Here is a 144,179-nt window from a genome sequence, read left to right as displayed (position 1 = left end):
GGGAGTAAAGGAAAGAGACAGTGTCAGAGAGAGACATTGTCAGTGAGAGAGAGAGTGTCGGTGATAGGAGACAGTGGGGGTAATTCTGAGTTGATCGCAGCAGCAAATTTGTTAGCAGTTGGGCAAAACCATGTGCACTGCAGGGGGAGCAGATGTAACATGTGCAGAGAGAGTTACATTTGGGTGGGTGATTTTGTTTCTGTGCAGGGTAAATACTGGCTGCTTTACTTTTACACTGCAATTTGGATTTCAGTTTGAACACACCCCACCCAAATCTAACTCTCTCTGCACATGTTACATCTGCCTCCCCTGTAGTGCACATGGTTTTACCCAACTGCTTACAAAATTCTTGCTGCGATCAACTCAGAATTAGGCCCATTGTCAGGGAGAGAGAGACAGCGTAAGGGGAAGAGGGAAAGACAATGGGGGTCACTCCGAGTTGTTCGCTCGTTGACGGTTTTCGCAATGCAGCGATTAAGGCAAAAATGCACGCATTGCGCATGCGCTAAGTATTTTAGCACAAAACTTAGTAGATTTACTCACGTCCGAATGAAGAATTTTCATCGTTGAAGTGATCGGAGTGTGATTGACAGGAAGTGGGTGTTTCTGGGCGGAAACTGACCGTTTTCTGGGAGTGTGCGGAAAAACGCAGGCGTGCCAGGATAAAACGCGGGAGTGTCTGGAGAAACGGGGAAGTGGCTGGCCGAACGCAGGGCGTGTTTGTGACGTCAAACCAGGAGCGCTACGGGCTGAGCTGATCGCAGTGTAGGAGTAAGTCTCGAGCTACTCAGAAACTGCAAAGAAATTTCTATTCACAATTCTGCTAATCTTTCGTTTGCAATTCTCTATCTAAGAGGGCGGCGGCCTAGTGTGTGCAATGCTGCTAAAAATCTGCTAGCGAGCGAACAACTCGAATTGACCCCCCATGTCAGGTTGATTGAGAGGGAGAGACATTGTCAAGGAGAGAGGGCAAGAGAGACTGTGTCAGAGAGAGACAGTGTCAGAGAGAGAGAGAGAGAGAGAGAGAGGGAGGGAAAGAGACAGTGTCAGAGAGAAAAAGGGAGAGTGTCAAGGATAGGAGAGAGACAGTGTCAGGGAGAGTGAGGTATAAAGTGTCAAAGGGAGAGAGACAGTGTCAGTGAGACAGTGTCAAGGAGAGAGTTATAGAGAGAGAGACTGTCAGGAAGAGAGTGAGGGAGACATAGAGTGTCAGGGAGAGAGGGGAGCAAGAGAGAAGGTCAGGGGGTGAGAGTGAGGAAGGGAAGTGAGCAGGAGAGACACTACCTAGTACAGCAGTGCGCACAGCTCTCTGATGGGGGCTGGCACTTCACTGCATTAGGCTCCGCCCCCTAAATACCCACAACTTGCAGAACCACACTGCTCGGCTGCAGGGAGCTGGCCAGTCTGTACCAGAATGTGCTGCAGTGCGGGTCAGGGGGCCGCTACATCCTGTAGCTGCGAGGGATGGGGGCAAGCTATTGGCAGTATCCATTCTGTCCAGTGGCCGGGGGTGATGGGGTTACCGCGGGCCTTGGAGGCAGCAAGTGACTGGGTGCAGGGGAAACTGAGGGCCCTGGAAACCACCTGGGCCTTATAGCAGCTGCACCCACAGCAGTTATGCCACTGCGCTCTCTCATATATTTTATATCATAATGATAATGAAGAGGCGCTACCTACTTCCAAAGTATATTATTTAGCATAGGAAAACAGGTAGCATGTTGGTGCACAGGTCAACTCAAATATAGAGATATTAAAATATAACTTTCATTAAGCAATTTAATATAGTAATTATTCCCCAATAAAGATTAAAATGGAGAAGTATTAAATTAATAAAAGTAACAAAAAAACAAGAGTTGTATTAAGACTTACCCTTATTACCTCTTTCTTCAATGTCCATAGAACATGGGGTGGTTGGAGAGGACGGGGCACCAAATAGTTAAAGCTGTCAAGTCCCAGGATGCTTCGGTCCCTCCTCCCCTATACCCCGCCCCCCAGCCAAAGTCCAGACAGTTTATGTGAACAAGACAGGAGCAGGAGAGAGGAGAAGGAAGAGTGGTACACACAAGAAACGCTTTCATCATAGAAAAGGGAACCAGTGACCAAGAGGGAAAGAACCATTCCAGACAGGTGCGTCAGGGTGGTCGCCCTGTGGATTTTATCCACCTCGAAGAAAAAGAGGCAACAAGGGTAAGTCTTACCATAAATCTTATTTTCTTCTTCAGTGTCCATAAGAATCCACAGGGATTAACATGGGGATGTCCCTGTGCAGAAAGGAGAATCCGGTGCCCAAAAGAAGCATCCTGAGAGGCAAAGGTATCAAAGGTGTAGGACCGAAGGAAAGGGTGGACAGAAGACCATGTAGCCGCCCTGCACAATTGTTCGACAAAAGCACCATGTTGAACAAAGGTCCCACAGAACGAGTAAAATTGGCTGTAACCATAGTCGGAACAGGGAGGTCAGCCTGTGTGTAAGCGTGAGAATTAGTCCTACTGAGCCAGCGAGCCAAGGTTTATTAGCAGGCCAGCCCATTTTGTGGAAGCCATACAGCACAAAGAGAGCATCGGATTTTCTGAGGGAGCTGGTACGAGCCACATTAAATCTGAAGGACACGGGCAACATCTAAGGAAGCATCACCAGGAGAGAGGTCCGGTGATTGGAAAGCCGGGACCACAATTTCCTCATTAAGAGGGAACCTGGGAGCCACTTTAGGAAGGCTGCCAGCCCGAATCTGGAGGATGACTCTGTTCGGGTGAAAAATCAAATGGGAGTGACAGGAGAGCGCCCTCAAGTCAATTACTCTGCGGGCTGAAGCAATAGCAAGGAGATAAAGTGTCTTAGCCATCAGCTACTTCAGATCCACTGAGAAATTCCGCGCTCGAACCAGACTGACAGAGCAGAAACGTGAACTTTAAGGGATGCCAGGCAGAGTCCTAGGTCTAATCCAGCCTGGAGAAAAGGAAGGACTGGAGATAATTTGAAGACTGTAGGGTCATAGTCCTTAGAAGAGCACCACTGAAAGTAGGAGTGCCAAACACTGTAATAGATACGGGCTGAAGCAGGCTTATGAGCCCTGAGCATTGTCTGAACTCCAGAGCGCGAGAAACCCTTGGATCTTAAGAGGGATGTTTCAAGAGCCATGCCATCAAAGACAGTCAGGGGAGGTTCGGGTGCAGACAGGGACCCTAAGTTAGTAGATCTGGCCATAGAGGAATCGGAAAGGGAGTGTCTATGGAGATACTCTGTAGGTCAGCAAACCAGTAGCGCCAAACTAAAAGCACGGTGCCTCCTTCCTGCTTGAACTTGCAAAGAACCCGCGGAAGAAGGACACTGGAGGGAAGAGGTACACCAGATTGAAGGTCCATGCCACTGCCAGAGCATCCACGAAGGCAGCCGCAGGATCCCTGGCCCTATATACGGGTACCTTGTGGTTGTTGTCGTGAGGCCATGAGGTCCAGGTCCGGTAGGCCCCAATTTTCACCAGTCGTTGGAAGACTTCTGGTTGTAGAGCCATCTCTTGGTAAACTACTCAGCTCTTTTGGATTTCATTATCATCTGTACGCAGATGATACTCAAATCTACCTATCCTCCCCTGACTTGTCCCTATCTGTACTGGACCGTGTCACTGATGCCTTCTGTCAGGAACCACAGTTCACGCACTGCGCGCACACGCCACTTACCGGCACGCTGGTGTATTCTGTGCCGCAGATCAACCGCTGGTGCTTTCTGTGGTTACTAGAATGATTTCTACTGACTCTGGCAGAGTCACATGATCCAGGTATCCAGGTAATCACTTCCTGGTTCTGTGCATGCTGCTGCCGGCAGCAACCAATCAGCATCCTTCTGGGGGGATATAAGCAGGCTTCCCAGAGTCCTCATTGCCTTGAACACCTTGTCAGTTCTCCTGCAAGTTCTCCAGCGTTAGTTCCCAAGGCTCCAGGCTTGCTCCAGGGATCCGGTTACCTGTGTCCTGCGGTACCTGCCTTTCCACCGTTACTTACCTGCCGCCAGAGACTTCCGCTATCTCCATCTGAGTGTGTTACCAGTCTGCGGTGCTCAGCCCAGGATTACCCTCACAGGCTCCAGATATCCTCAGCTACCAAAGTACTCCAGAGTTCACCATCTCCGATATACTTACCTTTCACGTCACCATCAGGCTCACCATCGATGGCTAAGCACTTCAGTATTATCCGGTATTAAGCATCCCTGTATACCCGAGTGTCTCACAGCCTCCACAGAGGAACCTGATCAGAGGGCTGCGACCTGCTCGTCAGGCGCAGCGAAGACCATATCCCCTGGCGGGGGTCACTGGCGAAAACCCCTGGCGAGTTAGACTCCGCGCCTCTGCTTCAGGTCTGGACAATTCTCTGTGCTCCCTGTGTAATCTTCCAGAGTGCTCCAGTATATGACTTGTCCATATCTCAGCCACCTAACTTCTGCCTTCCTACGCCCTCTACTGGCTCACCCAGGTCATTACCGGGAACACAATCAGACCAGCCCCTGACACCTTTCTGCCATTTCATCCTGGATGACATCTCGCCACCTCAAACTTAATATTTCAAAGACAGAGTTAATTATATTTCCACCGGCCAATAGTAGGTACCAACCTGATTTCTCTTACGTCCTAGAGGATGCGGAGGTCCACATTAGTACCATGGGGTATAGACGGGTCCACTAAGAGCCATTGGCACTTTAAGAGTTTGAGAGTGTGGGCTGGCTCCTCCCTCTATGCCCCTCCCACCAGACTCAGTTTAGAAAATGTGCCCGGAGGAGCCGGTCACAGCTAGGGGAGCTCTACAGAGCTTTTCTAGTAAAAGTTATTTTAGAGTTTTTTATTTTACAGGAGGCTATTGGAAACAGCCTCCCTGCAGCAAGGGACTGAGGGGGGGAGCAGTGTCCGCCCTGCGGGGTAAGAGCCACTCTCTCCGCTGACTGGACACTGAGCTCCAGAGGGGTCTGATCGTTCTGCGCCACAGGGGACTGCTCACCCCAGCAGCATGCCGCCACCCCCTTACAGAGCTGAAGAAGTGGTGAGTGAGTCACCGACCCCCTAGCAAGCGTGGGGTCGGTGTGAAGATGGCGGCAACGGGGAGGGAGAGCAGTATTAACTGCGCTCCTGTGATGGTTCAGAGGCACATGGTGAGGCGCTGTGAGGGGCGCCCAGAGCCAGCGCTTACCCCCGCACTGGTCCACAAGTCTGTCGGGGTCCGCGGATCTCAGCCAACAAGTTTTACCTCAGGCCAGTATAATCTATGAAGAGCGGGAAGACAGCACCATTAAGGGGGCGGAGCTTCTCCTCAGAGCGGACCCAGCAGCGTTCCAGTGCCATTTTCCTGCCTGCACAGTGCTAGATGGAAGAACAGGTCCCTCCACAGCAGCTCTTGCCATTCTTGTGGAAGAAAGTCTGTCTGCCCCCCACGTGTGTGTGTGTGTGTGTGTGTGTGTGTGTGTGTGTGTGTGTGTGTGTGTGTGTGTGTGTGTGTGTGGAGTGTTTGATGGTCTCCTTTAGCTATATCCAGGGACACTGTGTCATATGCTGCAGAGGATGTATCCTCCCAGGATGATCCCATTCCATGTAATCAGGATAGCACTGGTTGAGCACAGATACCAGCAAGGGAACCAGAGTGGTTTTCCTCTATCAGATATTGGATTTCTCAGCTTTCTGACAGGGTTGCTAGTAATGAATCTGCAACCCAGGTATTACAGAGCTCTATGGCAGTATGGCCGGTTTCTGGTACCTCAGGACACTCCGCTATATACCCCCATAAACGTGCACTGGTGCAGGTCACACAAGACGACACGGATACCGATTCTGACACCACAGATGGTGATGGGGATGTGTTGTGGGGGTCTGCCTCTCTTGCAAAGGGGGTGCAATTGTTGATAGAGGCTATCAGGGATGAGTTGAATATTAATGATACCACACCTGAGCAGGTTGAGGCCTTTTTCACTGAAAATAAGAAAGCCTCGCTAACCTTCCCTGCGTCAAAGGAATTGAAGGCTATATTTGAGAAAGCATGGGAAAATCCTGAGAAAAAAATCCAGGTCCCTAAAAGGGTCCAGGTGGCGTTCCCTTTCCCTGAGGACGATAGGAAAAAATGGGAAAACCCGCCGATTGTTGACGCATCTGTGTCCAGACTCTCAAAAAAGGTGGTTTTACCTGTTCCAGGATCTACCGCCTTAAAGGAGCCGGCTGATAGGAAAATTGATAACACGCTTAAATCAATGTATACTGCTTCAGGGGCCATATTACGTCCCACTATTGCTACTGCATGGATTGCTAAGGCTATAGTAAAGTGGTCGGCTACCTTACTTGAGGATTTGGATACGATGGATAAGGGTGATGTTGCTTTATTTTTACGCAACATACACGATTCAGCAGGTTTTATGGTAGAATCCATGAAAGACCTGGGTTCCATGGCTGCGGGAATCTCTTCCATGTCTGTTTCAGCTCGTCGGGGGCTGTGGCTGCGCAAGTGGTCGGCCGACGCAGAATCCAGAAGAAGTGTGGAGTCCCTACCCTACACAGGTCAGGCTCTCTTTGGGGAAGCGTTAGATGAGTGGATCTCCACGGCTACAGCGGGTAAGTCTCCGTTTCTTCCCTCAGCTGCACCTGCTCCGAAGAAATCCTTCTCTTCATCTGCAATGCAGTCCTTTCGGCCTAACAAGCCTAGAAAGGCCAGACCGTCCAATACCTTCTTTAGGGGAGGTCGTGTTAAGTCCAAGAAACCTGCCGCTGCAGGTTCCCAGGAACAAAAGCCTGCTTCAGGTACGCCAAAGTCCTCCACATGATGGCGGACTACGCGGCCTGGAGGTGGGGCCAGTGGGAGCGAGACTCAGTTCAGTCATGTCTGGGTATCGTCCGGCCTGGATCCCTGGGTGGTAGATGTTGTGTCTCAGGGATACAGGCTGGAATTTCAAAGTCTCCCTCATCGCTTTTTCAAGTCAGGCTTACCAACTCTGTACTACAAGATGCTGTCCAAAAGCTGGTGGAGGCACAGTTCATTGTGCCAGTACCACCTCACATGCTGACCAATGGTTACTATTCAAACCTTTTCGTGGTACCGAAACCGGATGGTTCGGACAGGCCCATTCGGAACCTAAAATCATTGAACCCCTTTCTAAAGGAGTTCAAGTTCAAGATGGAGTTTCTTAGGGCGGTGATATCAGGTCTGGAAGAGGGGGAATTCCTGGTATCACTGGATATCAAGGATGCGTACCTCCACATTCCAATCTGGCTGCAGCATCAGGCTTATCTCCGCTTCGCATTACTGGACTGTCATTTCCAGGCGCTGCCATTCGGCCTCTCCACAGCACCGAGGGTGTTTACCAAGGTGATGGCGGAAATGGTGATTCTCCTCTGCAAACAGGGTGTGAACATCATTCCATATCTGGACGATCTGCTGATAAAGGCATCGTCCAAGGAGAGGCTGCAGCAGTCCATTGTCCTCAGAAACGCGACTGCTCCAGAGTCACGGGTGGATTCTGAACCTTCCAAAGTCACATTTGGAACCAACCCAGAGGTTGTCCATTCTTGGAATGATCCTGGATACGGAAGTGCAGAGGGTATTTCTTCCGCAGGAAAAGGCGTTGGTGATACAAGCCATGGTCCGGGATGTCCTGAAGCCACCTCGGGTGTCTGTTCATCAATGCATTCGCCTATTAGGAAAAAATGGTGGCCTCTTACGAGGCTCTCCGGTACGGGAGGTTCCACGCTCGGACCTTCCAACTGGATCTCCTGGACAAGTGGTCGGGATCTCACCTTCACATGCACCAGAGAATTCGTCTGTCGCCAAAGGCCAGGATTTCACTCTTCTGGTGGCTCCAATTGCCTAACCTTCTGGAGGAATGGAGGTTTGGGATTCAAGGCTGGGTCCTTCTAACAACGGATGCGAGCCTTCGCGGCTGCGGAGCAGTCACTCAAGGAGTAGCCTTCCAAGGACGGTGGTCAAGCCTGGAAGCCGGCCTGCCCATCAACATCCTGGAACTAAGAGCCATCTACAACAGTCTTCAGGTGGCCCCTCTTCTGAGAAATCGGGCCATTCAAGTGCAGACACGATCTCCATCTAGGAGAGTGGGGACTCCATCCGGAGGTGTTCAAGGAAATAACAGATCTTTGGGGTTTACCCCAAATAGACATAATGGCCTCTCATCTCAACAAGAAGCTTCAACGTTATTGTTCCTGGTCGAGGGGCCCATAGGCAGTGGACGCCCTAGTGTCTCCATGGGTGTTCCAGTCAGTGTACTTGTTTTCACCACTCCCACTCATCCCAAGAATCCTAAAGCTCATAAGGAGAACAAGGGTTCAAGCAATCCTCATTGCCCCAGACTGGCCAAGAAGGGCTTGGTACATGGACCTTCTGAATCTACTGCAAGAAGAGCCGAGGCCTCTTCCTCTTCGGGAGGACCTGCTGCAGCAAAGGCCGTTCGCCTATCAAGACTTACCGCAGCTACGTTTGACAGCATGGAAGTTGAGTGCCTGATTCTTGCTCGTAAGGGCATTCCGAAGAAGGTTATTCCTACCCTCATACAGGCTAGGAAAGGGGTAACGTCTAAACATTACCATCGTATTTGGAAGAAATATGTCTCTTGTTGTGAGTCCATGAAGTTTCCTACGGTGGAGTTTCAACTGGGACGTTTCCTCCTCTTCCTGCAAGCAGGAGTGGATATGGGCCTGAGTTTGCGTTCTGTGAAGGTCCAGATTTCAGCCCTATCCATTTTTTTCCCCAGAAACAATTGGCTGCCCTCCCTGAGGTTCAGACCTTTTTGAAGGAAGTTCTGCATATCCAACCTCCCTTTGTACCGCCTACGGCGCCTTGGGGCCATAACGTGGTGTTGCAGTTCCTCCAGTCGGATTAGTTTGAACCTCTACAGGAAGTAGAGGTCAAATTTCTTACATGGAAGGTGGTCATTTTGTTGGCCTTGGCTTCTGCTAGACGTGTGTCGGAGCTGGGGGCTTTATCCTGTAAAAGCCCTTACTTGATCTTCAATGAAGATAGGGCTGAGCTCCGGACTCGTCAGCAGTTTCTTCCGAAAGTTGTGTCGGCATTTCATATCAACCAAACTATTGTGGTGCCAGTGGCTACTGACTCCTCAATTACATCAAAGTCCTTGGATGTCGTAAGGGCTCTGAAGATATATGTGAAGAGAACTTCTCGTCACAGAAAGTCAGACTCTCTGTTTGTCCTGTATGATCCCAAGAAGATTGGGTGTCCTGCTTCTAAGCAGACTATTTCTCGCTGGATTAGGTTCACTATCCAGCACGCTTATTCTACGGCAGGATTGCCGTGTCCAAAATCTGTTAAGGCCCACTCTACTCGTAAGGTGGGGTCTTCCTGGGCAGCTGGCCGGGGTGTCTCGGCGTTACAACTTTGCCGAGCTGCTACTTGGTCTCGGTTGAACACGTTTGCAAAGTTTTACAAGTTCGATACTTTGGCCTCTGATGATCTGAAGTTCAGTCAATCAGTTCTGCAGGAGCCTCCGCGCTCTCCCTTCCGTTCTGGGAGCTTTTGTACATCCCCATTGTACTAATGTGGACCCCAGCATCCTCTAGGATGTAAGAGAAAATAGGATTTTGGTTACCTACTGGTAAATCTTTTTCTCGCTGCCTAGGTGTCATTCTTGACTCTGATCTGTCCTTTGTTCCCCACATTCAATCTGTCTCAAGATCATGTTACATGCATCTAATGGTAGCCATACATCAGACCAACTTCAGGCCAACTTTTCTCCAACTCTCCAAACCTCCAACCGTCCAACTTGTCTGTCCAACTAAAACAGTGTTCCACACATCTAACCAACTTTTCAACAGACCAGCAGACCAGCCAACTTCTCTCCAACTTGTGATGTCACAAAAGTAGGCGGACAGTGCCTGCCCACTTCTGCTTGTTTTGAATAGTATATTTAAAAATAGAAAATTGCAGGTCTATTTAGTTATTTCAATTTAAAAAATAAGAATTTACTTACCGATAATTCTATTTCTCGTAGTCCGTAGTGGATGCTGGGACTCCGTCAGGACCATGGGGAATAGCGGGCTCCGCAGGAGACAGGGCACATCTAAATAAAGCTTTTAGGGTCACATGGTGTGTACTGGCTCCTCCCCCTATGACCCTCCTCCAAGCCTCAGTTAGGTACTGTGCCCGGACGAGCGTACACAATAAGGAAGGATCTTGAATCCCGGGTAAGACTCATACCAGCCACACCAATCACACCGTACAACTTGTGATCTGAACCCAGTTAACAGTATGATAACAAAAAACGAAGTAGCCTCTGAAAAGATGGCTCACAACAATAGTAATAACCCGATCTTTGTAACAATAACTATGTACAAGTATTGCAGACAATCCGCACTTGGGATGGGCGCCCAGCATCCACTACGGACTACGAGAAATAGATTTATCGGTAAGTAAAATCTTATTTTCTCCGACGTCCTAGTGGATGCTGGGACTCCGTAAGGACCATGGGGATTATACCAAAGCTCCCAAACGGGCGGGAGAGTGCGGATGACTCTGCAGCACCGAATGAGAGAACTCCAGGTCCTCCTCAGCCAGGGTATCAAATTTGTAGAATTTAGCAAACGTGTTTGCCCCTGACCAAGTAGCTGCTCGGCAAAGTTGTAAAGCCGAGACCCCTCGGGCAGCCGCCCAAGATGAGCCCACTTTCCTTGTGGAATGGGCTTTTACAGATTTTGGCTGTGGCAGGCCTGCCACAGAATGTGCAAGCTGAATTGTACTACAAATCCAACGAGCAATCGTCTGCTTAGAAGCAGGAGCACCCAGCTTGTTGGGTGCATACAGGATAAACAGCGAGTCAGATTTTCTGACTCCAGCCGTCCTGGAAACGTATATTTTCAGGGCCCTGACTACGTCAAGCAACTTGGAGTCCTCCAAGTCCCTAGTAGCCGCAGGTACCACAATAGGTTGGTTCATGTGAAACGCAGAAACCACCTTAGGGAGAAATTGAGGACGAGTCCTCAATTCTGCCCTGTCAGAATGAAAAATTAAGTAAGGGCTTTTGTATGATAAAGCTGCCAACTCTGAAACTCTCCTGGCTGAAGCCAGGGCCAATAGCATGGTTACCTTCCATGTAAGGTATTTTAAATCTACCGATTTTAGAGGCTCAAACCAATGAGATTTGAGAAAATTCAAAACTACGTTCAAATCCCATGGTGCCACTGGAGGCACTATTGGGGGTTGTATATGCAGTACACCTTTGACAAAAGTTTGTACTTCAGGCACTGACGCCAATTCCTTCTGGAAGAAAATTGATAAGGCCGAAATTTGAACTTTAATGGACCCCAATTTTAGGCCCATAGACAATCCTGCTTGCAGGAAATGTAAGAATCGACCCAAATGAAATTCTTCCGTTGGAGCCTTCTTGGCCTCACACCACGCAACATATTTTCGCCAAATGCGGTGATAATGTTGTACAGTCACTTCCTTTCTAGCCTTAATCAAGGTAGGAATAACTTCCTCTGGAATGCCCTTTTCTTTTAGAATCCGGCGTTCAACCGCCATGCCGTCAAACGCAGACGCGGTAAGTCTTGGAACATACAAGGTCCCTGCTGAAGCAGATCCCTTCTTAGAGGTAGAGGCCACGGATCCTCCGTGAGCATCTCTTGAAGTTCCAGATACCAAGTTCTTCTTGGCCAGTCCGGCGCCACCAGTATTGTTCTTACTCCTCTTTTCCGTATAATTCTCAGTACCTTTGGTATGAGAGGCAGAGGAGGGAACACATACACTGACTGGTACACCCATGGTGTTACCAGAGCGTCCACAGCTATTGCCTGAGGGTCTCTTGACCTGGCGCAATATCTGTCCAATTTTTTGTTGAGGCGAGACGCCATCATGTCCACCTTTGGTTTTTCCCAACGGTTCACAATCATGTGGAAGACTTCTGGATGAAGTCCCCACTCTCCCGGGTGAAGGTCGTGTCTGCTGAGGAAGTCTGCTTCCCAGTTGTCCACTCCCGGAATGAACACTGCTGACAGTGCTATGACATGATTCTCCGCCCAGCACAGAATCCTTGCAGCTTCTGTCATTGCACTTCTGCTTCTCGTGCCGCCTTGTCGGTTTACGTGGGCGACTGCCGTGATGTTGTCCGACTGAATCAACACCGGTTGACCCTGAAGCAGCGGCTTTGCCTGGCTTAGAGCATTGTAGATCGCTCTTAGCTCCAGTATATTTATATGAAGGGACGTCTCCAGGTTTGACCACACGCCCTGGAAGTTTCTTCCCTGTGTGACTGCTCCCCAGCCTCGTAGGCTGGCATCCGTAGTCACCAGGACCCAGTCCTGTATGCCGAATCTGCGGCCCTCTAACAGATGGGCAGTCTGCAACCACCACAGGAGAGACAACCTTGTTCTTGGTGACAGTGTTATCCGCTGATGCATGTGCAGATGCGATCCGGACCATTTGTCCAGCAGATCCCACTGAAATGTTCGTGCATGAAATCTGCCGAATGGAATCGCTTCGTAAGAAGCCACCATCTTTCCCAGGACTCTTGTGCATTGATGTACTGACACAGTTCCTGGTTTTAGGAGGTTCCTGACAAGTTCGGATAACTCCCTTGCTTTCTCCTCCGGGAGAAACACCTTTTTCTGAACCGTGTCCAGAATCATGCCCAGGAACAGCAGATGTGTTGTCGGGGTCAATTGAGATTTTGGAAGATTCAGAATCCACCCGTGTTGCTGAAGCACTACTTGGGTTAGTGCTACACCGACTTCTAGCTGTTCTCTGGTATTTGCCCTTATCAGGAGATCGTCCAAGTAAGGGATAATTAATACGCCTTTTCTTCGTAGAAGAACCATCATTTCGGTCATTACCTTGGTAAAGACCCGAGGGGCCGTGGACAAACTAAACGGCAGCGTTTGAAACTGATAATGACAGTCTTGTATCACGAACCTGAGATACCCTTGGTGTGATGGGTAAATTGGGACATGTAGATAAGCATCTTTTATGTCCAAGGACACCATGAAGTCCCCTTCTTCCAGATTCGCTATCACTGCTCTGAGTGACTCCATCTTGAACTTGAATTTCTGTATGTACAGGTTCAAGGATTTCAGGTTTAGAATAGGCCTTACCGAACCGTCCGGTTTCGATACCACAAATAGTGTGGAATAATACCCCTTTCCCTGTTGTAGGAGGGGTACCTTGACTATCACCTGCTGAGAATACAGCTTGTGAATGGCTTCCAAAACCGACGTCCTTTCTGAGGGAGACGTTGGTAAAGCAGACTTTAGGAACCGGCGAGGGGGAGACCTTTCGAACTCCAACATGTAACCCTGCGATATTATCTGCAGGACCCACGGGTCCACCTGTGAGTGAGCCCACTGATTGCTGAAAATCTTGAGTCGACCCCCCACCGCTCCTGAGTCCGCTTGTAAAGCCCCAGCGTCATGCTGGTGGCTTTGTAGAGCCCGGGGCGGGCTTCTGGTCCTGGGCAGGGGCTGTTTGCTGCCCTCTCTTACCCTTTCCTCTGCCTCGCGGCAGATAAGATTGTCCTTTTGGTCGCTTTTTATAGGAGCGAAAGGACTGCGGCTGAAAAGACGGTGTCTTTTTCTGTTGGGAGGGGGTCTGAGGTAAAAAAGTGGATTTGCCGGCAGTTGCCGTGGCCACCAGGTCCGAAAGACCGACCCCAAACAATTCCTCTCCTTTATATGGCAATACTTCCATATGCCTTTTGGAATCCGCATCACCTGACCACTGTCGCGTCCATAAACTTCTTCTGGCAGATATGGACATCGCGCTTACTCTTGATGCTAGAGTACAAATATCCCTCTGAGCATCTCGCATATAAAGAAAAGCATCCTTTAATTGCTCTAGAGTCAATAAAATACTGTCCCTATCCAGGGTATCAATATTTTCAGTCAGAGAATCCAACCACACTACCCCAGCACTGCACATCCAGGCTGAGGCTATTGCCGGTCGCAGTATAACACTAGTATGTGTGTATATACTCTTCAGTGTAGTTTCCAGCCTTCTATCTGCTGGATCCTTGAGGGCGGCCGTATCAGGAGACGGCAACGCCACTTGCTTTGATAAACGTGTGAGCGCCTTATCCACCCTAGGGGGTGTTTCCCAGCGCGCCCTAACCTCTGGTGGGAAAGGGTATAATGCCAATAACTTCTTTGAAATTAGCAGTTTTCTGTCGGGGGTAACCCACGCTTCGTCACACACGTCATTCAACTCCTCTGATTCTGGAAAAGCTACAGGTAGTTTTTTCACCCCCCACATAATACCCCTTTTTGAGGTACCAGCAGTATCAGAGATCTGCAAAGCCTCCTTCATTGCCGTGATCATATAACGTGTGGCCCTATTGGAAAATACGTTTGTTTCTTCACCGTCGACACTAGATTCATCTGTGTCGGTACCCGTGTCGACTGACTGAGGTAAGGGACGTTTTACAGCCCCTGACGGTGTCTGAGACGCCTGAGCCGGTACTAACTGGTTTTCCGTCCGTCTCATTTCGTCAACTGACTTTTGTAATGTGTTGACATTATCACGTAATTCCATAACTAAAGCCATCCATTCCGGTGTCGACTCCCTAGGGGGTGACATCACCATTACCGGCAATTGCTCTGCCTCCACACCAACATCGTCCTCATACATGTCGACACACACGTACCGACACACAGCAGCCACACAGGGAATGCTCTAATCGAAGACAGGACCCTCTTAGCCCTTTGGGGAGACAGAGGGAGAGTTTGCCAGCACACACCAAAAGCGCTATAAATGTATATAAACAACCCTAGAAGGTGTTGTTTTTGATATAAGCGCTCTTAATATATAAATATCGCCAAATTATGCCCCCCTTCTCTTTGTTACCCTGTTTCTGTAGTGCAGTGCAGGGGAGAGTCCTGGGAGCCTTCCTCACCAGCGGAGCTGAGCAGGAAAATGGCGCTGAGTGCTGAGGAGAATAAGCTCTGCCCCTTTTCCGGCTGGCTTTTCTCCCGGTTTTTAAGACACTGGCCTGGGTTAAATACATACATATAGCCTTAATGGCTATATGTGATGTATTTATTTTGCCACTAAAGGTATTTTATATTGCTGCCCAGGGCGCCCCCAGCAGCGCCCTGCACCCTCCGTGATTGAATCAGTGAGCCGTGTAGCAACAATGGCGCACAGCTGCAGTGCTGTGCGCTACCTTCATGAAGACTGAGGAGTCTTCTGCCGCCTGCTTTCCGGACCTCCGTCTTCAGCGTCTGTAAGGGGGATCGGCGGCGCGGCTCCAGGACGAACCCCAGGATGACCTGTGTTCCGACTCCCTCTGGAGCTAAGTGTCCAGTAGCCTAAGACTCCAATCCATCCTGCACGCAGGTGAGTTGGAAATCTCTCCCCTAAGTCCCTCGATGCAGTGATCCTGTTGCCAGCAGGATTCACTGAGATTTAAACCTAAAAAACTTTTTCTAAGCAGCTCTTTAGGAGAGCCACCTAGATTGCACCCTTCTTGGACGGGCACAAAAACCTAACTGAGGCTTGGAGGAGGGTCATAGGGGGAGGAGCCAGTACACACCATGTGACCCTAAAAGCTTTATTTAGATGTGCCCTGTCTCCTGCGGAGCCCGCTATTCCCCATGGTCCTGACGGAGTCCCAGCATCCACTAGGACGTTAGAGAAATAAAAAGGTTTTTACTACTTTTGTACAGATACCTACATGGCCCAGTTTGGTCCAACTGCCAAGGCAAGCTAGTACAGAACCTCAAATGCAAGCTTGCTCTTGTACCTAAAGTTTAGTATCTTTTGCATTGATTTATTTAAATGTACCCTTTGGACTACTTCTGGATAGCTGGACCAGGTATGAAATAATTGAAAGAAAAAGTAATCATTTGGGAAGATGAGTTCCAATGCCATTGCCAGCATTAACATGCCGTTGCAATGGCAACTCGGCCCCTCATGTGCAGTGGTGAGTTAACTGGATTGAGCCCAGTGACCTATAATGACTGTAATAGCCAGAGGTTAAAGTGAGCCGGAACGAGACGGAACCATTTCCACCTCCTCCGGCTCACCTAACCCACGATGTCTGCTGGCGGCCCAGGGAGCTACTGGGCGTCCACTGAGATTTTATTACCAGCAGTCACCCAGCTCCCTCTTCACAGCAGCAGCTGGAGGCAGGAGGTCACTCCCAAGCTCTGGCTTCCGGCTTTTACAGTGTACGGCGTGCGCTATAGGAGAGACGTCATGACATCTCTCCCATAGTTTTGAGGAAAGGAAGGACGCCAGTGGTCGGACGCAGGAGCGGGGCTTCAGGTGAGTATATTGTTGTTTTTGTGTGTGTGTAAGCGGCAAAACTAAAGGGGGCAAATCTACAGGTACAAAACTAAAGGGGGTATAACTAAAGGCAGGGGCAAATGCATGAATTTTAGGGAGGGGATTCCAGATATGAGGATAGATAGATAGATAGATAGATAGATAGATAGATAGATGATACTGTATGCACGTATACGGAAACCATCAACTCACTGAGATCATCATCAGCAGAATAAAACTGGAAAGATGAGCTTGCATTCAGAGTCAGGTGCCTTATAGGCCCTACACACTGGCCGATTTTTTTAAAGATATGAACGATCTCGTTCATAAATGAACGAGAACTCGTTCATATCTTTCAGTGTGGAGACTCCAGCGATGAACGATGCGCGTCCCCGCACTCGTTCATCGCTGGTCTCCCGTCGGCTGTGCATGCAGGCCAATATGGACGATCTCGTCCATATTTTCCTGCACTTCAATGCAGCCGCGTGACGGGGGGAGTGAAGAAACTTCACTCCCCCCGTCACTGCCCCCCCCGCCGCCGGGTCGCTCGTCGGCCGTATCCGCCGTCGGGCAGCTCGGCGGCGGGTCGGCCAGTGAGTAGGGCCCTTTAGAGAGCAGTTAGCTGGAGGTCTTTGGGAAGAGGCCACATTATATCTCTGGCCAGATGCCCTGGGATGCGCAGCGGCTCTGGCGGGCTCCCCGCAGCTATGCGGGGGCAGTTGGGAAAAGGGGGGGGGGTAGTATAGGTAGAGACCAGACAGCCAATGCGGGACATGTGAGGCAGGGATGGAGCGCGCTTGCCTCATGGTACTTTTCTACACCTGGGTGCTATATATATATATATATATATATATATATATATATATATACACACACACACACACACACACACACACACACACACACACACACACACAGGTTGGGGGTGGGTGAGGGGGTACGGAGCCGGTCACTGCCCTGTATATTTACATATAGCTGCCCCTTGCGCCCTCACTCACCTCTGCCTCCTCAGGGACAGCCCACCACTCTCCATCCTCACATCACTGCCGGCTGACATGCACTGGCCGGTCTCTGGGCGTCCTGTGCGCTAGCTCCGTTACCTGTCGCTCCGGTTGGGGATGGGGATGGGGGGAAGATATAAGCAGCATTAGCCCCGGTCTGCATAAGCTGCCGCAAATTCATTGTGGACAGGGACAGCCTGGCGGTGATAAACTGGCGCACCACTGCTGGGGATACAGAGGCAGCCAAGCAGCAGTCATAGATTGCCGCAGCTGCCCCTGAACCTCCTCCCGGCTCCTGCACCAACGCTGTCGCCAGTACGGATCTTACGGTGACAGGGGCAGCAGGGATGGACTGCCGCCGCTGTCCCTGGTTCTCCTCCTGCCGCCGCCGCCGCCGCTGCTGGGATGACAGGGGCTGCCGGCAACAGTGATGGACTGCCGTGGCTGCCCCTGGACCTCATCCCGCTCCCACTCCACAGTACCCGCTGCTGCCGGGAATCCTGGGCTGACAGGGCAGCCCAGCTGGCAGTGATCGGGAAGAAGTAGGCGGACACTGCTGGTCAGTGTCCACCTACTTATCGTTCAGTTGGGGGGAGTTTCCCCTACACCTGAACGATTAGTTGGGAAAATCAAACAGGTTTGATTTTCCCAACTAGTTGGAACGACTGTTTCTGGCCGTTTTTCAGCGTGTGGGAGCAAACGGCTGATTATCGTTTGCTCCCACACACTGCCCAACTATCGTTCCAACCAGCCAACTAGTTGGCTGGTTGGAACGATATTGTTCTGATGTATGGCTAGCTAGAAACATATCCAAAATACGACCATACCTTACACAAGACACAGCTAACACTCTAATCCACGCTCTCATTATCTCCCGCATTGATTATTGTAATAGTCTCCTGACCGGTCTTCCCAAACATAGGCTCTCACCACTACAATCCATTCTGACTGCAGCTGCGAGGCTAATCTTCCTCGCCAGACGTTCATCATCTGCAGATCCGCTCTGTCAGTCCCTCCATTGGTTACCTGTATTCCACCATATTCAATATAAAATACTTTTACTGACACAGAAGGCCATTACCCAAACTACACCAACATACATCTCTTCACTCATCTTATAATATCTCCCTACCCGTCCCCTTCACTCTTCAGAAGACCTGCGTCTCTCATCCACACTCATTACTCGCTCCCACTCACAACTGCAGGACTTTCTTTGCTCTGCAGTCACTCTGTGGAATGCCCTACCATGCACAATAAGACTCTCCTCTAGTCTCCAAACCTTCAAGCGTTCCCTGAAAACTCACCTCTTCAGGCAAGCGCATCATATCCCAGAACTGCCTACATAACTTTCATAAACCTTCCTATCAAATTGCATCCACTCTGCACAGTCCACACATATCCTCACATGTCTTCTCATTCTTCACTTTCCCTTCCTCTCGAGCCCGGTTCATCATTGCTGTGATGTGATATCATACAGCCCACCAAGAACCTTTGCTATCTAGCGGACAACTATGCAATAGATAGCACCTATCCTTGTGTACATATGCCTATTTCCCTATAGATTGTAAGCTTGCGAGCAGGGCCTTCCTACCTCTATGACTGTTTGTTATCACCCAGTTTGTTATATCATTGTTATTTCCATTTGTAAAGTGCAACGAAATTTGCTGCGCTATATAAGAAACTGTTAATAAATAAAATAAGAAATGTCTAAAGTAGAAAGCATGGACCACAAGACCTGCATGGCTGAGCGTATGAACACTCTACGACTGTGAATTAGGTTGTGCACCCGCCCACGTATACAGGGAGACTGAACCCGGTGTTCCCGGAGACCGGCAGCTTCAGGACAGTGAAGGAAATGGCAGCCGAGCGTCTCACAGTGGAAGGAGGGTGAGCAGGAGAAGCTCAGAGGCGGGAAGCCACTGTGGAATCGCTCATGGGGGAGAGCCTACCTCCCCTTGCTGACGTTAATCAATGGGCCACTAGCCGATAACATGATCCCCGGTGCCAGTATAGAAATGCACTGGTGGGGTTGCGGAAGAACAGCACCTCCAGTCAGTCTCCACAACCGGAGGAAATGCTGCGTCTTACCTGTCTCCGGCTGCAGCCTGGGTCCCCAGGGAGCGGATAGTTGAGCTCCAGTGGTGCCCGCCATTATCACTGGACCACTCACCCGTGTTGCAGGACCGGCGGGAGGTGGTAGGAGCAGCAGCACTGGTGTCCTATAGGACTGCCTAGCGCAAATTGCTCTGAGGTAAAACCAAAACAAATCATAAAAGAAAAGCTGGGGGCCGCTTAGTTGTGTGTTTATTACAATAGGTGTACAAAACAAACGTGGTCTTATACAGTGGCGTAACCACGGTGGGTGCAGGTGAGGCCCGAACTATCCCTTCACCACTATCCCTTCACAAAGTCACACTGCCCTGCCTCTAGAGAAGGTGCCCCCTGCCACACATGGTCTACACACAATGGTCATCAGAGCTTTTATGGGGGTTTTAGCAATTTTATCCACTTTTTCATACTTTACCTTCCACGTGGACTGTGATTGGGAGTAGTAACCTGAAGCTTTGCCTGAAGCCGCGAGCCATGCGAGGGGACGCGGTACCATCCTCCCAGAGTACGCCTGTATACCTGCACCTGCTCTGCAGCCCAGCAACACAAGTCTGATGCACTGCAGGGACGAGCAGTCAGGGGAGGCAGTGCCTCACCTGTGATTAAGTATTAAAATAGGATTCTAATTACCTACCGGTAAATCTTTTTCTCGTAGTCCGTAGAGCAGGGAAGGGGGATCCTTTGGCCCTCCAGCTGTTGTTGAACTACACATCCCAGCATGCCCTGCTACAGTTTTGCTATTTGGCCATGCTAAAACTATTGCAAGGTATGCTGGGGTGTGTAGTTCAACAACAGCTGGAGGGCCAAAGGTTCCCCATCCCTGCCGTAGAGGATGATGGGGTCCACATTAGTACCATGGGGTATATACGGTTCCACTAGGAGCCACTGGCACTTTAAGAGTTTTAGAGTGCGGGCTGGCTCCTCCCTCTATGCCCCTCCTACCAGACTCAGGCTAGAAACTGTGCCCGAGGAGACGGACAACTTCGAGAGAAGGACTTTACACAGATAGTGGCGAGATTCACATCAGCTCACACATACAAGGCAAACCAAGCTAACCAGCTTGAAATAATAGCAATGGCTGAACAATATTACTTACCAAGTAACAATGCAGTACTGAACCAAGTAACTACTGCAGGATCACAAAGCGCTGGACAGGCCAGCATCCTCTACGGACTACGAGAAAAGGATTTACCGGTAAGTAATTAAAATCCTATTTTCTCTTACGTCCTAGAGGATGCTGCGGTCCACATTAGTACCATGGGGATGTACCAAAGCTCCCAGAACGGGAGGGAGAGCGCGGAGGCTCCTGCAGAACTGATTGACCAAACTTCAGGTCCTCAGCGGCCAAAGTATTGAACTTGTAGAATTTTGCAAACGTGTTTGGCCACAGACCAAGTAGCTGCTCCTGAAAGCTGTAAAGCCGAGACACCCAGGCAGCCGCCCAGGAAAAACCCACCTTACGAGTAGAGTGGGCCTTAACAGACGTAGGACAAGGCAATCCTGCTGTAGAATACGCATGCTGCATAGTGAACCTGATCCAGCGAGAGATCGTCTGCTTAGAAGCAGGACACCCAAGTTTCTCGGGATCGTACAGGACAAACAAAGAGTCCCATTTTCTGTGATGAGCAGTCCTCTTCACATAGATTTTCAGAGCCCTTACAACATCCAAGGACTTTGATGTAATTGAGGAGTCAGTAGCAACTGGCACCACAATAGGTTGATTGATATGAAAAGCCGACACAACCTTCGGAAGGAACTGCTGATGTGTCCGGAGCTCAGCCCTATCCTCATGGAAGATCAAGTAGGGGCTCTTACAAGACAAAGCCCCCAACTCTGACACGTCTAGCAGAAGCTAAGGCCAACAAAGTGTCCTCCTTCTACGTGAGAAATTTGACCTCAACCTCTGGTAGAGGTTCGAATCAATCCGATTGGAGGAACTGTAACACCATGTTAAGATCCAAGGGTGCCGTAGGCGGCACAAAGGGAGGCTGGATGTGCAGAACCCCTTTCAGATAAGTCTGAACCTCAGGGAGGGAAGCCAACTGTTTCTAGAAGAAACTGGATAGGGCCGAAATCTGGACCATTACGGATCCCAACCTCTGCCCATATCCACACCTGCTTGCAGGAAGAGGAGAAACCATCCCAATTAAAACTCCACCGTAGGAAACTTCTTGAACTCACACCAAGATACATATTTTTTTCCAAATACGATGGTAATGTTTAGACGTTACTCCTTTCCTAGCCTGTATCAGCCGCGGTGTCTTGATAAGCGAACGGCCCCTGCTGCAGCAGGTCCTCCCGAAGAGGAAGAGGCCTCAGCTCTTCTAGCAGTAGATCCAGAAGATCCGCGTACCAAGCCCTTCTTGGCCAGTCTGGAGCAATGAGGATTGACTGAACTCTAGTTCTCCTTATGAGTTTTAGAACTCTTGGAATGAGTGGAAGTGGAGGAAACACGTACACCGACTGGAACACCCACGGAGTCACTAGGGCGTCCACCGCCATGGCTTGTGGGCCCCTCGACCTGGAACAATACCGCCAAAGCTTCTTGTTGAGACGAGAAGCCATCATGTCTATTCGAGGTACACCGCAAACATCTGTTACCTCCGTGAACACTTCCGGATGGAGTCCCCACTCTCCTGGATGGAGATCGTGTCTGCTGAGGAAGTACGCCTCCCAGTTGTCTACTCCTGGAATGAAGATTGCTAACAGCGCCAACGCATGTTTTTCTGCCCAGGGGATGATCCTTGTTACCTCTGACACTGCAGCTCTGCTCTTCGTTCCGCCCTGTCGGTTTATGTAAGCCACCGTCTTTACATTGTCCGACTGCACTTGAATGGCTCGATCTCGCAGAAGATGGGCCGCTTGGAGAAGACCGTTATAGGCGGCTCTTAGTTCCAGAATGTATATTGGAAGGCTGGATTCCAGGCTTGACCACCTTCCTTGGAAGGTTTCCCCCTGAGTTGACTGTGCCCCAGCCTCAGAGACTTGCATCAGTTGTTAGAAGGATCCAGTCCTGAATCCTGAACCTGCGGCCCTCCAGAAGGTGAGTTAGTTGCAGCCACCAGAGGAGTGAAATCGTGACTTTCGGTGATGGACGTATTCTCTGGTGCATGTGTAGATGAGATCCCGACCACTTGTCCAGGAAATCCAGTTGGAAGGACCGAGCATGAAACCTTCTGTACTGTAGAGCCTCGTAAGAGGCCACCATCTTCCCCAGAAGGCGAATGCACTGATGAACCAATACCCGGGCTGGCTTTAGGATGTCCCGGACCATTGTTTGAATCACCAACGCTTTCTCCTCTGGCAGAAACACCCTCTGCACTTCCATGTCGAGGATCATTCCCAGAAAAGACAGCCTCCTCGTCGGCTCCAAATGTGACTTTGGAAGGTTCAGTATCCAACTGTGTTCCCTGAGCAGATGAGTCTTAAGAACAATGGACTACAACAACGTTTCCCTGGACGATGCCTTTATCAGCAGATCGTCCAGATATGGGATTATGTTCACCCCCTTTTTGCGTAGGAGAATCATCATCTCTGCCATCACCTTCGTGAACAACCTCGGTGCTGTGGAGAGGCCGAATGGCAGTGCCTGAAACTGATAGTGACTGTCCAACAGTGCAAATCTGAGATAAGCCTGGTGCGGCAGCCAAATCAGAATGTGGAGGTACACATCCTTGATATCTAGAGATACCAGAAACTCTCCCTCCTCCAGATCTGAAATCACTGCTCTGAGAGACTCCATTTTGAATTTGAACACCCTCAGCTAAGGATTCAACGATTTCAAGTTCAAAATTGGTCTGACTGAACCATCCAGTTTTGGTACCAAGAAAAGGTTTGAATAATAACCCCTGTTTTGCATATGAGGTGGAACTGGGACAATGACCTGTGACTTTTCCAATTTTAGGATGGATTCCTGTAGGATAGCCCTGTCTGTCAGCAAAGCTGGCAAGCCTGATTTGAAGAATCGGTGAGGCGGGAGTTCTTGAAACTCCAGTCTGTACCTCTGGAACACAATATCCTGTACCCTGGGATCCAGGCCGGACGACACCCAGACATGTCTGAAACGTCTGAGTCTCGCACCCACCAGCCCGTCCTCCAGGCTATGCGGTCCACCATCATGCTGAGGATTTTGAGGAACCAGAAGGTTTTTGGTCCTGGGAGCCTGCGGGTGCAGGCTTTTTGGATTTTGTACAACCACCACTAAAGAAAGTGGTAGGAGGCTTGGACTTTTTTACCTTAGAGGTCCGAAAGGACTGCGGCACAGCTGAAGAAAATGGTTTCTTCATAGAAGGTGTAGCAGAGGGAAGGAAAGGTGACTAACTCGCGGTTGCTGTGAAAATCCACGCATCCAACGCTTATCCAAATAGAGCCCAGCCTGTGTAGGGTAGGTTCTCCACACTTCTCCTGGATTCCGCGTCTGCAGACCATTGGCGGGCTGAGACCAACATGAAAGATATCTGTGCAGACAGCGTACCCAGGTCCTTCATGGATTCCACCATGAACCCCGCAGAATCCTGTATGTTACATAAAAACAATTCAATGTCACTTCTATCCATTGTATCCAATTCCTCTAATAATGTGCCTGACCACTTTACTATGGCTTTAGAAATCCATGCACAGGCAATAGTGGGCCTTAACGCCACTCCTGAAACAGTGTAAATGGATTTGAGCTTAGTGTCAATCTTACAATCAGCCGGTTCTTTTAACGCGGTAGATCTAGGGACAGGTAAAACCACCTTTTTAGACAGTCTTGAGACAGATGCGTCAACAATTGGTGGGTTTTCCCATTTTTTCCTATCCTCCTCAGGGAAGGGAAAAGTAACCAGAACTCTTTTTGGGATCTGGAATTTTTCTCCGGGTTTCCCAGGATTTTTCAAATATAGCGTTTAATTCTTAAGATGCAGGGAAGGTTAGCGAGGCTTTCTTATTGTCGGTGAAGTAAGCCTCCTCAACCTGCTCAGGTGTAGTGTCAGTAAAGTTTAACACATCTCTAATGGCCTCAGTCATGAGCTGCACCCCCTTAGCAAGGGATGCCGCCCCCCTCAGCACATCCCCATCACCGTCTGTAGTATCAGAGTCGGTATCCGTGTCATCTTGCATAATTTGGGCAAGTGCACGTTTCTGTGGGAACATACTAGAGGATTTTGCAGGAATAGGAACAGAGCCTGATCACTCTGCCATAGACTTCTTCAACACCTGAGTTTCAGTCTCAGTATTAGCTACCCTAGTAGACATCTGAGAGATCATTCCTTTAATAGAGGTCAACCACTCAGGCTCAACAATAGGGATCTGAGACAAAGCATTACAATCCTGTGTACATAGAATGGATCCCTCCTGAGAAGAAACATCGTCTGCAGCATATGACACAGAGGGGGTCATTCCGACCCGATTGCATGCTGCAGTTTATTGCAGCGCAACAATCGGGTCAGAACTGCGCATGACAGACGGCCGAAGGCAGAGGTGGTAGCTGGGCAGGACAGCGGTGTTTGGTCGCCGTTTTCCTGGGCCCAGTCCGGCCAACGCAGGTGTTGCCGGACCGTGTGGGGGGCTGACCGCAGCGGCTGCGTGACGTCACACGCAGCCGCTGCAGGCCGGGGAGCGCCGAGTAGCTCCCGGCCAGCACGCTAAAGCTGTGCTGGCCGGGAGCTACTCCTAAGGTGCAAAAGCATCGCCGCTGTGATGCTCTCCAACTCTTAAAGTGCCAATGGCTCCTGGTGGACCCATTTATACCCCATGGTACTAAGGTGGACCCCAGCATCCTCTACGACATAAGAAAAAATAACACAAAGAAGATACTTATGACACATATTGAACCTCATGTCATCTGTCTGTCGTCCCTTCTCACTAGATTGTTAGCTCTTCAGAGCAGGGCCCTCTTTCCTCTTGTTATCTAAGCCCTCTTCTCCTCACATGTCACTCGCAGCTCTCTCCTACTCAGCGACCATCTTTACCGCGTTCTCTCCTGCTGGTAAAGGCTCCTCTCTATCTATGGCCGCCAGCCCCAAGTAGTACAATGATCTCTCCCTCACTACTTACATCTTAGCTGTGTTATGTGTGAGAATTGTGGTGCTCTCTGTTACCTGTACTGTATCTTTGTTATTTATTTACTGTTATGCTAAGTTTTGTCTCCCTGTACTGTCCTTTGTACGGCGCTGCCAAACACTTGTGGCGCCCTATAAATAAAATGTAATAATAATAATATTGTGTGTAATAAGTATCTGCTTTATTTTATTCTAATAATTTTAACTCCTCAAATTAGTTTGAGAGGCTCCTGTAGACAATGGGAACGGGATATAGCAGGGGGCGGAGCCAAGCAAAAAGCTGTAAAAGCCCATTCAAAAGAATGCTGAAAGCGGCATTTAAACAAGTGCCTCGCTGACAGGGAGACCTTTACCTTTACACCCATGTCAGCGAGGCAGCTGTGATTGGACAGCGGATCTAGTGCTGGACGGGCGGAAGTGGCGGCGGGTCCCGGCGGTGACCTGCGTTGCACCTGTCCCGGGCTCCTGGCTACAGCAGCGATGGAGCGAGGAGCGGTGACCCTGAAGGCGGTAGCGGTGGGAAGCGGCGGAGGTCAGCGCTCCTCCCTCTCCTTCTTCAGCCATTCCAGCCAGCAGTCTTCCCTCTCCTACCTCCGCCCTCCCAGCCAACACTCTTCCCTCTCCTTCCTCAACTCTCCCAGCCAGTGGTCTTCCGTCTCCTTCCTCCCAGCCAGTGCTCTTCCCTCTCCTTCCTCTGCTCTCCCAGCCAGTGGTCTTCCGTCTCCTTCCTCCCAGCCAGTGCTCTTCCCTCTCCTTCCTCCACTCTCCCAGACAGCGCTGTTCCCTCTCCTTCCTCCACTCTCCCAGCCAGCGCTCTTCCCTCTCCTTCCTCCACTCTCCCAGCCAGTGGTCTTCCGTCTCCTTCCTCCCAGCCAGTGCTCTTCCCTCTCCTTCCTCCACTCTCCCAGCCAGTGGTCTTCCGTCTCCTTCCTCCCAGCCAGTGCTCTTCCCTCTCCTTCCTCCACTCTCCCAGCCAGTGGTCTTCCGTCTCCTTCCTCCCAGCCAGTGCTCTTCCCTCTCCTTCCTCCACTCTCCCAGCCAGTGGTCTTCCGTCTCCTTCCTCCCAGCCAGTGCTCTTCCCTCTCCTTCCTCCACTCTCCCAGACAGCGCTGTTCCCTCTCCTTCCTCCACTCTCCCAGCCAGCGCTCTTCCCTCTCATTCCTCCACCCACCCAGCCAATGCTCTTCCTTCTCCTTCCTCCCAGTCAGCGGTCTTCCCTCTACTTCCTCCACTCTCCCAGCCAGCGCTCTTCCCTCTCATTGCTCCCAGTCAGCGGTCTTCCCTCTACTTCCTCTGCCTTCCAAGCCAGTGCTCTTCCCTTTCCTTCCTCTGCCCTCCCAGCCAGCGGTGTAATAGCTGCTGTAGCTGCCCCTGTGTTACTGTGTGTGTAGTGATCAATGTGTAATAGCTGCTATATACCCGTGTTAGTGTGTGTGTGTGTGTGTGTGTGTAATAGCTGCTGTATACCCCTGTGTTACACATTCCTCTCTCCTTCCTCCGCCCTCCCAGCCAGCACTCTTCCCTTTCCTTCCTCCACTCTCCCAGCCTGTGGTCTTCCGTCTCCTTCCTCCCAGCCAGCGCTCTTCCCTCTCCTTCCTCTGCTCTCCCAGCCAGCGCTCTTACCTCTCCTTCCTCCGCCCTCCCAGCCAGTGCTCTACCCTCTCCTTCCTCCACTCTCCCAGACAGCGCTCTTCCCTCTCCTTCCTCCACTCTCCCAGCCAGCGCTCTTCCCTCTCCTTCCTCCGCCCTCCCAGCCAATGCTCTTCCTTCTCCTTCCTCCCAGTTAGCGCTCTTCCCTCTACTTCCTCCGCCCTCCCAGCCAGCGCTCTTCCCTCTCCTTCCTCTGCCCTCCCAGCCAATGGTCTTCCCTCTCCTTCCTCCGCTCTCCAAGCCAGTGCTCTTCCCTCTCCTTCCTCACAGCCAGTGCTCTTTTCTCTCATTCCTCCGCCCTCCCAGTCAGCGGTCTTCCCTCTCCTTCCTCCGCCCTCCCAGCCAGCGGTCTTCCCTCTCCTTCCTCCACTCTCCCAGCCTGCGCTCTTCCCTCTCTTTCCTCCGCCCTCCCAGCCAGCACTCTTCCCTCTCCTTCCTCCACTCTCCACCCTCCCAGCCAGCGCTCTTTCCTCTCCTTCCTCCCAGCCAGCGCTCTTCCCTCTCCTTCCTCCACCCTCCCAGCAATCTTCCCTCTCCTTCCTCCGCCCTCCCAGCCAGCGCTCTTCCCTCTCCTTCCTCGGCCCTCCCAGCCAGCGCTCTTCCCTCGCCTTTCTACACTCTCCCAGCCAGCGCTCTTTCCTCTCCTTCTTCCGCTCTCCCAGCCAGTGCTCTTCCCTCTCCTTCCTCCGCTCTCCCAGCCAGCGCTCTTCCCTCTCCTTCCTCCACTCTCCCAGCCAGCACTATTCCCTCTCCTTCCTCCACTCTCCCAGACAGCGCTCTTCCCTCTCCTTCCTCTGCTCTCCCAGCCAGCGCTCTTCCCTCTCCTTCCTCCACTCTCCCAGCCAGCGCTCTTCCTTCTCCTTCCTCCCAGTCAGCGCTCTTCCCTCTCCTTCCTCCACTCTCCCAGCCAGTGGTCTTCCGTCTCCTTCCTCCCAGCCAGTGCTCTTCCCTCTCCTTCCTCAACTCTCCCAGCCAGTGGTCTTCCGTCTCCTTCCTCCCAGCCAGTGCTCTTCCCTCTCCTTCCTCTGCTCTCCCAGCCAGTGGTCTTCCGTCTCCTTCCTCCCAGCCAGTGCTCTTCCCTCTCCTTCCTCCACTCTCCCAGACAGCGCTGTTCCCTCTCCTTCCTCCACTCTCCCAGCCAGCGCTCTTCCCTCTCCTTCCTCCACTCTCCCAGCCAGTGGTCTTCTGTCTCCTTCCTCCCAGCCAGTGCTCTTCCCTCTCCTTCCTCCACTCTCCCAGCCAGTGGTCTTCCGTCTCCTTCCTCCCAGCCAGTGCTCTTCCCTCTCCTTCCTCCACTCTCCCAGCCAGTGGTCTTCCATCTCCTTTCTCCCAGCCAGTGCTCTTCCCTCTCCTTCCTCCACTCTCCCAGCCAGTGGTCTTCCGTCTCCTTCCTCCCAGCCAGTGCTCTTCCCTCTCCTTCCTCCACTCTCCCAGACAGCGCTGTTCCCTCTCCTTCCTCCACTCTCCCAGCCAGCGCTCTTCCCTCTCATTCCTCCACCCACCCAGCCAATGCTCTTCCTTCTCCTTCCTCCCAGTCAGCGGTCTTCCCTCTACTTCCTCCACTCTCCCAGCCAGCGCTCTTCCCTCTCATTGCTCCCAGTCAGCGGTCTTCCCTCTACTTCCTCTGCCTTCCAAGCCAGTGCTCTTCCCTTTCCTTCCTCTGCCCTCCCAGCCAGCGGTGTAATAGCTGCTGTAGCTGCCCCTGTGTTACTGTGTGTGTAGTGATCAATGTGTAATAGCTGCTATATACCCGTGTTAGTGTGTGTGTGTGTGTAATAGCTGCTGTATACCCCTGTGTTACACATTTCTCTCTCCTTCCTCCGCCCTCCCAGCCAGCACTCTTCCCTTTCCTTCCTCCACTCTCCCAGCCAGTGGTCTTCCGTCTCCTTCCTCCCAGCCAGCGCTCTTCCCTCTCCTTCCTCTGCTCTCCCAGCCAGCGCTCTTCCCTCTCCTTCCTCCGCCCTCCCAGCCAGTGCTCTACCCTCTCCTTCCTCCACTCTCCCAGACAGCGCTCTTCCCTCTCCTTCCTCCACTCTCCCAGCCAGCGCTCTTCCCTCTCCTTCCTCCGCCCTCCCAGCCAATGCTCTTCCTTCTCCTTCCTCCCAGTTAGCGCTCTTCCCTCTACTTCCTCCGCCCTCCCAGCCAGCGCTCTTCCCTCTCCTTCCTCTGCCCTCCCAGCCAACGGTCTTCCCTCTCCTTCCTCCGCTCTCCAAGCCAGTGCTCTTCCCTCTCCTTCCTCACAGCCAGTGCTCTTTCCTCTCATTCCTCCGCCCTCCCAGTCAGCGGTCTTCCCTCTCCTTCCTCCGCCCTCCCAGCCAGCGGTCTTCCCTCTCCTTCCTCCACTCTCCCAGCCAGCGCTCTTCCCTCTCCTTCCTCCACCCTCCCATCAATCTTCCCTCTCCTTCCTCCGCCCTCCCAGCCAGCGCTCTTCCCTCTCCTTCCTCACAGCCAGTGCTCTTTCCTCTCATTCCTCCGCCCTCCCAGTCAGCGGTCTTCCCTCTCCTTCCTCCGCCCTCCCAGCCAGCGGTCTTCCCTCTCCTTCCTCCACTCTCCCAGCCTGCGCTCTTCCCTCTCTTTCCTCCGCCCTCCCAGCCAGCACTCTTCCCTCTCCTTCCTCCACTCTCCACCCTCCCAGCCAGCGCTCTTTCCTCTCCTTCCTCCCAGCCAGCGCTCTTCCCTCTCCTTCCTCCACCCTCCCAGCAATCTTCCCTCTCCTTCCTCCGCCCTCCCAGCCAGCGCTCTTCCCTCTCCTTCCTCGGCCCTCCCAGCCAGCGCTCTTCCCTCGCCTTTCTACACTCTCCCAGCCAGCGCTCTTTCCTCTCCTTCTTCCGCTCTCCCAGCCAGTGCTCTTCCCTCTCCTTCCTCCGCTCTCCCAGCCAGCGCTCTTCCCTCTCCTTCCTCCACTCTCCCAGCCAGCACTATTCCCTCTCCTTCCTCCACTCTCCCAGACAGCGCTGTTCCCTCTCCTTCCTCCACTCTCCCAGCCAGCGCTCTTCCCTCTCATTCCTCCACCCACCCAGCCAATGCTCTTCCTTCTCCTTCCTCCCAGTCAGCGCTCTTCCCTCTCCTTCCTCCACACTCCCAGCCAGCACTCTTCCCTCTCCTTCCTCCACTCTCCCAGCAAGCGCTCTTCCATCTCCTTCCTCCACTCTCCCAGCTAGGCGCTCTTCCCTCTCCTTCCTCCACTCTCCCAGCCAGTGCTCTTCCCTCTCCTTCCTCCGCCGTCCCAGCCAGCGCTCTTCCCTCTCCTTCCTCCACTCTCCCAGCCAGTGCTGTTCCCTCTCCTTCCTCCACTCTCCCAGCCAGCAGCAGTGCCTACACTGTCCGGACACACAGGTGAGAGGCAGGCCGCTGGGCTGGGTATTGCTTTGATTGATATATATATCTCCAATCAGTTCCTCCCCAGCCTCTGACCTCACCGCACGTCACCTGTCCCTGCTTCTAACATCAGCTCATGCTGGGACTATAGGAGGCGCCCATTGTATACTGTACTGTTTGTCCAATCAGCATGGGAGGGGGGGGGGAGGTGACAGGGGAAGGGGGGGGAGAATTACAGTGCAAGTGGCAGGGAGTGGATCACTGCACCATTATACAAACGTATACACACAGTAACACAGGGGTATACAGCAGCTATTACACACTGATCACCACACACACACAGTAACACAGGGGTATACAGCTGCTATTACACACTGATCACTATACACACACACACACAGCCAACGGTCTTCCCTCTCCTTCCTCCACTCTCCAAGCCAGTGCTCTTCCCTCTCCTTCCTCCCAACCAGTGCTCTTCCCTCTCATTCCTCCACTCTCCACCCTCCCAGTCAGCGCTCTTCCCTCTCCTTCCTCCACCCTCCCAGCCAGCAATCTTCCCTCTCCTACCTCCGCCCTCCCAGCCAACGCTCTTCCCTCTCCTTCCTCCACTCTCTCAGCCAGTGGTCTTCCGTCTCCTTCCTCCCAGCCAGCGCTCTTCCCTCTCCTTCCTCTGCTCTCCCAGCCAGCGCTCTTCCCTCTCCTTCCTCCGCCCTCCCAGCCAGTGCTCTACCCTCTCCTTCCTCCACTCTCCCAGACAGCGCTCTTTCCTCTCCTTCCTCCCAGCCAGCGCTCTTCCCTCTCCTTCCTCCACCCTCCCAGCCAGCAATCTTCCCTCTCCTTCCTCCGCCCTCCCAGCCAGCGCTCTTCCCTCTCCTTCCTCGGCCCTCCCAGCCAGCGCTCTTCCCTCTCCTTTCTCCACTCTCCCAGCCAGCGCTCTTTCCTCTCCTTCTTCCGCTCTCCCAGCCAGTGCTCTTCCCTCTCCTTCCTCCGCTCTCCCAGCCAGCGCTCTTCCCTCTCCTTCCTCCACTCTCCCAGCCAGCACTTTTCCCTCTCCTTCCTCCACTCTCCCAGCCAGCGCTCTTCCCTCTCCTTCCTCTGCTCTCCCAGCCAGCGCTCTTCCCTCTCCTTCCTCCATTCTCCCAGCCAGCGCTCTTCCTTCTCCTTCCTCCCAGTCAGCGCTCTTCCCTCTCCTTCCTCCACTCTCCCAGCCAGCACTCTTCCCTCTCCTTCCTCCACTCTCCCAGCCAGCGCTCTTCCCTCTCCTTCCTCTGCTCTCCCAGCCAGCGCTCTTCCCTCTCCTTCCTCCACTCTCCCAGCCAGCGCTCTTCCCTCTCCTTCCTCCACTCTCCCAGCCAGCGCTCTTCCCTCTCCTTCCTCCGCCGTCCCAGCCAGCGCTCTTCCCTCTCCTTCCTCCACTCTCCCAGCCAGCGCTCTTCCCTCTCCTTCCTCCGCTCTCCCAGCCAGCACTTTTCCATCTCCTTCCTCCACTCTCCCAGCCAGCAGCAGTGCCAACACTATCCGGACACACAGGTGAGAGGCGGGCCGCTGGGCTGGGTATTGCTTTGATTGATATATATATCTCCAATCAGTTCCTCCCCAGCCTCTGACCTCACCGCACGTCACCTGTCCCTGCTTCTAACATCAGCTCATGCTGGGACTATAGGAGGCGCCCATTGTATACTGTACTGTTTGTCCAATCTGCATGGGAGGGGGGGGGAGGTGACAGGGGAAGGGGGGGGAGAATTACAGTACAAGTGGCAGGGAGTGGATCACTGCACCATTATACACACGTATACACACAGTAACACAGGGGTATACAGCAGCTATTACACACTGATCACCACACACACACAGTAACACAGGGGTATACAGCTGCTATTACACACTGATCACTATACACACACACACAGCCAGCGCTCTTCCCTCTCCTTCCTCCGCCCTCCCAGCCAACGGTCTTCCCTCTCCTTCCTCCACTCTCCAAGCCAGTGCTCTTCCCTCTCCTTCCTCCCAGCCAGTGCTCTTCCCTCTCATTCCTCCACTCTCCACCCTCCCAGCCAGCGCTCTTCCCTCTCCTTCCTCCCAGCCAGCGCTCTTCCCTCTCCTTCCTCCACCCTCCCAGCCAGCAATCTTCCCTCTCCTACCTCCGCCCTCCCAGCCAACGCTCTTCCCTCTCCTTCCTCCACTCTCCCAGCCAGTGGTCTTCCGTCTCCTTCCTCCCAGCCAGCGCTCTTCCCTCTCCTTCCTCTGCTCTCCCAGCCAGCGCTCTTCCCTCTCCTTCCTCCGCCCTCCCAGCCAGTGCTCTACCCTCTCCTTCCTCCACTCTCCCAGACAGCGCTCTTCCCTCTCCTTCCTCCACTCTCCCAGCCAGCGCTCTTCCCTCTCCTTCCTCCGCCCTCCCAGCCAATGCTCTTCCTTCTCCTTCTTCCCAGTCAGCGCTCTTCCCTCTACTTCCTCCGCCCTCCCAGCCAGTGCTCTTCCCTCTCCTTCCTCCGCCCTCCCAGCCAACGGTCTTCCCTCTCCTTCCTACACTCTCCAAGCCAGTGCTCTTCCCTCTCCTTCCTCCCAGCCAGTGCTCTTGCCTCTCATTCCTCCGCCCTCCCAGTCAGCGCTCTTCCCTGTCCTTCCTCCGCCCTCCCAGCCAGCGGTCTTCCCTCTCCTTCCTCCACTCTCCCAGCCTGCGCTCTTCCCTCTCCTTCCTCCGCCCTCCCAGCCAGCACTCTTCCCTCTCCTTCCTCCACTCTTCCAGCCAGCGCTCTTTCCTCTCCTTCCTCCCAGCCAGCGCTCTTCCCTCTCCTTCCTCCGCTCTCCCAGCCAGCACTTTTCCATCTCCTTCCTCCACTCTCCCAGCCAGCAGCAGTGCCTACACTGTCCGGACACACAGGTGAGAGGCGGGCCGCTGGGCTGGGTATTGCTTTGATTGATATATATATCTCCAATCAGTTGCTCCCCAGCCTCTGACCTCACCGCACGTCACCTGTCCCTGCTTCTAACATCAGCTCATGCTGGGACTATAGGAGGCGCCCATTGTATACTGTACTGTTTGTCCAATCTGCATGGGAGGGGGGGGGGGTGACAGGGGAAGGGGGGGAGAATTACAGTACAAGTGGCAGGGAGTGGATCACTGCACCATTATACACACGTATACACACAGTAACACAGGGGTATACAGCAGCTATTACACACTGATCACCACACACACACACAGTAACACAGGGGTATACAGCTGCTATTACACACTGATCACTATACACAATCACTATACACACACACACACACACACAGCCAGCGCTCTTCCCTCTCCTTCCTCCACTCTCAAAGCCAGTGCTCTACCCTCTCCTTCCTCCGCCCTCCCAGCCAGCGCTCTTCCCTCTCCTTCCTCCGCCCTCCCAGCCAACGGTCTTTCCTCTCCTTCCTCTACTCTCAAAGCCAGTGCTCTACCCTCTCCTTCCTCTGCTCTCCCAGCCAGCGCTCTTCCCTCTCCTTCCTCCGCCCTCCCAGCCAGTGCTCTACCCTCTCCTTCCTCCACTCTCCCAGATAGCGCTCTTTCCTCTCCTTCCTCCCAGCCAGCGCTCTTCCCTCTCCTTCCTCCACCCTCCCAGCCAGCAATCTTCCCTCTCCTTCCTCCGCCCTCCCAGCCAGCACTCTTCCCTCTCCTTCCTCGGCCCTCCCAGCCAGCGCTCTTCCCTCTCCTTTCTCCACTCTCCCAGCCAGCGCTCTTTCCTCTCCTTCCTCCCAGCCAGCGCTCTTCCCTCTCCTTCCTCTGCTCTCCCAGCCAGCGCTCTTCCCTCTCCTTCCTCCGCCCTCCCAGCCAGTGCTCTACCCTCTCCTTCCTCCACTCTCCCAGATAGCGCTCTTTCCTCTCCTTCCTCCCAGCCAGCGCTCTTCCCTCTCCTTCCTCCACCCTCCCAGCCAGCAATCTTCCCTCTCCTTCCTCCGCCCTCCCAGCCAGCAATCTTCCCTCTCCTACCTCCGCCCTCCCAGCCAACGCTCTTCCCTCTCCTTCCTCCACTCTCCCAGCCAGTGGTCTTCCGTCTCCTTCCTCCCAGCCAGCGCTCTTCCCTCTCCTTCCTCTGCTCTCCCAGCCAGCGCTCTTCCCTCTCCTTCCTCCGCCCTCCCAGCCAGTGCTCTACCCTCTCCTTCCTCCACTCTCCCAGACAGCGCTCTTCCCTCTCCTTCCTCCACTCTCCCAGCCAGCGCTCTTCCCTCTCCTTCCTCCGCCCTCCCAGCCAATGCTCTTCCTTCTCCTTCTTCCCAGTCAGCGCTCTTCCCTCTACTTCCTCCGCCCTCCCAGCCAGTGCTCTTCCCTCTCCTTCCTCCGCCCTCCCAGCCAACGGTCTTCCCTCTCCTTCCTACACTCTCCAAGCCAGTGCTCTTCCCTCTCCTTCCTCCCAGCCAGTGCTCTTGCCTCTCATTCCTCCGCCCTCCCAGTCAGCGCTCTTCCCTGTCCTTCCTCCGCCCTCCCAGCCAGCGGTCTTCCCTCTCCTTCCTCCACTCTACCAGCCTGCGCTCTTCCCTCTCCTTCCTCCGCCCTCCCAGCCAGCACTCTTCCCTCTCCTTCCTCCACTCTTCCAGCCAGCGCTCTTTCCTCTCCTTCCTCCCAGCCAGCGCTCTTCCCTCTCCTTCCTCCGCTCTCCCAGCCAGCACTTTTCCATCTCCTTCCTCCACTCTCCCAGCCAGCAGCAGTGCCTACACTGTCCGGACACACAGGTGAGAGGCGGGCCGCTGGGCTGGGTATTGCTTTGATTGATATATATATCTCCAATCAGTTGCTCCCCAGCCTCTGACCTCACCGCACGTCACCTGTCCCTGCTTCTAACATCAGCTCATGCTGGGACTATAGGAGGCGCCCATTGTATACTGTACTGTTTGTCCAATCTGCATGGGAGGGGGGGGGGGGGTGACAGGGGAAGGGGGGGAGAATTACAGTACAAGTGGCAGGGAGTGGATCACTGCACCATTATACACACGTATACACACAGTAACACAGGGGTATACAGCAGCTATTACACACTGATCACCACACACACACACAGTAACACAGGGGTATACAGCTGCTATTACACACTGATCACTATACACACACACACACACACACAGCCAGCGCTCTTCCCTCTCCTTCCTCCACTCTCAAAGCCAGTGCTCTACCCTCTCCTTCCTCCGCCCTCCCAGCCAGCGCTCTTCCCTCTCCTTCCTCCGCCCTCCCAGCCAACGGTCTTTCCTCTCCTTCCTCTACTCTCAAAGCCAGTGCTCTACCCTCTCCTTCCTCTGCTCTCCCAGCCAGCGCTCTTCCCTCTCCTTCCTCCGCCCTCCCAGCCAGTGCTCTACCCTCTCCTTCCTCCACTCTCCCAGATAGCGCTCTTTCCTCTCCTTCCTCCCAGCCAGCGCTCTTCCCTCTCCTTCCTCCACCCTCCCAGCCAGCAATCTTCCCTCTCCTTCCTCCGCCCTCCCAGCCAGCACTCTTCCCTCTCCTTCCTCGGCCCTCCCAGCCAGCGCTCTTCCCTCTCCTTTCTCCACTCTCCCAGCCAGCGCTCTTTCCTCTCCTTCTTCCGCTCTCCCAGCCAGTGCTCTTCCCTCTCCTTCCTCCGCTCTCCCAGCCAGCGCTCTTCCCTCTCCTTCCTTCACTCTCCCAGCCAGCACTCTTACCTCTCCTTCCTCCACTCTCCCAGCCAGCGCTCTTCCCTCTCCTTCCTCTGCTCTCCCAGCCAGCGCTCTTCCCTCTCCTTCCTCCACTCTCCCAGCCAGCGCTCTTCCTTCTCCTTCCTCCCAGTCAGCGCTCTTCCCTCTCCTTCCTCCACTCTCCCAGCCTGCGCTCTTCCCTCTCCTTCCTCCGCCCTCCCAGCCAGCACTCTTCCCTCTCCTTCCTCCACTCTTCCAGCCAGCGCTCTTTCCTCTCCTTCCTCCCAGCCAGCTCTCTTCCATCTCCTTCCTCCACTCTCCCAGCCAGCAGCAGTGCCTACACTGTCCGGACACACAGGTGAGAGGCGGGCCGCTGGGCTGGGTATTGCTTTGATTGATATATATATCTCCAATCAGTTGCTCCCCAGCCTCTGACCTCACCGCACGTCACCTGTCCCTGCTTCTAACATCAGCTCATGCTGGGACTATAGGAGGCGCCCATTGTATACTGTACTGTTTGTCCAATCTGCATGGGAGGGGGGGGGGAGGTGACCGGGGAAGGGGGGGGGAGAATTACAGTACAAGTGGCAGGGAGTGGATCACTGCACCATTATACACACGTATACACACAGTAACACAGGGGTATACAGCAGCTATTACACACTGATCACCACACACACACACAGTAACACAGGGGTATACAGCTGCTATTACACACTGATCACTATACACAATCACTATACACACACACACACACACACACACACACAGCCAGCGCTCTTCCCTCTCCTTCCTCCACTCTCAAAGCCAGTGCTCTACCCTCTCCTTCCTCCGCCCTCCCAGCCAGCGCTCTTCCCTCTCCTTCCTCCGCCCTCCCAGCCAACGGTCTTTCCTCTCCTTCCTCTACTCTCAAAGCCAGTGCTCTACCCTCTCCTTCCTCTGCTCTCCCAGCCAGCGCTCTTCCCTCTCCTTCCTCCGCCCTCCCAGCCAGTGCTCTACCCTCTCCTTCCTCCACTCTCCCAGATAGCGCTCTTTCCTCTCCTTCCTCCCAGCCAGCGCTCTTCCCTCTCCTTCCTCCACCCTCCCAGCCAGCAATCTTCCCTCTCCTTCCTCCGCCCTCCCAGCCAGCACTCTTCCCTCTCCTTCCTCGGCCCTCCCAGCCAGCGCTCTTCCCTCTCCTTTCTCCACTCTCCCAGCCAGCGCTCTTTCCTCTCCTTCTTCCCCTCTCCCAGCCAGTGCTCTTCCCTCTCCTTCCTCCGCTCTCCCAGCCAGCGCTCTTCCCTCTCCTTCCTTCACTCTCCCAGCCAGCACTCTTACCTCTCCTTCCTCCACTCTCCCAGCCAGCGCTCTTCCCTCTCCTTCCTCTGCTCTCCCAGCCAGCGCTCTTCCCTCTCCTTCCTCCACTCTCCCAGCCAGCGCTCTTCCTTCTCCTTCCTCCCAGTCAGCGCTCTTCCCTCTCCTTCCTCCACTCTCCCAGCCTGCGCTCTTCCCTCTCCTTCCTCCGCCCTCCCAGCCAGCACTCTTCCCTCTCCTTCCTCCACTCTTCCAGCCAGCGCTCTTTCCTCTCCTTCCTCCCAGCCAGCGCTCTTCCCTCTCCTTCCTCCGCCCTCCCAGCCAGCACTTTTCCATCTCCTTCCTCCACTCTCCCAGCCAGCAGCAGTGCCTACACTGTCCGGACACACAGGTGAGAGGCGGGCCGCTGGGCTGGGTATTGCTTTGATTGATATATATATCTCCAATCAGTTGCTCCCCAGCCTCTGACCTCACCGCACGTCACCTGTCCCTGCTTCTAACATCAGCTCATGCTGGGACTATAGGAGGCGCCCATTGTATACTGTACTGTTTGTCCAATCTGCATGGGAGGGGGGGGGGAGGTGACCGGGGAAGGGGGGGGGGGGGAATTACAGTACAAGTGGCAGGGAGTGGATCACTGCACCATTATACACACGTATACACACAGTAACACAGGGGTATACAGCAGCTATTACACACTGATCACCACACACACACACAGTAACACAGGGGTATACAGCTGCTATTACACACTGATCACTATACACAATCACTATACACACACACACACAGCCAGCGCTCTTCCCTCTCCTTCCTCTGCCCTCCCAGCCAACGGTCTTCCCTCTCCTTCCTCCACTCTCAAAGCCAGTGCTCTACCCTCTCCTTCCTCCGCCCTCCCAGCCAGCGCTCTTCCCTCTCCTTCCTCCGCCCTCCCAGCCAACGGTCTTTCCTCTCCTTCCTCTACTCTCAAAGCCAGTGCTCTACCCTCTCCTTCCTCTGCTCTCCCAGCCAGCGCTCTTCCCTCTCCTTCCTCCGCCCTCCCAGCCAGTGCTCTACCCTCTCCTTCCTCCACTCTCCCAGACAGCGCTCTTTCCTCTCCTTCCTCCCAGCCAGCGCTCTTCCCTCTCCTTCCTCCACCCTCCCAGCCAGCAATCTTCCCTCTCCTTCCTCCGCCCTCCCAGCCAGCACTCTTCCCTCTCCTTCCTCGGCCCTCCCAGCCAGCGCTCTTCCCTCTCCTTTCTCCACTCTCCCAGCCAGCGCTCTTTCCTCTCCTTCTTCCGCTCTCCCAGCCAGTGCTCTTCCCTCTCCTTCCTCCGCTCTCCCAGCCAGCGCTCTTCCCTCTCCTTCCTCCACTCTCCCAGCCAGCACTCTTACCTCTCCTTCCTCCACTCTCCCAGCCAGCGCTCTTCCCTCTCCTTTCTCCGCTCTCCCAGCCAGCGCTCTTCCCTCTCCTTCCTCCACTCTCCCAGCCAGCGCTCTTCCTTCTCCTTCCTCCCAGTCAGCGCTCTTCCCTCTCCTTCCTCCACTCTCCCAGCCAGCACTCTTCCCTCTCCTTCCTCCACTCTCCCAGCCAGCGCTCTTCCCTCTCCTTCCTCTGCTCTCCCAGCCAGCGCTCTTCCCTCTCCTTCCTCCACTCTCCCAGCCAGCGCTCTTCCCTCTCCTTCCTCCACTCTCCCAGCCAGCGCTCTTCCCTCTCCTTCCGCCGTCCCAGCCAGCGCTCTTCCCTCTCCTTCCTCCACTCTCCCAGCCAGCGCTCTTCCCTCTCCTTCCTCCGCTCTCCCAGCCAGAACTTTTCCATCTCCTTCCTCCACTCTCCCAGCCAGCAGCAGTGCCTACACTATCCGGACACACAGGTGAGAGGCGGGCCGCTGGGCTGGGTATTGCTTTGATTGATATATATATCTCCAATCAGTTCCTCCCCAGCCTCTGACCTCACCGCACGTCACCTGTCCCTGCTTCTAACATCAGCTCATGCTGGGACTATAGGAGGCGCCCATTGTATACTGTACTGTTTGTCCAATCTGCATGGGAGGGGGGGGGGTGACAGGGGAAGGGGGGGAGAATTACAGTACAAGTGGCAGGGAGTGGATCACTGCACCATTATACACACGTATACACACAGTAACACAGGGGTATACAGCAGCTATTACACACTGATCACCACACACACAGTAACACACACACACACAGCCAGCGCTCTTCCCTCTCCTTCCTCCGCCCTCCCAGCCAACGCTCTTCCCTCTCCTTCCTCCACTCTCCCAGCCAGTGGTCTTCCGTCTCCTTCCTCCCAGCCAGCGCTCTTCCCTCTCCTTCCTCTGCTCTCCCAGCCAGCGCTCTTCCCTCTCCTTCCTCGGCCCTCCCAGCCAGTGCTCTACCCTCTCCTTCCTCCACTCTCCCAGACAGCGCTCTTCCCTCTCCTTCCTCTGCTCTCCCAGCCAGCGCTCTTCCCTCTCCTTCCTCCACTCTCCCAGCCAGCGCTCTTCCCTCTCCTTCCTCCACTCTCCCAGCCAGCGCTCTTCCCTCTCCTTCCTCCGCCGTCCCAGCCAGCGCTCTTCCCTCTCCTTCCTCCACTCTCCCAGCCAGCGCTCTTCCCTCTCCTTCCTCCGCTCTCCCAGCCAGCACTTTTCCATCTCCTTCCTCCACTCTCCCAGCCAGCAGCAGTGCCTACACTATCCGGACACACAGGTGAGAGGCGGGCCGCTGGGCTGGGTATTGCTTTGATTGATATATATATCTCCAATCAGTTCCTCCCCAGCCTCTGACCTCACCGCACGTCACCTGTCCCTGCTTCTAACATCAGCTCATGCTGGGACTATAGGAGGCGCCCATTGTATACTGTACTGTTTGTCCAATCTGCATGGGAGGGGGGTGTGACAGGGGAAGGGGGGGAGAATTACAGTACAAGTGGCAGGGAGTGGATCACTGCACCATTATACACACGTATACACACAGTAACACAGGGGTATACAGCAGCTATTACACACTGATCACCACACACACAGTAACACGGGTATACAGCTGCTATTACACACTGATCACTATACACACACACACACACACACACAGCCAGCGCTCTTCCCTCTCCTTCCTCCGCCCTCCCAGCCAACGGTCTTCCCTCTCCTTCCTCCACTCTCCAAGCCAGTGCTCTTCCCTCTCCTTCCTCCCAGCCAGTGCTCTTCCCTCTCATTCCTCCACTCTCCACCCTCCCAGCCAGCGCTCTTTACTCTCCTTCCTCCCAGCCAGCGCTCTTCCCTCTCCTTCCTCCACCCTCCCAGCCAGCAATCTTCCCTCTCCTACCTCCGCCCTCCCAGCCAACGCTCTTCCCTCTCCTTCCTCCACTCTCCCAGCCAGTGGTCTTCCGTCTCCTTCCTCCCAGCCAGCGCTCTTCCCTCTCCTTCCTCTGCTCTCCCAGCCAGCGCTCTTCCCTCTCCTTCCTCCGCCCTCCCAGCCAGTGCTCTACCCTCTCCTTCCTCCACTCACCCAGACAGCGCTCTTCCCTCTCCTTCCTCCACTCTCCCAGCCAGCGCTCTTCCCTCTCCTTCCTCCGCCCTCCCAGCCAATGCTCTTCCTTCTCCTTCCTCCCAGTCAGCGCTCTTCCCTCTACTTCCTCCGCCCTCCCAGCCAGCGCTCTTCCCTCTCCTTCCTCCACTCTCCAAGCCAGTGCTCTTCCCTCTCCTTCCTCCCAGCCAGTGCTCTTGCCTCTCATTCCTCCGCCCTCCCAGTCAATGCTCTTCCTTCTCCTTCCTCCCAGTCAGCGCTCTTCCCTCTACTTCCTCCGCCTTCCCAGCCAGCGCTCTTCCCTCTCCTTCCTCCGCCCTCCCAGCCAACGGTCTTCCCTCTCCTTCCTCCACTCTCCAAGCCAGTGCTCTTCCCTCTCCTTCCTCCCAGCCAGTGCTCTTCCCTCTCATTCTTCCGCCCTCCCAGTCAGCGGTCTTCCCTCTCCTTCCTCCGCCCTCCCAGCCAGCGGTCTTCCCTCTCCTTCCTCCACTCTCCCAGCCTGCGCTCTTCCCTCTCCTTCCTCCGCCCTCCGAGCCAGCACTCTTCCCTCTCCTTCCTCCACTCTCCACCCTCCCAGCCAGCGCTCTTTCCTCTCCTTCCTCCCAGCCAGCGCTCTTCCCTCTCCTTCCTCCACCCTCCCAGCCAGCAATCTTCCCTCTCCTTCCTCCGCCCTCCCAGCCAGCGCTCTTCGCTCTCCTTCCTCAGCCCTCCCAGCCAGCGCTCTTCCCTCTCCTTCCTCCACTCTCCCAGCCAGCGCTCTTCCCTCTCCTTCCTCCACTCTCCCAGCTAGCGCTCTTCCCACTCCTTCCTCCACTCTCCCAGCTAGCGCTCTTCTTTCTCCTTCCTCTGCTCTCCCAGCCAGCGCTCTTCCCTCTCCTTCCTCCACTCTCCCAGCCAGTGCTCTTCCTTCTCCTTCCTCCCAGTCAGCGCTCTTCCCTCTCCTTCCTCCACTCTCCCAGCCAGCACTCTTCCATCTCCTTCCTCCACTCTCCCAGCCAGCGCTCTTCCCTCTCCTTCCTCTGCTCTCCCAGCCAGCGCTCTTCCCTCTTCTTCCTCCACTCTCCCAGCCAGCGCTCTTCCCTCCCCTTCCTCCGCTCTACCAGCCAGCACTTTTCCATCTCCTTCCTCCACTCTCCCAGCCAGCGCTCTTCCCTCTCCTTCCTCCACTCTCCCAGCCAGCGCTCTTCCCTCTCCTTCCTCCGCCCTCCCAGCCAGCGCTCTTCCCTCTCCTTCCTCCACTCTCCCAGCCAGCGCTCTTCCCTCTGCTTCCTCCACTCTCCCAGCCAGCACTCTTCCCTCTCCTTCCTCCACTCTTCCAGCCAGCGCTCTTTCCTCTCCTTCCTCCCAGCCAGCGCTCTTCCCTCTCCTTCCTCCGCCCTCCCAGCCAGCACTTTTCCATCTCCTTCCTCCACTCTCCCAGCCAGCAGCAGTGCCTACACTGTCCGGACACACAGGTGAGAGGCAGGCCGCTGGGCTGGGTATTGCTTTGATTGATATATATATATCTCCAATCAGTTCCTCCCCTGCCTCTGACCTCACCGCACGTCACCTGTCCCTGCTTCTAACATCAGCTCATGCTGGGACTATAGGAGGCGCCCATTGTATACTGTACTGTTTGTCCAATCAGCATGGGAGGGGGGGAGGTGACAGGGGAAGGGGGGGAGAATTACAGTACAAGTGGCAGGGAGTGGATCACTGCACCATTATACACACGTATACACACAGTAACACAGGGGTATACAGCAGCTATTACACACTGATCACCACACACACACAGTAACACAGGGGTATACAGCTGTTATTACACACTGATCACTATACACACACACACACATACACACACACACACACACACACACACACACACAGTAACACAGGGGTATACAGCTGTTATTACACACTGATCACTATACACACACACACACAGCCAGCGCTCTTCCCTCTCCTTCCTCCGCCCTCCCAGCCAACGGTCTTCCCTCTCCTTCATCCACTCTCCAAGCCAGTGCTCTTCCCTCTCCACCCTCCCAGCCAGCGCTCTTTCCTCTCCTTCCTCCCAGCCAGCGCTCTTCCCTCTCCTTCCTCCGCCCTCCCAGCCAGCAATCTTCCCTCTCCTTCCTCCGCCCTCCCAGCCAGCGCTCTTCCCTCTCCTTCTTCTGCTCTCCCAGCCAGCACTCTTCCCTCTCCTTTCTCCACTCTCCCAGCCAGCGCTCTTCCCTCTCCTTCCTCTGCTCTCCCAGCCAGCGCTCTTCCCTCTCCTTCCTCCGCTCTCCCAGCCAACGCTCTTCCCTCTCCTTCCTCCACTCTCCCAGCCAGCACTCTTCCCTCTCCTTCTTCCACTCTCCCTGCCAGCGCTCTTCCCTCTCCTTCCTCTGCTCTCCCTGCCAGCGCTCTTCCCTCTCCTTCCTCTGCTCTCCCAGCCAGCGCTCTTCCCTCTCCTTCCTCCGCTCTCCCAGCCAGCGCTCTTCCCTCTCCTTCCTCCGCTCTCCCAGCCAGCACTTTTCCATCTCCTTCCTCCACTCTCCCAGCCAGCACTCTTCCCTCTCCTTCATCCACTCTCCCAGCCAGCGCTCTTCCCTCTCCTTCCTCTGCTCTCCCAGCCAGCGCTCTTCCCTCTCCTTCCTCCACTCTCACAGCCAGCGCTCTTCCCTCTCCTTCCTCTGCTCTCCCTGCCAGCGCTCTTCCCTCTCCTTCCTCTGCTCTCCCAGCCAGCGCTCTTCCCTCTCCTTCCTCTGCTCTCCCAGCCAGCGCTCTTCCCTCTCCTTCATCCACTCTCCCATCCAGCGCTCTTCCCTCTCCTTCCTCCACTCTCCCAGCCAGCACTCTTCCCTCTCCTTCATCCACTCTCCCAGCCAGCGCTCTTCCCTCTCCTTCCTCTGCTCTCCCCAGCCATCGCTCTTCCCTCTCCTTCCTCCACTCTCCCAGCCAGCCCTCTTCTCTCTCCTTCCTCCACTCTCCCAGCCAGCGCTCTTCCCTCTCCTTCCTCCGCCGTCCCAGCCAGCGCTCTTCCCTCTCCTTCCTCCACTCTCCCAGCCAGCGCTCTTCCCTCTCCTTCCTCCGCTCTCCCAGCCAGCACTTTTCCATCTCCTTCCTCCACTCTCCCAGCCAGCAGCAGTGCCAACACTATCCGGACACACAGGTGAGAGGCGGGCCGCTGGGCTGGGTATTGCTTTGATTGATATATATATCTCCAATCAGTTCCTCCCCAGCCTCTGACCTCACCGCACGTCACCTGTCCCTGCTTCTAACATCAGCTCATGCTGGGACTATAGGAGGCGCCCATTGTATACTGTACTGTTTGTCCAATCAGCATGGGAGGGGGGGAGGTGACAGGGGAAGGGGGGGAGAATTACAGTACAAGTCGCAGGGAGTGGATCACTGCACCATTATACACACGTATACACACAGTAACACAGGGGTATACAGCAGCTATTACACACTGATCACCACACACACACAGTAACACAGGGGTATACAGCTGCTATTACACACTTATCACTATACACACACACACATACATACACACACACACACACACACACAGTAACACAGGGGTATACAACAGCTATTACACACTGATCACTATACACACACACACACACACACACAGTAACACAGGGGTATACAGCAGCTATTACACACTGATCACTATACACACACACACACACACACACACACACACACAGTAACACAGGGGTATACAGCAGCTATTACACACTGATCACCACACACACACACAGTAACACAGGGGTATACAGCAGCTATTACACACTGATCACTACACACACACACACACACACACACACTAACACAGGTGTATACAGCAGCTATTACACACTGATCACTATACACACACACACACACACACACACACACAGTAACACAGGGGTATACAGCTGCTATTACACACTGATCACTATACACACACACACACACACACACTAACACAGGAGTATACAGTAGCTATTACACACTGATCACTATACACACACACACACACACACACACACACACACACACACACACACACAGTAAAACAGTGGTATACAGCAGCTATTACACACTGATCACTATACACACACACACACACACACACACACACACACACACACAGTAACACAGGGGTATACAGCAGCTATTACACACTAATCACTATACACACACACACACTGTAACACAGGGGTATACAGCAGCTATTACACACTGATCACTATACACACACACACACTCACACACAGTAACATACAGCAGCTATTACACACTGATCACTACACACACACACACACACACACACACACACACAGGGGTATACAGCTGCTATTACACACTGATCACTATACACACACACACACACACACACACACACACACACAGTAACACTGGGGTATACAGCAGCTATTACACGCTGATCACTATACACACACACACACACACACACACTAACACAGGGGTATACAGCAGCTATTACACACTGATCACTACACACACACACAGTAACAAAGGGGTATACAGCAGCTATTACACACTGACCACTACACACACACACACACACTCGCACACACACACGGGTATACAGATGCTATTACACACTGATCACTATACACACACACACACACACAGACACACAGTAACACAGGGGTATACAGCAGCTATTACACACCGATCACTACACACACACACACACACACACACACACACAGTAACATACAGCAGCTATTACACACTGATCACCACACACACACACACACACACACAGTAACACAGGGGTATACAGCAGCTATTACACGCTGATCACTATATACACACACACACACACACACACACACAGTAACACAGGGGTATACAGCAGCTATTACACACCGATCACTACACACACACACACACACACACACACACACACACAGTAACATACAGCAGCTATTACACACTTATCACTACACACACACACACACACACACACACACACACACACACAGGTATACAGCTGCTATTACACACTGATCACTATACACACACACACAGTAACACAGGGGTATACAGCAGCTATTACACACTGATCACCACACACACACACACACACACACACACACACACACACACACACAGTAACACAGGGGAAACAGCTGCTATTACACACTGATCACTACACACACACACACACACACACACACACACAGGTATACAGAGCTATTACACACTGATCACTATACACACACACACACACACACACACACACACACACACACACACAGAGTAACACAGGGGTATACAGCAGCTATTACACACTGATCATTACACACACACACACACACACACACACACAGTAACACAGGGGTATACAGCAGCTATTACACACTGATCACTACACACACACACACACACACACACACACACACACACACACACACAGTAACACAGGGGTATACAGCAGCTATTACACACTGATCACTATACACACACACACAGTAAAAATAAGATTTTACTTACCGGTAAATCTATTTCTCGTAGTCCGTAGTGGATGCTGGGGACTCCGTAAGGACTATGGGGAATAGCAGGCTCCGCAGGAGACTGGGCACTCTAAAGAAAGATTTAGTACTATCTGGTGTGCACTGGCTCCTCCCTCTATGCCCATCCTCCAGACCTCAGTTAGGGAAACTGTGCCCGGAAGAGCTGACATTATAAGGAAAGGATTTTGGAATCCAGGGTAAGACTCCTACCAGCCACACCAATCACACCGTACAACTCGTGATAACCATACCCAGTTAACAGTATGAACAAACAATATAGCATCAACCAAAGGATACCAATATAACATAACCCATTATTAAGCAATAACTATGTACACGTATTGCAGACAATCCGCACTTGGGATGGGCGCCCAGCATCCACTACGGACTACGAGAAATAGATTTACCGGTGAGTAAAATCTTATATTCTCTGACATCCTAGTGGATGCTGGGGACTCCGTAAGGACCATGGGGATTATACCAAAGCTCCCAAACGGGCGGGAGAGTGCGGATGACTCTGCAGCACCGAATGAGTAAACACAAGGTCCTCCTCAGCCAGGGTATTAAACTTGTAGAATTTTGCAAATGTGTTTGAACCCGACCAAGTAGCAGCTCTGCAAAGCTGTAATGCCGAGACCCCTCGGGCAGCCGCCCAAGAAGAGCCCACCTTCCTAGTGGAATTGGCTTTCACTGATTTTGGATGCGGCAATCCTACCGCAGAATGCGCCTGCTGAATCGTGTTACAGATCCAGCGAGCAATAGTTTGTTTGAAGCAGGAGCACCCAACTTGTTGGGGGCATATAGGATAAACAGCGAGTCCGTCTTCCTGACTCCAGCCGTTCTGGTTACATAAATCTTCAAAGCCCGGACTATGTCAAGCAACTTGGAATCCTCCAAGTCACAAGTAGCCGCAGGCACCACAATAGGTTGGTTCAAGTGAAAAGATGACACCACCTTTGGCAGAAATTGGGGACGAGTCCGCAATTCTGCCCTGTCCATATGAAAAACCAGATAGGGGCTTTTACATGACAAAGCCGCCAATTCTGACACACGCCTAGCCGAAGCTAATGCCAATAGCATGACCACCTTCCACGTGAGATACTTTAGCTCCACGGTCTTAAGTGGTTCAAACCAGTGGGATTTTAGGAAGCCCAACACCACGTTGAGATCCCAAGGTGCCACTGGTGGCACAAAAGGGGGCTGAATATGCAGCACTCCCTTAACAAACGTCTGAACTTCAGGAAGAGACACCAGTTCCTTTTGAAAGAAAATGCATAGGGCCGAAATCTGGACCTTTATGGATCCAAATTCAAGCCCATAGTCACTCCAGACTGTAGAAAGTGCAGAAATCTGCCCAGTTGGAATTCCTCTGTAGGGGTCTTCCTGGCCTCACACCAAGCAACATATTTTCGCCATATACGGTGATAATGTTTTGCTGTCACGTCCTTCCTAGCCTTTATCAGCGTAGGAATAACTTCCTCCGGAATGCCTTTTTCCGCTAGGATCCAGCGTTCAACCGCCATGCCGTCAAACGCAGCCGCGGTAAGTCTTGGAACAGGCAGGGCCCCTGTTGCAACAGGTCCTGTCTGAGAGCCAGAGGCCATGGGTCCTCTGTGAGCATTTCTTGCAATTCCGGGTATCAAGGCCTTCTTGGCCAATCCAGGACAATGGGGTATATTTACTAAGCTCCCGATTTTGACCGAGATGCCGTTTTTTCATCAAAGTGTCATCTCGGTCAATCTCGGTCATTTACTAAACACTAATCACGGCAGTGATGAGGGCATTCGTAATTTTTTGCTAGTTCAGGTAAAAAATTACGAATGAATACACCATCGGTCAAATTACGCCTGTTTAGATACGAATCTCGGTCATTTACTAAGCAAAAAAACACAAAACACTGCCGTGAAAAATTACAATTCGCAAAAAAGTCCTAAAAAAAAACAGACCTGCTTTTTTTATCCGTGTTTTGAGATGCATGCAGGGATCCATGAGATCCGTGCATGTATATCAATGGGAAGGGGTGGGAAAGTGGTTTTTGTTGTTAAAAAAAATTGCGTGGGGTCCCCCCTCCTAAGCATAACCAGCCTCGGGCTCTTTGAGCCGATCCTGGTTGCAGAAATATGGGGAAAAAAATGACAGGGGTTCCCCCATATTTAAGCAACCAGCATCGGGCTCTGCGCCTGGTCCTGGTCCCAAAAATACGGGGGACAAAAAGAGTAGGGGTCCCCCGTATTTTTAAAACCAGCACCGGGCTCCACTAGCTGGACAGATAATGCCACAGCCGGGGGTCACTTTTATACTGCGCCCTGCGGCCGTGGCATCAAAAATCCAACTAGTCACCCCTGGCCGGGGTACCCTGGGGGAGTGAGGACCCCCTCAATCAAGGGGTCCCCCCCCCCCCAGCCACCCAAGGGCCAGGGGTGAAGCCCGAGGCTGTCCCCCCCCCATCCAATGGGCTGCGGATGGGAGGGCTGATAGCCTTTGTTGTAAAATAAAAGATATTGGCCCTCATTCCGAGTTGATCGGTCGCAAGGCGAATTTAGCAGAGTTACACACGCTAAGCCGCCGCCTACTGGGAGTGAATCTTAGCTTCTTAAAATTGCGACCGATGTATGCGCAATATTGCGATTACTAACTACTTAGCAGTTTCAGAGTAGCTTCAGACTTACTCTGCCTGTGCGATCAGTTCAGTGCTTGTCGTTCCTGGTTGACGTCACAAACACACCCAGCGTTCGCCCAGGCACTCCCACCGTTTCTCCGGCCACTCCTGCGTTTTTTCCGGAAACGGTAGCGTTTTCAGCCACACGCCCCTGAAACGCCGTGTTTCCGCCCAGTAACACCCATTTCCTGTCAATCACATTACGATCGCCGGAGCGAAGAAAAAGCCGTGAGTAAAAATACTTTCTTCATAGTAAAGTTACTTGGCGCAGTCGCAGTGCGAACTTTGCGCATGCGTACTAAGCGGATTTTCACTGCGATGCGATGAAAAATACCGAGCGAACAACTCGGAATGAGGGCCATTGTTTTTAGTAGCAGTACTACAAGTCCCAGCAAGCCTCCCCCGCATGCTGGTACTTGGAGAACCACAAGTACCAGCATGCGGCGGAAAAACTGGCCCGCTGGTACCTGTAGTACTATTACTAAAAAAATACCCAAAAAAACACAAGACACACACACCGTGAAAGTATAATTTTATTACATACACACATACATACATACTTACCTTAACTTCCCACGCAGGTCGGTCCTCTTGTCCAGTAGAATCCAAGGGGTACCTGTTGAAAAAATTATACTCACGAGATCCAGTGGTCCAGGCTCCTCGGCAAATCCAGGGTTAATCCACGTACTTGAATAAAATAAAAAAACGCTGTCACGACCACGAACTGAAAGGTGACCCATGTTTGCACATGGGTCACCTTTCCCCGAATGCCAGAAACCCACTTTGCCTTCTGGCTAAGTGGGTTTCTTCAGCCAATCAGGGAGTGCCACGTTGTAGCACTCTCCTGATCAGCTGTGTGCTCCTGTCTTCACTGACAGGCAGCACACGGCAGTGTTACAATGTAGCGCCTATGCGCTACATTGTAACCAATGATGGGAACTTTCTGCCCTGCGGTTGACCTAAAGTGATGTCACCGCTGAGCAGAAAGTTCCCAGCATTGGTTACAATGTAGCGCATAGGCGCTACATTGTAACACTGCCGTGTGCTGCCTGTCAGTGAAGACAGGAGCACACAGCTGATCAGGAGAGTGCTACAACGTGGCACTCCCTGATTGGCTGAAGAAACCCACTTAGCCAGAAGGCAAAGTGGGTTTCTGGCATTCGGGGAAAGGTGACCCATGTGCAAACATGGGTCACCTTTCAGTTCGTGGTCGTGACAGCGTTTTTTTATTTTATTCAAGTACGTGGATTAACCCTGGATTTGCCGAGGAGCCTGGACCACTGGATCTCGTGAGTATAATTTTTTCAACAGGTACCCCTTGGATTCTACTGGACAAGAGGACCGACCTGCGTGGGAAGTTAAGGTAAGTATGTATGTATGTGTGTATGTATTTAATAAAATTATACTTTCACGGTGTGTGTGTCTTGTGTTTTTTTGGGTATTTTTTTAGTAATAGTACTACAGGTACCAGCGGGCCAGTTTTTCCGCCGCATGCTGGTACTTGTGGTTCTCCAAGTACCAGCATGCGGGGGAGGCTTGCTGGGACTTGTAGTACTGCTACTAAAAACAATATCTTTTATTTTACAACAAAGGCTATCAGCCCTCCCATCCGCAGCCCATTGGATGGGGGGGGGACAGCCTCGGGCTTCACCCCTGGCCCTTGGGTGGCTGGGGGGGGGGGGACCCCTTGATTGAGGGGGTCCTCACTCCCCCAGGGTACCCCGGCCAGGGGTGACTAGTTGGATTTTTGATGCCACGGCCGCAGGGCGCAGTATAAAAGTGACCCCCGGCTGTGGCATTATCTGTCCAGCTAGTGGAGCCCGGTGCTGGTTTTAAAAATACGGGGGACCCCTACTCTTTTTGTCCCCCGTATTTTTGGGACCAGGACCAGGCGCAGAGCCCGATGCTGGTTGCTTAAATATGGGGGAACCCCTGTCATTTTTTTCCCCATATTTCTGCAACCAGGATCGGCTCAAAGAGCCCGAGGCTGGTTATGCTTAGGAGGGGGGACCCCACGCATTTTTTTTTTTTAAAATTACATTGTTTACTTTAAAAAAAAAAAAAAAAACCAGCACGGATCACACAAATCCGGCCGAGATTGATTGTAAAAAAAAAAACGGCAGTGTTTTGCTAATCACTGCCGTTAAATTAGGTAAAAAAACACGAATGACATCGACATCGGAAGCAAAGAAAAACACGAATACGACAGCTTAGTAAATTAGTCGTAATCCATTCAAAAAGTTGCAGTTTTACACTGTCGATGTCATTCGTGATTGAACTTTGACCTTTTTTCGGAAATTACGAATCTTAGTAAATAAACCCCAATGAGTATTGTTCTCACACCTTTTCTTCTTACGATTCTCAGTACCTTGGGTATGAGAGGAAGAGGAGGGAACACATAGACCGACTGGAACACCCACGGTGTTACCAGGGCGTCCACAGTTATCGCCTGAGGGTCTCTTGACCTGGCGCAATACCGTTGCAGCTTTTTGTTGAGACGGGACGCCATCATGTCCACCTGTGGCAGTTCCTATCGATTTGTAATCTGAATGAAGACTTCTTGATGAAGTCCCCACTCTCCCGGGTGGAGGTCGTGTCTGCTGAGGAAGTCTGCTTCCCAGTTGTCCACTCCCGGTATGAACACTGCTGACAGTGCTTGTACGTGATTCTCTGCCCACCGAAGAATCCTGGTGGCTTCCGCCATCGCGACTCTGCTTCTTGTGCCGCCCTGGCGGTTTACATGAGCCACCGCGGTGATGTTGTCTGACTGAATCAGCACCGGTTGGTTGCGAAGCAGGGGCTCCGCTTGACTCAGGGCGTTGAATATGGCCCTTAGTTCCAGGATATTTATGTGCAGACAAGTTTCCTGACTTGACCACAACCCTTGGAAGTTTCTTCCCTGAGTGACTGCCCCCCATCCTCGGAGGCTCGCATCCGTGGTCACCAGGACCCAGTCCTGTATGCCGAAATCTGCGGCCCTCGAGAAGGTGAGCACTCTGTAGCCACCACAGAAGAGACACCCTGGCCCTGGGGGACAGGGTGATCAGCCGATGCAACTGAAGATGCGATCCGGACCATTTGTCCAACAGATCCCATTGAAAGATCCTCGCATGGAACCTGCCGAAGGGAATGGCTTCGTACGATGCCACCATCTTTCCCAGGACTCGTGTGCAGTGATGCACCGACACCTGTTTCGGTTTTAAGAGGTCTTTGACTAGAGTCACAAGCTCTTGAGCCTTCTCCGTCGGGAGAAAGACCTTCTTCTGGTCTGTGTCCAGAATCATGCCCAGGAAGGGCAGACGCGTCGTAGGAATCAGCTGCGACTTTGGGATATTCAGAATCCAGCCATGCTGTTGCAACACTTCCTGAGAGTGTGCTACGCTGATCTGCAACTGCTCTCTGGATCTCGCCTTTATGAGGAGATCGTCCAAGTATGGGATAATTGTGACTCCTTGCTTTCTCAGGATCACCATCATTTCTGCCATTACCTTGGTAAATATTCTCTGTGCCGTGGACAGCCCAAACGGCAACGTCTGGAATTGGTAATGACAGTCCTGTACCACAAATCTGAGGTACTCCTGATGAGGCGGATAAATGGAGACATGCAAGTACGCATCCTTGATGTCCAGAGACAACATAAAATCCCCCTCTTCCAGGCTTGCAATGACCGCTCTGAGCGATTTCATTTTGAACTTGAATCTTTTCAGATAAATGTTCAGGGACTTTAAATTTAATATAGGTCGGACCAAACCATCCGGTTTCGGTACCACAAACATTGTGGAATAGTATCCCTTCCCCTGTTGAGGAAGGGGAACCTTTACCACCACCTGCTGGAGAAATAGCTTGTGAAATGCCGCTACCACTACTTCCCGTTCCATGGGGGAAGCTATCAGGGCCAATTTTAAGTAACATTGAGGGGGCATCACCTCGAATTCCAGCTTGTATCCCTGAGACACAGGGGTATATGCAATTGCGGTCGAATTCCCGAAATTGTCGATTTCGGGTCATTTTCGCCCCCCCCAAAAAAATTTGTCAATGCAATTCAGTACTTTCCGACAAAAAAACTGACTTTCAAAATTCGACTTTTTGCACATTCGACTTTTCTGCAATGATACAAGTGCTGCAATTCGACAAAAGCATATTCAATTCAAGTTTGAAAATTCGACAGCAGTGCTTTTAGACAGTAAATTCGTCATTTTCAATCCGCCACACTTTGGAGGGTGAAAACAATAAAAAAAAAATTAAACATGTTTTTTTTTGTGTTTTTTTGGGGGGGGGGGGGGGGAATAGCATATCTGTTTATATTAAAAGGGATTAGGTACTTTTTTTTTTTTTTTTTTTTTTGGAGGCACAAGTATTATTTATATATTTTTAAAAATATTATTTTTTTAATTTATTTTTTTATTGCTGGAACGGTAAAATAAAAATACAAAAATGGCGTGGGGTCCCCCCTCCAAAGCATAACCAGCCTCGGGCTCTTCGAGCTGGTCCTGGTTCTAAAAATGCGGGGGAAAATTGGGCAGGGATCCCCCATATTTTTAAAACCAGCACCGGGCTCTGCGCCTGGTGCTGGTGAAAAAAATACGGGGGACAAAAAGAGTAGGGGTCCCCCGTATTTTTCACACCAGCATCGGGCTCCACTAGCTGGACAGATAATGCCACAGCCGGGGGTCACTTTTATACAGTGCCCTGCGGCCGTGGCATTAAATATCCAACTAGTCACCCCTGGCCGGGGTACCCTGGGGGAGTGGGGACCCCTTCAATCAAGGGGTCCCCCCCCCAGCCACCCAAGGGCCAGGGGTGAAGCCCGAGGCTGTCCCCCCCATCCATTGGCTGCGGATGGGAGGCTGATAGCCTTGAGTAAAATGACAGAATATTGTTTTTTTTGCAGAAGAACTACAAGTCCCAGCAAGCCTCCCCCGCACGCTGGTACTTGGAGAACCACAAGTACCAGCATGCGGGAGAAAAACGGGCCCGCTGGTACCTGTAGTTCTACTGGAAAAAAAATACCCAAATAAAAACAGTACACAGACACCGTGACAGTAAAACTTTATTACACACTGCCGACACACACATACTTACCTATGTTCACACGCCGACATCGGTCCTCTTCTCCATGTAGAATCCATGGATACCTGAAAAGAAAAGATCAATATACTCGCCTCATCCAGGGTCCAGAGCTTAATCCACGGACTTGGCAAAAAAAGAAAACGGACACACGGACCACCGGACTGAAAGGGGTCCCATGCTGAGACCCCTTTCCCCGAATGCCGGGACATCACGTGACTCCTGTCACTGAAGTCCCTTCAGCCAATCAGGAAGCGCTACTTCCGTGGCGCTCACCTGATTGGCTGTGCGCTGTCTGTGCTGTGACAGCGCATCGCAAAGCCGCTCCATTAGTTTCAATGGTGGGAACTTTGCCGTCAGCGGTGGGGTTACCCGCGGTCAGCCGCTGACTGGCGGGTGACCTCACCGCTAGCCGCTAAGTTCCCACCATTGAATATAATTGAGCGGCTTTGCGATTCATGCGCCTAAATTTATGTCTCCCCCCCTCTTTTTTTACCCTTCTACCGTGAGTCTGCAGGGGAGAGCCTGGGGAGCTTCCTCTCAGTGGAGCTGTGGAAGGAAAATGGCGGTGGTGAGTGCTGAGGAAGAAGGCCCCGCCCCCTCAGCGGCGGGCTTCTGTCCCGCGATTTCTTGTAAAATAAATGGCGGGGGCTCATACATATAACAGTGTGCCACTGTTTATATGCAGCATTCGCCAGGAGGTCTCTAATTGCTGCCCCCCCCCCCCCCCCTGCGCCCTGCACCCTACAGTGACCGGAGTGTGTGGGTTAGTGTGGGCGCAATGGTGCACAGCTGCAGTGCTGTGCGCTACCTCATGTGAAGACAGGAGTCTTCTGCCACCGATTTGGATGTCTTCTCCGCTTCTGCCTGCTTCTGGCTCTGCGAGGGGGACGGCGGCGCGGCTCCGAGAACGGACGACAAGGTCAGGTCCTGTGTTCGATCCCTCTGGAGCTAATGGTGTCCAGTAGCCTAAGAAGCGCAACCTAGCCCACATAACTTTCATAAACCTTCCTATCAAATGACATCCACTCTGTACAGTCCACACACATCCTCACGTCTTCTCATTCTATGCAATAGATAGCACCTTTCCTTGTGTACATATGCCTATTTCCCTATAGATTGTAAGCTTGCGAGCAGGGCCTTCCTACCTCTATGACTGTTATCACCCAGTTTGTTATTGTTATTTCAAATTGTAAAGCGCAACGGAATTTGCTGCGCTATATAAGAAACTGTTAATAAATAAATAATAGCCGCAGTTAGTAGGTTTGCTTCTCTCCTCTCAGTCCCACTTTCTTATTAGCAAGCTCAGGAGAGCTCACTAAAAGCAACCAGCTCTGGCCGGGCACAGATTCTAACTGAAATCTGGAGGAGGGGCATAGAGGGAGGAGCCAGTGCACACCAGATAGTATTAAATCTTTCTTTAGAGTGCCCAGTCTCCTGCTGAGCCAGTCTATTCCTTACAGAGTCCCCAGCATCCACTAGGACGTCAGAGAAACAGGGGTATACAGCAGCTGTTACACACTGATCAATACACACACACACAAACACACACGGGTATACAGCAGCTATTACACACTGATCAATACACACACACAGTAACACAGGGGTATACAGCAGCTATTACACACTGATCAATACACACACACACACACACACAGGTATACAGCAGCTATTACACACTGATCAATACACACACACAGTAACACAGGGGTATACAGCAGCTATTACACACTGATCACTACACACACACACAGTAACACAGGGGTATACAGCAGCTATTACATTACACACTGATCACTACACACACACACAAGCACAGGGGAATACAGCAGCTATTACACACTGATCACCACACACACACACACACACACACACACACAGTAACACAGGGGTATACAGCAGCTATTACACACTGATCACTACACACACACACACAGTAACACAGGGGAAACAGCAGCTATTACACACTGATCACTACACACACACACACACGGGTATACAGCAGCTATTACACACACACACACACACACACACACACACACACACACACACACACACAGTAACACAGGGGTATACAGCTGCTAACACACACACACACACACACACACAGTAACACAGGGGTATACTGCAGCTATTACACACTGATCACTACACACACACACACACAAAGAGTAACACAGGGGTATGCAGCAGCTATTACACACTGATCACTACACACACACACACACACACACACAGTAACACAGGGGTATACAGCAGCTATTACAAACTGATCACTATACACACACACACACACACACACACACAGTAACACAGGGGTATACAGCTGCTATTACACACTGATCACTATACACACACACACACAGTAACACAGGGGTATACAGCTGCTATTACACACTGATCACTATACACACACACACAGTAACACAGGGGTATACAGCTGCTAACACACACACACACACACAGTAACACAGGGGTATACTGCAGCTATTACACACTGATCACTACACACACACACACACACACACAGTAACACAGGGGTATGCAGCAGCTATTACACACTGATCACTATACACACACACACACACACACACACACACACTCACACAGGGGTATGCAGCAGCTATTACACACTGATCACTACACACACACACACACACACACACACACACACACACACACAGAGTAACACTGGGGTATGCAGCAGCTATTACACACTGATCACTATACACACAGACACACACACACACACACACACACACAGAGTAACACAGGGGTATGCAGCAGCTATTACACACTGATCACTACACACACACACACACACACACACACACACACACACAGTAACACAGGGGTATGCAGCAGCTATTACACACTGATCACTACACACACACACAGTAACACAGGGGTATACAGCTGCTATTACACACTGATCACTATACACACACACACACACACACACACAGAGTAACACAGGGGTATGCAGCAGCTATTACACACTGATCACTACACACACACACACACACACACACACACACACACTAACACAGGGGTATACAGCAGCAATTACACACTGATCACTATACACACACACACACACAGTAACACAGGGGTATACAGCTGCTATTACACACTGATCACTATACACACACACACACACACACAGAGTAACACAGGGGTATGCAGCAGCTATTACACACTGATCACTACACACACACACACACACACACACACACACTAACACAGGGGTATACAGCAGCAATTACACACTGATCACTATACACACACACACACACACACACACACACACACACACACACACAGTAACACGGGTATACAGCAGCTATTACACACTGATCACTACACACACACACACACACACACACACAGTAACACAGGAGTATACAGCAGCTATTACACACTGATCACTACACACACACACACACACACACACACACACACACACACAGAGTAACACAGGGGTATGCAGCAGCTATTACACACTGATCACTACACACACACACACACACACACACAGGGGTATACAGCAGCTATTACACACTGATCACTATACACACACACACACACACACACACACAGTAACACAGGGGTATACAGCTGCTATTACACACTGATCACTATACACACACACACACACACACACACACACACACACACACACAGTAACACAGGGGTATGCAGCAGCTATTACACACTGATCACTACACACACACACACACACACAGTAACACAGGGGTATACAGCAGCTATTACACACTGATCACTACACACACACACAGTAACACAGGGGTATACAGCAGCTATTACACACTGATCACCACACACACAGACACACACACACACACACACAGTAACACAGGGGTATACAGCTGCTAACACACACACACACACACACACACACACACACACACACACACACACAGTAACACAGGGGTATACTGCAGCTATTACACACTGATCACTACACACACACACACACACACACACACACACACACAGAGTAACGCAGGGGTATGCAGCAGCTATTACACACTGATCACTACACACACACACACACACACACACACAGAGTAACACAGGGGTATGCAGCAGCTATTACACACTGATCACTACACACACACACACACACACACACACACACAGTAACACAGGGGTATACAGCAGCTATTACACACTGATCACTACACACACACACACACACACACACACACACACACACAGTAACACGGGTATACAGCAGCTATTACACACTGATCACTACACACACACACACACACACACACACACACACACACACAGTAACACAGGGGTATACAGCAGCTATTACACACTGATCACTAAACACACACACACACACACACACACACACACAGTAACACAGGGGTATACAGCAGCTATTACACACTGATCACTACACACACACACACACACACACACACACACACAGTAACACAGGGGTATACAGCAGCTATTACACACTGATCACTACACACACACACACACACACACACACACACACACACAGTAACAGGGGTATACAGCAGCTATTACACACTGATCACTACACACACACACACACACACACACACACACACACAGTAACACAGGGGTATACAGCAGCTATTACACACTGATCACTAAACACACACACACACACACACACACACACACAGTAACACAGGGGTATACAGCAGCTATTACACACTGATCACTACACACACACACACACACACACACACACACACACACACACACACACACACACACAGTAACACAGGGGTATACAGCAGCTATTACACACTGATCACTAAACACACACACACACACACACACACACACACACACAGTAACACAGGGGTATACAGCAGCTATTACACACTGATCACTACACACACACACACACACACACAGTAACACAGGGGTATACAGCAGCTATTACACACTGATCACTACACACACACACACACACACACACACACACACAGTAACAGGGGTATACAGCAGCTATTACACACTGATCACTAAACACACACACACACACAGTAACACAGGGGTATACAGCAGCTATTACACACTGATCACTACACACACACACATACACAGTAACACAGGGGAATACAGCAGCTATTACACACTGATCACTACACACACACACACACACACACACACACACACACACACACACAGTAACACAGGGGTATACAGCAGCTATTACACACTGATCACTACACACACACACACACACACACACACACAGTAACACAGGGGAATACAGCAGCTATTACACACTGATCACTACACACACACACACACACACACACACACACACACACAGTAACACAGGGGTATACAGCAGCTATTACACACTGATCACTAAACACACACACACTGTAACACAGGGGTATACAGCAGCTATTACACACTGATCACTACACACACACACAGTAACACAGGGGTATACAGCAGCTATTACACACTGATCACTAAACACACACACAGTAACACAGGGGTATACAGCAGCTATTACACACTGATCACTACACACACACACAGTAACACAGGGGTATACAGCAGCTATTACACACTGATCACTAAACACACACACACTGTAACACAGGGGTATACAGCAGCTATTACACACTGATCACTAAACACACACACACTGTAACACAGGGGTATACAGCAGCTATTACACACTGATCACTAAACACACACACACTGTAACACAGGGGTATACAGCAGCTATTACACACTGATCACTAAACACACACACAGTAACACAGGGGTATACAGCAGCTATTACACACTGATCACTACACACACACAGTAACACAGGGGTATACAGCAGCTATTACACACTGATCACTAAACACACACACAGTAACACAGGGGTATACAGCAGCTATTACACACTGATCACTACACACACACACAGTAACACAGGGGTATACAGCAGCTATTACACACTGATCACTAAACACACACACACTGTAACACAGGGGTATACAGCAGCTATTACACACTGATCACTAAACACACACACAGTAACACAGGGGTATACAGCAGCTATTACACACTGATCACTAAACACACACACAGTAACACAGGGGTATACAGCAGCTATTACACACTGATCACTACACACACACACAGTAACACAGGGGTATACAGCAGCTATTACACACTGATCACTAAACACACACACAGTAACACAGGGGTATACAGCAGCTATTACACACTGATCACCGCACACACAGTAACACAGGGGTATACAGCAGCTATTACACACTGATCACTAAACACACACACACAGTAACACAGGGGTATACAGCAGCTATTACACACTGATCACTAAACACACACACAGTAACACAGGGGTATACAGCAGCTATTACACACTGATCACTAAACACACACACAGTAACACAGGGGTATACAGCAGCTATTACACACTGATCACTAAACACACACACAGTAACACAGGGGTATACAGCAGCTATTACACACTGATCACTAAACACACACACAGTAACACAGGGGTATACAGCAGCTATTACACACTGATCACTAAACACACACACAGTAACACAGGGGTATACAGCAGCTATTACACACTGATCACTAAACACACACACAGTAACACAGGGGTATACAGCAGCTATTACACACTGATCACTAAACACACACACAGTAACACAGGGGTATACAGCAGCTATTACACACTGATCACCGCACACACAGTAACACAGGGGTATACAGCAGCTATTACACACTGATCACTAAACACACACACACAGTAACACAGGGGTATACAGCAGCTATTACACACTGATCACTAAACACACACACAGTAACACAGGGGTATACAGCAGCTATTACACACTGATCACTAAACACACACACAGTAACACAGGGGTATACAGCAGCTATTACACACTGATCACTAAACACACACACACTGTAACACAGGGGTATACAGCAGCTATTACACACTGATCACCACACACACACAGTAACACAGGGGTATACAGCAGCTATTACACACTGATCACCACACACACACACAGTAACACAGGGGTATACAGCAGCTATTACACACTGATCACCACACACACAGTAACACAGGGGTATACAGCTGTTATTACACACTGATAAAAACTGGTTGCTATGGGTAACATCCCATCTTACTCAGATCTCCTATGTTAGTAAATTTATCCCACTGTGTGCAACCTGCAGCAGGGAACAGAGGAGACATGGGAGGGCGGGGTCAGAGCAGGGGGCGGGGCTACACGGCAGTGTACAGGAAGCAGCGGTGCAGCATGGGAGAGGGAAGGGGAGGAGCATCTACAGGAAGTGCCCACACTGCCCACACAGGAGTGAGGAGGACAGGCTGCACTGTATGTAAGGTAACAAGAGGGAGACGCTGTGTGTGTATGTGTGTGTATATATATATATGTGTGTGTGTGTATATCTGTGTGTGTGTGTATATCTGTGTGTGTATGTATATCTGTGTGTGTGTGTGTATATCTGTGTGTGACAGTGTGTGTATATATCAGGGAGCTCAGTGCCGTGGCTGAGGAGGCACTGACTAGTACCAGACCCTCTCACTGTATACTGTATGAGCCCAAGGATGCATGTGGGCATTATACACAGGAGCTGCAGTATATACATGTGGGCATTATACATAGGTGCAGCGGTATATACATGTGGGCATTATACATAGGTGCAGCGGTATATACATGTGGGCATTATATACAGGTGCAGCGGTATATACATGTGGGCATTATACACAAGTGCAGCAGTATATACATGTGGACATTATACACAGGTGCAGCAGTATATACATGTGGACATTATACACAGGAGCTGCAGTATATACATGTGGATATTATACACAGGAGCTGCAGTATATACATGTGGATATTATACACAGGAGCTGCAGTATATACATGTGGATATTATACACAGGAGCTGCAGTATATACATGTGGGCATTATACACAAGTGCAGCAGTATATACATGTGGACATTATACACAGGTGCAGCAGTATATACATGTGGACATTATACACAGGTGCAGCAGTATATACATGTGGGCATTATACACAGGGGCAGCGGTATATATACATGTGGGCATTATACACAGGGGCAGCGGTATATATACATGTGGGCATTATACACAGGTGCAGCGGTATATGCATGTGGGCATTATACACAGGAGCTGCAGTATATACATGTGGATATTATACACAGGAGCAGCAGTATATACATGTGGGCATTATACACAAGTGCAGCAGTATATACATGTGGACATTATACACAGGTGCAGCAGTATATACATGTGGGCATTATATACAGGTGCAGCGGTATATACATGTGGGCATTATACACAAGTGCAGCGGTATATACATGTGGACATTATACACAGGTGCAGCAGTATATACATGTGGACATTATACACAGGAGCTGCAGTATATACATGTGGATATTATACACAGGAGCTGCAGTATATACATGTGGATATTATACACAGGAGCTGCAGTATATACATGTGGATATTATACACAGGAGCTGCAGTATATACATGTGGGCATTATACACAAGTGCAGCAGTATATACATGTGGACATTATACACAGGTGCAGCAGTATATACATGTGGACATTATACACAGGTGCAGCAGTATATACATGTGGGCATTATACACAGGGGCAGCGGTATATATACATGTGGGCATTATACACAGGGGCAGCGGTATATGCATGTGGGCATTATACACAGGAGCTGCAGTATATACATGTGGATATTATACACAGGAGCAGCAGTATATACATGTGGGCATTATACACAAGTGCAGCAGTATATACATGTGGACATTATACACAGGTGCAGCAGTATATACATGTGGACATTATACACAGGAGCTGCAGTATATACATGTGGATATTATACACAGGAGCTGCAGTATATACATGTGGGCATTATACACAGGTGCAGCAGTATATACATGTGGATATTATACACAGGTGCAGCAGTACATACATGTGGGCATTATACACAGGTGCAGCAGTATATACATGTGGGCATTATCAGTAGCGGATCTTGCCACGGGCAAGCAGTACTTTTGCCCGGGGCGCCGCCTTCCGGAGGGCGCTGGCGCCATCCGGAGGGCGCCGCACCATGGCAAGATCCGCCTCTGCTGTGCCCTCCGCTGCCCGCTGTCCCCCCCCGGCTCCTGCGGCTCTGGTGACTCTGGTCCCGTGAAGGGAACTAGACGCGTAGCGTCTAGTTTCCCTTCGCATAGAGGACCATTACTGAGCGGTGCGCGATGACGTCATCACGCACCGCACAGCAAAGGTCCTCTCCGCGAAAGGAACTAGACACTACGCGTCTAGTTTCCCTTCGCGGAGAGGACCTTTTGCTGTGCGGTGCGCGATGACGTCATCGCGCACCGCTCAGCATTTAAGCGGCGCTTCTGCTATACAGGGGGCGTGACTGACCACGCCCCCTGTAGTAAGCCACGCCCCCTCCCCTGCCCGGGGCGCCGAGGGCATTCGAACCGGCCCTGGGCATTATACACAGGTGCAGCAGTATATACATGTGGGCATTATACACAGGTGCAGCAGTATATACATGTGGGCATTATACACAGGTGCAGCAGTATATACATGTGGACATTATACACAGGAGCTGCAGTATATACATGTGGATATTATACACAGGAGCTGCAGTATATACATGTGGGCATTATACACAGGTGCAGCAGTATATACATGTGGGCATTATACACAGGAGCTGCAGTATATACATGTGGGCATTATACACAGGTGCAGCAGTATATACATGTGGGCATTATACACAGGTGCAGCAGTATATACATTTGGGCATTATACACAGGTGCAGCGGTATATACATGTGGGCATTACACACAGGAGCAGCAGTATATACATGTGGGCATTACACACAGGTGCAGCGGTATATACATGTTGGGCATTATACACAGGTGCAGTGGTATATACATGTTGGGCATTATACACAGGTGCAGCGGTATATACATGTGGGCATTATACACAGGTGCAGCGGTATATACATGTGGGCATTATACACAGGTGCAGCGGTATATACATGTGGGCATTATACACAGGTGCAGCGGTATATACACGTGGGCATTATACACAGGTGCAGCGGTATATACACGTGGGCATTATACACTGGTGCAGCGGTATATACACGTGGGCATTACACACAGGTGCAGCGGTATATACACGTGGGCATTACACACAGGTGCAGCTGGTTATACTGCTTGGAATGTGATGAGTTGTGATCTGAGATGTGCGGACAAGAGGGGAAGGCACTTTTTCGCCTGGCGTACTCCAGGTTTCTGTAGCAGGGTACATTGTGTTCCACAGGAAAACATCAGGGTGTAGAGTGGATCTTGATCCTGACACCAACAGGCTAAACCTTTAGGCTTTCCCAGGATGCATTGGGGCCTCCTCTGTATAACCCCGCCTCCAGGCACTGTGAGCTCAGTTTTCGAGTTGGTGCCTGCAGAGCAGGTAACAGGAGGGCTGCGCTGGGCAGCCCTGAAAAGCTTTCTAAGAAGACTTCAAGGGCCGCAGCGCTGATTTGTCAGTGTGACATTCTGTGCTGCTGCTCCGTCACCTCCCAAGAGGCGTCGCATACTCCCGCGGCCTGTTCCCGGGTACTTGCGACGTAGACTCTCCGGCTTTAGGCACACGGTCGCAGACGCTCTCCTGGTTCGCGTGGCTGCTACGAAGGGAGGAGGTAAGAGGGTACACCAGGCGGCACCCGCTATTACATCGTGGTCTAGGGAGACGGACTGCAAGGCTGGCGTGGACACTGTCACCGAGCAGGGACTCCACTAGACCACCGGGGTATTGAGTACTGGTCTGGTGTACTAACACCCCATCCGAACCCTAAGGGACTAGGGGGGTAATTCCGAGTTGTTCGCTAGCTGCATTCGTTCGTTGTGCAGTGATCAGGCCAAAAAAGCCAGTTCTGCGTATGCGGCGCAATGCGCACGTGTGATGTACTTTTACAACGGCCGATGTAGTTTCACACAGGGTCTAGCGATGCTTTTCAGTCGCACTGCTGACCGCAGAGTGATTGACAGGAAGAGGGTGTTTCTGGGTGTCAACTGACCGTTTTCAGAGCGTGTTTGGAAAAACGCAGGCTTGTCAGGAAAAACGCAGGCGTGGCTGGGCGAACGCAAGGCGTGTTCGTGACGTCAAATCCGGAACTGAACAGTCTGAAGTGATCGCAAGCGCTGAGTAGGTTTTGAGCTACTCTGAAACTGCACAAAAAAACTTTGTAGCTGCTCTGCGATCCTTTCGTTCGCACTTCTGCTAAGCTAAAATACACTCCCAGTTGGAGGCGGCATAGCGTTTGCACGGCTGCTAAAAACTGCTAGTGAGTGAACAACTCTTAATGACCCCCTAGGTGCGTCTGGGTTAATATATAGTGCGTCACAGTATTTACCTATTATGTACCTACTGTATACTCAGTCACATAATACTGGATTTATTCACAGGTGTTGTGTACTGTGTACTCAGTCACGTACTGAAGAATTTATTTGCAGGTGTTGTACTTTGGCTTTATCGTACTAAACCGCTCTGTTGTTGCATTTGTGTACAAGGGCACTCATTACAATCTGATTGCAAGCAGGTGATTTTTGCACTGCTACGATCAGGTAGTTGCCGCCTACGGGGGGAGGGGGTAGTTGCTGTGCAGGGGTGCGAATGCCTGTGCAGAGAGCTGCACAGCTCAGGACTTACCCGCTGCGATGATCCGGTCTGTGGACGCTCCTGCATCATGCTCTGGGAGCGTCCACAGACCGGATCATCACCAAAGATTTACCAGAGTCCCCCCTGTGTATGATGGTCTGTGTACTATGTATCATACATTTACCAGTGAGTCCGCAGCTCCTGTAACCAATCAGGAGCCACCCTAGGCTGCGTTCACAAACCTACTGGGTACTATGGTGTAACGCCTTACGGGACCACCTGTGCCACTACAGCCACAAATTTTCCTATGGTTAATCCGTCTTGGGCGGAAAATGTGTCTAACCAGTTGCAGCAATTAAGTCATTCCTTGGTCAGACAAAAATCTACTCCAGGTCTCTCTAGTGTCTCTGGGTCATCTAAGCGGCTGCTTCCTCCTCACAATCCACTAATCTCTCGGATGTTTCATCGGAAGAGGAGGGGGAGCGTACTGTCCTGTCAGACACTGAATCAGGTGTTTCTGATGAGAATTCTCCATTGCAGATTGTTGTCCCTGCTCTTGTGGTTGCTATTAAGTAGATCCTACAAATCACTGATGATGAGGATTCCACTACTGTGGCTATGAAAACTGATATGTATAAACGTCAGAAGGTGGATAAAAATCTGTTACCCCATTCTGACCATTTGGTGGACATCAGGCAGGAGCCCTGGTCTACTCCAGGGAAGAAATTCCCTCTCTAGACGGGCCTTAGCTCGCTATCCTCTCCCTGCAGAGTTATGTAACAAGTGGGAAAATTCACCACCGGTGGATTCTCATGTCACCCGCCTAGTGGTGTCGTCCACTCTGCCTGTCACCACTGTCACCTCACTGAAAGAAGCGACAGATGAGCGTGTGGAGGGATGCCTGATGTCTATTTACTACCTTCCAGGTGCTGTACATAGACCCACTACTGCTGCCTCCTGGGCTGCTAAAGGTATTGAGGCGTGGTTTCAGGCGTTAGAGCAGCCTTTTTTAACAGGTGTGCCGTCTCCCGCCACACAGTCCTGCTGCCGCCCGCACACAGACCCAGCGCCGCCACCACACCTAATCGCCAGCGCTGCTCTTCCGCGTCAGCCAGCCCGTGACTTATGGTGACACTCGGGTCACACACATCGCATTCCCCCAGCCTGCAGTGCATACTCACTCGCTGCTGCTCCTCCAAGCTGCCTTCTCCCAGTGCTCCCCACTTCTCCCAGTGCTCCCCACTTCTCCCAGTGCTCCCCACTTCTCCCCTCTGAGAGGGGAAGATTTAAGGTTATGTATATATATATCTATCATTAATGTGCAAGGAATTACTATGGTAGGGGGCAGGTGTGTGGCATTACTATGGGGGGGGCAGGTGTGTGGCATTACTATGGGGGGGGCAGGTGTGTGGCATTACTATGGGGGGGGGGGCATGTGCGTGATATTACTATGGGAGGGCATATGTGTGGCATTACTATGGGGGGGCATGTGTGTGGCATTACTATGGGGGGGCATGTGTGTGGCATTACTATGGGGGGGGCATGTGTGTGGCATTACTATGGGGGGGCATGTGTGTGGCATTACTATGGTGGGGGCATGTGTGTGGCATTACTATGGTGGGGGCATGTGTGTGGCATTACTATGGTGGGGGCATGTGTGTGGCATTACTATGGTGGGGGCATGTGTGTGGCATTACTATGGGGGGGGGCATGTGTGTGGCATTACTATGGGGGGGGCATGTGTGTGGCATTACTATGGGGGGGGCATGTGTGTGGCATTACTATGGGGGGGGGGGGGGGGGGGCATGTGCGTGGCATTAATATAAATCTATTACAGTGGGAGCCAATGTGTTTTATTACTGTGGGGCCAAAACACTGATGGTGTGCCTTGGCAATTTAAAAATGTAGTTTAGTGTGCCACGAATTTAGAAAAGGTTGCAAATCACTGCATTAGAGGAAGATCTGCCCGAGGATATATCTGCCAGACAATAACTGTCTCACATCACCACTGCCGCCTATTATATCCAGGAGGCGTCCTCTGAGGCAGGTGTGTTGGCGGTCAAGTCATCGACTACGTCCATCCTCGCTCACCGTATTCTGTGGTTGAGGTCATGGAAGGTGCACCTAGACTCCAGAAAAGACCTTGGAGGTACTCGCTTTAAGGGGGACGTTTTGTTTGGGGAAGACCTAAATAAAATTGTATCTGAATTGGCGGCTGCTAAGACTGCCTTCCTCCCAAATACTAATCCTTCGGCACAGAAGGCAAAAGGTCAGGCATACCTGAGACAATCTCGTGCTCCCAAAACCACAATGTCCAAGACAAAGCAGTCCTGGGCGGCCCGTCAGCCTGCTTCTAAAAAAGACCAGCATGACGGGGCGGGCCTCCCCTTGGGGAACCCCAGCGTGGGAGGCTGACTTCTGCAGTTCATCCAGGTCTGATTTTAAGGACCACTTCAGATGCATGGGTGCGGGAAGTTGTCTCTCACGGGTACTCAGTCTCTTTTAAACCCCCTCGCCAGTTTTTCTCCACAGTTATACCCTCGGATCCGTTAAAGGCGCAAGCTTTGCAAAAGGTTGTGAGTTCCCTCCTGGATACAGGAGTGGTGGTGCCAGTACCTCTGTCCCAGAGCAGCAGAGGTTACTACTTGACCCTGTTTCTAGTTCCGAAACCCAGTGGGTCTTTCCGGCCAATACTCAGCCTCAATTCAATGAACAAGTTTGTGAGAGTGTCCAGGTTTCGTATGGAAACGCTGCACTTAATTGTACTGGCGATGGAACCCGGAGACTATATGGTATCCCTGGTTATACACGATGCGTACCTGTGTATGCCTATTGCCAAATCACATCAGCAGTATCTGCGGTTTGCTATTGGCAACCTCCACTATCAGTTCCAGGCTCTGCCATTTGGACTGGCTACGGCCCCTCGGATCTTCACCAAAGTCATGGCCGTATGGCGGCCCACCTCCGTCGCCAGGGAGTCAGAAACCTGCCGTATCTGGACAACTTGCTGATTCTGGCAAACTCCCACGATTTCCTTTTCAGTCATCTGCAACTGATGGTAAGCTTCCTCTGAGCCCACGGGTGGCTCACCAGTTGGAAGAAGTCCTCGCTGGTCCCAGCTCAGAGCATGGGGGCACTTCTGGACACACACAGTCAACTGCTGTTTCTGTCTCCAGAAAAGGTCCTGAAGCTTCAGGACAGGATAAGATGCTTCCTTTGTCGCCCCAGAGTGTTGATACACTAGTTGATGCAAGTACTTGGCCTGATGGTGTCTGCTTTCGACATGGTAGAGTACGCTCAATTTAATTCTCATCCTCTGCAGAGGTTAATCTTTTCCGAGTTGGACGGCCTACCTCATCGGATCAGATCTCACATGATCACTTTAACTCCGAAGGTTCGTCTGTCACTAACCTGGTGACTACAGGACCAGCAATTAAGCAGGGGCTGTCCCTTCTGGATCCCTGACTGGTTCCTGCGGACTACGGGCGCCAGTCTGAGGGGATGGGGTGCGGTGTTGGAGCAACACTCTTTTCAGGGTCGCTGGACTAAGCATGAGTCACTCCTCCCAATAAACATTCTGGAGTTGCGGGCGGTGTTCAATGCGTTAACTCTTGCCCTGCCTCTAGTACAGCACAGGCCGATTCAAGAACGGTTATACAATGCCACCACGCTGGCTTACATAAACCATCAAGGTGGCACTCGAAGCCGAATGGCAATGATGGAAGTGTCCAAAATCCTTCATTGGGTGGAACACCATCTGCCAGCAATATCGGCAGTGTTCATTCCGGTCGTTCTAAACTGGGAAGCCGACTTCCTCAGTCACCAAGACGTGCATGCTGGAGAGTGGAGTCTTCATCTGGAAGTCTTTCAACTCCTAGTAGACAAGTGGGGCCTACCGGATGTAGACCTGATGGTGTATCGACACAATCGCAAGGTTCAGGTCTTCGGATCAAGGACCAGGGATCCTCAAGCAGTGTTCGTGGACGCACTAGCCATTCACTGTAACTTTCGGCTGTCCTACGTGTTCTTTCAGTGTCACTCCTGCCCAGGGGTCCAGCGAAAGTTCAAGCAAGAAGGAGGAATACTACTTCTAGTCGCTCCAGTGTGGCCCAGACGACATTGGTTCTCAGACCTGCAGGGTTTATCGACGGCATCCTCTTCTACTTTCTCAGCGCCCAGACCTGCTCGTACGGGCCCTTGTGTCTATCCGGACCTGGCCAGACTGGCTTTGACGGCGTGACTCTTGAAGCATCATTCTTGAGGGCCAAAGGATTCTCAGAGAGGCTTATGCAAACTATGTTGAAAGCCTGCAAACCGGCATCTGCCCCTGGATTTACTACAGGGTCTGGAATTCTTACTTCACCTGGTGTGCTGATAAGAAATTATACATACAGATTCAGAACTTCCAGGATTCTGGCTTTCCTGCAATAAGGCCTGGACTTAGGCCTTCATCTGGCCTCCGTTAAGGTTCACATATCTACCTTGTCGGTGTGGTTTCAGAGTAAAATTGCATCTATACCGATGTTCATACATTCAGCCTCCGTTTATCCCTCGTGGCTCCATGGGATCTGTCTGTTGTCCTGAATGCACAGCATTCCTCTTGAGTCAGCGGACCTAAAATGGCTCATGGCCAAGGTCCTGTTCTTGCTGGCTATTACCTCTGCTAGGAGAGTGTCGGACTTTGGTGCATTGTCCTGTCGTCCACCATTTCTGATATTTCATCGTGACCGGTCAGTTTTATACCTAAGGTGGTGTCATCTTTTCACCTTAACCAAGAGATTGTGGTTCCGGCCTTCATCGTCATCTCTTTCGATTTGTCCTCCAAAGAGCGATCTTTGGATGTGGTAAGGGCTCTCTGGATATATGCGGTGAGGACTGCCTCTATCCGGAGGTCAGATACACTTTTTTGTCTTGTTTGGTTTCTACAAACGTGGCTGGCCTGCGAAATAAGCAGACCTTGGCCAGATGGATAAGAATGGTGATTGCACAAGCTTATGCGCAGGCTGGACTTCTAGTTCCTGCTGCTATTAAAGTCCATTCTTCTCGGTCTGTTGGACCTTCCTGGGCGGCCCGCCATGGCGCGTCCGCAGAACAATTGTGCAAGGTGGCTTTGTGGTCCTCGGTGAACATGTTCATCAGGTTCTATGCCTTTGATACTTCGCCTCCCAGGATGCTTCCTTTGGACACCGGTTCTCTAAGGCGCGTCCCCTCCCATGAGGAACTGTTTTCGGAACACAATGTACCCCTGCTGCAGAATATGAGTTATGGTAGACTTACCGTGGTTAATTCTCTTTCTGCGAAGTGCATTGGCTCCGCAGGGCGCCCACCCTGACGCACCTAGCTTTTATGGGTTTGTATGGCATTAGCCGCTGGTCCGTTCTCCTGTTGCGAGAATGTTGTTCTTTGTGACTAACATCTGCCGTCTCTTTTACCTGCTAACTCTCCGTGTCTGTGTGTGTGTGTGTGGGACCAGGGGTTCAGTATGATATGCCGGCAATCTGAACAGTGGGAGGTAAGAGTGTCCTCTCTGTCCCCTACCCTCTAACCCTCTCTAACCCCAGCCTGACCCTAACATCCCCTTCTAGTGCCTGACCCTAACATCCCCTTCTAGTGCCTGACCCTAACATCCCCTTGGTGGTGCCTAAACACCCCCCCCCCCCCCCATGTTATGCAGCCTAACTCTAACCATTCCCCCCCCCCCCCCCCCCCCTTCCCCCCCTTAGTGCCAAAGCCTAACCCAACCCCCTACTTCCAGGCAGCACCTAATCTCCCACCTGCCTCTAAGCCGTCTGCAATAATTGCGTTTGGAATTCCGACGTTTGTCTCCCGATTCTCTAGGTGTCTGCATTTTGACGGCACCTTGACTTTATCCTACCACCTCTACCTGGCATTAGCCCTGCTCGTGCTAGTGTACCCGGACATTGGCTGTGCAACTAGTGGTGGGCTCTGGAGAGCACCTACAGAGTCTTGTGCACCCAAGCTTAGTGTCTCCTGTTGTGCAGCTCTCCCAGGTCCAGCTCGGAAGAATTTTCTGCCCGGACATGTGACTTCTCTCATGCGAGACATGCATGATATGTACTACAGTGGTGCATAGTACCCCTGTTCTCTACCCTTACCCCTCCCTGCCCTCAGCACTGCCTGTCCCTAACTTCTCCTTGCCCCTCAGCACTGTCCCAACTGTTGTCTGCACTTACCCCTCCTTACCCCTCCTTACCCCTTCATTGCTTGCCCTTAGCCCACTTCTGCTTGCCCTTAGCCCACTTCTGCTTGCCCTTAGCCCACTTTTGCTTGCCTTTACCCCTTCATTGCCTGCCCTTAGCCCACTACTGCTTGCCCTTAGCCCACTACTGCTTGCCATTAACCCATCTACCCCCAACTGCTACCTATCCCCAGCACTGTCAGTGATCGCGCTGAGCCCAAAAAAAAGTGGGTCCCAGGGACCCCACACTTTTGAAAATTGGGGTCCTACCGGTCTTTTTCTGGGTCCCATCGGAATGAAGGTTCTTTTAAACTTAATCTTGTTTGGACACTACAAAAGTGTTGCAAGCTGGGGTGATGGGGGTGACAATGCTGCTGGGCTGTGTAGCATTAGGCAGGAAGTGAATTGGTGTCCCACTTCCCAGACCGCAAAGCAGAGGGAATGCGCGCCACAACATTTTAGGGGCGTGGCTTCGTGGGGAAGGGGCGTGACCACATAATAGTGCCAATTCACATTACACCACACAGTAGTGCCGTTTATACACATTGCACCAGGTAGAACCTCCTATGCACACTGCGCCAGGTAGAGCACTTTATACATATTGCGCCAGGTACAGCACGTTATACACAATGCACCAGGTACAGCACGTTATACACAATGCACCAGGTACAGCACGTTATACACAATGCACCAGGTACAGCACGTTATACACAATGCACCAGGTACAGCACGTTATACACAATGCACCAGGTACAGCACGTTATACACAATGCACCAGGTACAGCACGTTATACTCTTTGCACCAGGTACAGCACGTTATACACTTTGCACCAGGTACAGCACGTTATACACATTTCTCCAGTTATTGCACGTTATACACATTGCGCCAGTTAGAGGGCGTTATACACATTGTGCCAGGCAGAGCGCGTTATACACACTGCGCCAGGCAGAGCGCGTTATACACACTGCGCCCGGTAGAGCGCGTTATACACAATGCGCCCGGTAGAGCGCGTTATACACAATGCGCCCAGTAAAGCACGTTATACACAATGCGCCCAGTAAAGCACGTTATACACAATGCGCCCAGTAAAGCACGTTATACACAATGCGCCCAGTAAAGCACGTTATACACAATGCGCCCGGTAGAGCATGTTATACACACTGCACCAGGTAAGAGCACTGAGGCACACTGCACCAGGTAAGAGCACTGAGGCACACTGACCGGGTAAAAGCACTGAGGCACACTGCACCAGGTAAAAGCACTGAGGCACACTGCACCAGATAAGAGCACTGAGGCACCCTGCACCAGGTAAGAGCACTGAGGCACACTGCACCAGGTAAGAGCACTGAGGCACACTGCACCAGGTAAGAGCACTGAGGCACACTGCACCAGGTAAGAGCACTGAGACACACTGCACCAGGTAAGAGCACTGAGACACACTGCACCAGGTAAGAGCACTGAGGCACACTGCACCAGGTAAGAGCACTGAGGCACACTGCACCAGGTAAGAGCACTGAGGCACACTGCACCAGGTAAGAGCACTGAGGCACACTGCAGTAATCACCGATGTCGTCCTCCTCTCCCCCCCCCCCCCCCGAGCCGTAGCAGACACAGGGACACAGACAGGGAACGCACCACACGTGCAGGGATCGGCGTCCTCCGTGATCTAGTGGGTAAAGCTGGGCAAAGTGCCTGGGGCTTCCCGCGGTGCCGTCTGAGGCAGTGGCCGCGCTACCGCTCTTGCCTTTGATGTGTTCTCTCAAAGCAAGAGCGGTAGCGCGGCCACTGCCTCAGACGGCACCGCGGGAAGCCCCAGGCACTTTGCCCAGCTTTACCCACTAGATCACGGACTCCGATCCCTACACATAATTGCCAGCACCTCTCAGAGTCCCTGTGGCAACCCCCGTCCCCCATCCGCACTATAAACTTACGGACACCGAGTCACCCTTCCTCTGCAAGCAGCCTGGCGCCAAAGAGGAGGGGAAACTGGATCCACCTCCTCTTTATATCATCCAGCACGGGGCCTGCATGTCAGTTAAACAAATTCCCCTTACAGATTGGCGGAATGAGGAGCGCGTCCCCGGGGACCCGCCCACTTTGTAAACTTGAGTCCCATGTCTTTAAAAACGGGTAAAAAACGCGCTATAGCGCGTTTTTGCGATCACTGAAGTCTGTTGAAACTGCCCTCTGACCCTAGCAGTGTCCTCACCCCCCATAAACTGTGATGGGACCATGGAGTAAAATACTAATATAATAAAGTAAGGGGTCCCTGGGACCCACAATCGCTGTGTGATGGTATGTGTGTGTGTGTGTCTGTATTTGTGAATGTGCATATATGACTGTTGTGACTAAATGTGTATATATGTGTGCTACTGTATATTATTGTTCCGACGCTCATTAGATCTGCCTACTGCACACACGTATTTTTAACACACAAGCATGGCATGAAACTACACACACGTTCGCTCCGCGGCGTCACTGCATCTACACACAGCCCTTCATTCCGTGTACTGCGCAGTAATGGTAGCACTGTACCACAGGGCACAGCTGTACAAGGCAGGGAGTATGAAACCATACTCTAAGAAAGAACTGCTCATCCTGGTCAAGTACAGGGACATGCCACTGGGCAACAACAAGGAGAAGAAGAGGGCGTATGCCTGCGCCAGGAGAGAGATCCTCTCGCAGGTGGGCCAGGACAGAACCATCCGGTCCCTGCAGCGGAGGTGGAGTGACCTGATGAGGCGTGGACAGCAGAGGCTGCAGAAGCTCCAGTCCAAGCTACGCGAGGGTACAGTACACTACTTATCTGTCTATTTATTACATTAATGCTTTGTATCTGACAGATGTATAATATTTATTCTAGCACCCTGCACCTTTTCAAAATCCGTGCAGTTCCTCTGTCCTGCCTGGGGTGTCGCTCTCTCCTGTGGTGCTTCTCAGCACTCTCTGATCTGTTACTCAGTGCTGTGATACAGATCTGTGTGTGCTGAGAAGCACCAGAGCAGAGAGCAGCACCCCAGGCTGGAAAGAGGAACTGCACAGGATTTGAAAAGGTGCAGGGTGCTAGAATGAACACTACACACAGATTTTACTAAAGCTAATTCAATGGAATAGACCATTTCAGAGCTTCTTGCTAAACGTTAGCCCATTGCTGTAAATGGTTAAAGGGAGGCTTTTTGTAATAATATTTTAGTGTGTGGGGCTAGTGTGGTAAATGGTGCGTTTGGGATTTCTTTTGTTTTTGTTCTGTGGAACAATTAGTTCACTTAAAACCTAAGCAAAGACAGTGTGTGACTGCTGTACAGTACGCTTATTACAAGTACGAGTTATGGGTATACTGTAATACAGAACGTCGCCAGCGTCACCATATGCTGCTGCAACAGAGCTGGGAGCAGTATCAGTGGGGGCAAGAGGAGGAAGAGGAGTCGGCGGAAGGCCCCAGCGGCAGCATTCCTCCATCCGCCAGTAAGTGCTGTGCATCGTATCTTACTACTGTACTGTACCTCCCTTCCTTTCTGTTCTCTTTATAGTATTAAGGGTACAGAGTTGTATAGTAGGTTTTTATCTGTTTCCGATAAGTTTGGAGGAAAACTTTTTATGTTGCAGTGTTTTTTTTTCCTACAGTATGTGGCCAATCTTCTAACCCTGTGGAGGAGGCAGAGGAGCCGGCAGACGGCCCCAGTGGTAGCAGCCCTCCCCCAGCCAGTAAGTGGTTTTTTGTCTTTACCCTGTTGGTGTCAATCTGTGGGGGTGGGGTTTCATGGAGGGTATTTTATAATTCTCATACGTCCTAAAGGATGCTGGGGACTCCAAAAGGACCATGGGGTATAGACTGGATCCGCAGAAGACATGGGCACTTTAAGACTTTAAATGGGCGTGAAGTGGCTCCTCCCTCTGCCCCTCCTCCAGACTCCAGTTAGATTCTGTGCCCAGAGAGACTAGACACACACAGGGGAGCTCTACTGAGTTTCTCTGAAAGGACTTTTGTTAGATTTATTATTTTCAGGGAGACCTGGCTACAGGCTCCCTGCATTGTGGGACTGAGGGGAGAGAAGTCAGACCTACTTCTTCTGAGTTCAAGGGCTCTGTTTCTTAGGCTACTGGACACCATTAGCTGCAGAGGGTTCGATCACTTGGTGCGCCTAGATGCTCGTTCCCGGAGCCGCGCCGTCACCCCCCTCACAGACGCCAGAAGAAAGAAGCCGGGTGAGTAAAGAAGCAAAGAAGACTTCAAAGGCGGCAGAAGACTTCAGATCTTCCGGAGGTACAGCGCAGCGTGCCATTGCTCCCTTACACAAGCGGCACTACATGGGTGCAGGGGGTGGGGGGGGTGCCCTGGGCAGCAATAAAACCTCATATTTAACCTGGCTACATGTATATACATTGCCTAGGCAATGTATAGGGACCCCGGCCAGTATAAAAAAAACGCGGGACCGAAGCGCGCCATATAGGGGGCGGGGCTTCCTCCTCAGCTCAAACCAGCGCCATTTTCTCCACAGCACACCTGCAGAGACGCTGCTCCTGGCCCTTCACTGCTACCACAAGTAACGGGGTGCACAAAACGAGGGGGGGGGGGGGGGCACGGCAATTTGGTATTGATTACTATTATATAAAAAGCGCCTAAGGGTCTGGGGCATTGGTTAGTTCCTTCAGACCAGTGGGGCGCCGGGTGTGAGCTGGAAAACTCCCTTTCTGTCTCTCTGAAGAACCTTACTGTGGGGCTGTCCCCTATGACCCAGTGTGCTTGGGGGTGTCAGTACGTGTGTGTCGACATGTCTGAAATTGAATGCTTTTCCCAGGAGGAGGCTGGTGAGGGAGCTGAACAGAATGTGGGAGTGACTCCGTCAGCACCGCCGACTGCTGATTGGGTGATTGGGTAGATGTGTGGAAAGTTTTAAATACAAGTGTGGCTTTATTGCATAAGAGGTTAGACAATTCTGAGTCTCAGAACCAAACATGGAGACAATCCATGGGAGATGTTTTATCACAGTCTCAGGCCCCCTCAGGGTCTCAAACGTCCATTTACCCAGGTAGCAGACACAGATACCGACACGGATTCAGACTCGTGTTGACTATAATGATGCCAAGTTACATCCTATGGCGTATCCATTCCCCTCGCCGGATAGGTTACGGTGGGAATCATCACCCCCAGTGGACAAAGCCCTGGCGTGTTTGTCCAAGAAGGTGGCGCTTCCGTCCCCTGACACGGCAGCCCTTAAGGATCCTGCGGATCGTAAACAGGAATCTACCTTCAAATCTATTTCTGTTCCTACCGGTACGCTACTCAGGCCGGCCGTGGCATCGGCATGGGTGAGCAGCGCTATTGAGAAGTGGGCAGATAACTTGTTATCTTACATAGACACCCTGGATAGGGACAGCGTAGTTTTGACCCTGGGTCACATTAGGAACGCAGCTGTTTAGCTAAGGGAGGCTGCGAGGGATATTGGCCTCTTGCGATCAAGGGCCAATGCCATGGCAATCTCTGCTAGGAGGGCGTTGTGGACTCATCAATGGAATGGTGATGCTGACTCTAAGATGGCCATGGAGGCTCTGCCCTACAAAGGTGAAGTTTTGTTTGGTGAGGGTCTCGCGGACCTGGTTTCCACATCTACCGCGGGTAAGTCTTCCTATTTGCCTTTTGTCCCTCCACAGCAAAAGAAATGCCTCAATACCAGATGCAGTCCTTTCGGTCGCATAAGTTCAGGAAAGGACGTGGTTCTTCCTTCCTCGCGGCCAGAGGTAAGGGAACAGGTAAAAGATCCCCGGCTGGAGCAAGCTCCCAGGAACAGAAGTCCTCCCCGGCTTCAACCAAGTCCACCGCATGACGCTGGGGCTCCGCTGCAGGAGTCCGCACCGGTGGGGGCACATCTTCAACTCTTCAGTCAGGTCTGGGTTCGCTCGGACCTAGATCCTTGGGTGCTGGATATTGTGACCCAAGGATACAAGCTGGAATTCCAAGACGTGCCTCCGCACCGATTTTTCAAATCGGCCTTACCAGTTTCTCTTCCAGAGAGAGAGGTAGTATGTGCTGCAATACAAAAGCTGTGTCAACAGCAAGTCATTGTCACAGTATCCCCGTCACAATGGGGAGACGGTTTTTATTCAACCCTGTTTGTGGTCCCGAAGCCGGATGGCTCGGTCAGGCCGATTCTGAACTTAAAATCCCTCAACCTTTATTTCTCTGACGTCCTAGTGGATGCTGGGACTCCGTAAGGACCATGGGGATATAGCGGCTCCGCAGGAGACAGGGCACAATAATAAAAGCTTTAGGATCAGGTGGTGTGCACTGGCTCCTCCCCCTATGACCCTCCTCCAAGCCTCAGTTAGATTTTTGTGCCCGGCCGAGAAGGGTGCAATCTAGGTGGCTCTCCTGAGCTGCTTAGAATAAAAGTTTAAGTTAGGTTTTTTATTTTCAGTGAGTCCTGCTGGCAACAGGCTCACTGCTACGAGGGACTTAGGGGAGAGAAGTAAACTCACCTGCGTGCAGGATGGATTTGCTTCTTAGGCTACTGGACACCATTAGCTCCAGAGGGATCGAACACAGGCCCAGCCATGGAGTCCGGTCCCGGAGCCGCGCCGCCGACCCCCCTTGCAGATGCCGAAGTTGAAGAGGTCCAGAGGTCCAGAAACAGGCGGCAGAAGACTTTCAGTCTTCATAAGGTAGCGCACAGCACTGCAGCTGTGCGCCATTGTTGTCAGCACACTTCATACCAGCGGTCACTGAGGGTGCAGGGCGCTGGGGGGGGCGCCCTGGGCAGCAATGTATTATACCTTTTTTATGGCTAAAATACATCACATATAGCCCTTGAGGCTATATGGATGTATTTAACCCCTGCCAGATCTCACAAACTCCGGGAGAAGAGCCCGCCGTTGTAGGGGGCGGGGCCTATTCTCCTCAGCACACGGCGCCATTTTCCTGCTCAGCTCTGCTGTGAGGAAGGCTCCCAGGCTCTCCCCTGCACTGCACTACAGAAACAGGGTTAAAACAGAGAGGGGGGGGCACTTATTTGGCGATATGATTACATATGTGAAAATGCTATAAGGGAAAACACTTGTATAAGGGGTTGTCCCTGTATAATTATAGCGTTTTTGGTGTGTGCTGGCAAGCTCTCCCTCTGTCTCCTCAAAGGGCTAGTGGGGTCCTGTCCTCTATCAGAGCATTCCCTGTGTGTGTGCTGTGTGTCTGTACGTGTCTGTCGACATGTAGGAGGACGATGTTGGTGAGGAGGCGGAGCAAATTGCTGGTATTGGTGATGTCACTCTCTAGGGAGTCGACACCGAAATGGATGGCTTATTTAGGAATTACGTGATAATGTCAACACGATGCAAGGTCGGTTGACGACATGAGGCGGCCGGCAAACAAATTAGTACCTGTCCAGGCGTCTCAGACACCGTCAGGGCTTGTAAAAACGCCCATTTACCTCAGTTGGTCGACACAGACACGGACACTGACTTCAGTGTCGACGGTGAAGAAACAAACGTATTTTCCTTTAGGGCCACACGTTACATGTTAAGGGCAATGAAGGAGGTGTTACATATTTCTGATACTACAAGTACCACAAATAAGGGTATTATGTAGGGTGGGAATAATGTACTTGTAGTTTTCCTGAATCAGATAAATTAAAGTGTGTGATGATACGTGGGTTTCCTCCGATAGAAAATTATTGGCGGTATACCCTTTCCCGCCAGAAGTGAGGGCGAGTTGGGAAACACACCTTAGGGTGGATAAGGCGCTCACACGCTTATAAAAACAAGTGGCGTTACCGTCTCCAGATACGGCCGCCCTCAAGGAGCCAGCTGATAGGAAGCTGAAAAATATCCTAAAAACTATATACACACATACTGGTGTTATACTACGACCAGCAATCGCCTCAGCCTGGATGTGCAGCGCTGGGGGGGCTTGGTCGGATTTCCTGACTGAAAATATTGATACCCTTGACAGGGACAAGATTTTATTGACTATAGAGCATTTTAAGGATGCATTTCTATATATGCGAGATACTCAGAGGGATATTTGCATTCTGGCATCAAGAGTAAGTGTGATGTCCATATCTGCCAGACGAAGACACGACAGTGGTCAGGTGAGGCAGATTCCAGACGGCACATGGAAGTATTGCCGTATAAAGGGGCGGTCCATCGGACCTGGTGGCCATGGCAACAGCTGGAAAATCCACTTTTGTTACCCCAAGTCACATCTCAGCAGAAAAGGACACAGTCTTTTCAGTCTCAGTCCTTTCGTCCCCATAAGGGCAAGCGGGCAAAAGGCCAGTCATATCGGCCCAGGGATAGAGGAAGGGGGAAAAGACTGCAGCAGGCAGCCCATTCCCAGGAACAGAAGCCCTCCACAGCTTCTGCCAAGTCCGCAGCATGACGCTGGGGCCGTATAAGCGGACTCGGGTGCGGTGGGGGGTCATCTCAAGAGTTTCAGCGCGCAGTGGGCTCACTCGCAAGTGGACTCCTGGATCCTACACGTAGTATCCCAGGTGTACATTGGAAATTCGAGACGTCTCCCCCTCACAAGTTCCTGAAGTCTGATTTACCAACGTCTCCCTCCGACAGGGAGGCAGTATTGGAAAATATTCACAGGCTGTATTCCCAGCAGGTGATAATCAAAGTACTCCTCCTACAACAAGGGAAGGGGTATTATTCCACACTATATTGTGGTACTGAAGCCAGACGGCTCGGTGAGATCTGAAAGATTTGAACAATTACATACAAGGGTTCAAATCAAGATGGAGTCACTCAGAGCAGTGATAGCGAACCAGGACGATATGGTGTCACTGAATATCAGGGACGCTTACCTACATGTCCAAATTTTGCCCTTCTCACCAAGGGTATCTCAGGTTCGTGGTACAGAACTGTCACTATCAGTTTCAGACGCTGCCGTTTGGATTGTCCACGGCACCCCGGGTCTTTACCAAGGTAATGGCCGAAATGATGATTCTTCTTTAAAAGAAATATGGACGCTTTCCTGATAAAGGCAAGGTCCAGAGAACAGTTGGCGGTCGGAGTAGTACTATCTCAAGTAGTTCTACGACAGCACGAGTGGATTCTAAATATTCCAAAATCGCAGCTTTTTCCGACGACACGTCTAATGTTCCTAGGGATGATTCTGGACACAGTCCAGAAAAGGATGTTTTCTCCCGGAGAAGAAAGCCAGGGAGTTATCCGAGCTAGTCAGGAACCTCCTAAAACCAGGAAAAGTATCAGTGCATCATTGCACAAGGGTCCTGTGAAAAATGGTGGTTTCTTACAAAGCGATCCCATTCGGTAGATTTCACGCAAGAACCTTTCAGTGGGATCTGCTGGGAAAATGGTCCGGATCGCATCTTCAGATGCATCAGCGGATAACCCTGTCTCCAAGGACAAGGGTGTTTCTTCTGCGGTGGCTGCAGAGTGCTCATCTATGAAAGGGCCGCAGATTCGGCATTCAGGACTGGGTCCTGGTGACCACGGATGCCAGCCTGAGTGGCTGGGGAGCAGTCACACAGGGAAAAAATTTCCAGGGAGTGTGATCAAGTCTGGAGACTTCTCTCCACATAAATATACTGGAGCTAAGGGCAATTTACAAGGCTCTAAGCTTAGCAAGACCTCTGCTTCAAGGTCAGCCGGTATTGATCCAGTGGGACAACATCACGGCAGTCGCCCACGTAAACAGACAGGGCGGCACAAGAAGCAGGAGGGAAATGGCAAAAACTGCAAGGATTCTTCGCTGGGTGAAAAATCATGTGATAACACTCTCTCAGCAGTGTTAATTCCGGGAGTGGAAAACTGGGAAGCAGACTTCCTCAGCAGGCATGACCTCCACCTGGGAGAGTGGGGACTTCAGCGGGAAGTCTTCCACATGATTGTAAACCGATGGGAAAAAACCAAAGGTGGACATGATGGCGTCCCGCCTGAACAAAAAACTAGACCGATATTGCGCCAGGTCAAGGGACCCTCAGGCAATAGCGGTGGACGCTCTGGTAACACTGTGGGTGTACCAGTCAGGGTATGTGTTCCCTCCTATGCATCTCATACCAAAAGTACTGAGAATCATAAGAAGGAGATGAGTAAGAACGATACTCGTGGTTCCGGATGGGTCAAGAAGGACTTGGTACCCGGAACTTCAAGAGATGCTCACGGAAGAACCGTGGCCTCTACCTTTAAGAAACGACCTGCTCCAGCAGGGGCCGTGTCTGTTCCAAGACTTACCGCGGCTGCGTTTGACGGCATGGCAGTTGAACGCCGGATCCTGAAAGGGCATTCCAGATGAAGTCATACCTACCCTGGTCGAAGCCAGGAAGGATGTAACCGCAAAACATTTTCACCGCATTTGGCGAAAATATGTTGCGTGGTGTGAGGCCAAGAAGGTCCCTACAGAGGAATTCCAACTGGGTCGTTTCCTACATTTCCTGAAAACAGGACTGTCTATGGGCCTAAAATTAGGGTCCATTAAGGTTCAAATTTCGACCCTGTCGAATTTCTTCCAGAAAGAACTGGCTTCAGTGCCTGAAGTTCAGACGTTTGTAAAAGGGGTACTGCATATACAGCCTCCTTTTGTGCCCCCAGTGGCACCTTGGGATCTCAGTGTTGTTTTGAGTTTCCTAAAGTCACATTGGTTTGATCCACTCACCACTGTGGACTTAAAATATTTCACATGGAAGGTGAAGATGCTATTAGCCCTGGCTTCAGCCAGGCGTGTGTCAGAATGGGCGGCTTTATCATATAAAAGCCCTTACTTAATTTTTCATTCTGACAGGGCAGAATTGAGGACTCGTCCTCAATTTCTCCTTAAGGTGTTTTCTGTTTTTCACATGAACCAACCTATTGTGGTACCTACGGCTACTAGGGACTTGGAGGACTCCAAGTTACTTGACGTTGTCAGGGCCCTGAAAATATGTTTCCAGGACGACTGGAGTCAGAAAATCTGACTCGCTGTTTAGCCTGTATGCACCCAACAAGATGGGTGCTCCTGCTTCTAAGCAGACGATTGCTCGCTGGATTTGTAGTACAATTCAGCTTGCACATTCTGTGGCAGGCTTGCCACAGCCAAAATCAGTAAAAGCCCATTCCACAAGGAATCTCATCTTGGGCGACTGCCTGAGGGGTCTCGGCTTTACAACTTTGCTGAGCAGTTACTTGGTCAGGGGCAAACACGTTTGCTAAATTCTACAAATTTGATACCCTGGCTGAGGAGGACATGGAGTCTCTCATTTGGTGCTGCAGGGTCATCCGCACTCTCCCGCCCGTTTGGGAGCTTCGGTATAATCCCCATGGTCCTTACGGAGTCCCAGCATCCACTAGGACGTCAGAGAAAATAAGATTTTACTTACCGATAAATCTATTTCTCGTAGTCCGTAGTGGATGCTGGGCGCCCATCCCAAGTGCGGATTGTCTGCAATACTTGTACATAGTTATTGTTACAAAAATCGGGTTATTCTTGTTGTGAGCCATCTTTTCAGAGGCTCCTTCGTTGTTATCATACTGTTAACTGGGTTCAGATCACAGGTTGTACGGTGTGATTGGTGTGGCTGGTATGAGTCTTACCCGGGATTCAATATCCTTCCTTATTATGCACGCTCGTCCGGGCACAGTATCCTAACTGAGGATTGGAGGAGGGTCATAGGGGGAGGAGCCAGTGCACACCACCTGATCCTAAAGCTTTTATTATTGTGCCCTGTCTCCTGCGGAGCCGCTATATCCCCATGGTCCTTACGGAGTCCCAGCATCCACTACGGACTACGAGAAATAGATTTATCGGTAAGTAAAATCTTATTTTTAAAAAATTCAAATTCAAGATGGAATCTCTCCGAGCAGTGATCTCCAGTCTGGAAGGGGGGGATTTTATGGTGTCGGTCGACATAAAGGATGCGTACCTACATGTCCCCATATATCCTCCTTATCCGGCGTACCTGAGATTCGCTGTTCAGGATTGTCACTACCAATTTCAGACGTTGCCTTTTTGGTCTTTTTCACGGCCCCGACGATTTTCTCCAAGGTAATGGTGGAAATGATGGTGCTCCTGCGCAAGAAAGGGTCACAATTATCCCGTACTTGGACGATCTCCTGATAAAGGCGAGATCACAGGAGCAGTTACTGAAAAGCGTTGTGCTCTCCCTACAGGTGCTGCAACAGCATGGCTGGCTCCTAAATTTACCAAAGTGCAGTTGATTATGACAACTCGACTATCGTTTTTGGGCATGATTCTGGACACCAACCTGCAGAGGATCTTTCTCCCATTGGAAAAAGCTCAGGAAATCCAGAACATGGTCAAGGAACTTCTGAAACCGCCAAGAGTGTCGATTCATCACTGCACTCGAGTGCTGGGAAAAATGGTGGCGGCCTACGAGGCCATTCCATTTGGCAGGTTCCATGCAAGAACGTTTCAGTGGGACCTGCTGGACAAGTGGTCCGGGTCCCATCTGCATATGAACCGGAAGATAAGCCTGTCCCCTAGGGCCAGGGTTTCTCTTCTGTGGTGGCTCCAAAGTTCTCACCTTCTAGAGCAGGCATTCCCAACCACGGTCCTCAAGGCACACCAACAGTGCAGGTTTTAGTGATATCCAGGCTGCAGCACAGATGGTTAAATCATAATAACTGAGCTACTAATTAAGTCACCTGTGCTGAAGCCTGGATATCACTAAAACCTGCACTGTTAGTGTGCCTTGAGGACCGTGGTTGGGAATGCCTGTTCTAGAGGGTCGCAGGTTTGGAATCCAAGATTGGATTCTGGTGACCACGGACGCGAGTCTCCGAGGTTGGGGAGCAGTCACACAGGGACAAAATTTCAAGGGAAAATGGTCAAGCCAGGAAGCTTGTCTGCACATAAACGTGCTAGAGTTAAGGGCCATCTACAACGGCCTGCGACAGGCGGAACATCTTCGCGACCTGCCCATCCTGATTTAGTCGGACAACATCACAGCCGTGGCGCACGTAAACTGCCAGGGTGGAACGAAGAGCAGAGCGCCGATGGCGGAGGCCACCAAGATTCTTCGCTGGGCGGAAAAACATGCAAGCGCTCTGTCAGCGGCCTTCATTCCAGGAGTGGACAACTGGGAAGCAGACTTCCTCAGCAGACACGATCTCCATCCAGGAGAGTGGGGTCTTCATCAAGAGGCCTTTATAGAAGTGACAAGTCGTTGGGACTTCCTCAAATAGACATGATGGTGTCTCGCCTCAACAAGAAGCTTCGGATATATTGTTCCAGATCGAGGGACCCTCAAGCAATAGCAGTGGACGCACTAGTGACACCGTGGGTGTTTAAGTCGGTCTATGTGTTACCTCCGCTTCCACTCATCCCAAAGGTATTAAGGATCATAAGAAGAACAAGGGTTCCGACGATACTCGTTGTTCCAGATTGGCCACGGAGGGCCTGGTATCCGGATTTTCAGGAATTACTCACAGGAGAACCCTGGCCTCTTCCTCTCAGAGAGGATCTGTTACAGCAAGGGCTGTGTGTGTTCCAGGACTTACCGCAGTTGCGTTTGACGGCATGGCGGTTGAACGCCAAATTCTAGCTAGGAAGGGTATTCCCGGGGAAGTCATCCCCACTCTACTCAAAGCTAGAAAGGAGGTAACGGCAAAGCATTATCACTGTATTTGGAGAAAATGTGTCTTGGTGTGAATCCAAGAAGGCTCCTACAGAAGAATTTCAGCAGGTGTGGATGCGGGCTTGAAGTTAGGCTCCATTAAATTGCAGGTGTCGGCCTTATCAATTTTCTTTCAAAGGGAATTAGCCTCACTTCCAGAAGTACAGACTTTTGTGAAGGGCGTGCTACACATCCAACCTCCGTTTGTGCCCCTGTGGCACAGTGGGACCTTAATGTGGTATTACAGTTCCTTACGTCACATTGGTTTGCACCTTTACAAAAGGTAGAGTTGAAATTTCTCACTTGGAAGGTGGTCATGCTATTGGCCTTGATGTCCGCAAGGCGGGTGTCCGAATTGGCGGCTTTGTCTCACAAAAGCCCCTATCTGATTTTCCATGAGAATAGAGCAGAGTTGAGAACTCGTCAACACTTTCTACCAAAGGTGGTTTCTTCGTTTCACATGAACCAACCTATTGTGGTGCCTGTGGCTACTGAAGCCTTGGCTGATTCCAAGTCTCTTGATGTGGTCAGAGCTTTGAAAATGTATGTAGCCAGAACGGCTCGGGTTAGGAAGACGGAGGCACTGTTTGTCCTGTATGCGGCCAACAAGGTTGGCGCTCCTGCTTCTAAGCAGACTATTGCACGCTGGATCTGTAATACGATTCAGCAGGCTCATTCTACGGCTGGTTTGCAGTTACCGAAATCGGTGAAAGCCCATTCCACTAGGAAGGTGGGCTCTTCTTGGGCGGCTGCCCGAGGTGTCTCGGCTTTACAGCTTTGCCGAGCAGCTACTTGGTAAGGGTCAAACACTTTTGCAAAGTTCTACAAGTTTGACACCCTGGCTGATGAGGACCTCCTGTTTGCTCAATCGGTGCTGCAGAGTCATCCGCACTCTCCCGCCCGCTTTGGCGCTTTGGTATAAACCCCATGGTCCTTTTGGAGTCCCCAGCATCCTCTAGGACATGAGAAAATATGATTTTAATACCTACCAGTAAATCCTTTTCTGTTAGTCCGTAGAGGATGCTGGGCGCCCGTCCCAGTGCGGACACTATCTGCAGTAATTGTATATAGTTATTGCTTATGTTACACAAAGGTTGTGTTTTGGTAAGGGTCAGCCTTTTGCTGATCTCGTTGGTTCATGCCGTTAACTGGTTTTAGTGAAATGCCATGTTGTACGGTGTGTTGCGGTGTGAGCTGGTATGTATCTCACCCTTAGTTTAACAAAATCCTTTTCCTCTAAATGTCCGTCTCCTCTGGGCACAGTTCCTATAACTGAGGTCTGGAGGAGGGGCATAGAGGGAGGAGTCAGTTCACACCCATTTAAAGTCTTAAAGTGCCCATGTCTCCTGCGGATCCCGTCTATACCCCATGGTCCTTTTGGAGTCCCCAGCATCCTCTACGGACTAAGAGAAAAGGATTTAACGGTAGGTATTAAAATCCTATTTTTTTTTTTTATCCTGTCGACGTAAATGTGTGGGGGCCAGTAGCGAATTTATCACTATTCAACCAAAGCGGTCGCTTAGGGCCTGGGGGGTCCCACCGATAGGGGGAGAGGCTCTAGACTGCGCACCCTAGCCGCTGCCTTGCTGAGACTTAGAACGCTGCACCTAGAGAGAGAAGATGCAGGTGCACTGCGCAGCCATTACTATTCACAATGTAAATACTTATTACCATGAATGAACAAATAAGAGGCAGTTAGCATAAATTTGGCCAAAGTTATGGGCTGACCCACCCACGCCCAGGTCACCTCATCGGGCCAGCCTCTAACATTCCAAGGGCTATGCTAACCTCTTATTTGATATTTAATTGTAATATTTATTTCCGTTTTGAATAGCAATGTGAGTATAGTGCACCTGCATCTTTTTGTCTATGTGTAGTACTCTTTATTTTCCTCCTGACACTGGCAGACACTGCCAGGCAGGAATGGGGGCCCCTACTGATAAGTCCCAGTGCTGCTAGGCAGGAATGGGGGCTCCTACTGATAAGTCCCAGTGCTGCCAGGCAGGAATGGGGGCCCCTACTGATAAGTCCCAGTGCTGCTAGTCAGGGAGGAGGTGGACAAGCATGTGATAAACTCCCTTTTCTTTCTAGCGCCTGCAAGTGCCCTCAGTGTTGTTTTACTTTTAATCCAGTAATATCTGCCAGCGACAATCGGGTAAGGGGGGGGGGGGGCACTGTCTGGGGGCTGGCTGCTACTGTATATATCAGTCTCTCACTGATTGTAGCAGGTCCCCCATCCCTTATAACACAGTGCTATGGATTGTTTGAGGAAGAGGGGCCCCCAAATCAGTGTTTTACTTAGGGCCCCATGTGGTCTAAAGGCACCTCTGGGTGGGCGCCTATTGTGTGTTTTGTTTATATCAGTGACCATGAATGTGGAGGGTTTTTTTCGTGGTGACTTTTGTGTATTTTTTACCCTGTTGGTGTAAATGTGTGGGGCTATTGTGTGGGTTTTTTTTTTTTTTTACTCGTTATGGTAAAAGCATTTGGGATTTCTTTTTTATCTGTTCTGTGGAATAATTAGTTTACTTAAAATCAGAACGTCGCCAGCGTCCCCGCACGCTGCTGCAACAGAGCTGGGAGCAATATCAGTGGGGGCAAGAGGAGGAGGAAGAGGAGTCGGCGGAAGGCCCCAGCGGCAGCATTCCTTCATCCGCCAGTGAGTACTGTGCATCGTATCTTACTGCTGTACTGTACCTCTCTTTCTTTCTGTGCTCTTTACCATATTCCAGTGTACAGTGTTGATGGTGTTATTAAGGGTACAGCGTTGTATAGTAGGTTTTTATTTGTTTCAGATAAGTTTGGAGGCAAACTTTTTATGTTGCAGTGTTTTTCCCCACAGTGTTTGGCCAATCTCAGAGCCCCGAGGAGGAGGCAGAGGAGCCGGCAGGCGGCCCCAGTGGTCGTAGCCCTCCCCCAGCCAGTAAGTACTGTGCATCGTGTATTACTACTGTACTTCTATTCCTTTTGTGTTTTTTTTTTTTTTTCTATGGGGGATGGGAGGTGCTATTGTGTGTTTTTCTTTACCCAGTCGGTGGCAATGTGTGGGGGGTTTTTCATGGGGATTATTGTGAGGGCTTTTTTTTTTTTTTTTTATTTTCTTATGACTTTAGGATTTCTTTTGTTTCTGTTCTGTGGAATTATTTGTTTACTTAAAAACTAGCAAAAACAGTATCACGCTCTGGAACATTGTTTGTGTTACTTACCTCTGCCACCCGTCTTCCTGCTTTCCCAGTGTTCGAATCTCATGCACTGATGTCACCATCTTGGGGGTTGTTGTCAGCTGACTGCATTACTCCTCTTGGAGTGCTTCTGCCTCAGCTGATACTAGCAGCCAATCAGGGACTTGCAGCTCTTGTGTATTCCCTGTGAGGACTCCCACTGATTGCCAGAGCAAGGAGTAGCATTGCCTTGTGTATTCCCTGTGCGACAATCGGCTACCCCAGATCTTGTTGCAGAAAGCTAATCTTCTGTCCTGGCCCTGTATTTAGAAGACTTCAGTGGCCTGCTTACTTCTGTCCCTGCATTGTGGGTTTCCCTGCCCAAGAAGCACTCCTACCACAGACTTTAGTATTCTGCTCAGCTGAGCTCCTCTGTTAGACACACATACCTGTTTCCTGTCTCATAGTCCTGCAGAATAATCTGTTGTGCTGCAGAAAGATCCTGAGTCTGGACTGCAATTAACCCCTGTATTCCCAGCACTGCTGACTCTAACTTCCAGCGTCCCAAGATGACAGTGTTTCTAACTGGCTCGGCTACTTCCAGACTGGGTTCAAGCATCTGTAACTCAGACTCTGAGTCAGATATTCAGAGGTTACTATACTTCCAAGTCCCAGTTCTGCTGTATCTGCTCCAGACTCCTGCACTTACTGGTGTTCATATTCCCTGTGCTAATGTTACAAACCAGTCTGCACGCTGAGTACATTGCTAGTACCACCTGCCGGTTCTAATCCGGTCCAGTTGTACAGGCAGCTCCAGCCTGACTCTAGTTCCAGTTCAGTACGTTCCAGTCCGGTCTCCAGGGTATGCCAGCTCCTGAACTAGGAGGCGGATTAAGACCTCATGGGGTTCTAAGCAAGGCACTGGTTAGCGACCCCCGTTCCACAAACAATCCCCCCATTCAGTCAGTGTATGCCAAATCCCCCCCCCCCCTCCCCCTCCCGTGACAGCTTACACTGACACGTCCACCACAGACCAAGTGACAAATTGAACCGACAATAACCCCCCTTGCTAATAGCTTGGACAGACCCCCCTTTCACCCCTGGACCCAGTGAAAGCCCCCCCCCCCCCCGCCCCAGCGCTTAGCTGCTCAGCTGCAGATTCCAGAACGGTTTTTACCTGATCCTGGTCAGCACATTACACCACATGTAGTGCCCCTGATTCATACTACACGGCATACAGTAGTAGTTTCCCTTACACACACAATGCTCACGGTAATAATGCCCACAGTGGTAGTGCCCCTTGCGTGCGTAATGCCCACAGTGGTAGTGCCCCTTGTGTGTGTAATGCCCACAGTGGTAGTGCCCCTTGCGCACGCGCAATGCCCACAGTGGTAGTGCCCCTTGCGCACGCAATGCCCACAGTGGTAGTGCCCCTTGCGCGCGCAATGCCCACAGTGGTAGTGCAGCCATCCGCCAGAGAAACAGGAGGTGCCGGGATCAGGAATCAGGACAGTGATGCCGGGAACGGACAGGAGGCTGATGGGGAAGCAGACATTGCTGGACAGTCCGGCACCGCTCCGCATTAGTGTTTAAATTTAAAATAAACAGCTCCCGACGGTCCTTGCCCTATTGATATACTGTACAGTACTGTGCAGTAATTGTTGTTTTTTCTCACAGAACGTCAGCGCCACCATGATCAAAGACTGCGCCCTCAAAGGCTGCTGCCCAGTGAAGTGAAGGAGGAGGTGGCAGAGGAGGAGCCACATCCAGACCTGAGCAGCCCTCCCCCAACCAGTAAGTACTGTGCATCCTATGTTGCTACTGTACTTCTCTTCCTTTTTGTTTTTTCATGGGGGAGGGGTGTATTGTGTGTTTGTTTCTTTTTGTTTCTTACCATGTTGGTGGAAATGTTTGGGTTTATTAATGGCTAGGGGGGCTATTGTGTGTGTGTGTGTGTGTGTGTGTGTGTGTGTGTGTGGAGGTGTTTACCCCTTCGGTGGAAATGTGTGGGGTTATTCATTAGGGTTGCTATTGTGTTGTTTGTTTTTTTGTTGGGGGGGGGGGGGGTTCCCGGTTTTGAGTCATGGGGGTGGGAGGTGATTGTGTGTGTGTGTGTGTGTGTTTTTTTTTTCTTAACCTATCCTGTTGGTGGCAATTTGTGGGTTTATTCAGGTGGGGTGGCTATTGTCAGTGGAAATGTGTGAGGCTTATTCATGGGGGGGGAGGGGGGGGGGGGGTGTATTGTGGTGGGTTCCCCCCCCTCATCCTGGCGGTGAATATGTGTGGGGTTTATTCATGGGAGGGGCCCGTGTGTGTGTGTTTGCGTGTGTGGGGTTTATTTTTTTTACACATTGTGCCACACAGTAGTGACCCTTACACACACAATGCCCACAGTAGTAGTGTCCCTTACACACACACACACACAATGCCCACAGTAATAGTGCCCCTTACACACACACACACACAATGCCCACAGTAGTTGTGCCCCTTACACACACACACAATGCCCACAGTGGTAGTGCCCCTTACACACACAATGCCCACAGTGGTAGTGCCCCTTACACACACACAATGCCCAGAGTGGTAGTGCCCCTTACACACACACAATGCCCACAGTAGTAGTGCCCCTTATACACACAATGCCCACAGTAGTAGTGCCCCTTACGCGTGCAATGCCCACAGTAGTAGTGCCCCTTACACACACACACAATGCCCACAGTAATAGTGCCCCTTGCACACACAATGCGCACAGTGGTAGTGCCCCTTGCACACACAATGCCCACAGTGGTAGTGCCCCTTGCACACACAATGCCCACAGTGGTAGTGCCCCTTGCGCGCGCACACACACACACACACACACACTGCCCACAGTGGTAGTGCCTCTTACACACACAATGCCCACAGTAGTAGTGCCCCTTATGCGCGTAATGCCCACAGTAGTAGTGCCCCTTACACACACACAATGCCCACAGTAGTAGTGCCCCTTACACACACACATAATGCCCACAGTGGTAGTGCCCCTTACACACACAATGCCCACAGTAGTAGTGCCCCTTATGCGCGTAATGCCCACAGTAGTAGTGCCCCTTACACACACACAATGCCCACAGTAGTAGTGCCCCTTACACACACACACACACACACACACACAATGCCCAAAGTAGTAGTGCCCCTTACGCACACACACTGCCCACAGTAGTAGTGCCCCTTATACACACAATGCCCACAGTAGTAGTGCCCCTTACACACACACACACACTGCCCACAGTAGTAGTGCCCCTTACACTCACACACACACACACACACATACAATGCCCACAGTAGTAGTGCCCCTTACACACACCCAATGCCCACAGTAGTAGTGCCTCTTATACACACACTGCCCACAGTAGTAGTGCCCCTTACACACACACACTGCCCACAGTAGTAGTGCCCCTTACACACACACACACACACACACACACACACACACACACACACGCACAATGCCCACAGTAGTAGTGCCCCTTATACACACACTGCCCACAGTAGTAGTGCCCCTTACACACACAAAATGCCCACAGTAGTAGTGCCCCTTACACACACCCAATGCCCACAGTAGTAGTGCCCCTTATACACACAATGCACACAGTAGTAGTGCCCCTTACACACACACACACACACACACACACACACACACTGCCCACAGTAGTAGTGCCCCTTACACACACACACACAGTAGTAGTGCCCCTTACACACACACACAGTAGTAGTGCCCCTTACACACACACACACACACACACACACACACACACACACAGTAGTAGTGCCCCTTACACACACTAGTAGTGCCCCTTACACACACACACAATGCCCACAGTAGTAGTGCCCCTTACACACACACAATGCCCACAGTGGTAGGGCCCCTTACACACACACACAATGCCCACAGTGGTAGGGCCCCTTACACACACACACACACACAATGCCCACAGTGGTAGGGCCCCTTACACACACACACACAATGCCCACAGTGGTAGGGCTCCTTACACACACACTGCCCACAGTGGTAGGGCCCCTTACACACACACAATGCCCACAGTGGTAGGGCCCCTTACACACACACAATGCCCACAGTGGTAGGGCCCCTTACACACACACAATGCCCACAGTGGTAGGGCCCCTTACACACACACACACACACACAATGCCCACAGTGGTAGTGCCCCTTACACACACACAATGCCCACAGTGGTAGTGCCCCTTAGACACACACAATGCCCACAGTGGTAGTGCCCCTTAGACACACACAATGCCCACAGTGGTAGTGCCCCTTAGACACACACAATGCCCACAGTGGTAGTGCCCCTTGCGCGCGCGCACACACACACACACACACACACACAATGCCCACAGTGGTAGTGCCTCTTACACACACAATGCCCACAGTAGTAGTGCCCCTTATGCGCGTAATGCCCACAGTAGTAGTGCCCCTTACACACACACAATGCCCACAGTAGTAGTGCCCCTTACACACACACACACACACACACACACACAATGCCCACAGTGGTAGTGCCCCTTACACACACAATGCCCACAGTAGTAGTGCCCCTTATGCGCGTAATGCCCACAGTAGTAGTGCCCCTTACACACACACACAATGCCCACAGTAGTAGTGCCCCTTACACACACACACACACACACACACACACTGCCCACAGTAGTAGTGCCCCTTACGCACACACACTGCCCACAGTAGTAGTGCCCCTTACGCACACACACTGCCCACAGTAGTAGTGCCCCTTACGCACACACACTGCCCACAGTAGTAGTGCCCCTTACACTCACACACACACACACATACAATGCCCACAGTAGTAGTGCCCCTTACACACACACACTGCCCACAGTAGTAGTGCCCCTTATACACACACTGCCCACAGTAGTAGTGCCCCTTACACACACACACTGCCCACAGTAGTAGTGCCCCTTACACACACACACACACACACACACGCACAATGCCCACAGTAGTAGTGCCCCTTATACACACACTGCCCACAGTAGTAGTGCCCCTTACACACACAAAATGCCCACAGTAGTAGTGCCCCTTACACACACCCAATGCCCACAGTAGTAGTGCCCCTTATACACACAATGCACACAGTAGTTGTGCCCCTTACACACACACACACACACACACACACACACTGCCCACAGTAGTAGTGCCCCTTACACACACACACACAGTAGTAGTGCCCCTTACACACACACACAGTAGTAGTGCCCCTTACACACACACACACAGTAGTAGTGCCCCTTACACACACACACACACACACACACACACACACACACTAGTAGTGCCCCTTACACACACACAATGCCCACAGTGGTAGTGCCCCTTACACACACACAATGCCCACAGTGGTAGTGCCCCTTACACACACACACAATGCCCACAGTGGTAGTGCCCCTTACATACACACAATGCCCACAGTGGTAGTGCCCCTTACACACACACAATGCCCACAGTGGTAGTGCCCCTTACACACACACACACACAATGCCCACAGTGGTAGTGCCCCTTACACACACACAATGCCCACAGTGGTAGTGCCCCTTACACACACACACAATGCCCACAGTGGTAGTGCCCCTTACACACACACAATGCCCACAGTAGTAGTGCCCCTTACACACACACACACAGTAGTAGTGCCCCTTACACATACACACACAATGCCCACAGTAATGGTGCCCCTTACACACACACCCAATGCCCACAGTAGTAGTGCCCCTTATACACCCAATGCCCACAGTAGTAGTGCCCCTTACACACGCACAATGCCCACAGTAATAGTGCTCCTTACACACACAATGCCCACAGTAATAGTGCCCCTTACACACACACACAATGCCCACAGTAATAGTGCCCCTTACACACACACAATGCCCACAGTAATAGTGCCCATTACACACACCCAATGCCCACAGTAGTCGTGCCCATTGCGCGCACACACATTGCCCACAGTTATAGTGCCCATTACACACACACAATGCCCACAGTAGTCGTGCCCCTTGCGCGCACACACACTGCCCACAGTAGTAGTGCCCCTTACACACACACACACACACACACACACACACACACTGCCCACAGTAGTAGTGCCCCTTACACACACACACACACACACACACACACACACACACACACACACAATGCCCACAGTAGTAGTGCCCCTTACACACAATGCCCACAGTAGTAGTGCCCCTTACACACACAATGCCCACAGTAGTAGTGCCCCTTACACACACACACACAATGCCCACAGTAGTGCCCCTTACACACACAATGCCCACAGTAGTAGTGCCCCTTACACACACAATGCCCACAGTAGTAGTGCCCCTTACACATACACACATGCCCACAGTAGTAGTGCCCCTTACACACACAATTCCCACAGTAGTAGTGCCCCTTACACACACACACACACACACACACAATGCCCACAGTAGTAGTGCCCCTTACACACACACACAATGCCCACAGTGGTAGTGCCCCTTACACACACACACAATGCCCACAGTGGTAGGGCCCCTTATACACACAATGCCCACAGTAATAGTGCCCCTTACACACACACAATGCCCACAGTGGTAGTGCCCCTTACACACACACACAATGCCCACAGTGGTAGGGCCCCTTACACACACACACAATGCCCACAGTGGTAGGGCCCCTTACACACACACACACACACACACACACACAATGCCCACAGTGGTAGGGCCCCTTACACACACACACAATGCCCACAGTGGTAGGGCTCCTTACACACACACACTGCCCACAGTGGTAGGGCCCCTTACACACACACAATGCCCACAGTGGTAGGGCCCCTTACACACACACACACTGCCCACAGTGGTAGGGCCCCTTACACACACACACTGCCCACAGTGGTAGGGCCCCTTACACACACACACAATGCCCACAGTGGTAGGGCCCCTTACACACACACACACACACACACACACACACACACACAATGCCCACAGTGGTAGGGCCCCTTACACACACACAATGCCCACAGTGGTAGGGCCCCTTAGACACACACACAATGCCCACAGTGGTAGGGCCCCTTAGACACACACACAATGCCCACAGTGGTAGGGCCCCTTAGACACACACACAATGCCCACAGTGGTAGGGCCCCTTAGACACACACAATGCCCACAGTGGTAGTGCCCCTTAGACACACACAATGCCCACAGTGGTAGTGCCCCTTAGACACACACAATGCCCACAGTGGTAGTGCCCCTTAGACACACACAATGCCCACAGTGGTAGTGCCCCTTAGACACACACAATGCCCACAGTGGTAGTGCCCCTTAGACACACACAATGCCCACAGTGGTAGTGCCCCTTAGACACACACAATGCCCACAGTGGTAGTGCCCCTTACACACACACACAATGCCCACAGTGGTAGTGCCCCTTAGACACACACAATGCCCACAGTGGTAGTGCCCCTTAGACACACACAATGCCCACAGTGGTAGTGCCCCTTAGACACACACAATGCCCACAGTGGTAGTGCCCCTTAGACACACACAATGCCCACAGTGGTAGTGCCCCTTAGACACACACAATGCCCACAGTGGTAGTGCCCCTTACACACACACACAATGCCCACAGTGGTAGTGCCCCTTACACACACACACACACACACACACACACACACACACAATGCCCACAGTAGTAGTGCCCCTTACACACACACACACACAATGCCCACAGTAGTAGTGCCCCTTACACACACTGCCCACAGTAGTAGTGCCCCTTACACACACACACACACACACACACACACAATGCCCACAGTGGTAGTGCCCCTTGCGCCCGCAATGCCCACAGTGGTAGTGCCCCTTGCGCACGCAATGCCCACAGTGGTAGTGCCCATTGCGCGCGCGTAATGCCCACAGTGGTAGTGCAGCCATCCGCCAGAGAAACAGAGGTGCCGGGATCAGGAATTAGGACAGTGATGCCGGGAACGGACAGGAGGCTGATGGGGAAGCAGACATTGCTGGACAGTCCGGCACCGTTCCGCATTACAGAGTGTTTAAATTGAAAATAAAAAACAGCTCCCGACGGCCCTTGCCCTATTGATATACTGTACAGTACTGTGCAGTAATTGTTGTTTTTTCTCACAGAACGTCAGCGCCACCATGATCAAAGACTGCGCCCTCAAAGGCTGCTGTCCAGTGAAGTGAAGGAGGAGGTGGCAGAGGAGGAGCCACATCCAGGCCTGAGCAGCCCTCCCCCAACCAGTAAGTACTGTGCATCCTATGTTGCTACTGTACTTCTCTTCCTTTTTGTTTTTTCATGGGGGAGGAGTGTATTGTGTGTTTCTCTAACGTCCTAGTGGATGCTGGGAACTCCGAAAGGACCATGGGGAATAGCGGCTCCGCAGGAGACTGGGCACAACTAAAGAAAGCTTTAGGTCACCTGGTGTGCACTGGCTCCTCCCACTATGACCCTCCTCCAAGCCTCAGTTAGATTTTTGTGCCCGGCCGAGCTAGATGCACACTAGGGGCTCTCCTGAGCTTCTAGAAAGAAAGTATATGTTAGGTTTTTTATTTTACAGTGAGACCTGCTGGCAACAGGCTCACTGCACCGAGGGACTAAGGGGAGAAGAAGCGAACCTACCTGCTTGCAGCTAGCTTGGGCTTCTTAGGCTACTGGACACCATTAGCTCCAGAGGGATCGACCGCATGGAACTGGCCTTGTTGTTCGTTCCTGGAGCCGCGCCGCCGTCCCCCTTACAGAGCCAGAAGCAAGAATAGGTCCGGAAAATCGGCGGCAGAAGACTTTAGTCATCACCAAGGTAGCGCACAGCACTGCAGCTGTGCGCCATTGCTCCTCATACACACTTCACACTCCGGTCACTAAGGGTGCAGGGCGCTGGGGGGGGGCGCCGCCCTGAGCAGCAATAAAAACACCTTGGCTGGCAAATATATCACAATATATAGCCACAGAGGCTATATATGTGATAAATACCCCTGACAGAATCCATTAATAAGCGGGAGAAAAGTCTGCCGAATAAGGGGCGGAGCCATCTCCCTCAGCACACTGGCGCTATTTCTCCCTCACAGCTCCCGAGTCATAGGTCGACAGAAGAGGATTGGAGGGCAGGTCTGACAGTTCGGGCAGACAGTTGCCAGATAGGTATGACGAAGGTGCAGTGCCTGGGGCACCATGTGGGAGGAGACAGGGGTAGGCCCAACCCAGAGGGGGTGGAGGCAACCAGAGGCTGTCCCCGGCCCACATCACCCAGACCGGTACTGACCTTAGAACCTGTAAGGCCCTACGGACATGTTGTCATTGACTTTAGTCCTGTAGTGAACCCCTTGACAGAGATGGCTAGGAAGGGCATTCCCAAGTCAGTGGACTTTGCACCCGCTTGCGAGTTGGCATTCCAGTCATTGAAGGAGGCTCGGGTACCCGCTCCAGTGCTGATGGCGCACATTCTTGACCAGGACTGTGTATTACGAACTATTGCGCCACTGCACGGACTGGGAGCTGTACCGGGCCAGAAAGAGCCATATGGGCAGGAGCACCCTGTGGCCTGGTTGAGCAGTATACTGCTATTGTGGGAGGTGGGGTATGCCACGATTGGGACACCTTGGGTGGCACTTGTTTGTAACCGGCCCCCCACCGTGGTGACTTACCACCTACCCGTTAGGTGGCGGCAACCTACCTTGGGGAAATTGGACAGACTTTTGTGGTGGAGCCTTGCACGTGGACTTCAGGTGGACTATTTGAACATTGTGCACTCACGAAGAGAGGCCCACTGCACTATGGATGAACTGTCTAGGCCGGAGCCTACACACCCTAGGTAGCGTCCCCTTCAACACAAGGGACTGCGGGACCAGGACCCAAATCGTTGGGACATGGGTCCCTGGTTGACCCGCTTGAATGGGGGGGAAGGAATGTGGCCGGAGAGACTAGCCAGCCACACGTGTAATGGCGTCTGTGGCAGTGAAGGGGTTAACCCTCGTGCCCAGCGCCATGTTGTGGACTGTTTAAAAGTTTGTTGAATGATGTGTTTTAACATGTCATATGTAGTGCTCTGTGCACCATTGCAGGAAGACATGTGTAAATGTATTTATTTTATATTCAAGACAGGCTTGGTGTATATTTAAAGGGAAACACGTGTTTAAATGAAATGTATTTAAAGGAAAAATGCAGTTACTATAGATGTCTGAATAAGCATCTCTTATCCTCTGGAAATAGGAAGTGGCATGCTAAGGGCCCTGTCCTAGCAGCGAGGTGTGAAGGACAATAACTTTTGATGTGTAAGTTCCTTAGAGAGAGATGCTAATCACTGGGTCTATGGGCTTGGAATCTGTTTCATGTAGGCGATTTGATATACGATCCCTGAATGGCAGATAAAGGAAGGAAGACCATTTGTTTGTATTGTAGCCATTCCTGTTGTAATCTTAAACACTGGGATTGCCTGGAGATGTGAATGACCAGAAACATCTGTATTTTGAAGATATGTGATAAATTTATCAATAGTGAATGTTAATCTGATACCAAACGTTGTCTGGGTGACAGGAAGGAGGATATTGTTTTATTGCACTTATATCCTTGTAAAATGTAATTTATTGGTATTTTGTAAAATAACCTGATTGGTTGGAGAAGACAGGGAGGGCTTACCCCCCTGTGGTACTGTGTGGAAAACTGACATAAAAAGGAGACCTGCGTGCCTCCAGAGTTGTAGTAGTATTATTCCATCTTATTCTGCTGAAGACATCTGATTGTATGCTGTTGCCCCTAGCAATAAGGAGGAGCCTTTTTAAAGGTTATTGAGCAATAAACATCTTTGCCTCAAGAAGACTGCTTCATCTTGTGACCAACAGGGTTAGGCCAAACCTAGCCCTGTCCTCCGGCTGTCCAGGGAAGCACCTAGCGTCTCCAAGCTCCGCCTTTCGCCAGCTACCGGTAGAGACCTAGCAAGCGGCTTGTGGGGATTCGTCAACACCACACAAGTGTGGTAAGGCAGTGCGTCGGCACATACAGAGCAGAACCGTGGTTCCAAACGCCACGGCAGGTTAGGAGTTTGGTTGTGGCAGCATAAACCCGCCCACAACGCAGTGGGTGGAGTCAGTAACAGGCGGTTACTGACGGTAAGCGGGAATCCCCTATGTGGTCAGGCCTCGTGTGACTTGACCTTCCAATCTGTGCGCAGTCAACGAGATGCAAAAGCGGCGAGTGCTTTCGTACGGTACCGTCCTGTCACAGGGGGGTTCTAGGTTGGGATTGCGAAGGTCAGTTTGTTTGGGGTAAACCGCAGAGAAGTCAATGTGGTCAATCGTACTCACCACTGTAGTTGGCAAACCACTTGGGACAGGAGCATTATTGGGCACCCCTAGGGTGCATTGCTAGGGCTCATAGGCATACTAGAGGCTTAAGTCTTGCTGGGAAGATGTTCTGACCTAGCCTCTGTGGTCTTTTCCTCTGGGCTGGGCTGTGCTGGTGTAGATTGGTGTAGTCTGGCAGCTTTTTCAAAGGCAGTAACGATTCCACTGCCAAGATAATTTCCCAGGACCACATCAGTTGGGAGACCGTCCATGATAGCAACATCTTGCAACTCTTGGCCATCTCCCCAGTCAAGGTAGACTTGCCATGGGCACCTCTCACTCCATTCCATCTGCCATGTTCACTTTGACAGTGTGATCCTGCAATACTCTGCAGGATCAATAAGGTGGGGGCTTACAAAGGTCATTGAGGTCCCAGAGTCCCTTGGGCTTAGGCCTGCAGGGACCGCACTAGGACCAACTACAGTTGCCCCCAAATACTTTGGTGGTGCCCCCTTGGCCATGCAGGTCACTCTTCATAGAGTCCGTCTGGTTCTTGTCACACTCCATCAGACTGGTGTAGGAATAGTCTCTCTTTTTTTTTTTTTGCTCACCTCCACACATTATCTAGTAAGCCGGGCTCCAGTACTCTGATTTGGGGCATGAGTCTGACGAACTTCGGGTGTGAGACCGTTCATCCTCAGATGTCCGATTTTCATACAGCTGTAACACTTCTTCTCCAGTCAAGCAGTTGCCGGCCAATAGCATCCTGGTTGGAAGATGCTTGCTTGTTTTGTGGGGAGATGATCAGGAGAGGGATGTCCCACTAATTGTACAGTCTTTTGGGGTTGGCTGCCGGACCGATGCGTCTGTCCATGTGACCTAATTACTACATATATGTCGGCTAGCTGGGATGCCACCTTTAAGTTGGGTGGCTCCTAGTCTAGCACCCACTCCTTCACCTCTGGAGGGCACTTGTGATAAAACTGCTCCCAACAAATCAGGTTGTTCAGTGTGTCCCATGTGGTGGCTTCAGATCCCTTCACTCACCACATACTGTCGCAGCTGGGTGGCGAACTGCTCAAGGGGGTGCTTCTAGGGATCTTGGCCAAGTCCCGGAACGTTTTCTTGTAGGAAGTTATCAAGTATCTTTGGACCTTATGACTTGGTCATAATTGCCACAGTCTTCAGTGTCTGCTCCTCGATAGGCCTTCTGTGCCTCTCCATGTAGAGTGCACACTAGGTGTCTTACACACTCCTGCTTGTGCAAATCATCAAGTTTGCTAGTCCTTTCAAACACTTGTAAATGTCCATCAATGTCCCCAACACTGTCTGCAAACTTGGCAAATCCTTGACATCCTGATCAACTGGCAATGGTTCTCAGCACCATGGCCTGTTGTGCCCGCTCCTCATGCCACATCCAGATAATAAGCATGCTCTATTGCCCTTTCTCCTAATTCTGAAAACTGATCCGCTAGGGTCTCTGTTCTACCCCCAGGGGGCGTTACGAATCCTGCCCTGCTTGGAAATGTTAAGAAACATGGCTTCTGTGAGAGAGAGCTGGGCTTGGAGATCTCACCAGGTCCGGATTAAGGTCTGCTGCTGGGTTGTCCTCATGGGTGTTGCCGCCATCAGCGCTTTCCTACACGTCTGGTTTGACTCATCCAAGCTCACAAGCGCTGCCCTCATGGTGATTTTGGATGCATTGAGAGGGTTCTCTACACCTTTTTTTTTTTCCACACTGCTGCAAGGTCATCCTTGGACATTCTGCTATAGACGAGCCATCCTGCATGTTATCCTAAACTGCAGTTGCATCTCTCCGTAGTAACTCCTGCTTCTTAAATCCTGGTTACTGAAAAGCTGCATGGGATTATCTAACCGCTATGACATCAATATCTGTGACCGGATGCACCCCACTGCCCATGCCATGCGATCAGAGATTGGTTTTGGCTCTCGCAGTGCCTGGTCCAATAAGGGATTCCCTGTTACCATCAGTAGCTGCCTGTTAGACTCCACCCACTACACAGTGGGTGGCTATTTGCTGCCACCACCAGGTTTCTTCACCACGGCACCTGAAATCACATTTCTGCTCAGGCTCCTACCACCGTCGTCTGATGCCACTTGCTGCTGTGTATGCGTAGACATGCTGCTGACACACCACCTGACTAGTGCCAGTTGACTCCCACTGGTCACTGACCTGGACCAGGCCCTGCACGGTATTTGGCAGAGGGCAGAGCTTGGAGGCACTGGACTTACCCCAGAACAGCCGGAGAAAGGGACCACATGTGTCACATTCCGGTTTGTCACAAGATGAAAGGCAGTCTTCTTTAAGGTAAGATGTTTACTGCTCAAATAGCCTTAAAAATACTTTTCCATCTGGCGAGGAGAATGCAGCATACAGATGTTAACAACCGTACAATTTTTCTTGATGTCACAGAGGTATACTTCTGAGGCACGCATGCCTCCTTTTTATCTCAAGCCAATACACCATACAACTGGATTAGTTCCACCCTGTGATTTTTTTCCCCAATCAGCTTATGTGCATGTGGCATGCATCCCTAAGGCATGATCACCTTTTAGCATTGTTCTAAATGGACAGTGGAGAGTGGTCTAAGCCCACCTAAGGTGTTGGGAACAGTCCAGATGCTGGCATGTCTGGAGAGGGGCGAAGGTTCCCTCAAACAGTCTTCCAGGAATCTGCTAACGGTGCTAGCTCACCATCCTAGCATGAAACCAAGCTCCAGAGATGGGCAACCAAGGTCCCTGATGAGTCTTCTGACCACAGGAGGTGGTCCGGGGGTCCCAGCAACCCATGGATTCCCCCTAGACCACCAGGGAGTAAGGCAAGTGCATTTTTTCTTAAATACATTCATATTTTCATTTGAAATATACTTTCCACACAGTTCAAACCCTCTGAGCCTGTGTCCTGCAGCAGGCTTTCACAGACTGCGGCTCAGGTCTGCTCTTCTGGCTCAGTGCTACACACACCTTTATAACATCACTTTATCTTACTGTACCTGGTGCTCAGCGCTGGGCTCCCCTAGCCCCGCAGTCTGGTTAGTGTTGGACTTTCCCCCTGGTGCATTAGTAGATAAATTCCATCACCGCACTGGGAGACGGCTATCCCGGTCCCCCAGCGTGCGGCTTTGTTCTACCCTCAATGGTGCAGTGCACCGAGGGTCAACCCACTGCTTGGTAGCGCTGGGAGCTAGGCTTCCATACCCCAGATTTGGCGCACAGCCCTGTCACCCTGTAGGCTCCAGCAACTCCCTCCCTGCATCCTTGGTAGTGCAGGGGTTAACAGTGGTGGTCTAGGAACTTGGTGATCTATGTGAATCTGGATCACTCCATGGTCCGGAGAGTTCCCCCAGTCCCCCTCCCAGGAAATCGCAGTGTCAGCCATGGCCATCTATGGCATCAGAGTGATGTCAGGAGATGTGTAGAGAGCAGGCCACCGCAGCCAGCTTATTTTTTTTTTCCACTGGAGTTCCAACTCGGTGGCTAGGATACCACTGCTTATCCGCTTCTTGACCGAGCTACCTAGTGCAATGAAACGTGTTGAAGTTTATGGACATCAGCCTTGGTACCTGCCATCATTGTCACTGCTTACTGGACTCGCTTTTACCAACAAGCCTGTCTGCTGCTGCTGCTGGCTACTCCATGTAGCAGTGTGCAGCCCTAGAGCGCTCTCCGGATTTGGGCTTGGCCCAGTGTGCCTAGAGGACTGAGGTTGGGAATGCCTGTATTAGATACTAAAGAAAATGTACAAAAAAAAATAGAACCAGGTTCTTCAAATTGCAGATCTAATGAACAAATGCTGTTACCCAATAAAATGGGGGAGGGGATGCTGATCCCCTTAAGTATATGGTTAAGGAACTGAGGATGGACTTAATCCCTGTGGTATTGTGTGATAAAAAGGGTGTCCTGTGAGTGTTGAATGTGTGTATCCTCTAAACATCTGTAAAGGATTGTATTTATAGAGAATATCTGTATGTTGTGATTTTTCCCAAACAACTTCAGAAACGGGACGTGTCTTTCTAAAGACATTGAGCAATAAACATCTTGCCTTAATATGCTTGCATCTGCTGTATCCTGTGACCAACAGAATAATGCAAAATGCTATTCCATTCCCTGGCTGTTCTGTATGGATACCAGTGTCTCCAAGCTGAGACCCTCTGCCAGCTACTCATTGAAGACTGGTCCATAGTGAGGGACCAGTGGGAATTAGATGATACTAATCGGGTAGTGTTGCTGCAGCGTGTCCACACGTACCCAGAAGTAGGCAGGTACAGGTGCTTGTAGGAGCCTTTGTGGAACAAACGGTTCCATGTGCTGTTGTAGGACTCTAGTGGTGGCAGTGAGTTACAAGGCCACTTTGCAGTGGGAGGATAAAGTACCACAGGTGGCAACCGATGGTGAGGGAGACTCCATAGTAGTGATGAAGTAAGCTCACTCAATTTACTTAGGGATGAGCAGCCACCCTCTATTTTGTCGCTGGCAAAAATATCTGTGATTACCTGTCAAAGCGAGGTTGTCTGATCACAGTAGGGCACCGTAGATCGGCCCGCTGACCTTTGCACATCTGATATCAAGGAACCACAGAAGATTGGGCTAGGAGCAGGACTATAAATGACAGGTGTGCCATAGTATATATCAAAGTCTACAGTTATAACCAGCGTGACAGCCTGCTCTCACCCTATTTGCATAATGTGACCTCACAGGTATCTGAGTGTCAGAGACTAACCCTTTCATTTCTCTCTTCTGCTGCAGCGATGGCGTCTGCTGATCTGAGACAGGAGCTGGACTGTTCCATCTGCCTAAGAATTTATACAGATCCCGTAACCCTGAGATGTGGTCACAACTTCTGCCGTGGTTGCATTGATCATGTGTTGGATACACAGAAGGTGTCTGGAGCTTATACCTGTCCAGAGTGCAGAGCAAAGTCCAAGAAACGTCCTGCACTAAAACGGAACATAACTCTGTGTAACATAGTTGGGAGTTTCCGGTCTACTCGGCCAGATCAGGACGACACTGGGATCTCCTGCTCTTACTGTATTCACTCTCCTGTACCTGCTGTTAAATCCTGTCTGCACTGTGAGGCTCATCTGTGTGATAATCATCTGAGGCTACACAGCAAGTCACCAGATCATGTCTTATCTGATCCCACCGCTGCCCTGGGGAACAGGAAATGCTCCGTCCATAAGAGGATTCTGGAGTATTACTGCACTGAGGACACTTCCTGTATCTGTGTGTCCTGCTGTCTGATTGGGGAACACAGAGGACACAAGGTGGAGTCGCTGGATGAGGCCTCTGAGAAGAAGAAGGAGAAGCTGAGAGATGTTCTACAGAAACTGAGCACAAAGAGAGCAGATGCTGAGAAAAGACTCTGGAGTCTGCAGGAGCGCAGCAGTGAAGATAAGGGAAGAGCAGCTGGTGTAGCAGAGAGAGTCACTGCCCTGTTTAGAGACATCAGGAGACAACTGGAAGACCTGGAGAAGAGAGTCCTGAGTGAGATCTTCAGGCAGGAAGAACGTGTTTCCCTCTCAGTCTATGATCTGATCCAGCAGCTGGAAGTAAAGAAGGAGGAGTTGTCCAGGAAGATCAGTCATTTTGAGGATCTGTGTAACATTTCTGATCCAGTGACTGTCATACAGGAACCTGACACAGGTGACGTGTGTGATACTGAGGAGCTGTGTAACATGTCTGATCCACTGACTGTCTTACAGGAACCTGACATATATGACTTGTGTGATACTGAGGATAGGAAGAGACGTCATACTCAGGTCCATGATGGAAGAGATCTGGATGTGGGTCTGATCTCAGGGACATTACACACGTTGTCTGATATAATAACAGATGTAAATACAGGAATCTATGGGCAGGAGGCTACAGACCTATTACTGGATGTAACCGCAGCTGTTAAAATAGAATCTGATATAGCAACAGGTACAAATACCGGGGACTATGTGCTGGAAGCTACGGACACATTACTGGATGTAACCCCAGTTGTTAAAACAGAATCTAATATTCCAGGTATCTGTGTGCAGGAAGCTACTGACACACTAGTGGATGAAATCAGTGCTGAGAATACAGAATCTCGTATAACTGATATAACCGGTATAAATACAGGTATCTGTGTGCAGGAAGCTACAGACACATTAATGGATGAAATCACAGCTGAGACCTCAGAATCTGATATAACAACAGATATACATACAGACATCTCTTTACAGGAACCTGTAGACATATTCCTAGATGTAACCACATCTGGTAATAATATACTTATATCAAGTGACGGGAAAACGGCGTCCGTAACACGAGAGAGATTTCAGTATACTCAGGTGATCAGCACTAAGGAATTCCCATCAGGGCAATATTACTGGGATGTGGATGTCCGAAAGTCACAGAGCTGGAGGGTGGGGATGTGTTACCCCACTATAGACCGGAAAGGACGTCCGTCATACATTGGAGAGAATGACAAGTCCTGGTGTTTGCGGGGGTTTAATAATCAGTACTCTGTGATACACGACAGTCAAGAGATCCGGTTACCTGAAAAAATCATCTGTAACAAAGTGAGGATATACCTGGATTATGAGGCAGGAGAACTGTCCTTTTATTCTCTGCGTGACCCCATCAGACACTTACACACCTACAACACCACCTTCACCGAGCCCCTCCATGCTGCACTGTGGTTATGGAGAGGTTATGTAACTATATCTGGGGTGGGGTCAGGAACTGGGAGAAATGATGATGAGAAATCTGCCTAGAGACTGCTGACATCACTAGGAGGGGAATCTGGTGGGACACATAGCCAATAGACGGATGATGTGGGTGGATTCACAGCTGTGCTCATCATGTATTGCACCAGCTGATTGGTGTTATATGTCTAACTTACTGACAGCTGTGATTGGCTGCAGTAAACTGTTTTATGCCTGCTCCTATTGGTCGTTGTGTATGAAGGGGGTGTTGCCTCTTTAAAGCTCCACCTACTGGATGTTCCATGAATATTCCTTACGTTATGAATATGTAATTAAAAAGAAGCGTCTGTTTATAGGTGTATTTGATAAATTAAACTTTTATTGATATAATAAAAGTAGATAACTTTGTAAAACAAAAATACAAATAACAGCAATATTTAAGTTAAAAATAACAGAAAACAGTGTTTGTAGTTAGAATATGTATGTGAATACAAAAAAATAATGTTCTACGGTGTGTTTTTTATACCACATTTTTTATAGTTCTATTGTATGTTTGCAGTTTGATGAATAAAGATCTCAAACCCTTGCAACAATTGAGTAAATTGCTTTATTCCTGGAATAAGTGTTAGGATGCCCAGCTATAGTAATGATACTGTTACAACTGAGGAATCTTCTATCTGAGGAGACTTCGGAGATCTTCTGGGCAATGACCCCCCTGTACACTCCAGGTGAAGACTTGTAGAACCCACCAGCAGGTCTTCTAGCCTACAACAGCCTCTTTTCCCAAAAGGTGTGATGTGACTACTGGTACTGGGATGCCACCAGGACTTACGCCAATGGTGGTAGTAGAAGCTTAAGCCTGTGTGACCTAAATCCATGCCGGTAGGAAGGAGAACCCAAAAGAGGAGAGGAATAGCACAAAGATAAAGAGAATAACACTACGGTGCCAGGAAAATCGAAAGAGCCAAAGTTATAAAGACAGAGTCCCAGACAGAGACAAGGCGGGTGAAATAAGAGCTAGAGCGTTTAGTGAGCACCTTATTCACTGAGGACTCTGCACCTGCAGGGGGAGCTACAGGTAGCAGGGGTACGGAAGAGTTGCAGCAGTAACTGAACACAGAAGAGACAAGTAACTAGACAGGGTATTATACTACCAAAAGACAGATGATAAACGTGACAGATTATGCAGCAGACACGGAGCTGGACACAGGAACTCTGCAGTGGATTGTAGGTAACCAGACGAGATATCCACAGGGTAGAATTAATACCAAGAGACACGGTCTCCAGGAACTATGACCAGCACAGAGTGACAGGCAGGCTGAGACTATAAAGGAGCATGAACCAATCACAAGCCTTATGCAGCCAGGTCTCCTTAAGTAACCAGTCCTGTGCAGCTGAGCACGTCCTCACTCTCTCCTTGATTACCCTCCGTGCAGCTTGGCCACTGCACGTCCATGCTCTTGGGAGTCCCGGTCGCCCTGCAATCGCTGGGGCGAGCAAGCCGGCGGCCCGTAACAAGTACCGTATCAGAAAATGCCCCCAACTGATCACTGACTATTTGTAAGTATTAGGTTGGTTGGTTTGGTGGAATATTCTCAAAGACTAGCCAATAATTGCTAGTAGGCACCGTCCTGATCATTCACATTCTCTGACCCCAAAGTGTTATTGTGCAAACTGTATGTTGTATTGAAAACAATTATATATCCTGGTACTTGAACTGAGCCAAGAGACATTTGGTTAGGTCTTGGCACCTAACACCTGTAGAGTGTGTTTACTATTCAAAGCAGGAGGCCATTTGTGAGCTACAGAGTACTCTAGAACACATTGCCAGCCCTTACGTCCATATGGGGGGTGGAAAGGAAGGGAGGAGAGTAATAGTCGGTAAGAGTAATTTTGGAAAGGCACTTGTAAATAAAGATAGGATACCATTAAAACAAAGGGGCAAGGGAAATATTAAGCTAAAATGTATGCCTACGAACGCAAGAAGCCTATCTGGTAAAATGGGGGAATTGGAATTGTTAGCATCAAAGTCTTAGTATGATATTATAGGTATTACAGAAACATGGTGGAAAGACTCTCGCGATTGGGTTGCTAATTTGGAGGGGTATTCTCTTTTCAGGAGGGATAGGGCCACCAAAAGGGGAGGAGGGGTATGTCTCTATGTTAAACCATCTCTAAAACCAAACTTAAAAGAGGTTATTTATGAGGAAAGTGAGGATAACGTGGAGTCACTGTGGGTTGAGATCAAAAGTGGGGGCATTGAAGCAAAAAAACTAGTCATAGGAGCGTGCTACAAACAGCCGGATATTAGCATACATGAGGATGTCCCCCAAAACTGCCGTAATGGGGGACATCCTAGTGATAGGGGATTTGAACTATCCTGACATAAATTGGAGTAACGATTCATGTGTAAAAGCTAGGGGCAATAGATTCTTAAATATGTTTAAAGGATCACTACTTGTCTCAATTAGTCGAGGACCCAACTAGAGGTAAAACTATTTTGGACCTAGTTATTACCAATAATGTGGACATTATATCAAACACTAAAGTTGGGGAGACCTTGGGAAACAGTGATCACTATATGATCACATTCAACATCAGTTTCAGGAAACATAGCTATAAGGGAGCAACCAAAACTTTAAACTTTAGAAAAGCTAACTTCAATATGCTGAGACGTGCACTAAACGACATTGACTGGGAAGTTTTGTTTCATGGCAAAGACGCATCAGAAATGTGGGATGCTTTAAAAGGGTTGCTCGAAAGCAACATTCGCAAATTCATTCCCATGAGCAGTAAACGCAGGAGTACCAAGCTCAAACCAATGTGGCTTAACAAGGAGGTCAAAGAAGCAATGGCTAAAAAGAGGCGTACTTTTAAAGCATTTAAATCTAATTGAGGGGAGGAGTCATTCCGGTATTACAAGGAATGCGATAGAGGCAAAAAAGTAATAAGAACAGCTAAACTTGTAAACGAAAAGCAAATCGCTATAGAGAGTAAAACCAATCCCAAGAAGTTTTATAAATACATAAACAGTAATAGGTTAAAAAAGGAGAACATAAGCTCATTAAAAGATGAACTGGGAGCCTTGATAAACGATGACAAAACAAAAGTGGAATTACTGAACTATTTTGTTTTCTCTTCAGTGTTCACCAGGGAGGATCAGACTGCAAAAGTAGTGAATAACGACAGTGAAGGAAATTACTCTTGGTTAGAGGCTTGTTTAAGTGAGGAATTAGTCCTGGAGACACTAAGCAAGATAAAGGTTAATAAATCACCTGGCCCAGATGGTTTTCACCCAAGGGTTATCATGGAGCTTAGGTCACAGCTAGCAAGACCTCTATACTTGATTTTCTATAATTCAGTTAGATCAGGAATGGTAACAAAGGATTGGCGTATAGCTGAGATAGTGCCGTTGTTTAAAAAGGTAACTAAAAATCATCCGGTAACTATAGACCGGTTAGTTTAACCTCTATAGTGTGTAAACTATTGGAAGGAATTTTGAGGGATAGCATACACTATTTTCTGCAGGCTACTAAGATTATTAGCAAGAGTCAGCATGGGTTTGTGAGGGACAGATCATATCAAACTATCTTAATTAGCTTCTACGAGGAAGTGAGCGTTAATCTTGACCAGGGAAAAGCGGTGGATGTGGTCGATTTTAGATTTCACAAAAGCCTTTGATACAGTGCATCACAGGAGACTGATCATCAAACTAAGGGGCCCTACAGACATGCCGATCCGCCGCCTAGCTGCCCGACGGCGGATACGGCCGACGAGCGACCCGGCGGCGGGGGGGCAGTGACGGGGGGGAGTGAAGTTTCTTCACTCCCCCCGTCACTTGACTGCATTGAAGTGCAGGCAAATATGGACGAGATCGTCCATATTGGCCTGCATGCACAGCCGAAGGGAGACCAGCGATGAACGAGCGCGGGGACGCGCATCGTTCATCGCTGGAGTCTCCACACTGAAAGATATGAATGAGTTCTCGTTCATTTATGAACGAGATCGTTCATATCTTTCAGAATATCGGCCAGTGTGTAGGGCCTATAAGGAAGCTTTGCCTAGGAATACTATTTTCTTTTACGTCCTAGAGGATGCTGGGGTCCATATTAGTACCATGGGGTACAGACGGGTCCACCAGGAGCCATGGGCACTTTAAGACTTTGATAGTGTGGGCTTGCTCCTCCCTTTATGCCCCTCCTACCAGACTCTGTTTAGAAAATGTGCCTGAAGGAGCCGGTCACAGCTAGGGGAGCTCTTAGAGCTTTTCTAGTTTTATAACTTTTTAAAGATGTTAGGAACAGGGAGGCTGCTTCGTGGGATCTTAGCGGGGGAGTAGTGTCCAACCCTCAGAGGTTAATGGCCACTATCTCCGCTGACAGGACATTAAGCTCCTGAGGGTGATGATCGTTAACCCCTGAGGCGACCGCTCACTCCCGCAGCTTGCCGCCACCCCCTAAAAGAGCCAGAAGATCGCGGTGGTGAATGTGTCACCGCTGACCCGATAAGCGAGGAGCCGGTGTAAATGGCGGCATCAGGGTGGGAGCGCAGTACTGACACTGCTCCAGGATGTCTCAGTGGTACATCAGGTGCAGCACTGTGATGGGTGCCCTGGGTCAGCGTATATACCCTAAACTGGTCACCTCTCCAATCAGGGACGTTAGTTCTACTTCTAGAATGCATTACCTCAAGCCAGTATAATCCTGTACAGTGCGGGAAGCCGCGCCATGTTTCCGGGCGGAGCTTCTCAGAGCGGACCCAGCAGCTCACCAGCACCGTTTTCTTCCTGCAGTTCATCACTAAGAGACGCTGACAGGGAGCGCTGCCCTCCACACGACTGTAGCTATCCTGTGCGGTACCAGGGGGTTAAAGAAGGGAGGGAGGCTGTAAATTACTGTGTAATCTATTTAGGGGGCACGGCGCCAGGCAGTTACTCTGTCACTGCATACTGGGGCGCTATGTGTGCTGGCTCCAATTTCTGTGTTTCTCTGAAGGTACTTGGGGGAAACGGTGTCTGACATTTTCCTGTGTGTGTGTGTGTGTTCCCGCATAACCATGTCCAGGGACTCTGTGTCTTGTGCGGCAGAATATGTATCATCTCCAGAGGAATCCATTCCATGTACTCAGGAATGTAATATTTTGTCTCAGCCTTCCGAGCCCAAGTGGGTGGCTTCTATGAAGGGCATGATATCCCAGATTTCCACTAGGATTGCACATTATGAGACGGAATCTCAGATTTTCAAACAATCTGTGGAGGTTTTGTCTGGTTCTGTCCCCACTACCTCAATCTCCTGGTGTATTCAAGAAACGTGTACTTGCTCAGATTATGCAGGTCGACACGGACTCTGACATGGCAGAGTGTGATGCAGATTTGCGGGGGGGAGGGGGTCAGGCTTCTCTGGCAAGAGGGGTGCAACTCATGATTGAGGCTGTTAGGGATGTGTTACACATTACTGACAAACCACCTGAGCAGGTTGAGGAGGCTTGCTTTACAGACAATAAGAAAGCCTCCCTGACCTTCTCTGTATCTAAGGAATTAAACGCATTATTTGAAAAATCCTGGGAAAATCCAGAGAAAAAATTTCAGATCCCAAAGATGGTTCTTGTGGCTTTTCCTTCGCCTGAGGATGATAGGAAAAAGTGGGAAAACCCACCTATAGTAGACGCTTCTGTATCTAGACAGTCTAAAAAAGTGGTGTTACCTGTCCTCGTGTCTACCGCTTTGAAAGAACCGGCAGGCCGCAAGATGGAAACTACGCTCAAATCCATATACACTGCTTCAGGAGTGGCGTTAAGGCCTAATATTGCCTGCACATGAATTTCTAAAGCCATAGTTAAGTGGTCAGGCACCTTACTAGAGGACTTAAATTCTATGGATCGAAGTGACATTGAATTGTTTTTACTTCACATATAGGATTCGGCGGGTTTCATGAAGGACCTGGGTAATCTGACTGCGAGGACATCGTCCATGGCTGTCTCAGCACGCAGGGGACTGAATACGCCCAATAGTCTGCAGATGTGGAATCCAGGAGAAATGTGGAGAACCTAGCCTTCACAGGTCAGGCTCTCTTTTGGGAAGCATTGGATGCGTGGATCTCCACGGCAACAGCTGGAAAGTCTACCTTTCTTCCCTCAGCTTCTCCGATGACGAAGAAACCCTTTTCTACGTCTTCGGTGCAGTCCTTATGGTCTACAAAAGCTAAAAAGTCCAAGACTCCTACCACTTTCTTCAGGGGTGGCCGAGCTAAATCCAAAAAAATGGCACCTGCAGGTTTCCAAGACCAGAAACCTGCCTTTGTGTCCTCAAAATCCTCAGCATGATGGTGGACCTCCCTGCCTGGAGAACATGCACGTGGGAGCGAGGCTCGGATGTTTCAGTCACGTCTGGTGTCGTCCGGTCTGGATCCCTGGGTACAGGATATTGTGTTCCATGGGTACAAACTGGAGTTTCAAGAGCTCCCACCCCACAGGTTCTTCAAATCAGGTCTGCCAGTTTTGTTGGCAGACAGGGCTATCCTTCAGGAAGCCATTCACAAATTGGAAAGGGCATATGTAATTGTTCCATATCCACCTCATCTGGTAAACCAGGGTTACTATTCAATCCTCTTTGTGATACCGAAACCGGATGGTTCGGTCAGGCCAATTTTGAAACTGAAGTCGCTAAACCCTTATCTAAGGGAATTCAGGTTCAAAACGGAGTCTCTGAGAGTGGTGATCTCAGGGCTGGAGGAGAGAGTTTCTGGTATCCTTGGACATCAAGGATGCATACCTCCACATTCCGATTTGGCCGCCACACCAGGCTTATCTCAGATTTGCGCTCTTGGAATGTCACTATCCGTTCCAGGCACTGCCATTCGGACTCTCCACAGCACCGAGGGTGTTCGCCAAGGTAATGGCAGAGATGATGATCCTCCTCTGCAGGCAGGGGGTGAATATAATTCCTTAACTGAACGTTCTGCTGATTAAAAGCATCTTCCAGGGAGAGATTGTTGAAGTCCATTGCTATCACGACTCGACTGCTCAGGGAACATGGATTGATCCTGAATCTTCCAAAATCACATTTGGAGCCAACAAGGAAATTTGTCTTTCCTGGGAATGGTCCTCGACACGGAAGTGCAGAGGGCATTTCTACCGGTGGAAAAGGTGCTGGTGATTCAAAGTATGGTCCGGCATGTCTTGAAGCCTACCCAGGTATCTGTTAATCAGTTCATTCGCCTTCTGGGGGAAATGGTTGCCTCCTACGAGGCTCTTTAGTACGGAAGATTTCATGCACGATCCTTCCAACTGGACCTCCTGGACAAGTGGTCGGGATCTCATCTGCACATGCACCAGAGGATACATCTGTCGGCGAAAGCCAGGATTTCACTCCTGGCCTCACCTTCTAGAGGGCCGCAGGTTCGGGATTCAGGATTGGATACTTCTAACCATGGATGCAAGTCTCAGAGATTGGGGCGCTGTCACCCAAGGGGAAACCTTCCAAGGAAGGTAGTCAAGTCTGGAATCCATTTTTCTAATCCACATTCTGGAACTAAGGGGCGTGTACAATGGTCTTCTACAAGCGGCACATCTTCTACAAGATCGGGCCATTCAGGTGCAGTCGGACAATGTAACGATGGTGGTCTACATAAACCGACAGGGCGGAATGAAGAGCAGAGCTGCAATGTCAGAGGTAACAAGGATCATCCTCTGGGCAGAAAGGCACACGTTGGCGCTGTCGGCAATCTTCATTCCGGGAGTGGACAACTGGGATGCGGACTTCCTCAGCAGACACGATCTCCATCCAGGAGAGTGGGCCCTCCATCTGGAGGTGTTCACAGAGGTGACAAATCTTTGGGGTGTACCTCAAATAGACATGATGGCATCCCATCTCAACAAGAAGCTTCAGAGGTACTGTTCCAGGTCAAGAGACACACAAGCAGTGGCGGTGGATGCCCTGGTGACTCCGTGGGTGTTCCAGTCAGTGTAAATGTTTCCTCCACTTCCACTCATTCCCAGGATTCTAAAGCTCATAAAGAGAGCAAGAGTTCAGGCAATCCTCATTGCTCCGGACTGGCCAAGAAGGGCTTGGTATGTGGATCTTCTGGATCTACTGCTGGAAGAGCCGAGGCCTCTTCCTCTTCGCTAGGACCTGCTGCAACAGGGGCCGTTCGCTTATCAAGACTTACTGTGGCTACGTTTGATGGCATGGAGGTTGAACGCCAGATATTAGCTTGGAAGGGCATTCCGAACAAGGTTATTCCTACCCTGATACAGGCTAGGAAAGGAGTAACGTCTAAACATTACCATTGCATTTGGAAAAAGTAGGTATCTTGAAGTGAATCCAAGAAGTTTCCTATTGTGGAGTGTCAACTGGGACGGTTTCTCCTCTTCCTGCAAACAGGTGTGGATATGGGCCAGAAGTTGGGAAGATTTTGGCCTTATCCATTTTCTTCCAGAAATAACTGGCTTCCCTCCCTGAGGTTCAGACTTTCTTGGAAGGGGTTCTGCACATCCAGCCTTCCTTTGTGCCGGCTTCGGCACCCTGGGATTTTAACGTGGTGTTACAGTTCCTCCAATCGGATTGGTTTGAACCTCTACTCATGTGGAAGGCTGTCACTTTGTTGGCCTTCGCTTCTGCTAGACGTGTGGTGGAGTTGGGGGCTTTATCTTGGGAAAAGCCCCTACCTGATCTTCCATGAAGATAGAGCTGAGCTCCGAACACGTCCGTAATTCCTTCCAAAGGTTGTGTCGGCTTTTCATTTCAACCAACCTATTGTGGTGCCAGTTGCTACTGACACCTCAATTCTGTCAAAGTGCTTGGATGTTGTAAGGGCTCTGAAAATATATGTGAAGAGGACTGCTCGTCACAGAAAATCGGACTTTCTATTTGTCCTGTATAATCCCAAGAAAATTGGTTGTCCTACTTCTAAGCAGATGATTTCCCGCTGGATCAGGTTCACTATCCAGCATGCGTATTCTACGGCAGGATTGCTGTGTCCAAAATCTGTTAAGGCCCACTCTACTCGTAAGGTGGGTTCTTCCTGGGTGGCTGCCCGGGGTGTCTCGGCTTTACAACTTTGCCGAGCGGCTACTTGGTCAGGGTCGAACACGTTTGCTAAGTTCTGTAAGTTTGATACTTTGGCCCCTGAGGACCTATTGTTTGGTCAATCAGTTCTGCAGGAGCCTCCGCGCTCTCCCTCCCGTCCTGGGAGCTTTGGTACATCCCCATGGTACTAATGTGGACCCCAGAATCCTCTAGGACGTAAGAGAAAATAGGATTTTAATTACCTACCGTTAAATCCTTTTCTCGTAGTCCGTAGAGGATGCTGGGCGCCCGCCCAGCGCTTCGTGATCCTGCAGTGGTTTCTTGGTTCAATACTGCTTTGTTCTTGGTTTAGTACTGTTTGTTACTTGGTTGAGTATTCTTGTTCAGCTGTTGCTGAGTTTTCAAGCTGGTTAGCTTGGTTTGCCTTGTATGTGTGAGCTGGTGTGAATCTCACCACTATCTGTGTTAAGTCATTCTCTCGAACTTGTCCGTCTCCACGGGCACAGTTTCTAGACTGAGTCTGGGAGCAGGGCCATAGAGGGAGGAGCCAGCCTACACTGTCAAAGTTTTAAAGTGCCCATGGCTCGTGGTGGACCCGTCTATACATCATGGTACTAATATGGACCTCAGCATCCTCTACGGACTGCGAGAAAAGGATTTACCGGTAGGTAAATAAAATCATATTTGTACATGGATAAGTAACTGGCTGGATATCAGGGCACAATGAGTAGTGGACAAGGGCATGTGCACAAGTAGTCAGCGGAATACCACAAGGGTCCGTACTCGGCCCGCTACTGTTCAATATATTTATTAATGATCTAGGAATAGGCCTGGAGAGCACAGTGTCAATCTTTGCAGATGATACTAAACTGTGTAAGGTAATTAATTTGGAAATCGATGTAGAGTCTCTACAGAATGATCTATCTAAACTTGAAACCTGGGCATCTAAATGGGGAATGAGGTTCAATATTGAAAAATGCTAAATTATGCATTTTGGGATAAAAAAACAAACTTGCATCCTACACATTAAATGGGGAAAATCTAGGGTTAACAGTGGCAGAAAAAGATTTGGGGGTGCTCATAGATAATAGAATTAATAACTGTACACAATGTCAAAATGCAGCAAGTAAGGTGCTTGTGTGCATAAAACGGGGTATTGAGACAAGGGACGAGGATGTAATCCTGCCGCTGTATAAATCATTGGTGCGTCCGCACTTGGAATATTGTGTTCAGTTTTGGGCACCACTTTATAAAAAAGATATCGGGGAACTCGAAAGCGTTCAAAGGCGACCTACTAAATTGATTAAAGGGTTAGAGACTCTGGAGTACGAGGAAAGGCTTACTAGGTTATATATGTATACTCTAGAAAGAGGCATCCAAGAGGAGACATTTATTAATATCTTCAAATATGTAAAGGGTCATTACAAGGAGCTTGCAGCAGATTTGTTTATCAAAATAACTCTTTATAGGACACGTGGGCACTCTCTCAGGCTTGAGGAGAAAAAATTGTGTACACAACGTAGGAAAGGCTTCTTCACGGTAAGGGCAATAAAGATTTGGAACTCCCTGTCGGAGAAGGTAACAATGGCAGACTCTGTAAATGCATTTAAAAACGGACTGGACAAGTTTCTAACTGAAAAAAGTATCCAAGGCTATAGCATTTAAGATATAGACGACCACTATCTGGGAGTGGAAAGAATCATAGTTGTTAATTGGTACTAAAGTATTACTTCAGCAGGTGCATTATAAGGCGCACAACTTAACTCAGAATACTGGATGAACCCGATGGGCATTATGCCTCTATTCAACCTCATTAACTATGTTACTATATAGGTGACAGGAATTTAAGAAGGGCATTTTGTCAAGTTACTCGCCTTACTACCAAGTCAAGAAAGCTTTCGAGAGTATTGACGAGTTACGGGTTTTTAGGGCACTTTTTCAAGCAGAATTAAGTAGGTAATTACAGGAATCTGCTTGTTTAATTGGAAAACCCAGTGTTTTAAGACCTTAGGCTATTGTCTTTAGTAATAGGATGTGCAGTCCAGGCTCCCCCATTTTTCCTCTATATTTGTGTATATATTGTACACTGGAAGGCAAGGCTTCCTTCCTCTGGATTGGTCCTCCTCCCATTCACCCTCAGGTGTTTGCGTTAGTTAGGTTCCTGCATTTCAGATCACACATTGATAAGGCCCTATTTAGAGGTAAGTCCTGAATACATTTATAGAATGTGATTGTATTAGGAATGTTAGGGACCCCTGTGATGAAGCCACCTGGCCGTGGTACATGGGCCCGCATATTTGCGCAAATGTGTGCTGAGAACTTCAATTATACTCCATGTCAATTGTGAGGGGTTATTTAAATGATTCTTACTGTCTGTGTTCTCAGTGCTGGGAGTGTGCGTCTGCATCTCTCTTCCTCCAGCATAGTATTAGAAGCCTGTGGTCGGAGAGGCTCCAGCCACGAGGAAAATGGCCGCTGCGGCACTGAAGGGGTTAACCCCTAGTGCCCGGTGCCATTTTACAGACAATGGGTGCTTGGCGCCAGATTTGAAAGACTGTGGGCGCTAGGCGCCGTGTTTATAAATATGTAAAAGAAATGTATTTATGTGTGCCGTGGTCCCGGACCTCTCCGGAGACCACGGCAGTGAGGGCAGCCCCGGGCGCACTAGAGTGTGCGCGCCGGGGGAGACGGGGACTGCTGCAGCCGGGAGATCAGCTCCCGCTGCAGCCGTCGGGTGTGCGCCGCTCCCGGCAGTGGTGAGCACAGCCCCCCGGCGCACTGAGCTGTGTGTGCGCCGGGGGGAGAAGGGTGAGCCGCTGCGGCTGGGAGCTCAGCTCCCACTGCAGCGCGATCTAGGGGTTGCCTGTGCTGGGGGACGGGAGCTCTGCTCCCGGCGCCTCAGCACACTGGAGGCGGCCAGCCGCGGCAGCCGGTACGAACGTCCTGGGCGGCAGGGGGGGTGCGCCGCAGCCTGGCTCCCCGCCGGACGCTGCGGCGAGACACCAGATCTCAGCGCCGCATACAGGGACCGGTCTGGCCGACTCCCTAGCGGCGGGGGGATGATTAGGTTGGTAAGTGCTGGGGTCCGGGAGCTACGCTCCTATCACCTCAGCACTGAAACAAGACTGAGCCACAGCGGCCGGGACAAGTGTCCCGGGCCGCTGGGCTTCGGAACAGGGGGGTGCGGCGAGGCCACAAAGTGAGTGCCCCACTGGGGGGACAGGGAGCGCCAGCTCACTGGACCACAGAGGCAGGCAGGCAGGCTGGAAGATGGGGGAAGCCAGCCCCATACCTCCAGCACTGAGAGAGCCCTAACAGCCAGGCTGCAGGACTAGGGGACAGGATGTAAAAAGGGAAAAACAAAGACATTGTTTTAAATGTAATAACATGTACAGTGTGATTTAAATGTGATGTATTTAAAGGTAAATTGCACTTACTTGGTTGTGTGTCCCAGGAGGGGGGAATCCATGGCTGTGCAGGCTGATGTATTCTCCCAGACCTTTTCCCCAAAAACGGAATACTTTCCAATCCAGCCTCACACTTCCAAGGGGCACAGGAAGAGAGAAAAGCAGCTCAGCTATGAAACAAGCTGAGTGGTTTCTTGGAGCTCCCTGGAGATCACCCGTAGTGGCCTAGAAACCTGGACCGGGGAGCCCGGCTGCCCAGCTCTGGAGCCCAAATCCAGGCTGCAGCCAGTGAGAGGGGTCCCGGGCAGGTTTCTGGAAGTCAGTTTAGGAGGGAAAACTTCCCCCCAGCCTAGACTGAACGGCATCGGGGCGTATCCTGATCCTCCAAGATGGGAGAGTCAAAGGAGACTGACCACTCCCCACTGTCCATAGGGAACAATGTAAGCTGTGCATGTGACCAAGGCATGCACAGCTCATGGGTAAACATTGATTGGTTGTACACCACAGGGCGGGCTTACCCCCTGTGGTAAGGGGTCTTGGAGAGGGATAAAAGGAGGGCAGTTGGCCCATAGGAGTGTGTATTGTACCATCTTATTCTGCTGAAACATCTGATTGTATGCTGTTGCCCCTAGCAATAGGGAGGAGCCTTTTTAAAGTTTATTATCATTGAGCAAATAAACATCATTGCCTCAAGAAGACTGCTTCATCTTGTGACCTACAGGGTTAGGCCAAACCTAGCCCCGTCCTCCGGCTGTCCAGGGAAGCACCTAAACGTCTCCAAGTTCCGCCTTCCGCCAGCTACCGGTAGAGGCCTAGCAAGTGGCTAGTGGGGATTCGTCACCACCACACAGGTGTAGTAAAGGCAGTGCGTCGGCACATACAGAGCAGAACCGTGGTTCCAAACGGGATCCGGACTGAAAGTCGACAGTAACTAGGTCGACAATGTCTAGGTCGACCACTATTGGTCGACAGTAACTAGGTCGACAGGGTCAAAAGGTCGACAGGGTCAAAAGGTCGACATGTTCTAGGTCGACAGGTCAAACGGTCGACATGAGTTTTTCACAATTTTTTTCATTTTTTGAACCTTTTCATACTTAACGATCCACGTGGACTACGATTGGAACGGTAATCTGTGCCGAGCGAAGCGGTAGCGGAGCGAAGGCACCATGCCCGACGCATGGCGAGCGAAGCGAGCCATGCGAGGGGATGCGGGGCACTAATTGGGGTTCCCGGTCACTCTACGAAGAAAATGACACCAAAATAACATTAAAAATTCGTGTCGACCTTTTGACCTGTCGACCTAGAACATGTCGACCTTTTGACCCTGTCGACCTTTTGACCCTGTCGACCTAGTTACTGTCGACCAATAGTGGTCGACCAATACATTGTCTACCAAGTTACTGTCGACTTTCAATACCACACCCGTTCCAAACGCCACGACAGGTTAGGAGTTTGGTGGTGGCAGCGCAGTGGGTGGAGTCAGTAACAGGCAGTTACTGACGGTAAGTGGGAATCCCCTATGTGGTCAGGCCTCGTGTGACTTGACCTTCCATTCTGTGCGCAGCCAACGGGCCCCGAAAGCGACAAGTGCTTTCGTACGGGACCGTCCTGTCCTGTCACAAAGCCTCAGCATGATCGCACCTCTTGATCGGTCACAGACTACCTCCTCGCTTAAATAAGTACCTATCAGTGGGATATTCTCATTATTGAGATTGGCCCTCATTCCGAGTTGTTCGCTCGCAAGCTGCTTTTAGCAACTTTGCACACGCATAGCCGCCGCTCTCTGGGATTGTATCTTGGCTTAGCAGAATTGTGAACAAAAGATTAGCAGAATTGCGAATAGAAATTTCTTAGCAGTTTCTGAGTAGCTCCAGACTTACTCAGCCATTGTGATCATTTCAGTCAGTTTCGTTCCTGGTTTGACGTCACAAACACACCCATGATGTCACAAACATGCCCTGCGTTCGCCCAGACACTCCCCCGTTTCTTCAGACACTCCCGCGTTTCTCCCAGAAATGCCAGCGTTTTTTCGCACACGCTCAGAAAACGGCCAGTTTCCACCCAGAAACACCCACTTCCTGTCAATCACATTACGATCACCAGAACGATGAAAAATCCTCGTTATGCCGTGAGTAAAATACCTAACTTTTGTGTAAAATAACTAAGTGCATGCGCAGTAAGCGACTAATCGCAATATAGCAAAAATCGGCAACGAGCGAACAACTCGGAATGACCACCATTATGTGTTAGTCCCTGAATTGAGTCCTCTCTAGTAAATACTGTTGAAAAAAACTCATTTAGTGTGTCCGCTATTGTCATTATCAATTTTGCTTAAGGCTCCCTGGCTGCGATACGTGGCGCAACTTGATACCCTTGTGCAAACTTTTTTCGCAAAACCGCGGTTTCATTAATGCCGTGTAGAGCATACGCAAGCGTGATTTGTGTATAAGTGTATAGGGAGTTTTCGCAGGTCTCAGGAAAATCTCCAACGGTAGTTATTCACTGGAAAAGGTAAGTCACTCCTAAAAACTTCCAGTGAATAGAAGCCAGGTAGGGACCTCACTGGGTCCGCGGTGGTCACTATTGGAGTGAGTCGTGGTACATCAGCGGAGAAGGAGTGGGTGAAAGCGCTCTAAGAACTTTCACCGTATATTCGTGTCGTGCATTGGGGATTGCGTAAAAGGAAAAAGTCCGCGATGGGATCCAATTGCACAAGCGGTGGGCGTATGGTAGCCAGGGTTCAGGCTGAGGAGCCGCGGCCCAGGGGGTCAGCGAGGTTTATAGTGTGTGAGAAATATGGTCCACACGCAGAGGCTTATTGCAATGAATGGGTACATATGACTGCTGATGATAGGGCATCATTCCCTGGGGTTGGTGAGTTTGATCCTAAGGTATTGCAGGTGGTATGTCAAACCAAACTCATATAAGACAAGAACGGAAATATAAGAACTGTTTGAACTTGTAGCAACAATAAATAAGTAGGAAGAAAAAAGAGAAAGCAAGTGCACCGCCATATGTAGATGTGGAAGCAGTTACGGCCAGCATACAAACTAGAAAATAATAAAAATATGAAAAATATGACTGTAACCTATATATGTACTAACGAATGTCGAAGTTTTATCTAGGAGGAGAAGGTGACCTGGTTATTTTCAGCCATTTCTCATGCACCCAGAGGAGTATCCACCCGGTAAAAGAAGAGCAGTAGCCTGTGGGGGAAGTGGCTGAGACCAGTGGAACAGGTAAGTATGGTGTCATTCGTGTACATATATAGTAAAACCCAAAAATAAATACAATAAAAATCAAGAAAGTATCGTCAGAAATGGAGAAAAACCTGTCCGCACATTAGTATTTGCCAGTAGGAAAGCGGACAGAGACAAGGTAACCCCTGGGTATTTCTTTCAGTTACCATATAAGAAGTATTCATTCCTAGTAATGCCCATAGTCAAGATGAGCTGGGAAATGTTTGTTGGACCATGTACAGACCCTTAATACGGGATGAGAAGGATTGAATGAATACTTCGCATGACCTAGAAGCTTGTTGGTTTTTTTTTATGTCCTTTGCAGTAATAGAAAATTCTGCGTCTGGATAAGATCACTAGTAAACACTAATTCGGCAAATGGGAGGAACGAAAGAAGTGCAACATTACCCTTTGACAAAAACCTGCTGAAGTTACGATTGGGCCCCTACAATGCTAAACCCTTTCCTTTCATTCTTTTTCCTAACAAAAATGGCCCCTGACTAACGTAACAGAGATTTTGTTAAATGTGAAATACATATATTGTACTCCCGCTCAGGAAGTACAAGGTATGTTAGATACCCTCAAAGACTAATGTTGCATTACACTGTTCTAGATTCATGTCCATCACAGCTAGAGGAAATTATCTCACAGATACCGGGTTCCCTATGAACTTAGGATGGACAGGACACTGGATTGATGGCTGGGCTAGTCCCAACAGTGATACAATAAACACAGAATTTTTTTAAAGGGGTATAGACCAAGTAGAGAATCACTTCCCCGTAGTGCCCAATCCAGTTGTCAAATTTTTATAAAATCTTCTCCACCTCTACAAACTCATCTGTCACCAACCTCTATTCTGTTTCTCTACAGTTTCCTCTTCATCTTTTGCGTTCACACAGGGTGGTACAATACATGGACCCAAGAATAGTTCAAACTCCACATGCCTAGGTCCTTCAGAATTCTGACCAAACCCAGTATATCCCAACAGCACGATGACACCAGTATTACTGCAGTGTGCCTGGTCATGCACAAAGGGTGGAGAATGGGAATACTGGTGAAGGGAAATTTTATATAGACACTGATATGCCTGTTGGTGAATGGCAAACCTGACATTTTCTTTTTCATTTTCTCCTTCTTGCTCTCCTCTAGAGATGTTTTTTTTTTGTTTGTTTTTTTCAGTTATGCTCATGGTACTCTACATTGCAAACACACAGCAGTTAAATTAAGGTACAAATTTGTGTTCCCTACAGGAAAAGGAGGTCTGGAAGGCAAAGGGATATGGTTAGGAGTCCTCAGGACTTTGGACAGATGGACACGGTAAGCTAGTGGCCCCCAGAGCATATCTCCCAAGTCTAGCTGAGGTGGCACGCGGTCTGACTCATCTAGGTAAAGAAGGTATGTGCAAGCTGGTAAGAGCCTACTGGAGTGCACCAGGGTTCTCTTTTCATGCAGGTAAGAGAGCAATGACCTGTCTTACTTGCTTGAGGAAGAATATTGGTAAAGTAATACCAACAGAGCCATCCCATATCCCTCCTGCAGACGGATCTTTTCAGGTAATACAAATCGACTTCGTACAGTTAACACCCTTTAGGAATTATTGTTGTGTATTGGTGTGCACTGATGTTTTCTCAAACTGGGTAGAGGCATTTCCTGCCGCCACGGCTGCTGCTGTGTTTACCGCAAAGAAAAATTGTGCAGAAATTTGTGTATAGATAATGGTACACCTAGGAGTAGGAGCAAAGCTTGAAATTGGAATATTGTGATCATAGATACTGCCACTAGTATTATGTAGCATCAGAACCACTCCCAGATCTTCACTTAACGAAATTTTTGTTTTTGTGTCTTTTTGTTTTTTTGGAACACAACTTCATGTCATGATTGATCCGCACAATGAACAGATGAGCCAGCATTTGAGAACTTGACAAAAGAACTTGAAACTGTTGATTGCTGGTATGCCAAATACTAACTGTCTTGATTATGAACCAAGAGACTGTGTGATTGTTCTTACGCTCAGGTTGCCTAATAGACAGGTGGGAAGGACCCTACCAAGTTTAGTTGACAGCACTATCCCAGTAAAAGTACGTGCGGGAGAGACTGGGGTCCACGATTCACATTGCAGGTAAAGTCCGGAAGGAACTCTTAAATGGAGTGAGATCGGAAAAGTATCACCAGAGACTCTGTTCCGTGAAGACTGAGAGGCGGTACTGTTGAACACTACCTGAGCGTGCTAAAGGATTACAGAAAGACCAGTCGGTGTAATTGATTTGTTATGAACAAGAGTTGTTTTGTTCTATTTCTCTTTTTTTCTCTTTCCTGCTGACAAACATTTTTTTCAGGACATTCTGTTTTTGCGAGGTTTTTCATGATGAGTCGAGTGTGGGACTGGAACTGGTTCTGGAGGAAGGAGTGATTTCCTTATAGGATCCCAGGATTAGCCGATCAGTTTGTTAAAGCCAGATAAAAATTAAAGGTCTAGTAGTTACGGATTTCGGAGGTAACGTGATAGGCTATTGTCTGAGGAATACTGTATTTTGTAGTTATTGTGACCCCATATTTGAAGATGAGAGCATCCAGAGATGTCAGTCTAGCATTAAGGTGACAGACATCCCTTGAGTGATTACCACTCACTAGTGGGTAAGGTCTTAAACCAAACGGAATGTTGGATGTGCTCACAGGTACCTCTAAGATGAAATGATGCAGGAATAGTGCCATATTTTTTTTTAGAGTTAGCTGAGGTACTTGAATTACACGGAAGGGGGAGGGGGCCAGTGGACAAAGAATATAATATAACTAGACCCCTAGCCTTAAGATCCACCAGTACAATAGATAAATCCTTAGTATGTTTTAAATCTCACCAATTTCAGGAAATTGGGAGGTAATCAGGAACAATCAGACAATGGCTATTCACACATAGCAGATAAAGAGCTCATTAATATGTGTGGAATAAAGGTCTATGAGTGGCTCTCCCCGAACTCTGAAGGTTTATGTTATCTAGGAAGGACACTACTTATAACCCTTGTTCAATGATTCAACAGACCTAGCATACGTTCCAGAAATGGAAACAATGTTCAGAAAATGATAGGAATATGTAAATCATGAAAATTTTATGTCACTGTCACGATTTGTTTGTGTTTTCTTCATCTACCCAGCAGAAACTCATTTGAATCCGAACATCAGTGTACAAAGACGTAGATACATGTATGTGTGAAATGTTAATTCAAATCAGACATTATAGGCCAAAGCACTGTCCCAGCATACTCTATAGGTTGCATGTTGCCCCACACCCAACCAGTGGTCCCGTGACTCCCGAGTGCATATAGAGGATGTCTCGTCCTCCTCCTTGTCTTCCCCAATTATAGTCAAGTCTGATTTGCAAAATGAATACATACATGTGTCTAGGTCACCGATTATTGTCTGAAATATTTTTTCTTATGTTAATAATTGATGGCAGTTATTGTTTACTGCCAAAGGGTGGACTGTCAAAGTCAAAAATATTACATAGAGAGAACATACAGACTCCACACATTATACGTCTCTATACTTGCAAATATGCGCAGCGAGCACAGCAATATATGGTAACATACACATTTACACAGACATGCCACAGAGATAGATTCGACACATATTTCATACAGCACATAATTTGAACATATCAAGTGCCAGACATCATAAAGTTTCAAATTATATAATGGAGTAACGTCATGTATGTGTATCATTGAAACAAAACGTGTTTGATATTAAAGCAACCAGATTAATGTGTATATCAATTTGATGCCTGTTATTAAATTGTAGCTCATTGCAACAAGTAGATATGATTAAATGTATGAACGCTAAAGTCATATTAGAACAATGGATTTCCTGGAAGACCACATGCCTGACCAGTGGCTATCTCCTGTGATTACACCATCAAGGCTGGACCTTGCTTGCATAAGAACTGACCAGTGGCTCATCATGAATGAGAAAGTTCCCTCCCCTAGACTAGTCTGTGCACTCCCCCAAACTACATAGTATATATCTGATTGCAGACACAAGAGCTGGCTGTTTTCTTTGTCCCAGATGATGATGGAGATGCTGTCTGTCCAGTGGATGCATGATTTTACAGAGAGAGAGTGGTATGGAATGGAAACTTTAAGAAAAATATGGTAATTGTATCGCTGGCCATGTATGTATTTGAATTCGTTTGTATTAACTGCTTACTGTGTAAATTGTAACCATGTAACTATATATGTATACTGTACATTGTAATATATTGAATACATATCCTATTAATAACAAATACATACATCAATGAGCTTTGGAACTCATAATGTGTGGGTGTATTGTTTTCTCTTATGGTATGCAGTGTTTTGCGAAGTATAGGGCACATTCATAGCACATGGTAATAAGATGCGCAGGCGTCCACAGTATATATTAGAGCGGGCATTTTAAATATTTGTTAGAAAGCAATTTGACTCTTACAGTAATATGCGAAAACATTGAATTCTGTGCAGGTTTTGTATGTACTCACTGCATTATAATCTGTACTATGTGATAACATTGGATTCTGGGCAGGTTTTATATGTACTCACCGTTACCATATTATAATCTGTACTATGTGAAAACATTATATTCTGTGCAGGTTTTATATGTGCTCACTGTTACCATATTATAATCTGTACTATGTGAAAACATTATATTCTGTGCAGGTTTTATATGTGCTCACCGTTACCGTATTATAATCTGTACTATGAAAACATGGGATTCTGTGGCATGCGTGTAATTCTGTCCTGGCAGTGTAAGGGTGGTCCATATGGCATGAGCGTAAGTATGTCCCGGCAGTGTAAGGGTTGTCTGTGTTACATGCATGTTAGGTGTCCCAGCAGTTTAAGGGTGGTCTGTGTTACATGTGTGTAAGTATGTCCCAGCAGTGTAAGTGTGGTCAGTGTGGCAAGCGTGTAAGTATGTCCCAGCAGTGTAAGGGTGGTCAGTGTGGCAAGCGTGTAAGGGTGGTCAGTGCGTCAGGCATGTATGTATGTACCGGCAGTGTAAGGGTGGTCAGTGCATCAGGCATGTATGTATGTACCGGCAGTGTAAGGGTGGTCAGTGTGGCAGGCGTGTAATTATGTCCTCGCAGTGTAAGGGTGGTCAGTGTGGCATGCGTGTAATTATGTCCCGGCAGTGTAAGGGTGGTCAGTGTGGCATGCGTGTAAGTATGTCACGGCAGTGTAAGGGTGGTCAGTGTGGCATGCGTGTAAGTATGTCACGGCAGTGTAAGGGTGGTCAGTGTGGCATGCGTGTAATTATGTCCTCGCAGTGTAAGGGTGGTCAGTGTGGCATGCGTGTAATTATGTCCCCGCAGTGTAAGGGTGGTCAGTGTGGCATGCGTGTAAGTATGTCCCAGCAGTGTAAGGGTGGTCAGTGTGGCATGCGTGTAAGTATGTCCCGGCAGTGTAAGGGTGGTCAGTGTGGCATGCGTGGAAGTATGTCCCGGCAGTGTAAGGGTGGTCAGTGTGACATGCGTGTAAGTATGTCCCGGCAGTGTAAGGGTGGTCAGTGTGGCATGCGTGTAAGTATGTCCCGGCAGTGTAAGGGTGGTCCATGTTACATGTGTGTTAGTATGTCCCAGCAGTGTAAGAGTGGTCAGTGTTGCAGGCATGTGTGTAAGTATGTACCGTCAGTGCAAGGGTGGTCTGTGTTACATGTATGACCCAGCAGTGTAAGGGTGGTCTGTGTTACATGTGTGTAAGTATGTCCCAGCAGTGTAAGGGTGGTCAGTGTGGCATGCGTGTAATTATGTCCCAGCAGTGTAAGGGTGGTCAGTGTGTCAGGCATGTATGTATGTACCGGCAGTGTAAGGGTGGTCAGTGTGGCATGCGTGTAAGTATGTCCCGGCAGTGTAAGGGTGGTCAGTGTGGCATGCGTGTAAGTATGTCCTGGCAGTGTAAGGGTGGTCAGTGTGGCATGTGTGTTAGTATGTCTCGGCAGTGTAAGGGTGGTCAGTGTGGCATGCGTGTAAGTATGTCCTGGCAGTGTAAGGGTGGTCAGTGTGACATGCGTGTAAGTATGTCCCGGCAGTGTAAGGGTGGTCAGTGTGGCAGGCGTGTAATATGTCCCAGCAGTGTAAGGGTGGTCAGTGTGACATGCGTGTAAGTATGTCCCGGCAGTGTAAGGGTGGTCCATGTTACATGTGTGTTAGTATGTCCCAGCAGTGTAAGAGTGGTCAGTGTTGCAGGCATGTGTGTAAGTATGTACCGTCAGTGCAAGGGTGGTCTGTTTGGCAGGCATGTTAGTATGTCCCAGCAGTGTAAGGGTGGTTTGTGCTACATGTGTGTAAGTATGTCCCAGCAGTGTAAGGGTGGTCAGTGTGGCAGGTGTGTAAGTATGTCCCAGCAGTGTAAGGGTGGTCAGTGTGGCATCCGTGTAAGTATGTCCCGGCAGTGTAAGGGTGGTCAGTGTGGCATGTGTGTAAGTATGTCCCAGCAGTGTAAGGGTGGTCAGTGTGGCATCCGTGTAAGTATGTCCCGGCAGTGTAAGGGTGGTCAGTGTGGCATCCGTGTAAGTATGTCCCGGCAGTGTAAGGGTGGTCAGTGTGGCATCCGTGTAAGTATGTCCCGGCAGTGTAAGGGTGGTCTGTGTGACATGCGTGTAAGTATGTCCCAGCAGTGTAAGGGTGGTCAGTGTGGCATCCGTGTAAGTATGTCCCGGCAGTGTAAGGGTGGTCTGTGTGACATGCGTGTAAGTATGTCCCAGCAGTGTAAGGGTGCTCTGTGTTACATGTGTGTAAGTATGTCCCAGCAGTGTAAGGGTAGTCAGTGTGGCAAGCGTGTAAGTATGTCCCAGCAGTGTAAGGGTGGTCAGTGCGTCAGACATGTATGTATGTCCCAGCAGTGTAAGGGTGGTCAGTGCATCAGGCATGTATGTATCGGCAGTGTAAGGGTGGTCAGTGCGTCAGGCATGTATGTATGTCCCGGCAGTGTAAGGGTGGTCAGTGTGGCAGGCGTGTAAGCATGTCCTGGCAGTGTAAGGGTGGTCAGTGTGGCAGGCGTGTAAGCATGTCCCAGCAGTGTAAGGGTGGTCAGTGTGACATGCGTGTAAGTATGTACCAGCAGTGTAAGGGTGGTCAGTGTGGCAGGCATGTAAGCATGTCCCGGCAGTGTAAGGGTGGTCTGTGTGGCAGGTGTGTGAGTATGTCCCAACAATGTAAGGGTGGTCTGTGTTACATGCATGTTAGTATGTCCCAGCAGTGTAAGGGTGGTCAGTGTGGCAGGCGTTTTAGTATGTTCCAGTGGTGTAAGGGTGGTCTTTGCTACATGTGTGTAAGTATGTACCGACAGTGTAAGGGTAGTCTGTGCTACATGCATGTTGGTATGTCCAAGCAGTGTAAAGGTGGTCAGTGTGACAGGCGTGTAATATGTCCCAGCAGTGTAAGGGTGGTCAGTGTGGCAGGCGTGTGAGTATTTTCCGTCAGTGTAAGGGTGGTCCATGTTACATGTGTGTTAGTATGTCCCAGCAGTGTAAGAGTGGTCAGTGTCGCAGGCATGTGTGTAAGTATGTACCGTCAGTGCAAGGGTGGTCTGTGTTACATGTATGTCTCAGCAGTGTAAGGGTGGTCTGTTTGGCAGGCATGTAAGTATGTCCCAGCAGTGTAAGGGTGGTCAGTGTGACATGCATGTAAGTATGTCCCAGCAGTGTAAGGGTGGTCTGTGTTACATGCTTGTTAGTATGTCCCAGCAGTGTAAGGGTGGTCAGTATGGCATGCGTGTAAGTATGTCCCGGCAGTGTAAGGGTGGTCAGTGCATCAGGCATGTATGTATGTACCGGCAGTGTAAGGGTGGTCAGTGTGGCAGGCGTGTAAGTATGTCCCGGCAGTGTAAGGGTGGTCAGTGCGTCAGGCATGTATGTATGTACCGGCAGTGTAAGGGTGGTCAGTGCATCAGGCATGTATGTATGTACCGGCAGTGTAAGGGTGGTCAGTGTGGCAGGCGTGTAAGTATGTCCCGGCAGTGTAAGGGTGGTCAGTGCGTCAGGCATGTATGTATGTCCCGGCAGTGTAAGGGTGGTCAGTGTGACATGCGTGTAAGTATGTCCCGGCAGTGTATGGGTGGTCAGTGTGGCAGGCGTGTAAGCATGTCCTGGCAGTGTAAGGGGGGTCAGTGTGGCAGGCGTGTAAGCATGTCCCGGCAATGTAAGGGTGGTCAGTGTGGCAGGCGTGTAAGCATGTCCCGGCAATGTAAGGGTGGTCTGTTTGGCAGGTGTGTGACTATGTCCCAACAGTGTAAGGGTAGTCTGTGCTACATGCATGTTGGTATGTCCAAGCAGTGTAAAGGTGGTCAGTGTGGCAGGCGTGTAATATGTCCCAGCAGTGTAAGGGTGGTCAGTGTGACAGGCGTGTGAGTATATTCCGTCAGTGTAAGGGTGGTCCATGTTACATGTGTGTTAGTATGACCCAGCAGTGTAAGAGTGGTCAGTGTCGCAGGCATGTGTGTAAGTATGTACTGTCAGTGTAAGGGTGGTCTGTGCTACATGTGTGTTAGTATGTCCCAGCAGTGTAAGGGTGGTTTGTGCTACATGTGTGTAAGTATGTCCCAGCAGTGTAAGGGTGGTCAGTGTGGCAGGCGTGTAAGTATGTCCCGGCAGTGTAAGGGTGGTCAGTGTGGCAGGCGTGTAAGTATGTCCCGGCAGTGTAAGGGTGGTCTGTGTTACATGCATGTTAGTATGTCCCAGCAGTGTAAGGGTGGTCTGTGTTACATGTGTGTAAGTATGTCCCAGCAGTGTAAGGGTGGTCTGTGTTACATGTGTGTAAGTATGTCCCAGCAGTGTAAGGGTGGTCAGTGTGGCAGGCGTGTAAGCATGTCCTGGCAGTGTAAGGGGGGTCAGTGTGGCAGGCGTGTAAGCATGTCCCAGCAGTGTAAGGGTGGTCAGTGTGGCAGGCGTGTAAGCATGTCCCGGCAATGTAAGGGTGGTCTGTTTGGCAGGTGTGTGACTATGTCCCAACAGTGTAAGGGTAGTCTGTGCTACATGCTTGTTGGTATGTCCAAGCAGTGTAAAGGTGGTCAGTGTGGCAGGCGTGTAATATGTCCCAGCAGTGTAAGGGTGGTCAGTGTGACAGGCGTGTGAGTATATTCCGTCAGTGTAAGGGTGGTCCATGTTACATGTGTGTTAGTATGACCCAGCAGTGTAAGAGTGGTCAGTGTCACAGGCATGTGTGTAAGTATGTACTGTCAGTGCAAGGGTGGTCTGTGTTACATGTATGTCTCAGCAGTGTAAGGGTGGTCTGTTTGGCAGGCATGTAAGTATGTCCCAGCAGTGTAAGGTAGTCTGTGTTACATGCTTGTTAGTATGTCCCAGCAGTGTAAGGGTGGTCAGTATGGCAGGAGTTTTAGTATGTTCCAGTGGTGTAAGGGTGGTCTGTGCTACATGTGTGTTAGTATGTCCCAGCAGTGTAAGGGTGGTTTGTGCTACATGTGTGTAAGTGTGTCCCGACAGTATAAGGGTAGTCTGTGTTACATGCTTGTTAGTATGTCCCAGCAGTGTAAGGGTGGTCAGTGTGGCAGGCGTGTTAGTATGTCCCAGCAGTGTAAGGGTGATTTGTGCTACATGTGTGTAAGTATGTCCCAGCAGTGTAAGGGTGGTCAGTGTGGCATGCGTGTAAGTATGTCCCGGCAGTGTAAGGGTGGTCAGTGTGACATGCGTGTAAGTATGTCCCAGCAGTGTAAGGGTGGTCTGTGTTACATGCATGTTAGTATGTCCCAGCAGTGTAAGGGTGGTCTGTGTTACATGTGTGTAAGTATGTCCCAGCAGTGTAAGGGTGGTCAGTGTGGCAGGCGTGTAAGTATGTCCCGGCAGTGTAAGGGTGGTCAATGTGGCAGGCGTGTAAGTATGTCCCGGCAGTATAAGGGTGGTCAGTGTGACATGCGTGTAAGTATGTCCCGGCAGTGTAAGGGTGGTCAGTGTGGCAGGCGTGTAAGCATGTCCCGGCAGTGTAAGGGTAGTCAGTGTGGCAGGCGTGTAAGCATGTCCCGGCAGTGTAAGGGTGGTCAGTGTGGCAGGCGTGTAAGTATGTCCCGGCAGTGTAAGGGTAGTCAGTGTGGCAGGCGTGTAAGCATGTCCCGGCAGTGTAAGGGTAGTCAGTGTGGCAGGCGTGTAAGTATGTCCCGGCAGTGTAAGGGTGGTCAGTGTGGCAGGCGTGTAAGCATGTCCCGGCAATGTAAGGGTGGTCAGTGTGGCAGGCGTGTAAGTATATCCCAACAGTGTAAGGGTGGTCTGTGTTACATGCATGTTAGTATGTCCCGGCAGTGTAAGGGTGGTCAGTGTGGCAGGCGTTTTAGTATGTTCCAGTGGTGTAAGGGTGGTCTTTGCTACATGTGTGTAAGTATGTACCGACAGTGTAAGGGTAGTCTGTGCTACATGCATGTTGGTATGTCCAAGCAGTGTAAAGGTGGTCAGTGTGACAGGCGTGTAATATGTCCCAGCAGTGTAAGGGTGGTCAGTGTGGCAGGCGTGTGAGTATTTTCCGTCAGTGTAAGGGTGGTCCATGTTACATGTGTGTTAGTATGTCCCAGCAGTGTAAGAGTGGTCAGTGTCGCAGGCATGTGTGTAAGTATGTACCGTCAGTGCAAGGGTGGTCTGTGTTACATGTATGTCTCAGCAGTGTAAGGGTGGTCTGTTTGGCAGGCATGTAAGTATGTCCCAGCAGTGTAAGGGTGGTCTGTGTTACATGCTTGTTAGTATGTCCCAGCAGTGTAAGGGTGGTCAGTATGGCATGCGTGTAAGTATGTCCCGGCAGTGTAAGGGTGGTCAGTGCATCAGGCATGTATGTATGTACCGGCAGTGTAAGGGTGGTCAGTGTGGCAGGCGTGTAAGTATGTCCCGGCAGTGTAAGGGTGGTCAGTGCGTCAGGCATGTATGTATGTACCGGCAGTGTAAGGGTGGTCAGTGCATCAGGCATGTATGTATGTACCGGCAGTGTAAGGGTGGTCAGTGTGGCAGGCGTGTAAGTATGTCCCGGCAGTGTAAGGGTGGTCAGTGCGTCAGGCATGTATGTATGTCCCGGCAGTGTAAGGGTGGTCAGTGTGACATGCGTGTAAGTATGTCCCGGCAGTGTATGGGTGGTCAGTGTGGCAGGCGTGTAAGCATGTCCTGGCAGTGTAAGGGGGGTCAGTGTGGCAGGCGTGTAAGCATGTCCCGGCAATGTAAGGGTGGTCAGTGTGGCAGGCGTGTAAGCATGTCCCGGCAATGTAAGGGTGGTCTGTTTGGCAGGTGTGTGACTATGTCCCAACAGTGTAAGGGTAGTCTGTGCTACGTGCATGTTGGTATGTCCAAGCAGTGTAAAGGTGGTCAGTGTGGCAGGCGTGTAATATGTCCCAGCAGTGTAAGGGTGGTCAGTGTGACAGGCGTGTGAGTATATTCCGTCAGGGTGGTCAATGTGGCAGGCGTGTAAGTATGTCCCGGCAGTATAAGGGTGGTCAGTGTGACATGCGTGTAAGTATGTCCCGGCAGTGTAAGGGTGGTCAGTGTGGCAGGCGTGTAAGCATGTCCCGGCAGTGTAAGGGTAGTCAGTGTGGCAGGCGTGTAAGCATGTCCCGGCAGTGTAAGGGTGGTCAGTGTGGCAGGCGTGTAAGTATGTCCCGGCAGTGTAAGGGTAGTCAGTGTGGCAGGCGTGTAAGCATGTCCCGGCAGTGTAAGGGTAGTCAGTGTGGCAGGCGTGTAAGTATGTCCCGGCAGTGTAAGGGTGGTCAGTGTGGCAGGCGTGTAAGCATGTCCCGGCAATGTAAGGGTGGTCAGTGTGGCAGGCGTGTAAGTATATCCCAACAGTGTAAGGGTGGTCTGTGTTACATGCATGTTAGTATGTCCCGGCAGTGTAAGGGTGGTCAGTGTGGCAGGCGTTTTAGTATGTTCCAGTGGTGTAAGGGTAGTTTGTGCTACATGCATGTTGGTATGTCCAAGCAGTGTAAAGGTGGTCAGTGTGGCAGGCGTGTAATATGTTCCAGCAGTGTAAAGGTGGTCAGTGTGGCAGGCGTGTAATATGTCCCAGCAGTGTAAGGGTGGTCAGTGTTGCAGGCGTTTGAGTATGTTCCGTCAGTGTAAGGGTGGTCCATGTTACATGTGTGTTAGTATGTCCCAGCAGTGTAAGAGTGGTCAGTGTGGCAGGCGTGTAAGTATGTCCCAGCAGTGTAAGGGTGGTCAGTGTGGCAGGTGTGTAAGTATATCCCAGCAGTGTAAGGGTGGTCAGTGTGGCATGCGTGTTAGTATGTCCCGGCAGTGTAAGGGTGGTCAGTGTGGCAGGTGTGTAAGCATGTCCCGGCAGTGTAAGGGTGGACAGTGTGGCAGGCGTGTAAGCATGTCCAGGCAATGTAGGGGTGGTCAGTGTGGCAGGCGTGTAAGCATGTCCCGGCAATGTAAGGGTGGTCTGTGTGGCAGGTGTGCGAGTATGTCCCAACAATGTAAGGGTGGTCTGTGTTACATGCATGATAGTATGTCCCAGCAGTGTAAGGGTGGTCAGTGTGGCAGGCGTTTTAGTATGTTCCAGTGGTGTAAGGGTGGTCTTTGCTACATGTGTGTAAGTATGTACCGACAGTGTAAGGGTAGTCTGTGCTACATGCATGTTGGTATGTCCAAGCAGTGTAAAGGTGGTCAGTGTGGCAGGCGTGTAATATGTCCCAGCAGTGTAAGGGTGGTCAGTGTGGCAGGCGTGTGAGTATATTCCGTCAGTGTAAGGGTGGTCCATGTTACATGTGTGTTAGTATGTCCCAGCAGTGTAAGAGTGGTCCGTGTCGCAGGCATGTGTGTAAGTATGTACCGTCAGTGCAAGGGTGGTCTGTGTTACATGTATGTCTCAGCAGTGTAAGGGTGGTCTGTTTGGCAGGCATGTAAGTATGTCCCAGCAGTGTAAGGGTAGTCTGTGTTACATGCATGTTAGTATGTCCCAGCAGTGTAAGGGTGGTCAGTGTGGCAGGCGTTTTAGTACGTTCCAGTGGTGTAAGGGTGGTCTGTGGTACATGTGTGTTAGTATGTCCCAGCAGTGTAAGGGTGGTTTGTGCGTGTAAGTATGTCCGACAGTGTAAGGGTGGTCAGTGTGGCATGCGTGTAAGTATGTCACGGCAGTGTAAGGGTGGTCAGTGTGGCATGCGTGTAAGTATGTCACGGCAGTGTAAGGGTGGTCAGTGTGGCATGCGTGCAAGTATGTCACGGCAGTGTAAGGGGGGTCAGTGTGCCATGCGTGTATTTATGTCCCGGCAGTGTAAGGGTGGTCAGTGTGGCATGCGTGTAATTATGTCCCCGCAGTGTAAGGGTGGTCAGTGTGGCATGCGTGTAATTATGTCCCCGCAGTGTACGGGTGGTCAGTGTGGCATGCGTGTAATTATGTCCCCACAGTGTAAGGGTGGTCAGTGTGGCATGCGTGTAATTATGTCCCCGCAGTGTAAGGGTGGTCAGTGTGGCATGCGTGTAATTATGTCCCCGCAGTGTACGGGTGGTCAGTGTGGCATGCGTGTAATTATGTCCCAGCAGTGTAAGGGTGGTCAGTGTGGCATGCGTGTAATTATGTCCCTGGAGTGTAAGGGTGGTCAGTGCGTCAGGCGTATAAGTATGCACTGGCAGTGTAATGGTGGTCTGTGTTGCAGGCGTGTAAGTATGTCCCAGCAGTGAAGGTTGGTTTGTGTGACATGCGTGTAAGTATGTCCCGGCAGTGTAAGGGTGGTCAGTTTGACAGGTGTGTAAGTATGTCCCAGCAGTGTAAGGGTGGTCAGTGTGACAGACGTGTAAGTATGTCCCGGCAGTATAAGGGTGGTCAGTGTGGCAAGCGTGTAAGTATGTTCCAGCAGTGGAAGGGTGGTGTGTGTTACATGTGTGTAAGTATGTCCCAGCAGTGTAAGGGTGGTCTGTTTGGCAGGCGTGTGAGTATGTCCCAGCAGTGTAAGAGTTGTTTGTGTTACATGTGTGTAAGTATGTCCCGGCAGTGTGAGGGTGTTCAGTGTGACAGGCGTGTAAGTATGTCCCAGCAGTGTAAGGGTGGTCAGTGTGGCAGGCGTGTAAGTATGTCCCAGCAGTGTAAGGGTGGTCAGTGTGGCAGGCGTGTAAGTATGAACCAGTAGTTTAAAGGTGGTCAGTGTGGCAAGCGTGTAAGTATGTCCCAGCAGTTTAAAAGTGGTCTGTTTTACATGTGTGTAAGTATGTCCCAGCAGTGTAAGGGTGGTCAGTGTGACGGGCGTGTAAGTATGTCCCAGCAGTTTAAAGGTGGTCAGTGTGGCAGGCGTGTAAGTATGTCCCGACAGTGTAAGGGTGGTCAGTGTGGCATGCGTGTAATTATGTCCTTGCAGTGTAAGGGTGGTCAGTGTGGCATGCGTGTAATTATGTCCCCGCAGTGTAAGGGTGGTCAGTGTGGCATGCGTGTTAGTATGTCCCGGCAGTGTAAGGGTGGTCAGTGTGGCAGGTGTGTAAGCATGTCCCGGCAGTGTAAGGGTGGTCAGTGTGGCAGGCGTGTAAGCATGTCCCGGCAATGTAGGGGTGGTCAGTGTGGCAGGCGTGTAAGCATGTCCCGGCAATGTAAGGGTGGTCTGTGTGGCAGCTGTGCGAGTATATCCCAACAATGTAAGGGTGGTCTGTGTTACATGCATGTTAGTATGTCCCAGCAGTGTAAGGGTGGTCAGTGTGGCAGGCGTTTTAGTATGTTCCAGTGGTGTAAGGGTGGTCTTTGCTACATGTGTGTAAGTATGTACCGACAGTGTAAGGGTAGTCTGTGCTACATGCATGTTGGTATGTCCAAGCAGTGTAAAGGTGGTCAGTGCGGCAGGCGTGTAATATGTCCCAGCAGTGTAAGGGTGGTCAGTGTGGCAGGCGTGTGAGTATATTCCGTCAGTGTAAGGGTGGTCCATGTTACATGTGTGTTAGTATGTCCCAGCAGTGTAAGAGTGGTCCGTGTCGCAGGCATGTGTGTAAGTATGTACCGTCAGTGCAAGGGTGGTCTGTGTTACATGTATGTCTCAGCAGTGTAAGGGTGGTCTGTTTGGCAGGCATGTAAGTATGTCCCAGCAGTGTAAGGGTAGTCTGTGTTACATGCATGTTAGTATGTCCCAGCAGTGTAAGGGTGGTCAGTATGGCAGGCGTTTTAGTATGTTCCAGTGGTGTAAGGGTGGTCTGTGGTACATGTGTGTTAGTATGTCCCAGCAGTGTAAGGGTGGTTTGTGCTACATGTGTGTAAGTATGACCCAGCAGTGTAAGGGTGGTCAGTGTGGCAGGCGTGTAAGTATGTCCCGGCAGTGTAAGGGTGGTCAGTGTGGCATGCGTGTAAGTATGTCCCGGCAGTTTAAGGGTGGTCTGTGTTACATGCATGTTAGTATGTCCCAGCAGTGTAAGGGTGGTCTTTGTTATATGTGTGTTAGTATGACCCAGCAGTGTAAGAGTGGTCAGTGTCGCAGGCATGTGTGTAAGTATGTACCGTCAGTGCAAGGGTGGTCTGTGTTACATGTATGTCTCAGCTGTGTAAGGGTGGTCTCTTTGGCAGGCATGTTAGTATGTCCCAGCAGTGTAAGGGTGGTCAGTATGGCAGGCATTTTAGTATGTTCCAGTGGTGTAAGGGTGGTCTGTGCTACATGTGTGTTAGTATGTCCCAGCAGTGTAAGGGTGGTTTGTGCTACATGTGTGTAAGTATGTCCCAGCAGTGTAAGGGTGGTCAGTGTGGCAGGCGTGTAAGTATGTACCGGCAGTGTAAGGGTGGTCAGTGTGGCAGGCGTGTAAGTATGTCCCAGCAGTGTAAGGGTGGTCAGTGTTACATGCATGTTAGTATGTCTCAGCAGTGTAAAGGTTGTCATTATGGCAGGCGTGTTAGTATGTCCCAGCAGTGCAAGGGTGATTTGTGTTACATGTGTGTTAGTATGTCCCAGCAGTGCAAGGGTGATTTGTGTTACATGTTTGTTAGTATGTCCCAGCAGTGTGGAATGTGTGTATGTATGTTCCGGCAGTGTAAGGGTGGTCAGTGTGGCATGTGTGTAAGTATGTCCCAGCAGTGTAGGGGTGATCAGTTCGTCAGGCGTATAAGTATGTACTGGCAGTGTAAGGGTGGTCTGTGTTGCAGGCGTGTAAGTATGTCCCAGCAGTGAAGGTTGGTTTGTGTTACATGTGTGTAAGTATGTCCCGGCAGTGTAAGGGTGGTCAGTGTAAGGGTTTGTAAGTATGTCCCGGCAGTGTAAGGGTGGTCAGTGTAAGGGTTTGTAAGTATGTCCCGGCAGTGTAAGGGTGGTCAGTGTGGCAAGCGTGTAAGTATGTTCCAGCAGTGGAAGGGTGGTGTGTGTGGCAGGCGTGTGAGTATGTCCTAGCAGTGCAAGGGTGGTTTGTGTTACTTGTGTGTTAGTATGACCCAGCAGTGTAAGGGTGGTTTGTGTTACATGTGTGTTAGTATGTTCTGGCAGTGTAAGGATGGTCTGTGTGGCAGACGTGTAAGTATGTCTCAGCAGTGTAAGGGTGGTTTGTGTTACATGTGTGTAAGTGTGTCCCGGCAGTGTGAGGGTGGTCAGTGTGACAGGCGTGTAAGTATGTCCGACAGTGTAAGGGTGGTCAGTGTGGCATGCGTGTAAGTATGTAACGGCAGTGTGGCATGCGTGTAAGTATGTCACGGCAGTGTAAGGGTGGTCAGTGTGGCATGCGTGTAAGTATGTCCCGGCAGTGTAAGGGTGGTCAGTGTGGCAAGCGTGTTAGTATGTAACGGCAGTGTAAGGGTGGTCAGTGTGGCATGCGTGTAAGTATGTCACGGCAGTGTAAGGGTGGTCAGTGTGGCATGCGTGTAAGTATGTCACGGCAGTGTAAGGGTGGTCAGTGTGCCATGCTTGTAGTTATGTCCCGGCAGTGTAAGGGTGGTCAGTGTGGCATGCGTGTAATTATGTCCCTGCAGTGTAAGGGTGGTCAGTGTGGCATGCGTGTATTTATGTCCCCGCAGTGTAAGGGTGGTCAGTGTGGCATGCGTGTAATTATGTCCCCGCAGTGTAAGGGTGGTCAGTGTGGCATGCGTGTAATTATGTCCCCGCAGTGTAAGGGTGGTCAGTGTGGCATGCGTGTAATTATGTCCCCGCAGTGTAAGGGTGGTCAGTGTGGCATGCATGTAATTATGTCCCCCGCAGTGTAAGGGTGGTCAGTGCGTCAGGCGTATAAGTATGTACTGGCAGTGTAAGGGTGGTCTGTGTTGCAGGCGTGTAAGTATGTCCCAGCAGTGAAGGTTGGTTTGTGTGACATGTGTGTAAGTATGTCCCGGCAGTGTAAGGGTGGTCAGTGTGACAGGTGTGTAAGTATGTCCCAGCAGTGTAAGGGTGGTCAGTGTGACAGGCGTGTAAGTATGTCCCGGCAGTGTAAGGGTGGTCTGTTTGGCAGGCGTGTGAGTATGTCCCAGCAGTGCAAGGGTGGTTTGTGTTACATGTGTGTTAGTATGACCCAGCAGTGTAAGGGTTGTTTGTGTTACATGTGTGTAAGTATGTCCCAGCAGTGTAAGTGTGGTCAGTGTGGCAAGCGTGTAAGTATGTCCCAGCAGTGTAAGGGTGGTCAGTGTGGCAAGCGTGTAAGGGTGGTCAGTGCGTCAGGCATGTATGTATGTACCGGCAGTGTAAGGGTGGTCAGTGCATCAGGCATGTATGTATGTACCGGCAGTGTAAGGGTGGTCAGTGTGGCAGGCGTGTAATTATGTACCAGCAGTTTAAAGATGGTCAGTGTGGCAAGCGTGTAAGTATGTCCCAGCAGTTTAAAGGTGGTCTGTTTTACATGTGTGTAAGTATGTCCCAGCAGGGTAAGGGTGGTCAGTGTGACAGGCGTGTAAGTATGTCCTGACAGTGTAAGGGTGGTCAGTGTGGCATGCGTGTAATTATGTCCCCGCAGTGTAAGGGTGGTCAGTGTGGCATGCGTGTAATTATGTCCCCGCAGTGTAAGGGTGGTCAGTGTGGCATGCGTGTAATTATGTCCCCGCAGTGTAAGGGTGGTATGTGTGGCATGCGTGTTAGTATGTCCCGGCAGTGTAAGGGTGGTCAGTGTGGCATGCGTGTTAGTATGTCCCGGCAGTGTAAGGGTGGTCAGTGTGGCAGGTGTGTAAGTATGTCCCCGCAGTGTAAGGGTGGTCAGTGTGGCATGCGTGTAAGTATGTCCCGGCAGTGTAAGTGTGGTCAGTGTGACAGTCGTGTTAGTATGTCCCGGCAGTGTAAGGGTGGTCAGTGTGGCATGTGTGTAAGTATGTCAAGGCAGTGTAAGGGTGGTCAGTGTGGCATGCGTGTAAGTATGTCCCGGCAGTGTAAGGGTGGTCAGTGTGGCATGCGTGTTAGTATGTCTCGACAGTGTAAGGGTGGTCAGTGTGTCAGGCGTGTAAGTATGTCCCGGCAGTGTAAGGGTGGTCAGTGTGACAGGCGTGTAAGAATGTCCCAGCAGTGTAAGGGTGGTCAGTGTGGCAGGCGTGTAAGTATGTCCCCGCAGTGTAAGGGTGGTCAGTGTGGCATGCGTGTAATTATGTCCCCGCAGTGTAAGGGTGGTCAGTGTGGCATGCGTGTAATTATGTCCCCGCAGTGTAAGGGTGGTCAGTGTGGCATGCGTGTAATTATATCCCCGCAGTGTAAGGGTGTTCAGTGTGGCAGGTGTGTAATTATGTCCCTGCAGTGTAAGGGTGGTCAGTGTGGCATGCGTGTAAGTATGTCCCCTCAGTGTAAGGGTGGTCAGTGTGGCATGCGTGTTAGTATGTCCCGGCAGTGTAAGGGTGGTCAATGTGCATGTGTGTAAGTATGTCCCAGCAGTGTAAGGGTGGTCAGTGTGACATGTGTGTTAGTATGTCCCGGCAGTGTAAGGGTGGTCAGTGTGACATGTGTGTTAGTATGTCCCGGCAGTGTAAGGGTGGTCAGTGTGACAGGTGCGCAGAGATTTGTGAATGACGGTGGCATACCCCGTGTTGCCTGTCAGAGACACATCCGGCAGCTGCAACCAATGACTTGTTCCAGACAGAGGTGAAGGGGGAGAAGAACAGAGACAGACAGACAGACAGACAGACATGGAGGATTTGGGGAGACTGGTACAGGCAGTGCTGGTGTGTGCGACACTTCTACAAGGTGAGTGGGGGCAGGTGTGGGTCACTGAGGCCGTGGAACATACATGTCATAGTCATACAGAGCGGGTAGTGCATACCACATACATGTCATAGTCATACAGAGCGGGTAGTGCATACCACATACATGTCATAGTCATACAGAGCATGTAGTGTATACCACATACATGTCATAGTCATACAGAGCGGGTAGTGCATACCACATACATGTCATAGTCATACAGAGCGGGTAGTGTATACCACATACATGTCATAGTCATACAGAGCGGGTAGTGTATACCACATACATGTCATAGTCATACAGAGGGGGTAGTGCATACCACATACATGGCACAGGAGCACAGAGCATGTAGTGTATACCACATACATGGCACAGGAGCACAGAGCATGTAGTGCATACCACATACATGGCACAGGAGCACAGAGCATGTAGTGTATACCACATACATGGCACAGGAGCACAGAGCATGTAGTGCATACCACATACATGGCACAGGAGCACAGAGCGGGTAGTGCATACCACATACATGGCACAGGAGCACAGAGCATGTAGTGTATACCACATACATGGCACAGGAGCACAGAGCATGTAGTGCATACCACATACATGGCACAGGAGCACAGAGCATGTAGTGTATACCACATACATGGCACAGGAGCACAGAGCATGTAGTGCATACCACATACATGGCACAGGAGCACAGAGCATGTAGTGTATACCACATACATGGCACAGGAGCACAGAGCATGTAGTGCATACCACATACATGGCACAGGAGCACAGAGCATGTAGTGTACACCACATACATGGCACAGGAGCACAGAGCATGTAGTGCATACCACATACATGGCACAGGAGCACAGAGCATGTAGTGCATACCACATACATGGCACAGGAGCACAGAGCATGTAGTGCATACCACATACATGGCACAGGAGCACAGAGCATGTAGTGCATACCACATACATGTCATAGTCATACAGAGCGGGTAGTGCATACCACATACATGGCACAGGAGCACAGAGCATGTAGTACACACCACATACATGGCACAGGAGCACAGAGCGGGTAGTGCATACCACATACATGGCACAGGAGCACAGAGCAGGTAGTGCATACCACATACATGGCACAGGAGCACAGAGCATGTAGTGTACACCACATACATGGTACAGGAGCACAGAGCATGTAGTGCATACCACATACATGGCACAGGAGCACAGAGCATGTAGTGTATACCACATACATGGCACAGGAGTACAGAGCATGTAGTGCATACCACATACATGGCACAGGAGCACAGAGCATGTAGTGCATACCACATACATGGCACAGGAGCACAGAGCAGGTAGTGCATACCACATACATGGCACAGGAGCACAGAGCATGTAGTGCATACCACATACATGGTACAGGAGCACAGAGCATGTAGTGTATACCACATACATGGCCACAGGAGCACAGAGCATGTAGTGTATACCACATACATGGCACAGGAGTACAGAGCAGGTAGTGCATACCACATACATGGCACAGGAGTACAGAGCATGTAGTGCATACCACATACATGGCACAGGAGCACAGAGCATGTAGTGTATACCACATACATGGCACAGGAGCACAGAGCATGTAGTGTATACCACATACATGGCACAGGAGCACAGAGCATGTAGTGCATACCACATACATGGCACAGGAGCACAGAGCATGTAGTGCATACCACATACATGTCATAGTCATACAGAGCGGGTAGTGCATACCACATACATGGCACAGGAGCACAGAGCATGTAGTGCATACCACATACATGGCACAGGAGCACAGAGCATGTAGTGTACACCACATACATGGCACAGGAGCACAGAGCATGTAGTGCATACCACATACATGGCACAGGAGCACAGAGCATGTAGTGCATACCACATACATGGCACAGGAGCACAGAGCATGTTGTGTATACCACATACATGGCACAGGAGTACAGAGCATGTAGTGCATACCACATACATGGCACAGGAGCACAGAGCATGTAGTGCATACCACATACATGGCACAGGAGCACAGAGCATGTAGTGCATACCACATACATGGCACAGGAGCACAGAGCATGTAGTGCATACCACATACATGGCACAGGAGCACAGAGCATGTAGTGCATACCACATACATGGCACAGGAGCACAGAGCATGTAGTGCATACCACATACATGGCACAGGAGCACAGAGCATGTAGTGCATACCACATACATGGCACAGGAGCACAGAGCATGTAGTGCATACCACATACATGGCACAGGAGCACAGAGCATGTAGTGCATACCACATACATGGCACAGGAGCACAGAGCATGTAGTGTATACCACATACATGGCACAGGAGCACAGAGCATGTAGTGCATACCACATACATGGCACAGGAGCACAGAGCATGTAGTGCATACCACATACATGGCACAGGAGCACAGAGCATGTAGTGCATACCACATACATGGCACAGGAGCACAAAGCATGTAGTGCATACCACATACATGGCACAGGAGCACAGAGCATGTAGTGCATACCACATACATGTCATAGTCATACAGAGCGGGTAGTGCATACCACATACAGGAGCACAGAGCATGTAGTGCATACCACATACATGGCACAGGAGCACAGAGCATGTAGTGCATACCACATACATGGCACAGGAGCACAGAGCATGTAGTGTATACCACATACATGGCACAG

The 144,179-nt window shown here is 50.4% G+C and overlaps 1 protein-coding gene across 6 annotated transcripts; it reads left to right on the top strand.

Annotated features, from left to right (window-relative positions):
* The first annotated feature begins 61,327 nt into the window (after window positions 1-61,327).
* Window positions 61,328-107,269, top strand: LOC134935858 (zinc-binding protein A33-like). 6 transcript variants are annotated; one of them, XM_063930684.1, is made up of 9 exons: window positions 61,328-61,424; window positions 74,501-74,748; window positions 75,309-75,425; window positions 75,585-75,665; window positions 88,056-88,190; window positions 88,374-88,454; window positions 90,370-90,486; window positions 96,892-97,008; window positions 104,812-107,269. In XM_063930684.1, the coding sequence occupies exons 2-9, from the start codon at window positions 74,526-74,528 to the stop codon at window positions 106,806-106,808; spliced, it is 2,868 nt and encodes a 955-aa protein (XP_063786754.1). In that variant the 5' UTR covers window positions 61,328-61,424; window positions 74,501-74,525; the 3' UTR covers window positions 106,809-107,269. The 6 variants fall into 6 exon arrangements, with proteins under 6 accessions (XP_063786754.1, XP_063786753.1, XP_063786752.1 ...); XM_063930683.1 differs by having other exon boundaries at window positions 61,334-61,419; window positions 88,071-88,190; XM_063930682.1 differs by having other exon boundaries at window positions 61,334-61,419.
* The last annotated feature ends 36,910 nt before the right edge of the window (window positions 107,270-144,179 follow it).

Source organism: Pseudophryne corroboree, chromosome 6, assembly GCF_028390025.1.
Source record: "Pseudophryne corroboree isolate aPseCor3 chromosome 6, aPseCor3.hap2, whole genome shotgun sequence".
NCBI classification, from domain to species: domain Eukaryota; kingdom Metazoa; phylum Chordata; class Amphibia; order Anura; family Myobatrachidae; genus Pseudophryne; species Pseudophryne corroboree.
Note: the sequence above shows the minus strand (reverse complement) of the source record. Positions and strands in the feature narration are given on the sequence as shown.

What these genes read in the sequence shown, in the direction of transcription:
- LOC134935858 (XM_063930682.1), top strand. An exon ending in CCAGTCCAAGCTACGCGAGG is followed by an intron (nt 74,749 to 75,308) that starts GTACAGTACACT and finishes ACTGTAATACAG; the next exon opens with AACGTCGCCAGCGTCACCAT. An exon ending in GAGCAGCCCTCCCCCAACCA is followed by an intron (nt 90,487 to 96,891) that starts GTAAGTACTGTG and finishes TTTTTCTCACAG; the next exon opens with AACGTCAGCGCCACCATGAT.